Raw genomic sequence first — 142,505 nt, forward strand, 5'->3', positions numbered from 1 at the left:
AATCACTACTCTCTTCAAAGCTGTCGGACAGGGACGTTTACATCTTCAGAGGTTTCTGCTTCTTTTCATTTAGCTATGCCCTGTCCCCAGAGGTGGAGTCTACAGAGGCAGGCGGGCCTCCATGAGCTGCGGTGGGCTCCACCCAGATCGAGCCTCCAGGCAGCTTTTGTTTACCTACGTAAGCCTCAGCAATGGCAGGCGCCCCTCCCCCAGACTCGCTGCCACCTTGCAGTTAGATCTCAGACTGCTGTGCTAGCAATGAGGGAGGCTCCGTGGGTGTAGGACCCTCCAAGTCAGGCGCGGGATACAATCTCCTGGTGTGCTATTTGCTAATACCCTTGGTAAAGCGCAGTATTAGGGTGGAAGTGACCCGATTTTCCAGGTGTTGTGTCACGGTTTCCTTTGGCTAGGAAAAGGAATTCCCTTCTCCCTTGCACTTCCAGGTGAGGCGATGCCTCACCCTGCTTCGGCTCTCGCTGGTTGGTCTGCACCCACTGTCCTGCACTGACTGTCTGACACACCCCAGTGAGATGAACCTGGTACCTCAGTTGGAAATGCAGAAATCACCCGTCTTCTGTGTCGCTCATGCTGGGAACTGGAGGCTGGAGCTGTTCCTATTCAGCCGTCTTGGCACCCAATCCCCTAATTTTTGTATTTTTAGTAGAAATGGAATTTCACCATGTAGCCCAGGCTTGTCTTGAACTCATGAGCTCAAGCAATCCACCTGCCTCAGCCTCCTGAAGTGCTGGGATTACAGGCGTGAGCCATCGCGCCCACTCCTGAATTCTCTTCTGGGCTGACCCCTGCTCCTGGTGGTACTGGGGACACAGCACTAAGACAGCCCCAATCCTGTTCTCACAGAGGCTCACAGTCCAGTGGGGGAGACAGACCTGTCCCCAGACGATAACAACCCAGAGTAGGCAGGGCTGGGATGGAGGAATTCAAAGGGGGCACCTGGCTCAGCTTCAGGATCAGGGAAAGCTTCCTGGAGGAGGGGACATGGTAGCTGAGACCTGAAGGGCATAGGGGTGAGCCAGGGGGAGCAGCACGTGAAAAGTTTTTGAAATTGAGGCACAGAAGGAAGGTCAGGTGGGTCTAGAATACAGGAAGTGAGAGAGGATGGGTGATTCAACAGGAGGCTTAGAAAACTCTGGAACTGTTACTTAGGGTATAAGGGGCAGCTTGGCATTGCAAGAAAGAGATCGTGACTCACTCAGCTGCCTCATTTTGCTGCCCTGCTTGTGTCTTACTGCTGCTACACGCAGTCACGAAGTATCTGCCCTGATAAAGCATCAGGCTGAGCCAGCTGGCTCTGGAGCCAGAGTGCGTGGGTTCAAATCCTGACCCCCACTTGCTAACTGGGTGGCCTCAGCAGGTCAGCTCCCTTCTCTAGGGACCACTTTTCTCAGCTCTAAAATGGAGATGATGCCCAGGCATGGTGGCTTACACCTGTAATCCCAGCACTTCGGGAGGCTAAGGTGGGAGAATCACTTGAGCCCAGGATTTCAAGACCAGCCTGGGCAACATGGTGAGACCCCATCTCAATTAAAATAAAATAATAAAGCAAAGTAGATGATGATGCTTTTGCCTCCTAGGAAGCTCTGTGGTTATGAACACCTGACTTCAGTGTGCCAGGCCATCTGTCACCCTGGCTTGTGGCACCAGTTATGAGCACAAGGCTATCTGACTGCCTGGGCCGGCAGGACAGTCCTTTACATCCCAGCCATGGTTCATTGGGAAAAATTTGTCACCCTTGCATGCTTCCATGTGCCCCATCTGCAGACTAGGAGAAATCACAGTCTCTCCACACAAGACAGTTGTGAGGATCGAATGAGTCAGTGCCAGGAAAGTGCTCAGAACAATGCCTGACACAGCATAAGCCATCAACAAATGTGAATTCCCACTGGATGTCATGACTGCCCTGCGTCATAATCTCACTGCCGCCCTGTGACGGGGTACGCATTCACTCACTCTGTCACTGCTGTGGACTGAATGTTTGTCTCTCTGTCATTCAGATGTTGAAATCCTGACCCTTCATGTGATGCTTTTAGGAGGCGGAAACTTTGGGAGGTAATCAGGTCCCTCCCAAAGGGGTTAGTGCCCTTATAAAAGGGACCTCAGAGAGCTCTCTTGTTCACTTTCCACTATGTGGGGAATGCAACAAGAAGACGGCAGTCTGTCACCCGAGAAGAGAGGCCCCACCAGAATCTGACGATGCTAGCACCCTCATATAGGCCTTCCAGCCTCCAGAACTGCATGAAATAGCTTTCTGTTCTTTACAAATCATCCAATCTGCGGTATGTTCTAGCAGCCCGAACTGACTGAGAGCCACTCAACATATATTTCCTGAGTGCCTACCATGCCTATTCTAGGTGCTAGGGACATAGCAGGTAACAAGACCATCAGACGAGGCCAGGTGCAGTGACTCACGCCCATAAATCCAACACTTTGGGAGGCCAAGGTGGGGTGATTGCTTGAGCCCAGGAGTTTGAGACCAGCCTGGGCCCCCATCTCTACAAAAAAATAAAAATAAAAAAATAGCAGGCATGGTGGTGCATATCTGTAGTTGCTGCTACTCAGGAGGCTGAAGTGGGAGGATTGCTTTGGTCTGGGAGTTTGAGGCTGCAGTGAGCCATGATCGCACCACTGCACTCCAGCCTGGGTGATGGAGCAAGACTCTGGAAAGAAAGGAAGAAAGAAAAGAAAGAAAAAGGAAAGAAAGAAAGAAAGAAAGAAAGAAAAAGAAAGAAAGAAAGAAAGAAAGAAAGAAAGAAAGAAAGAAAGAAAGAAAGAAAGAAAGAAAGAAAGAAAGAAAGAAAGAAAGAAGGGAGGGAGGGAGGGAAGGAAGAGGAAAGGGAAAGAAAGAGAAGAAAGAATGAAAGAAAGGAGGGAGGGAGGGAAGGAAGGAAAGGAGGAAGGAAGAAAGAAAGAGGAAAGGGAGAGAAAGAAGAAAGAATGAAAGAAAGGAGGGAGGGAGGGAAGGAAGGAAGGAGGGGAAGAAGGAAAGAAGGAAGAAAGAGGAAAGGGAAAGAAAGAGAAGAAAGAAAGGGGTGAGGGAGGGAGGGAGGGAGGGAAGGAAGGAAGGAAAGTAGGAAGGAAGGAAGGAAAGAAGGAAGGAAGGAAGGAAAGAAGGAAGGAAGGAAAGAAGGAAGGAAGGAAAAAAAGAAGGAAGGAAGGAAAAAAAGAAGGAAGGAAAGAAGGAAAGAAGGAAGGAAAGAAGGAAGGAAGGCAGGAAGGAAGGAAGGAAAGAAGGAAGGAAGGCAGGAAGGAAGGAAAGAAGGAAGGAAGGCAGGAAGGAAGGAAGGAAAGAAGGAAGGAAAGAAGGAAGGAAAGAAGGAAGGAAAGAAGGAAGGAAGGAAGGAAGGAAGAAAAAAAAAGAGTAGGGTAAGGAATATGATTATGCCATCCCATAGTTAAAAACACTGAAGCTCACAGAGGTGAGATGATTGGGTAAAGTCACAGGGCATCTCAGACCCTGACTCTCAACCTCCATGTGTGTGTGCCTTTTTCCAAGGGCCCTTTGCTACCCCCAGTCCCACCTTTCTGTACACCAAGATCAATGAACACCAATGTGGCCACATCACCCCGCCACGCCTTCAGACTCTATGGGTCCCTGTACTGAAGACGCCTGACCCAGACCAGCCCAGCATTCAAGACCTCTGCCACCCACCTTGTTCTTCCCAGAATGTCTGAACCTTCTGACCACCCACCTTCTCCTAAGCCAGCTTCCCTCCCCACCACCTCTGCCCTGAGGCACTCTCCCCTTTTCCCCTCCTCCCCACCCAAGACGACAGAGCTGCTGCTGGAATGGACTTCCCAAATCTGCCCCTTCATGCAAAGGGAGGATTTTCTCTCCTGAAATCCCCACCAACTCACCCACTCAGCCCCCAGGGCAGATTCCATCTTTTGCTGTCCCAAGGAGAGAAAGGGACTTTCTGGGCCCCTCCCTGTAACACAACTTCCAATTTATTTCCAACAGGTGAAAATAAACCAGGTCCTCTCCACTTCCCACCCTTACCTCCCAGTATGGTACCTTACCTACCATACAGGCTGGTTCAAAATTGAGTCTTCCCAGGCGGGACTGACCTCCCAGCCCAGGCTGCTGCCCTATGACTGTGCCCTCACTGAGTCCATTCACTCAGCAAAGATTTGTGTGGCCCTACTCTGTGCCGGGCACTGTTTCAGGTATCAGGGCATGCCAGCAAATGAAACAAATAGAGATCTCTGCCTTTATAGAAATGACATGTTATGAGTGCTGGGAGGGGACGGGGGAAACAGATAATAATTGAGATACATAAGAAATAACTGGCTGGGCACGCATGGTGGCTCAAGCCTGTAATCTCAACATTTGGGGAGGCTGAGGCAGGAGGATCACTTGAACCCAGGAGTTTAAGACCAGCCTGGGCAATGAAGCAAGATCCCGTCTCAAAGTAAATAAATAAATGTGCTTTTTTAAACATTTAAAAATGTGAAAATATTAAAAATAAATTAAAAAAAATTAGAAAACGTGGCCAGTCACAGTGGCTTATGCCTGTAATCCCAGCATTTTGGGAGGCTGAGGTGGAAGAATCACTTGAGCCCAGGAGTTCAAGACCAGCCCGGACAACATAGGGAGACCCCCATCTCTACATAAGATCAAAAAGTTAGCTGGGTATGGTGGTATGTGCCTGTATTCCCAGCTACTCAGGAGGCTGAGGCAGGAGGATCACTAGAGTCTGGGAGTTTAAGACCAACCTGGGCAATATAGCAGGATCCCACCTCAAAGTAAATAAATAAATGCTTTTTAAAAATTTAAGAATGCAAAAACATTAAAAATAAAAAATAATAATTAGGAAATGTGGCCAGGCACAGTGGCTCATGACTGTAATCTCAGCATTTTGGGAGGCTGAGGTGGGAGAATTGCTTGAACCCAGGAGTTCAAGACCAGCCTGGACAATATAGGGAGACCCCATCTCAGCACAAGAGCAAAAAGTTAGCTGGGTGTGGTGATGTGTGGCTGTACTCCCAGCTACTCGGGAGGATCACTTGAGCCCAGGAGTTTGAGGCTGCAGTGAGCTATGATCATGCCACTGCACTCCAGCCTGGCTGACAGAGTAGCTGGGACTTTGTCTCTAATATAAATAAATGAATAAATAAGTGGAAAATTACTAAACTATCTATGACATTGGAAAGTGATGTGTGCCATGGGGGATGAGGGCAGGCAGCGTCAGAGTGCCAGAGTGGGCACGCAGAATTCAATGCTAAAGCAGGCAGTCTGGGTAGACCCCATGGAGTTTTAAGCAACGAATTGAAGGAGGTGAGAGGGCAAAATATACATACATTTGGAGGTTTCTAAGAATTAATTCACTTCTGAAAAAATTTAAAAATGCAGGCAGAGTCCCAAGGAGCCATTCCCTGCTTCCTGCATTTAAATAAACGACTTTCCTATTGCTGCCACAATAAATTCCCCCAGACTTGGCAGCTTAAAACAACGTAAGTTTATCCTCTTGCAGTTCTGTAGATAGAAGTCCAGGTTGGCTAAATGGCTTCTCTGCTCTGGGCTTTATGAAGCTAAAATCAAGGTGTTGGCAGCTGAGCTCTTAATTGGGGGGCTTTGGGAAGAATCTGCTTCCAAGCTGTCATTCAGGTTTGGGTTGGCAGAATCCAACTCCTTGGTATTATGAGGCTGGAAACCTGTTACTGCGCTGGTTGTTAGCTGAGGGCTGCCCTTAGCTCCGGAGGCCTCTCTCCTGTCCTTGCCTTTGAGCCTGTACATCTCAGAGCCAGCAACACCACAACAAATCCTTCTCCAGCTTGGAATCTCTCTGGCTTCCCTGTCTGCCGCATCTCTTCACAGTTTTTTTTTTTTTTTTTCTTTTAAGACATAGGGTCTCCCTCTGTCGCCTAGGCACTGGTGCAATCATAGCTCACTGCAGCCTTGAACTCCTGGGCTGAAGAAATCTTCCTACCTTCGCCTCCCAAAGCACTGGGATTACAGGCATGAGCCACTGCACCAGGCCCTCTGTCTGCCGCATCTCGCTTCTGCTTCCAGCTGGGGAAAGTTATCTGCTTTGAAGGGCTTGGGTGATTAAACTGGACGCACCTGGATAATCCAGCATACTCTCCTTATTTTGACGTTTGTAACTGTATCAGTCCGTTTTCACGCTGCTGATAAAGACATATCTGAGACTGGGCAGGTTACAAAAGAAAGAGGTTTAATGGACTTACAGTTCCACATGACAGGGGAGGCCTCACAATCGTGGCAGAAGACAAGGAGGAGCAAGTCACATCTTACATGGATGGCAGCAGGCGAAGAGAGAGCTTGTACAGGGAAACTCCCCCTTATAAAACCATCAGATCTCATGAGACTTATTCACTATCATGAGAACAGAACGGGAAAGACCTGCCCCCATGATTCAATCACCTCCCATCAGGTCCCTCCCACAACACATGGGAATTCAAGATGAGATTTGGGTGGGGATGACAAAGCCTAAACATATCAGTAACCTTAATTACATCTGCGAAGTCACTTTTGTTTTTGTAATGTAACATATTCACAGGTTCGTTCATTTTTTATGGCTGAGTAGTATTCCATGTTGAATATATATCACAGGTTTGAGGAACTAGGATGTGGGCACCTGTGCAGTGGGGGGTCATTATTCTGCCTACCATAATGACATGATGTGAAGACAGGAATGTCTAGAGTTCAGGCAGCCATCTTGAGACCATGAAGCAGCAATGCAACACACTGAGGACGGAGGCATGGATGAGAGGATATCACTGAGCCATGGAATAAACCTAGGGCATCTTGTAAAATGACAATTATGATTTTTGCCACTGTGATCCAGGTTATCTTTTGTTTGCAGCTTAATGCATTCTACCTGGCTCCTTTCCAGGTCACCATTGGAAGTGCTTATTGGAAGACATCGCATCAAAACCCTGATCTTTCAGAAGCGTAGAGTTTGTAGTAATGTTCTTTGTCTTAAAGGGTGCTAAAACTTGTAAAATTGACTTTAAGAAAGAGCCTACTCAAAATTACTCCTCTGTTTAAACAGAGATTCCAGTCTAAGCTCCCTTTTATCCCATATGGGGAAACTGGGGCCCAGAGGGTACAGTGAAGTTTTTCTCCAGGGTCATAGAACTGAGTCTTCTTGGAGCATCTCTCTCCCCTCTAAAAAGAGAGGCTTGAAGACCCCCAGCTGACCCTACAAGAAGTCTGGGATGCTGCCGTTCTTTCCTGGTAAATCCCCTCCCATGATCCCTTACTGTCCATGGGGTGAACATGTAATTCCTCAGTCTGGCATCTGAAGCTTACTGGTCTGGCGCCTCCCTCTCCAGTCCTCATCCTCAGCAACCCCCTGCGCACACAGCAGAGGGCCCTCAGAGCCATTTTGCCCAGACACATTTTGAAGACTATTCTTCCTCTGAAAGAGTATTTCACCCTTACCTTGCTGAGCTGAACTCCACAGGATTCCTGGACTGGAGAGAAGGAAAGAAGAGTTAAGTCCCAACAGGCGAGTGGAAAAGGTGTCTTCCTCTGCAGCTAAGCCAAAAGCAGGCTGAATTCATCTCACCTTCAGAGGGAAGGAAAGGGGGCAAAAAGATGAGATCTCTGCTTCCTAGGTGAGCCCAAGGTCCCAGAGAACCTTGAATGTAGAGCCAACCTCATGTTATCATGGTGAATAATATTGGGGTCCATCCCAGCAAATGGAGCTGATGCAGTCTCTGCCCAGATGTGCACAGGGATGACACACCACGAGCGATCTTGGTCCCATCCCACCCCTATTCTGCTCCAGGCTTCAGGTAGCACAGTGGTTAAGGACCCAGACTATACAGTGAGAGAGAAATGGGTTCGAAGCTCCCCCAGCTCCTCTGCTCACCATCTATGTGACCTCAAGCATGAGACAGAGCCTCTTTAAGCCTCAGTTTCTTCTGCATAATGGGTGTAACCCTAGCTCCTCCCTGCTCGATGAGATGAGGAGATGCTAAATGCAGTGGCTCAGCAGTGGGTGAAATACAGCAAGCTCCCAGGACATGGGGCTGCTGCAATTTGTCTTTGCACAACTGGTAGTAGGATGGAGAATGGCCACCCAAAGATACCAGCTCCTAATCCTTGCAACCTGGAAACATTACGCCATAAGGAAACAAGGTTTTTGCAGATACAATTAAGGATCATGAGATGAGGAGGTCATCTAGATGATGCGAGTGGACACTAAATGCCATCACGAGTTTCCTCATTAAAGAGTAGAGATTGGACACACACAGAGGAGATGGCAATGTGAAGAGGAGCAGAAGGTGACCCAGACACAAGTCACAGAATGCCACCAGCCGGTAGAAGCATGACTTCAGCAGACCCAGGGTCCCACTCCCAGAAACCTCCAGAATCCCTCAAGGGAATTATAAACCAGCAAGAGATAGCTCTTTTCTTCCCTTCCTCCCTCCCTCCCTCCCTCCCTCCCTCCCTCCCTTCCTTCCTTCCTTCCTTCCTTCCTTCCTTCCTTCCTTTCTTCTTTTTTCTCTCTTTCTTTTTCTTTCTTTCTTTCTTGAGACAGGGTCTTACTCTTTTGCCCAGGCTGGAATACTGTGGCGTCATGATGGCTCACGGCACCCTCAAACTCCTGGGCCCAAGCGATTCTCCCATCTCAGCCTCTAGAGTAGCTGGGACCATAGGCATGTGCCACCACATCCAACTAATTTTTTATATTTTTGGTAGAGACAGAATTTCACCATGTTGCCCAGGCTTGTCTCCAACTCACAAGCTCAAGTGATCCACTTGCCTCGGCTTCCCAAAGTGCTGAGATTACAGTAGTGAGTCTCTGTGCCCAGCCTAGGTAGTAATATTTATGATTAGCCATGCCATAATTATAATATGATATTATACCTAGGATTTAGTAGACACTATATAAATGTTAGTTATAACTAATAATATTGTTACTTTAACAATATTATTAATAGACAAATTTAGTTACCATTTACCACGTACAGACATTAGCTAAGTACCGATGATGCTGGTGAATTGTCACCACAACCTATGAGGTAATGGGTACCTTTATCCCCATTTCCCACAGGTGAGGAAACTAAGGCAAGAGTGGTTAGGACACCCTTCCAAGGTCACCACTGCAAGGAGCTGGTGACAGAGGGCTTTGAACCACTTCCATCTGACTCAAGAGCCCAGGATTTAACTCAGGACAAATGGGTGGTGCCCCAGCGCCAGCCCCAGCCCCAACTGCCAGTTCCTGAGCAGGTTCTTCCCCTGCAGACTCACCCACTGATCCTCAGTGCCCCTGGTCCCTGCCAGTGAAGCTTGCAGCTCCCAGATAAGTAGCCCCCTCTGGGATCTCCAGACACTCAGTCCTGGCTCCGTGACCTCTGAGGGGCCCAGAGCTGGTACCTGGGACCTTATGACCCCAGCAAAGTAGCGGGCAGTCCCTGTAAGTGCCATGCCGATCAGGACACCCAAGGCAATCCCTGCGATGCCTCCAGCAGGAATGGCGGTCCTGAGTAAGGCCGGCTGCAGGTCATCCTCAGGAGCCTCTGCAGGAGGGGGAGAGAGAGAAAGAGAGAGAGAGAGAGAGAGAGAGAGAGAGAGAGAGAGGGAGGGAGGGAGGTAGAGGGAGAGAGAGGTGTCAGTGCTGGGGCTCTGGGTTTCAGGTCCTCAGAGCTGTTCCATCCATGTACTCAATTCAAATCCTCTTCTCCCCCCGTTTTAGAGAGTGGAAAACTGAGGCCCAGGGAAAGGAAGAGTCTGGACCAGATAATAAATATAACACAGATGACAGGAATAATGACTGGTAAACTATATTATCTCATTTATTGCTCAAAACAACCCTATGAGGTAGGCTTTGTTAATATCCCCATTAAAGAAACAGGCACTGAGAGGTTAAACTACCCATTCACCATCACACATGGGGTAGAGTTGGAATTTGAAACATGTTGATGCCAGAGCTTACACTCTGAACCCCTGCACTATGTGGCCTCTGAGGATCATATTTATCCATTCCTCATTCAACAAACATTTACTTAGCACATACTGTGTGTGCCAGACACCTTTTTAGGCACTCGAGGGATATTGCAGAAAACAGAGCAGACAAAATTCCTGATGTCCTAGAGCTTACACTTCAGGAGGGAACTGAGACATAAAACACACAATGAGGGCCGGGTGCGGTGGCTCACGCCTGTAATCCCAGCACTTTGGGAGTCCAAGGCGGGAAGATCACCAGGTCAGGAGATCGAGACCATCCTGGCTGACACAGTGAAACCTTGTCTTTACTAAAAACACAAAAAATTAGCTGGGCGTGGTGGCACACGCCTGTAGTCCCAGCTACTCGAGAGACTGGGGCAGGAGAATCGTTTGAACCCAGGAGGCGGAGGTTGCAGTTGGCCAAGATCGTGCCACCGCACTCCAGCCCAGGCAACAGTGTGAGACTCTGTCAAAACACACACACACACACACACACAAAAAAAAAAAAAATGGAGCAAATATATAAAGTGATGACAAGTGTTATAAAGGAGTAGCGTAAGATGCTATTCGAGGATCTCACAGGAGGACCAGACTTAGTCAGGGGAAATCAGGGAACGCATCCTGGAGGAAGTGACATTTAAGCTGAGATCCAAAAGACAAGTCCAAGATCAGCTGGCAGAGGGGTGAGTCTCCTGAGCAAAGTGGCCAGCATTCATTCATTCATGTATTCATTCATCAAACTGTTCCAGGCACTGATGATACAGCAGTCAACAAAACAGACAAGGGCTCAACCCTCAAAGATCTGGCCACCTAGATGGAGAGATTGGCGATAAATAATCAATATAATAATTAGGGCCTGGCATGGTGGCTCACGCCTGTAATCCCAGCACTTTGGGAGGCCAAGGCCAGTGGATCACCTGAGGTCAGGAGTTCAAGACCAGCCTGGCCAACATGGCAAAACCTCATCTCTACTAAAAAACATACAGCCAAGTTCAGAAGGACCACCCAACTGACCTGCAGACTTACAAGCTGCAACAAACTCTTATTGTCTTGAGCCACTGGGTCTTGGGGGTCATGGAGAGATTAGCAATAAATAATCAATATAATAATTAGGGCCTGGCATGGTGGCTCATGCCTGTAATCTCAGCACTTTGGGAAGCCAAGGTGGGCGGATCACCTGAGGTCAGGAGTTCGAGACCAGCCTGGTCAACATGGCAAAACCCTGTCTCTACTAAAAACACAAAAATTAGCCAGATGTGCTGTTGCACGCCTGTAATCTATTTCTTATAAATTACGGAATATGCATTTTCCTTTATAAAGAAGAGTTGTGCTATCTTGCTCCAAATTTTAAAAAATATTGGTATAAAAGTTATTTAGGGATGAAAATGTTTGCTCTCGATGGTTACCCTTCTGAGATCCTTTTCTTATTTGTATGGTGTGATTATGACTTAGCAGAATAAAAGGATGTTATAGCACAGTGCATCTCAGCATCAAGGTGATTCATAGGAGCTACAGAGGGTACAACTCAGCTGTGTGGGAGGTCACCCTGGGTGTGATGCAGGTCATTTCTTACATTTGTATATAACTTCAAGGGGTTATGGGGCACTCTAAGGACCAACTTTAGAGTTCAAGTGAGGACTCTTATACCTAGATTACAAATTAGTAAATATCTTTCTTTTTTGAGACAGTGTCTTGCTCTGTTGCCCAGGCTTCAGTGCAGTGGCACTAACATGGCTCACGGTAGCCTCGACCTCCCAAGCTCAAGCGATCCTCCCGCCTCAGCCTCCTGAGTAGCTGAGATCGATGCATGCCACCATGCTCAGCTACTTTTGAAAAACTTTTGTAGAGTGGGGTCTTGCTGTGCTGCCCAGGCTGGTCTCAAACTCCTGGGCTCAAGTGATCTTCGTGTCTTGACCTCCCAAAGTGCTGGGATGACAGGTAGTAAATACCTTTCTTGAAGTCAACTTAGAAATACAGGTTGAAGGTTACCCATGTTTCTATAACTTTTGACCCAATGGTTACACTTTTAAAAACAGTTTTATTGAGGTATAATAAGCAAATAAAAATGTTATATGTTCAAAGTGTACAATTTGATGTTTTGATAGTTGATCTCTATAATCAAGCTAATTAATATATCCATCACTGACTGGGTGTGGTGGCTCACGCCTGTAATCCCAGCTCTTTGGAAGGCCGAGGCAGGTGGATCACCTGAGGTCAGGGGTTCGAGACCAGCCTGGCCAACATGGTGAAATCCTGTCTCTACTTAAAAATACAAAAATTAGCCAGGTGTGGTGGCACGTGCTTGTAATTCCAGCTAGTTGGGAGGCTGAGGCGGGAGGATCTCTTGAACCTGGGTGGTGGGGGTTGCAGTGAGCCGAGATCATACCACTGCACTACAACATGGACAACAGAGTGAGACTCCATCTCAAAAAAGAAAGGAAGGAAGGAAGGAAGGAAGGAAGGAAGGAAGGAAGGAAGGAAGGAAGGAAAAGAGAGAAAGAGAGAAAGAGAGAAAGGAAGGAAGGAAGGAAGGAAGGAAGGGAGGAAAGAAAGAAAGAGGAGGAAAGAAGGAAGGAAGGAGAAAAAAACTGCTGGATGCTTGCATGCATTGCTTGCATTTCGGGTACTGAGTTTTGTTCATCAAATGCATTATCTCATGTACAACTGGTACCACCCTGTGCTGTAAAGACTATTAATATCCCATTTTATAATAGGTAAACTGAGATTTATGTTGGGTAAGCGAGTTGTGAAAAGCCAAGTTGTAAGTGGGTGAATCATTTTTTTTTTTTCTTTTTTTTTTTTTTTTTTTTGAGACGGAGTCTCGCTGTGTCGCCCAGGCTGGAGTGCAGTGGCCGGATCTCAGCTCACTGCAAGCTCTGCCTCCCGGGTTTTTACGCCATTCTCCTGCCTCAGCCTCCCGAGTAGCCGGGACTACAGGCGCCCGCCACCTCGCCCGGCTAGTTTTTTGTATTTTTTAGTAGAGACGGGGTTTCACCATGTTAGCCAGGATGGTCTCGAACTCCTGACCTCGTGATCCGCCCGTCTCGGCCTCCCAAAGTGCTGGGATTACAGGCTTGAGCCACCGCGCCCGGCCAGGTGAATCATTTTTAAACTCAGGGCTATGTGACTCCAAACTTCATAACCACTGTGAAATAAATACTATGTAGAAAAATCTAGTTTTAAAAAATCTCAGAAAATGAAGCAGGCACAGTTTTTTCTACTCCATCCCCTGAGCACAGTTAAAAACCTTGGATATTATCACTTCTACACTGCTAGTGGGAGTGTAAACTTGCACAGCCGTTATGGAAAACAGTGTGGAGATTCCTTAAAGAACTAAAAGTAGAACTACCATTTGATCCAGCAATCCCACTACTGGGTATCTACCCAGAGGAAAAGAAGTCATTATATGAAAAAGATACTTGCACACGTATGTTTATAGTAGCACAATTCACAATTGCAAAATCATGGAACCAACCCAAATGCCCATCAATCAATCAACGAGTGGATAAAGAAACTGTGATACATATATATGATGAACTATATATATGATGGAATATATATATATATGATGGAATACTACTTAGTCATAAAAAGGAAGGAATTAACAACATTTGCAATGGCCTGGATGAGATTGGGGACTATTATTCTAAGTGAAGTAACTCAGGAATGGAAAACCAAACATCATATGCTCTCACTGATCTGTGGGAGCTAAGATATGAGGACACAAAGGCATAAGAATGAGACAATGGACTTGGGGGACTTGGGGGGAAGAATGGGAGGGGAGCAAGGGATAAAAGACTACAAATACAGTGCAGTGTATACCGCTCAGGTGATGGATGCACCAGAATTTCACAAATCACCACTAAAGAACTTACACATGTAACCAAACACCACCTGTACCCCAATAACCTGTGGAAAAATAAATAAAATAAAGCAATAGAGAAAAAAATCTGACAATATGAACAGAACATCATTGTTCTATGGGAATAATATCAAGCAGTCTGTCAAAGGTGTAGCTAAAGAATAAACAAACAAATACAAACAAATAGATGACTCGGAAAGGAGGAGAGAATATGGCAGACTGGCTACGGATCTCAAGACCAGAGAAAGGACACGGTGGTGAGTTTTCTGGGCTTTCTTTGTGCCTCACAGATCCCAGACTGGGAGCTGGAGAACCTGGCAATCCAGAAATGCCAGTGAGTGTAGACCCAAAAGAGGCTCAAGCAAAGCCTGCTCTAGCCAAAGGACAAGAAGGGGCAGCCTGACAAGATTTGCTAAAGACAGCAAATCTTTAGGAGATAATCACTTTGCTGCCCCACAGAAAAAGCCTGGACATTTACCCTTACTAGCTGTACAGAGACACCCATCCCCTCCACCAGGCTGAATAAGCAGCTGGGACTGTCATCTTTGCCCAGCAGTAATGAGCATCGACCCCGCAGTGTCCATTGAGGCCACTAGGGAGCAGTAATGAGGCGTCTCTGCCTCTTGCTGGCAGGATGGTATCAGAGGATGTCTTAGTGGGATGCCTGAACTCTCCTAACTGCCCAGAGTAACAGATGCCCCGCCCCACCTGGAAAGTCAACAGAGGCCAAATGGGGAACCTGGAGCTCCATCCCCACTGGTGGTAACAAGATGGTGCCCCTTTTGCCTCACCAGCAAGATGTCAGAGGAGACCTGCTATAACAGAAGATTTAAATGAGATACAGCATCTCATAATATCCAAAATGTCCAGAGTGTCATTGAAAACCACTTGTCATACACCTGTAATCCCAATACTCTGGGAGGCCAAGGCAGGAGGATTGCTTGAGCTCAGCAGTTCGAGACCAGCCTGGGCAACATAGTGAGACCCCATCTCTGAAAAAAAAATTGACTGAATGAGAAAGACATTCCTTAAATTAAATGAGGAAAGACAATTAATAGAGATGACACAGATTGTTGTTGATGTTTTCTAACTTGGTCTTGAGTTTTCTAGGAGATTTAGTTATAGATGTTTGAAGGGTAATTTTCACTGGTTACTTCTTTATCTTGGTGGACGGCCTAATGCCTACATGTCTGACATGTGACCAGGTGTCCCTCTCACAGTACACTCGTTTGTTTTGTGTGTGTGTGTTTGTTCTTGAGACAGAGTCTCACTCTGTCACCCAGGCTGGAGTGGAGTGGTATGGTCTTGGCTCACTGCAACCTTCACCTCCCAGGTTCAAGCAATTCTCATGCCTCAGCCTCCCGAGTAGCTGAGATTACAGACGTGTGCCACTATGCCCAACTAATTTTTTTATTTTTATTTTTTTAATACAGATGGGGTTTCACCATGTTGGCCAGCCTGATCTTGAACTCCCAGCCTCATGGGATCCTCTCGCCCCAACCTCCCATAGTGCTGGGATTACAGGCATGAGCCATCATGCCTGGCCCACAGTACACTTGTTTATAATGGCAGACATTCTTAAGTCTTTTGTCTGACCTGTGTCCAGTTTATTTCTACGAAGAGAGCCATGCTTTAGGACAGCCCTGACCAGGAAAGACGTTAGGTTTGGATGTGTCTGTCAGGTGAGACACAAAGGAGGCAGCACGACAAAACACATGAAATAACAGGGGCAGTTTATTACTCAGGTTCCAGAGAAGACAGAACAGCACATCTCGCAGAGCCAACAGGAAGAAGAGAGTTTTCTGGGACACACACACTCAACCAGCGGGTGGGGAGCAAGAAAGAAAAAATGAGAGACCTGTGGGCTGATGCCTTTATTGGGGCCTCAGGCAGTTTTCCAGAGAGAATTCTAGCTGGGTTTAGAGCCAGCAGGCACAAGTTGCATGGAGTCACACTGACTGGGAGGTGATCACTGTGGCATATCCGCACAGCCTATGCAGGGTCTGGGGGTCAGAGGGACAGTCAGGTGGCTTGTATCTAGCTGTTGCATAAGGAGGTGGTTAATAGGAAGTGGTAGTGTAAGGCAGATATCTGGATCTCCCACATTAAGGATCTGGGGGAAGGTGGAGACCTGGAAACTGTGTCAAGGGTGACTAAGCCTTTCTTCTGGTATGAGAAAGTCCAACTTATATTCAAAATAGATACTGAGACAGGCACAGGGGCTCACATTTATAATCCCAACACTTTGGGGGCTGAGGCAAGAGGATTGCTTGAGCTCAGGAGTTTGAGACCAGCCTGGGCAACAGAGTGAGACCTCCGTCTCTACAAATAAAATTTCAAAAACTTAGCTGGGTATGGTGGCACATGCCTATAGTCCCAGCTACTCAGGGGACTGAGGTGAGAGGTTCACTCAAGCCCAGGAGTTTGAGGCTGCAGTAAGCTGCGATTGCACCACTACACTCCAGCCTGGGTGACAGAGTGAGACCCTGTCTCAAAACAATAAAATTTTAAAAATCGATACTGAGTTTCTATAAAATTATAAGAATTCACTACACTGATGTTAGAATTGTTTTAAAAGAATCTTAAAGCAGCCATCATAAAAATGCTTCAATGAACGATTATAAACACTTGAAATAAGTGAAAAACCAGAAAGTCTCAGCAAAGAAATACAAGATATGAGAAAGAACCAGATGCAAATTTTAGAATGGAAAAGCACAATAACATAAATTTTTAAAAAACTTAATGTTTGAGCCCAGCTGCAGAATGGAGACGACAGAGAGAAAAATCGGTGCAGATAAAAATTACCAAATCTGAACAACAGAAAGAAAATAGACGGATAAGAAATGAAGAACAAAACTTTGGGACTTGTGGGACTTTAACAAAAGAGCCAACATTCATGTCATCGGAGACCTAGAAGGAAAAGAGGAAGTGGGTATAATGGCCGATTTCCCAAATCTGGTAAAAGACATAAATCTAGAATCAAGAAACTGAGTAAACCCCAGTGCCAATGTGGTAATCAGAATCTAAACATAGTCCTTCCAGATTTCTGTTCCGGGTTGTTCAATCAAATGCTAATCTAGGTATTGCTCTGAAGGGATTTTGTAATGAAAGCCCAAGTCAGCTGATCTTAAAATACAGAGATTATCTGGGTGGGCCTGACCTGATCCGATGAGTCTTTTAAAACCAGAGCAGATGAGAAAGTCAGAGAACCAGAACACAAGGAGGATTCAATGCATCCTTGCTGTCTTTGAAGATGCAGGGGTCAATGTGTGAGGAGGGTAGAGTGGCCTGCAAGAGCTTAGAGTACCCACAGCTGACAGCCCGCAAGGAAACAGACCTCAGTCCTACAAGTGTAAGAACCTGGATTCTGGCCAGGCGCGGTGGCTCATGCCTGTAATCCCAGCACTTTGGGAGGCCGAGGCAGGTGGATCACGAGGTCAGGAGATCGAGACCATCCTGGCTAACACGGTGAAACCCTGTCTCTATTAAAAATACAAAAAATTAGCCGGGCATAGTGGCATGTGCCGGAGCTTGCAGTGAGCCGAGATTACCCCACTGCTCTCCAGCCTGGGTGACAGAGCGAGACTCTGTCTCAAAAAAAAAAAAAAAAAAAAAAACCAGGATTCTGCCACCGTTTGAATGAGCTTAGATGTGGGTTCTTTCCCAAAGCCTACAGATAAACCCCAGCAAACTCATATCATTTGGCCTGGTAAGAGAACCCAGTTGAGCACACTTGGTCATCTGGGGTACAGAAACTGAAATAGTAAATGTTATTCACTGTCTTAGTTCAACCGGAATCAGACTCTGAACTAGAATGTAAGTGCAATTAGTTTATTTATTTATTTATTTATTTACTTACTTACTTTTTTGGAGACGGAGTCTCTCTCTGTCGCCCAGGCTGGAGTGCACTGGCCTGATATTGGCTCACTACAACCCCCACCTCCTGGGTTCAAGCGATTCTCCTGCCTCGTCCTCCCAAGTAGCTGGGTCTATAGGCACACGCCACCACGCCTGGCTAATATTTTGTATTTTTATTAGAGACGGAGTTTCACTATGTTAGCCAGGATGGTCTCGATCTGCTGACCTCATGATCCGCCCGCCTCAGCCTCGCAAAGTGCTGGGATTACAGTTATTTTGGAGAAAGCATTGGCAGAGGTGTGGGAAAGTAAGTAAGGGAAAAGAAGGAAGCCACATAGAGAAATTAGCTCTATAGAAAACTGGAGCTCACCTCTGAAAACTGGTATAAAACACACCTCTGAGGGCTGGGCGCAGTGGCTCATGCCTGTAATCCCAACACTTTGGGAGGCCGAGGCGGGCAGATCACCTGAGGTCAGAAGTTCCAGACCAGCCTGACCAACATGGAGAAACCCCCTCTCTACTAAAAATACAAAATTAGCTGGGTGTGGTGGCACATGCCTGTAATCCCAGCTAATCAGGAGGCTGAGGCAGGAGAATCGCTTGAACCTGAGAGGCAGAGGTTGTGGTGAGTCAAGATCGTGCCATTGCACTCCAGCCTGGGCAACAAGAGCAAAACTCCATCTCAAAACAAACAAATAAACAAACAAACAAAAAACACCTCTGAGTTGTTCCCCTAAGTTCTGGGGACTATATCTACCAGTTCCTTCTTGGTGTTAGTTAATGGTCACTCCCAGGATGTTAATTTCTCTGACATTTTTGGCCTGCTCTCAGTTGGGGCTTGCATGTTCTTATACTCAGCGAAATCATACAGAGAGGCACAGACACTCATGGAAGGGGTTGGGGGAGTACTTACCGCTTTCTTTCAGTCATTTCCATAATTTCTCTTCTTTCGTCATTCACTTGTCCTAAAAGTCCTGTGTGTCAATAATAAATTACACCCACTGAAAGGAAGACATATATTTCCATTTCATGGACTTTCATTTTCTATTAGTGTCTCCTTCATTCCACTCCATCTTATTATTAGAATGATTCTACCAGTGTCCTTCTGGAAAACAGGTGCAGGAATAAATTTATTCCAAAAAATAAAACAGCATCTATGCAAAGAGGTCTTCAAACCTTAATAATTAGTTCTATAAAAATTTAACTCAAAGAAGTAATGCTGGACACTTTCCAAATGCATACTGACAGTAAGAAAAAATTATCAAATACCCACATTCGCATTTTGTCTAGACATGGTTACAGGCCTAAATCCCTCAGTTGATCAGCTTGAGGGAACAAATAAATCTCTGTTATCGGTATAGCAACAGCACTTTCTTGTTTTGTAGCAGTGCATATCGAAATAAGATCCAACAAAAAATGGAATCTCAAGAAATATATTTTCTCAAGGTAAACCCTCACTAAATTATAATTGAATGATTAGTCTGGCATAATTTTAGTAGACAAACTGTAGGAAAAAAAAGACAGGACAAAATACAATAATTGAGTTGACAAAGACCAACTCCTAAGCAGTTAATTTAGTGTTCGATTAAACCCAAAAATGCAGAAGCATGATTTTCCCATTTATAGTATGCTCACATACTATAAATGAGTTATTTTAACCAATTTAGAAGTAAGACCTGGCCAGGCACGGTGGCTTACACCTGTAATCCCATCACTTTGGGAGGGCGAGACAGGTGGATTGCTTGAGGCCAGGAATTTGAGACCAGCCTGGCTGACATGGCCAAACCCAGTCTCTACTAAAAATACAAAAATTAGCTGGGCGGGGTAGTGCACGTCTGTAATTTCAGCTCCTCGGAAGGCTGAAGCATGAAAATCACTTGAGCCTGGGGTGGAGGTTGCAGTGAGCTGAGATGGCATCACTGCACTCTAGCCTAGGCAACAGAGGGAGACTCTGTCTCAAAAAAAAAAAAAAAAAAAAAAAAAAAAAAAAAAAAAAAAAAAAAGCCCGGCACAGTGGCTCATGCCTGTAATCCCAGCACTTTGGGAGGTCAAGGCGGGTGGATCACAAAGTCAGGAGTTCGAGACCAGCCTGGTCAATAAGGTAAAATCCGGTCTCTACTAAAAATACAAAAATTAGCTGAGCATGGTGACACATGCCTATAATCCCAGCTACTCAGGAGGCTGAGGCAGGAGAATTGCTTGAACCCGGGAGACGGAGGTTACAGTGAGCCGAGATCACGCCACTGCACTCCAGCCTGAGCGACAGAGCAAGACTCCATCTCAAAGAAAAAAAAAAAAAAAAAGGAAGTTAGACATGAGTATTGTATTGTATCCTAATAAAGCGATTATTTGGCATTACACCTTAATGAATTTTATCCAGCCAATTTGCCCTTGTAGACACAGAGTGATTCATGTAATATGACATGTAGCATAATCAAGTTTAATCTCTATCATATTGGTTGTTTATCGGTAGGCTATGGTTGTAAAAGAAGAATAAATAAATAAAGTAATCTATCAATCTTGATCAAACAACATAGGCCACAGTTGATTCAGATGTTACAATGATGTAGTTGGTACAACTCACTGGGCAGCATACACCATGAGCATTAAAGAAAAATGATAATCATGGCAAGACGTGATGGCTCCTGCCTGTAATCCCAGCACATTGAGAGTCAGAGGTCGGCAGATCTTCTGAGTCAGGAGTTGGAGACCCAGCTGGCCAAATGGCGAAATCCCATCTCTACCAAAAAATACAAAAATTAGCCAGGCACGGTGGCGCATGCCTGTAATCCCAGCTACAGGGAAGGCTGAGGCAGGAGAGTCGCTCGAACCCCAGAGGCAGCCTGCAGTGAGCCGAGATCACGCCACCACACTCCAGCCTGGGCAATAGATTGAGACTCTGTCTCACAAAAAACAAGAATGCAAAATGAAAAATGAAAATCAACTGCATGAAAGTCAATTCAGTTTATGCCTAGCCTTCATTAAAGACCAACAAGAAAAAATAACAAAAATAAATAAATAAATAAATAAATAAATAAATGTCTCGGTGAAAAATCGCATTTAGGCTTTCATCTCCAGGGCAGAGTATAGATGGAAAATATATGTTTGATGTAATAACTGATTTTGTGATATGCCTTTATGATTGAAAATAGTTGACATATTAAAAAATAATAATAGTAAAACAAATATTATTTTAAGCCTCCACATTTGTGATAATGTTGTTAGGCAGCAATAAAAAAGTAAAAAATAGGCCGGGCGCGGTGGCTCAAGCCTGTAATCCCAGCACTTTGGGAGGCCGAGACGGGCGGATCACGAGGTCAGGAGATCGAGACCATCCTGGCTAACACAATGAAACCCCGTCTCCACTAAAAATACAAAAAAATTAGCCGGGCGTGGTGGCGGCGCTGTAGTCCCAGCTACTCGGGAGGCTGAGGCAGGAGAATGGCGGGAACCCGGGAGGCGGAGCTTGCAGTGAGCCGAGATCGCGCCACTGCACTCCAGCCTGGGCGACAGAGCGAGACTCCGCCTCAAAAAAAAAATTAAAAAAATAAATAAATAAATAAATAAAAAAGTAAAAAAGTAAAAAATAAAAATACACTCAAGCAAAATAAACCCAAATGAATCTATACCAGGACATATCATAATCAAACTGTTGAAAGCTAAAGATAAATTCAAAATCTTGAAAGCAGTGAAACATAAATGATACCTTACCCATAGGAAGAAAACAATTTTAATGAAAATAGATTTCTCATCAGAAACTGCGAAAGCCAGAAGGAAGAAGCACAACATTTTACAAGTGATAAAGAACCGTCAACCCAGGATTCTATAACCAGTGAATGAAAGAGATGTACATTTATATGTATACATATAAAATATGTATATATGTATATAAATGTATATATAGAAGCCCTGAGGTAAGCCTTCTATATTTCGTTTGAACTAGTAAAATGTCAAAACCAGTAGGCTGTGCTAAAGTCTATATGTAATACCTAGAGCCACTGGTAAAACGTCTATACAAAGCGACACCTTCAAAAACATTAAGATAAATCAAATGAGATTCTAAAAAAATGTTGATGTGATCCATAAGTAGGCAGGAAAAAGAAAACAGAAAAACGAAAACCAAAAACCAAACATAAGACAAAAAAAAAAAATGAATTGGCAGACCTAAGCCCTAACACAACAACAATTACATTACATTTAATAGCCTAAATATACCAATTAAAAGATTTATATTTACAGACTGTATTTTTTAAATGAGCCAGTTAAATGATAGCTACAACAAAATTACTTCAAATATAATCATACACATAGGTTGAAAGGATTAAAAAAAGATATACTACGTCAATATTAATAAAAGGAAAGCAAGAGTGGTTATATTAGCATCAGATAAAGAGCAGAGCAAAGATAATTAGCAGGGACAGAAAGGAGCATAATGATAGAAGAGTCGCTCCACCAAGAAGACGTGGAAATCCCAAATGTATACACACCAAACAACGGAACTGCAGAATATGTGATGGAAAAATGGACAGAACTGAAATGAGAAACGCATAAATTGACAATTATGGTTTGGGACTTCACCACTACTCTTAACTATTGATAGAACAACCAGAAAAAAAAAAAATCAGCAAGGATGGAAGAACTCAACACCACCGGCAATCAAGATCTAACTGACATTGACAGGACATTTCACCCAACAACAGCGAAATACACATTCTTTCCAAACATACACAGAACATATACTAAAATAAGCCATGTCCTGGGCTAGAAAACAAACCTCAACAAACTTAAAAGAATTGAAACCATACAGTGTGTTCTCTGACCACAGTGGAATACAACTAGAAATAACTAACAGGAAGATAAGAGCAACATCTCCAGATACTTGGAAGCTGAACACCACACTTTTAACGAAGTCATAGGTCAAAGAAAAAGTTTTGGGGGAAAACAAAAATACATTGAACTGAATGAAAAAGAAAACACAGCACATCAAATTTTGTAGGATGGAACTAAAGCAGTGCTCAGAGAGAAATTTATAGCACAAAAATGCTTATAGTAGACAAGAGGGAAAGTATCAAATTGATCATTTAAGCTCCCAACTCAAGATAATAGAAAAAAAGCAAAAGAAAGCCAAATAAAACAGAAGAAATAAAATAATAAATGGCAAAAATCAATAAAATTGAATAGAGAAAACCAATGAGACAAAAAGTTGGTTCTGGCCAGTCACAGTGGCTCACACCTGTTGTCCCAGCTAGTTGGGAGGCCGAGGCGGGAGGATCACTTGAGCCTGGGAAGCTGAGGCTGCAGTGAACAGTGATTGCACCACTGCACTCCAGCCTGGGTAACAGAGTAAGATCCCCTCCCCCTAAAAAAGATGGTTCTTACAATCAAAATTGATGAACCTCTAGCATTACTGACAAATAAAATAATGAAATTACTTGTCACCAATTTATCAGAAAATTAATCAATCACCAATGTCAGGAAAGAAACAGTGGATATCATTACAAGCCTTGCTGACAACAAAATGATAATAAGGGATTGTGACAAACAGCTCTACACACATAAATTTGACAATTTACATAAAATGAACCAATTCCTCAAGAAAGCAAAAACTACCACTATTAACCCAATATGAAATAGAGAATTTGAATAACCCTACAACTATTAAAGAAACTGGTTTTTAAATTTTAAAACTCCTGAAAAGGAAATTCTCCAGGCCTCAGTAGTTTCACATGAGAACTACCACTTGATCCAGCAATCCCACTACTGGGTATCTACCAAGAGGAAAAGAAGTCATTATACAAAAAAGACACTTACACACACATGTTTATAGCAGCAGAATTCCCAACTGCAAAAATGTGGAACCAACCCAAATACTCATCAATCAATGAGTAGATAGGGAAACTGTGATATATACATATATATATGATGAAATACTACTGAGCCATCAAAAAAATGAATTAATGGCATTCGCAGCAACCTGGATGGGATTGAAGACTATTATTCTAAGTGAAATAACTCAGGAATGGAAAAGCAAACATCATATGTTCTCACTGATATGTGGGAGCTAAGCTATGAGGATGCAAAGGCTTAAGAATGATACAGTGGACTTTGGGGACTCGGTAGGGGGGAAAGGTGGAAAGGGGGTGAGGGATACAATACTACAAAGTGGGTTCAGTATATACTGCTCTGGTGATGAGTCCACCAAAATCTCACAAATCACCACTAAAGAACTTATACTACCTGTTCCCCAAAAACCTGTGGAAATAAAAAAAAAACTTAAGAAAAAAAAATTAAATGTGAAAATATAAGCTATAGACTAGAAGAAAATATTTGCAAATCATAAATCTAATAAAAGATACCTATCCATAATATGCAAATAACTCTCAAAACTCAACAGTAAAAACAAAACCAAACAACAACAACAATCTATTTTTCAGTGAAATCTCTCTTCACAGTACCACATAGTCATGATTACTGTAGTTATATAATAAGATTTGAATCAGGGAGAGTGCTACCTCCTACTTTATTCTTTTTTTTCAAAATTGTTTTATTCAGTTCTTTTCCTTTGCACACAATCTTCTCATAATCGAAGAGCGATTTCATTGAAAAACATACACAAATGGCAAATAGGCACAGGAAAAGATATTTAATCAACATCATTAGCTATTAGGGAAAAGCAAAGTAAGACCACGATAAAATATTAGCTACATACCTATTAGAACAACTAAACTTGAAAACAATCATAGCGATGATATGAAACACTGCCAAGGATGTAGGGACACTGCATCTCCCACACCTTGCCGATGGAGATGTAACATGGTACAGCCACTAGGGAACATAGTTTAGCAGTTTCTTTAAAACACTAAACAGACACTTAGCATATGACTCAGCAATTGCCCCCCTGAGCACTATCCCAAAGAAATAGAAACTCAAGGCAGGCACGGTGGCTCTGCCTGAAATCCCAGAACTTTGGGAGGCCGAGGCAGCGGATCACTTGAGGTCAGGAGTTCAAGACCAGCCTGGCCAATATGACAAAACCCCGTCTCTACTAAAAATACAAAAAATTAGCCAGGCATGGCAGCACGTGCCTGTAATCCCAGTTACTCAGGAGGCTGAGACAGGCGAATCGCTTGAACCCAGAAGGCGGAGGTTGCAGTGAGTAGAGATCGCACCACTGCATTCCAGCTTGGGCGACTGAGTGAGACTGTCTCAAAAAAAAAAAAAAAAGGCAGGGCGCGGTGGCTCACACCTGTAATCCCAGCACTTTGGGAGGTCGAGGCGAGCAGATCATGAGGTCAGGAGATCGAGACCATCCTGGCTAACACCGTGAAATCCCGTCTCTACTAAAAAAAAAAAAAAAAAAAAAAAATACAAAAAATTAGCCGAGCGTGGTGGCGGGCACCTGTAGTCTCAGGTACTCCGGAGGCTGAGGCAGGAGAATGGCGTGCACTCGGGACGGGGAGGCTGCAGTGAGCCGAGATGGTGCCACTGCACTCCAGCCTGGGCAACTGAGCGAGACTCGTCTCAAAAAAAAAAAAAAAAAAAAAAAACCAGGTCCACACAAAATCCTATAGGTGAATGTTTATAGTAGCTTTATTGTAATACCCAAAAAACAAAAACAACCAAGTTGTCTTTCAATAACTGAATGAATAAACAAACTATAGTACATGAAAAAGTGCTCAGTAACAAAAAGGAACAAACTATTGATATGTAACTACACTTGACCCTTGAACAACATGGGCTTTAACTGTGCGGGTCCACTTACAAGCAGATTTTCTTCTGTCTCTACCACCCCTGAGACAGCAAAACTAACCCCTCCTCTTCCTCCTTCTCTGTGTGAAAACGACGGGGATGAAGACCTTTAAAATGATCCACTTCCACCTAAAGAATAGTAAACATATTTTCACTTTCTTATGATTTCAATACATTTTTTCTAGCTTACTTTATTGTAAGAATACAGTATATAATACATAGAACCTACAAAATATGGCTTCCATTCAACAATAGGCTATTAGTAATTAAATTTTGGGGCAGTCAAAAATTATTTTCAACTGGATGGAGTTCAGCACCCCTAACCCCCACATTGTGCAAGTGCCAACTGTATTTGAATGGATTTCAAGGGCATTATGCATGAGTAAAATATTGAAGTCACTCTCAAAAGGTCACATACTGTACAATTCCATTTATATAACATCCTTGAAATGACAAAATTATAGAGATGGAAAACAAATTGGTGGCTGACAGGGGTTAAGTATGGGGGAAAAGAGGGAAGTGGGTGAGACTATGAAGAGGTGGCACCAGGGAGAACTTTGTGGCAATAAAATCGTTTTGTAACTTGATTGCAGTGGCGTTTACATGATCCTGTGATCAATTGGAACTACACACACAACTACACACACACATTGTACCAGTATCATTCCTGATTTGTGACATTGAACTATAGCTCTATAAGATGTACTCATTGGGGGAAACTGGATAAAGGGTACATGGGATCTCTCCATGATACAATTTCTTTGCAACTTCCTGTGAATCTATAATTATTTCAAATGTTAAAAAGAAAAGCAAAATTAAAGATTTTACAAATTAAATCTGAAAGGAAATAAAATTGCCTCTTTGGGAGGTGGAAATACATGAGGTTTTTCTGTTTTGCAAGTATTTTCTACAATGAACATATATGTTACTTTGTTTTTATCACAGTAGGGTTTTTTTTTAATCTTCTTCAAACCATGGTCATGAGAGGTCTACTCAGCTGCTTACGTGGTCCCCTCCAGTGATGGCACAGGGGATGGTCTCTCCTAAGACAGCCCTAGGAGGATGGCCTCACAGGTGAAGGAACTGGAGAGAGTAGAGCATCTCCTAACTAGGGAACTCTGAGTCACGCAGCAAGCATCAACCATTTGCAACAAAAAAACATGAGAAACAGACGCTTATTCACAATGCTGGTAGGAATGCAAAATGGTATCATTGCAATGCAGCAGGGGTGGGAGGTATCTAACAATTTATGTATGGCTCTGCTTTTGAAACCAGTTACCCTATTTCTAGGAAGTTCACCTGAAGAAACACCTCTGGCAATATGAAAACACATGTCCACAAAGTTATTCATCACAACACTGCTTGTCACTGAAAAATATTGGAAACCACCTACATGCCCAAGCATACGAGAGTAGCTGAATGAATTATGGTACCTTCTACACAATGGAATGCTGCTGTAACAAAAGAATGAAGAAGATCTCCATGGCCTGATAATAAATGATTTGCAGGACAATCTGTCAAGTGAAAAAAGCAAATTGCAAAAGAGCATATACAGTATGCGATCTGTTGTATAAGAAGGAATGATGAAACATACACATATCTATCTTTACTCGCACACACACGAAGGATAAACCAGGAAGCAATGAAGTTGGTTACCCATAAGAGGTGGGAGGAAAATAAAGTGGAAGGAATATGGGAGGGAGTGACCCTTCTCTGAAATGTGTTTATAACAAGGTTTGACTTTTGGAAGCATGTTAATATTCTAAATGTTCAAAAATTAAAATTAAGCAGAAAAACAAACTAAACCAAATTAACCTAATTGTATTTCAAATGAATATTATAATTATACTGAAAGGGAAGGAAGGGAGGGAGGGACGGAAGGAAAGAAGGAAGGAAGGAAGGAAGGAAGGAAGGAAGGAAGGAAGGAAGGAAGGAAGGAAGGAAATGTAGGAGGGAAGGAAACAGGGAAAGAGGGAGTAATAAAAGGACTAACTCTAGTAATTTGTGTATATTTTACTATATACCCATAGTCTTTAACAGGGTTGGAAGATGGGAACTGCAAACAAATCCTGAATTCATTTCAGTAGAACTGTTTTTTGTAGTGGTATGGGTGATGCAATTGTAAGACTACGTTAAATGTATTATATTGTTATAATGTATATAGATATATCAAATTATTATATTAAGCAAATGAGTAAATGTGTTAATGTTGGGAGCCAGGATTCTCACTGTGGAAGAAGGGACATGCAAATATAAAGTGGGAAAAGCAAAAAAGAACCTGAGATTAGGAGTGGTGGTGTAAATGCATGATTTCTCAAATATGCATAATTACGTGCAAATGTGGGCATATGTGTGTCTGTGTGTATACATGCACACATTTTTCTAGTTCTATCCACTGAAAGAGCCTAAAAGCAAAGACACACAAGTAGCACCTAGCTCCCAGATCTTTGGTCTCTAATACCATTCCATGTTAAAAGGAAGCAGTGCTCTCCAGAGAAATGACTTATTCCAGGAGAGGAGCAGAATATGTACAAACATGAACCCCGAATATCTTATTATGCCAGGCATGGAATGCTTTTAAAAAATGAGCATGCCCCAGGGGAGATGAAAAGGGCTCCCACTAGTCAACTTCAGAATAATTTAAGCACCCAAATATTAAGTACAGTAACAAGTTATAAACCATTAGAAAATATAAATTAATGAGTCTTTACTGATAATAGATAAATTAATAGGTAGATGACAGATAGATAATAAGTAGATGATGATAGATAGTTTTAATTTTTAAACAGGGAGGTATATTCTTTAAAAATGGCAACACCACTAAAGATAAAGAAAGGCCATAGAGGCCAGGCATGGTGGCTCACTCCTGTAATCCCAGCACTTTGGGAGGCTGAGGCAGGAGGATCACTTGAGGCCAGTAGATTGAAACCAACCTGGGAAATATAGCGAGACCACATGTCAATGAAAAAGAAAATTTTGGTTGGGTGCGGTGGCTCATGCCTGTAATCCCAACACTTTGGGAAGCTGAGGCAGGTAGATCACCTGAGGTCAGGAGTTCAAGACCAGCCTGGCCAACATGGCAAAACCCCATCTCTCCTAAAAATACAAAAATTCACTGGGCATAGTGCTGGTCACCTGTAATCCCAGCTACTCGGGAGGCTGAGGCAGGAGAATCACTTGAACCCGGGAGGCAGAGGTTGTAGCAAGCCGAAATTGCGCCTGGCATCTCTCTTGCCTCTCTTTCACTAGGTGATACTCGGCTTCCCCTTCCCCTTCTGCCATGATGATAGGCTTCCTGAAGCCTCACTATGAGCTGAGAAGATGCTGCCATGCTTGTACAGTCTGCAGAACCATGAGCCTAATAAATCTCTTTTTTTTGTAAATTACCCAGCCTTAGGTTTTCCTGTATAGCAATGCAAAGCAGATTAATTCACAGTGCCCCCCTGAAGAGGAGCTGAGAGGACTAGACAACTATTTATATCAAGCTCCTGGAGCAGGGCCTGGCCCATTCTCTGTGCTCGGCAAGTATCAAAGAGTATCAGCAGTTACAGGACTATCCTACACTCCTACCTTCCTTATCATTTCATCATTTCTGTTAATCATCACCTGCCTACTACTCTCCAGGCACTCAAAATGGGGTTTGTTTGATTTTCATAGCAGCCCCAAGGGGAAGTACAATCATTTTGCAAATAAGGAAATTAATCAAAGAGGTCAAGTGACTTACCTCAGGTCACACAGATGTCAGGGGTGGAGCTATAAATTAATTTGGCTGGTCCTACTCAAAGCTTCCCTGCCCTGCAACTTCCCCTTTAAGACATGATTGTTTCATAGAGTGGGTCTGGGACAATGAACATTTGTCAGGACACAGGTTCTGGGAAGCTGGAAATGGGACCAGCCAAGCCTTGATCTCTGATATAACCTCTGAGAAATGCCCTCCCCAACCCCAGTTCTCAGCCACACCCTCACCTATGAACAACGCTCCCATCCAGGGCTCACCCCAGCCATGGGGAGCAACCAGGAACCAGGCCAAGGGTCCTTTAGGAGTGCTTCCTACTAGAAGGACATTGGTTTGCAGAGAACAGACTGTGAGAACCCCAGAGTGAGCCGATTTGTGTGTCCTGCCCAGAACCTCAGCCCAGACAGGAGATGGCCCAGCCTTCTGTCCCCATGATGAGGACCATGCCCATGGGGCATTGGTGGCCAGCCGGGGAGGGACTGGCACAGTCCTCTTCGGTTTACAACTGTTCAATGTCTCATTAACTTCTCTTTGGTCGTGTCCCTGGCCCAGAACTCGTGCCCTTTGATCCTCCCAATCATCCCCATGGTAGGCAAACGTGGGAGGGCAGGGGACTGCATGTTCCCCTCCTGGCTTCCTGCTGTATAAATGGGGAAACAGAGGCCCCAGGAGAGCAAGTGATCCCCCCAGGACCACACAAGGAGTCTGCAATCTGGCCCTGACAGGATTCCAGTCTTTGGCTCAAGCCTCAGCCAGAAGTCTCATCCTGCATGTCTGGCCCAGTCTGAAGACTCAGGTGGGAGACAGGAAATGAAAATCTTCAGGAGCCTCAGGGAGGCTCACTGGAAAGAAAAGGAAATTTGTATTTACTAAGAAACCAGCTTTGCTGATGCAACAGCAAATCCTTCAAAGTTCTCCAGAATCCAACCACTTCTCACCAGCTCCACCTGCACCAGCACCATCTCCCACCTGGACCATTGCAGTATCCTCCGCAATGGGCTCCCTGCTCCTGCCCTCCTATTAATGCCTAAGTTGTCTCATGTCCCTTGCCTGCTCAGAGGCTTCCTGTGGCTTCTGTCTCACTCAGGAAAATGCCTAAGTCCCAACACTGGCCTGCAAGGTCCATGGTCTGGCCCCATCCATGCCCCACCCCTATCTCCCACTTCCCCCCTACTCCCCCCACTCCAGCCACACTGGCCTCTCCACTGTTCATCAACACTCAGGCACAGTCCTGCCCTGGGGCCTTTGCACTTGCTTTACTTTCTGCCCCAAACACTCTTCCCAAGATAGCCACATGGCTTTCTCCTTCACCACAGTCAGGACCCCGTTCAGATGTCACCTTTTCAGAGAGGCCTTCCCTGACTGTCCCGTGCACAGCCTAGCACTTCCTGTCCCACCTGTCTGGTTTATTTCTTTCCAACACACTCATCGCCATGTGACACTCTCCACTGATTTGTGTTTGTTGATTGTCTGCTCTTTTTAATATCAGCTCCTTGAAGGCGGGGATTTCTACCTGGTTTTTTTTTGTTTTTTTTTTTTTAGAGATGAGGTCTTGCTATATTGCCCAGGCTGGTCCTAAACTTCTGGGCTCAAGCGATCCTCCCACCTTAGCCTCCCAAGTAGGTGATTCTACAGGTGTAAGTGACTGTACCTGGCCCCTCTGCCTGTTTTGTTCACTCTTGTAAATTCCCAAAGCCTAGCACAGTGCCTGGCACATGGTAGATGTTCAATAAACATTTTGTGAATGAATGTGTGAGACTCTGCACTGAGCAGTTTAATCCCAATTAAGTGCAAGTTTCCATCCCCATGGCCATCAGGCAAGAACAAGAGAGGCTCAGAAAGCCTCCCAGCCACACAGCCCATAAGGGGAGGAGTTGGAATTTGGACCCACATCTAATGCCAAAGCCTGCATTCTTAACCACTGCACTACACTGCTCCTGGATTTAGGGATTTTACTGATGAGACCCATAGAAAGTGATAATAGCCATCCCCACTGATGCCCCTCCCTTAGTAAACCAAGAAATCTCAGAGATAGGAAGCAAAGGGCCAGGCGGGGTGGCTCATGTCTGTAATCCCAGAGGTAGGTGACCGAGGTCAGCCTTGGTCCGAGGGAGACCGAGGTGGGTGGACCACCTGAGGTCAGGAGTTTGAGACCCAGCCTGGCCAAAATGTCTCTACTAAAAATACGAAAATTAGCTGGCATGCCTGCAATCCCAGCTACTTGGGAGGCTGCGGCAGGCGAATTGCTTGAAGTAGTGGTTTCAGTGAACCAAGATCGCGCCACTGCACTCCAGCCTGAGTGACAAAAGCAAAGTTCCATCTCACAAAGAAGAAGGAGAAGGAGAAGGGGAAGGGGAGGAGGAGAAGGAGGAGGAAGAGGAGGAGGAGGAGGAAGAAGAAGAGAAGGAGGAGGAGGAGGAGGAGGAAGGAAGAAGGAAGAAGAAGAACAAGAAGATGATGATGATATAGGAAGGATATAAGGACCCAGAGCAAGCCCAGGCACAAGCAGATACCTTGAACATTCCTCCCAACTCTGAGCTGAGAAGTCCTCCACGCTTGGCCAAGGGCAGCTCTGTCCCTTGGTGGTCAGTCATGTCAATGGCCCCATTGGTGTCCCAGGACAACAGCGTTGACAAGGATAACCCAACTGGCAAGTGCTCAAAATCCCTAATATACACACAGCTCCTGAAAAGCAACAGGAAAAAAAGAGACAACCCATTTTTTCTTTTAGATACAGGGTGTTGCTTTGTCACCCAGGCTGGAGTGCAGTGGTGTGATCATGGCTCACTACAGCCTGGATCTCCTGGGCTCAAGTGATCCTCCAGCTACAGCCTCCCAAGTAGCTGGGACTTCAGGCACGTGCCACCATGCTGGGCTAATTTTTAAAACTTTTTGTAGAAATGAGGTCTCACTATGTTGCCCACGTTTGTCTCAAACTCCTGGGCTCAAGCGACTCTCTTGCCTCAGCCTCCCAAAGTGCTGGAATTCAACACATTTTTTTAATTTGCAAAGTACATGAATAGGCAACTGACAGAGGACATCATCCTCAAATGACTATCAAACTTAGGAAAAGATAGCAGCTTCACTAGTGATGGAAATGTATTTTAAAACCACCTTGGGATACGAACGTTAATACGTAGATGGGGCAAAAAAAAAAAGTGGGATATTAATTATATCCAGCAGTGGGAAAGAGAACTGTTGTAAACACTGTTCAAGTATTTGGTGGCCATTCACTGGCACTGGCTTGTACTCCTGCTGAACTTGGGGGGACAAGAGCCACAGTGCAGAGCTTCGGGTATCCCAGTCCGCACTTCTGCCTCTGCACTCTTTTATTCCTGTGTGTGTGTTCCTCTGTTGTAACACCCTAGCTCTCAGCAAGTGACAGGAAAGAGTGTAAGAGGCAAAGTTAGGGACAGGACAAGACCCTGCACCTGTGTTAATCATACCCCTTTGCCCTCCAACAGGGCAGGAGAAACTCTCAATGCTATACTGCCTCTCCTGGCTTTGGCTGCTATTTTTGTTTTGTTTTGTTTTGTTTTTGTTGTTGTTTTTTTGAGGCGGAGTCTTGCTCTGTCACCCAGGCTGGAGTGCAATGGCTCGATCTTGGCTCACTGCAACCTCTGCCTCCTGGGGTCAAGAAATTCTCCTACCTCAGCCCCCCGAGTAGCTGGGACTACAGGCGCCCGCCACCATGCCCGGCTAATTTTTGTACTTTTAGTAGAGATAGGGTTTCACCATGCTGGCCAGGTTGGTCACAAACTCCTGATCTCATGATCTGCCCACCTAGGCCTCCCAAAGTGCTGGGATTACAGGCGTGAGCCACTGCACCCAGCCTGACTGCTGTTTTTTAGGCTCCCTGTGGTGGCGGGGAGCCTGTGTTGGTAGGGAGTGGTCAGGTAATGCTAATGGAAGAAAAGGGCAGACCCCAAATCTCTCCCCACCCATGGCACCAGTCTTTCTACAATAGAAATGCTCTCACCCATGACTTCAGCCCCATCCAGAACCCAACCACCTTCTGTTGCCTCATTAGTCCTTCTTCCAGCTTCTGAGGCATCTCCAGGGTTAGTGCAGGGGAAAGAGCCAGCAGACAGGCCTGGACTGCCATGGTGCATTTTACCTTGTTTGTAGACGTGGACTGAAAAGCTGCAAGACCAGCAATTATAAATGAGAATACCAGCTAACCTGTGAGTGGTTACTCTGTACCAGGCACTTTGCTAGGCATGCCACATACATGATCTCCTTTAATAACATAACCCATGATAGGCCAGGTGCAGTGGCTCATGGCCTTAATCCTAGCACTTTGGGAGGCCAAGGCAGGTGGATCACCCGAGGTCGGGAGTTCAAGACCAGGCAGGCCAGCATAGTGAAACTCTGTCTCTACTAAAAATACAAAAAATTAGCCAGGTGTGGTGGCAGGCACCTGTAATCCCAGCTACTCAGGAGGCTGAGGCAGGAGAATTGCTTGAACCCAGGAGGCAGAGGTTGCACTGAGCCAAGATCGCACCAATGCACTCCAGACTGGGCGACAGAGAAAGACTCTGTCTCAAATAAAATAAAATAAAATAAAATAAAATAAAGTAACACAACCCACGAAAAACCTATATCATAATCTCCATTTTACAAATGAAGAAACAGAGGCTCAGAAAGGTACAATAATTTGCCAAATGTCACTCTGCTGGAAAATGGCTGAGCCAGAATTCAAACCTAGAGTTTGTACTTTGAAGCATTTCCAATTTTCTCTTTGAACCAATTTGAAGGCTTTCATTTCTGGAAGCCAGGCTGTTGACAGCTTTCACTTCTTATATTCTTTCCCACCTAGAAAGGTCTGGCCAAGTGCAGACCAAATATGATTCTGGTATCAATTTGAATAGACTGACCTCAAGTCCACATGGAAACTTCAGGATGGTCCATCTGGGAGAAGCCCTGAGGGTCACACAGAAGGGCTTCTCCACCTTCAACAGGTCTCCTGAGGATGAGAGCAGTGCACTTACCACTCAGCAAAGCCTCACATGCATCCTCATTAGAGGGGCACCCTCTCTGATGGAGAATAGGCAAGTCTCAAAACTGGGGCTTAGCCCAGGAGGGTTCTTGCCTTTGCCCAGGGAAGAATTCAAGAGTGAGCTGGTGGTGTTAGACAGCAAGCTTTTATTGCACAGTACTGTTCCTTGCAGAGCAGGGCTAACTCATAGGTAATGTGCTCAGAGCAGGCAAGGTAGGGACTGTTGCCAACTATATTTATACCCACTTATACCCACTTTCAATTACATGCAAATTAAGGGGTAGGTCAATGCAAATTGAGAGATGGGTCATTTACAATTTTCTAGGAAAGCGGTGGTAAATTCTGGGTGATTGCCACACATTTGTAAACTGTCATGGCACTGGTGAGAATGTCTTGTGCTAATGCACAATGAGGGCAGCTAAGTATTGCTTTTGTTGCCATCTGCTGGCTCCTGCCAGTTTTTTCATTCTGACCCTTCAGGACTGAGAAATAAGTCCTGCCAAGCTATCTCCTACCTCATCTTTCCCTCAGCCCAGTCAGGGATGGTGGGTGACTTAGAACCAGACTGGTTGGAAAAACATGCTCTGATTAAAATCTGTAATCTCATTCTGGATTTTTAAAGCAGACAAGCCAGTTGGACATGCCCAGTGTTTTTGCCATAAAATCCCAATGTGCAAGGGAGACCAGACCGACTCCACTCTAGCCGAGGAGCCCCTGGCTGGGCTGCCTCTGGTCCATAATATGTAGCTCCTTATATCAAGTCTGAGCATTATCTTCCAACCCACAGAGTTCTTGAATGATGGAGCCCAGCCTCTTGATGGGTATTGGCACTCAAGTTGGGCTCCTGGGAATCCCACATGCCCACACCCCTCTCCCATGATGGGGGAGAATCTCCTCCCTGGACCCTCTCTGTGGAGGCATCGGAATCTCTGGAGCAGCAACAGGGCTGCAAGAGAAGCTTGGAACTCTCCGGAAGCTGTGTCTGCATGGCCAGTACACGTTTTCACTTCCCATGGGTGTTTATATGAGTGAAGGGCAGAAGTAGAGTATTAAGAGAATAAGCATCCTAAAAGCCTCCCTGAATCACCAATGTCCTCCACAGTCCCTATGACCTTTAACTCCTCAGCTCCCCTCACCCAGGGAAATTTCAGTCAAGTGGACTGAACCACACGAGTTGCCAAATGACTTCAGGGAAGTTTAAGACCCTTTCAGATGCACTAGTTAATCATGTATTGCCAGTTATCCTCAAGCTCCCCAAGCCTTCCAGCCATCTCCAATAACTTCATAGAAACCATTGGTTGCTAATGATCACGGAGTCCGGGACTCCCTTGAAAATGCAGTGAAAGTTGTGTGATCCTGGACTGAAGCTTCAGGCCCTTCCTCAGAATATGCAGATGCATGCACAACTCTTCACCCAATGTCAGGGATCCTTTCCAAGGAAATTTATACCCAGACACATCATCATCCAACTGTGGAAAATCAAACACAAAGAAAAATCTTGAAAGCATCCAGAGAAAACTAAACACATGACTTATACCAAAACAACAATTCAGATGATGGCAGATTTCTCATCAGGAACCACAGTGGCCAGAAAAAAAGTGGCACTTTTTTTTTTAAGTGAAAGTAAATTTATTAAGAAAGAAAAGGAATAGGCCAGGTGCAGTGGCTCACGCCTGTAATCCCAGCACTTTGGGAGGCCAAGGCAGACAGATCTCTTGAGGCCAGGAGTTCGAGAGCAGCCTGGGTAACATGGAGAAACCTCATCTCTACAAAAAATACAAAAATTAGCTGAGCATGGTGGGGCATGCCTGTAATCTCAGCCACTTGGGAGGCTAAGGCAGGAGAATTAGGAGGCAGAAGTTGCAGTGAGTCAAGACTGTTCCACTGTAATCCAGCCTGGGCCACAGCGTAAGACTCTGTCTCAAAAAAGAAAGAAGAAAGAAAGAGAGGAAGAAAGGAAAAAAGAAAAGAAAAGAGAGAGAGAGAGAGAAAGAAAGAAAGAAAGAAAGAAAGAAAGAAAGAAAGAAAGAAAGAAAGAAAGAAAGAAAGAAGAAAGAAAAGAAAAGAGAAAGGGAGAAAAAGAGAAGAAAGAAAGAAAGGAGAAAAGAAAGAATGAAGGAAGGAAGGAAGGAAGGAAGGAAAGAAAGAAAGAAAGAGAGAGAGAGAGAGAAAGAAAGAAAGAAAGAAAGAAAGAAAGAAAGAAAGAAAGAAAGAGAGAGAGAGAGAGAGAGAGAGAGAGAAGGGAAGGGAGGGGAGAGGAGAGGAGAGGAGAGGAGAGGAAAGGAAAGGAAGAAAAAGAATAAAAGAATGGCTTACTAGGCCGGGCGCCGTGGCTCAAGCCTGTAATCCCAGCACTTTGGGAGGCCGAGGCGGGCGGATCACGAGGTCAGGAGATCGAGACCATCCTGGTCAACACGGTGAAACCCCGTCTCTACTAAAAAATACAAAAAACTAGCCGGGCGAGGTGGCCTGCGCCTGTAGTCTCAGCTACTCAGGAGGCTGAGGCAGGAGAATGGCGTAAACCCAGGAGGCGGAGCTTGCAGTGAGCCGAGATCCGGCCACCGCACTCCAGCCTGGGCGACAGAGTGAGACTCCGTCTCAAAAAAATTAAAAAATTTAAAAAAAGAATGGCTACTCTATAGGCAGAGCAATGGCATGGGCTGCTCAACTGAGCACTTTGGGAGGCCGAGACGGGCGGATCACGAGGTCAGGAGATCGAGACCATCCTGGCTAACACGGTGAAACCCCGTCTCTACTAAAATACAAAAAAAAACTAGCCGGGCGAGGTGGCGGGCGCCTGTACTCCCAGCTACTTGGGAGGCTGAGGCAGGAGAATGGCGTGAACCCGGGAGGCGGGGCTTGCAGTGAGCTGAGATCCGGCCACTGCACTCCAGCCTGGGCAACACAGCCAGACTCCGTCTCAAAAAAAAAAAAAAAAAAAAAAAAGGATGGCTACTCTATAGGCAGAGCAATGGCATGGGCTGCTCAACTGAGTATATTTACAGTTACTTCTTGATTATATGCCAAACAAAGGGTGGATTATTCATGAGTTTTCCTGGAAAGGGGTGGGCAATTCCTGGAACTGAGGGTTCCTCCCCATTTTAGACCATATGAGGTAACTGCTAGATGTTGCCATGGCATTTCTAAACTGTCATGGTGCTTGTGGGCGTATCTTTTTGCACGCTAATGTATTATAATTAGCACATAATGAGCAATGAGCATGACCAGAGGTCACTTTTGTTACCATCTTGGTTTTGGTGGGGTTTGGCTGGTTTCTTTACCACATCCTGTATCATCAGCGAAGTCTTTATGATCTGCATCTTGGTGGCATATTTTTTAAGTGCTGAAAGGAAAGAACTGTCAACCAGAATTCTGAATCAAGTGAAAGCATTCTTTGGGTTTAGGAGTGAAGGCGAACATTGTGGTTAGCTCAATTTCACCTTGAATATTGCTTAAATCCCATATGCATGCAGTGAATGTGGTTTTATATATAAAATGTTGTACAGCAGTAGCTGTGTGCATATAGTGTGTACAGAGATGCTCAGTACCCAACAGGACAAATCTGCAAAATACAGCTTCACCACTGAGCCATAGATGGAGCTGCTGCCTCAAATTAGAGCTCTCTTTCCACCTGTTTCTATAGTTAAAATTTCGTGAATTAAATGTGTGTATGATGCAAGTCTACTGCATTTCCTTTACTAAAGAGAAGCTGCAAGAACCAGTGATCCTGTCTCTTTATACTCATGCCCTCATCTAATTCCTTCCCCCTGAGTTGTGGGCTGCACCTAGTGACTCATTTCTAAGGAATGAAGTACAGCAGAAAGTGATGGCTGTCACTTCTCAGATCGGGTCACAAAATGGCTGTTGCTTCTATTTTCAACTTCTCTCTCACTCTGTCTTGAATCACTTTCTGAGGGGAAACCTACCTGCCAGTAGCCAATGCCATCTGAGTGAGCTTGGGAGCAGAACAATCACCCCATACCCTCATCTCAAGTTGAGCTTTTGAATGACACTGCGGCCCCCGTCCAGTAGCTTGATTGCATCAGAGGGAAGAGACATGGCTAAGCTGAGCCCAGATTCTTGACTCAAAGAGACTATAAAATAACAAATATTTTATTGTTTTAAGCCACTACATTTTGGAGTAATTAGTCATACATCAATAAATAACTAAAACAGGTGGCCTCCTGGGACACAGAGGAGGATGGAGAAGGTTGAATATCAGAGAGCATATCGTAGGGACAAAAGCACAGAGTCCCCATCACAGGTTATCATGTGAGCCCAGAAACACAAGCATCTAACATCTCATCAATAATACGTTCCCACACACCACCAATACTTTTACCAAAAAAAGTCCTAATAGCTAATAGGACTATTAGCTTGCATTTTCTAAAATTGACTCCATATGGCTCTCCTTTGGTGGGAAAGGAAAAAGAAAAGTTGTCTCTGTCATTAACTTAATGTGATGTGTCCAATTTTATTTTATATTTTATTTTATTTTATTTATTTTTTGGAGCAGGGTTTCACTCTGTCACCCAGGCTGGAGTGCAGTGGCACAATCTCAGCTCACTGCAACTACTACCTCCTGGGTTGAAGCAATTCTCATGCCTCACCCTCCTGAGTAGCTAGGATTATAGGCACAAGCCACCATGCCCAGGTCATTTTTTTGTATTTTTAGTAGAGATAGGGTTTTACCATGTTGGCCAGGCTGGTCTCGAACTCCTGACCTCAAATGATCCACCCGCCTCAGCCTCCCAAAGTGCTGGGATTACAGGCGTGAGCCATCACGCCTGGCTGATGTGTCAAATTTTAGATGAGGACACAGAGAACAGGGTAGAGGAGCTGAACTTTAATAATCATTCTCATATCAAATAGAGAAACCACATCATTACGGTTTAAATGCTTGTCTCCTTCAAAATTCATGTTGAAACATAATAGGCAATGTGGCAGTATAGAAAGGTGAAACCTTCGGGGCGATTGGGTCATGTGGGTTCTGCTCTGATGAATGGATTAATCCATTTATGGATTAATGGGTTAATATATTAATAGGTTATTATGAGAGTGGCATTAGTAGCTTAAAAGAAGAGGAAGAGAGACCTGAGCTAGCGTGGCCCCTTGTCATGTGATGCCCTGTGCTCTAAAGACTGCAGGGAGTCCACACCAGCAAGAAGGCTCCCACGAGATGTGGCCCCTTAACCTTGGATTTCTCAGCCTCTATGACTGTAAGAAATAAGTTTCTTTTCAGATATTATGTTATAAGCAACAATTAGAAAATCTTTACATCCACCTAGGACCTGGCAGCCCACTCTGTGGCTTCAAAATGTCCCGCCTTTCTGAGCTAAACCAGTGTATACCTTACATGTACCAATTTATGTCTTTGCCTATAATTTCTGTCTCCCTAAAATGTATAAAACTAAGTTATAACCCAACTGCTTGGGCACATGTTCTCAGGATTTCTTGAAGCTGTGTCATGGATCATGATCCTTAACTGTGGCAAAATGAAATTCTAAATTGATTGAGACCTGTCTTAGATACTTCTTGGTTTGCAGCTGCAACCAAACGTCAGTCAGAGTTGCCTCTCATCTGAGGCTCAACTGGGGAAGTATCTGCCTGGAAACCAGGGTGTTGGTAAGGGAGGAGACCACTCCTCTGTAAAGAAAAGAAAGAGAGATCAGACTATTACTGTGTCTATGTAGAAAAGGAAGATATAAGAAATTCCATTTTGATCTGTACTAAGAAAATTGTTTTGCCTTGAGATGCTGTTAATCTGTAACTTTAGCTCCAACCCTGTGCTCACAGAAACATGTGCTGTATGGAATCAAGGTTTAAGGGATCTAGGACTGTGCAGGATGTGCCTTGTTAACAATATGTTTGCAGGCAGTATGCTTGGTAAAGTCATCGCCATTCTCCTTTCTCGATTAACCAGGGACACAATGCACTGCGGAAAGCCGCAGGGACCTCTGCCCAAGAAAGCCTGGGTATTGTCCAAGGTTTCTCCCCACTGAGACAGCCTGAGATATGGCCTCGTGGGAAGGGAAAGAACTGACCGTCCCCCAGTCCGACACCCATACAGGGTCTACGCTGAGGAGGATTAGTAAAAGAGGAAGGCCTCTTGTGGTTGAGGTAAGAGGAAGGCCTCCATCTCCTGCATGCCCCTGGGAACAGAACGTCTCAGGGTAAAACCCCATTGTACATTCGTTCTATTCTGAGATAGGAGAAAACTGCCCTGTGGCTGGAGGCGAGATATGGTGGTAGCAATGCTGCTATGCTACTCCTTACTACACTGAGATGTTTGGGTGGACAGTAGCATAAATCTGGCCCACATGCACATCCAGGCACAGTACCTTCCCATGAACTTATTTGTGATACAGATTCTTTTGCTCACATGTTTTCCTACTGACCTTCTCCCCACTATCACCCTGTCCTCCTGCAGCATTCCTCTTGCCAAGATAGTGAAAATAGTAATCAATAAATACTGAGGGAACTCAGAGACCAGGGCTGGTGCGGGTCCTCTGTATGCTGAGTGCTGGTGCCCTGGGCCCACTGTTCTTTCTCTATACTTTGTCTCTGTGCCTTATTTTTTTTCTCAGTCTCTCGTCCCACCTGACGAGAAATACCCACAGGTGGGGGGGCGCTGGCCCCCTTCAGACAATAACCCAACCGCTTAGGTACATGTTCTCAGGAATTCCTGAGGCCGTGTCATGGATCATGATCCTTAACCATGGCAAAATAAAATGCTAAATTGACTGAGACCTGTCTTAGATACTTTTTGGTTTGCAGCTGCAACCAAATGTCAGCCAGAGTTGCTGTCTCATCTGAGGCTCAACTGGGGAAGGATCTGCTTGGAAACCAGGGTGTTGGTAAGTGAGGAGACCACCCCTCATATTGTCTTATGCCCAATTTCTGCCTCTAAAGAAAGAAGAAGTAAAAACTAAAAGGCAGAAAGGAAATCCACAGGCAGACAGCCCAGCACCACACACTGGGCCTGGTAGTTAAAGATCGACCCCTGACCTAACTGGTTATGTTACCTATAGATTGCAGACATTGTATGGAAAAGCATTGTTAAAATCCCTGTCCATGACAGGCCCCTCATGGCATCTCCCAGAATCCGGTTCCCATCTTTAACAAACTTAGAGTGACACTGATTAGCCCAATGCTTTTCTTTTTTACCTTTTGGACATATTTCAGACTCACCAGTTTTCTTTTTTCCCCTATCTGGCAGCCTGACTCGCTGATTATTTCTACATTCTTTTTCAATATGAATAGCTTATTTAAATTCTTTGAGCAATTTAAAAGGAAAAGGCTCAAATGTAGCTATATTTCCCTGTTGATCTGTGGGGTGTATTCTAACAGGGAACTGCCAAGCCTCTAAATCACCTTCTCTTCTAGCTTGCTGGATTCCTGCCTAAATAGAACTGATAGTGGTTGCTCAAGGCACTGCTCAAACAGTCACTGGGGCGACTACTTTTCGCCCAGTGTCCTCCAGAATAGAAAGATCTGGAGGGTCAGGCCACTGTTTATGGCCAGTTTTGGGGTCGGTTTATGGCCAGATTTTCGGGGGCCTGGTACCAACAGAATCACTTGAACCTGGGAGGTGGAGGTTGCAGTGAGCCAAAATAGTGCCACTGCACTCTAGCCTGGGCAACAGAGTCAGACTGTCTCCATAAAAAAGAAAAAAAAAAAAAAAAGAAAACCAGGGATATGATTATACTTCCCTCCAAAGACAGGAGTGAGGATTAAGTAAAATGGTGAGAGTTATAAGCTATTAACAGTGCCTGGAATATGATGAGCCTTCAATAAACCTCAGCCATGTGATGATGATGATTGTATCAGTTTGCTCCAGCTACTGTAACAAAATGCCACAGACTGGGGGGCTTAAACAACAAAAATTTATTTTCTCACAGTTCTGGAGGCTGGAAGTCCAAGATCAAGGTGGCAGCCAGTTTGATGTCCCATAGTGCCCCTCTCCATGGCTTGCAGAAGGCCACCTTCTTGCTGTGTCATCACGTGACCTTTTGTCTATGTTCATCCCTGATGTCTCTCTTCTTATAAAGACACCAGTCTTATTGGATCAGGACCCCACTCTCATGATCTCATTTAACTTTATTGTGTCTGAAGAATCTATCTCCAAATATAGTCACATTGGAGGGCTAGGAGTACATATTAATTTGGGGAGCAGATAATAATTCAGTCGATGATTCTCATTCTCTCTCTCTTCATCTCTCTCGCTCTCTCTCCACTGCAGGACTGACAGGCAGAGAATAGGAATATGCAGCTGAAATGTGGGCAACTCTCCTGTCAACTGAAGAGGTAATACCAGGAAGGGTGTGAAGGAAATCCTAGGTTTGGGAACAGAATGAGGTTCCCAGGCAGATACTCCATATGTGACTTCCTCCCTCCTGGTTCCCTGTTCATTTGCCTGTGAGATGTTCCACTCCTGTGGAGAGCTCCAGGAGCTGCTTTTCTCTCCATTTGCCGACTGCCAGCACCCCATCTGCCCAGCTCATCTAATTCCTAGAAGCTGCCTAAACAAGCAGCCTATATTTCATAAACCTCTTGGGATCCATGCAAAAGAAACTCACTGAAGTAGCTCAGGAAAAACTAAAATGAACAGTTTCATCTAAGGACCTATGAAATTTTTCAGCAATCCATAGGTGTGACAGTCAGCATTTGCTTTGTAACAAACTACCTCCCTAAAACTCAGTGGCCTGAAACAACAGCCATTTATTTAGCTTGGAATTTCATGAGTTATCCATTTGGGCTGGGCTCAGCTGGATAGTTCTGGTCTCTGTAGGGCTCACTCCTGCATCTGGGGTCAGCTGGCAGATTGCCCCAGGTCTGTCTGGACTAGGATAGCCTCATAGCTGGGACAACTGGCCTCTCCTTCATGTTGTCTCTCATCCTGTAGCAGGGTGACCCAAGCTTGTTCACATGGCAGAGGCAGGATTCTAAGAGTAAGAGCAGAAACTGCAAGGCCCCTTAAGTCTCAAGCTCAAAAGGGACACGCCATCACTTCTGCCACAGAAAGGACTTCATTGGCCAAAGTCACATGACTGGCCAAATTCAAGGGATGGGGAAGTTGACTCCACCTCTTACTAGGAAGGGAAAAATCTGTGGCCATTTTTGCAATCTACCAAGAAATGTGGAAGTACACACAGCTCTCTCTGCCAGCCTCCCTGACCCACACACTTCACCCCCACCTCAAGCCCTTACAATTCCTTTCCTCCTGCACGTGGAATTCACAGTTCTCTGTCTCTCTCTGCAGATGGGCACTTTGTACTTCTCTATCCACGTGGGAAAAGACCCCATCCCACAGCTTCCAAGTCTACAACATCCAACATCTCTGTTCAAGGGAACAACCCAACTTAACCAGACTCCCTTTGCCCTGTTTCTGAAACACTTCAAGAAAGCATCTGATGGGTTGACTCGGTGCCATCCTTGGTCCCATCACTGTGACACGTTGTGCAAGCAAAGCATCAGAGGCTCATCCCTGTCTGTGGGAGCTCAGTGCTCAGCAAACAGGGGGGAGGTTTTACCTTGGAAATTGGCCAGACCCCAAAATATGTCTTTTACACATACTGCTCTTTTTTTTCTCTTTTTCAAAAAGAACCAAAAACTAAATAAAAACACCACCACTTCTGAGTGGTTTCTCATGAAGCCTCTCTTCCTGAGAGTGGGAGAGGCATGTTTGCAAATAAGATCAACCTTTGAGCTTTGCGCTGTTCGAGTTTAATACCTCTCCATATGAGGATGGCAGGCACAGGGCATACAAATATGGCTGAAACTCCTCTGGGGGATATATCTCACATTTGAGGAACATTCGGTACTTCTGTGACCAATGCAGAACCACCTAACATGGCATCTGCTTACCAATAATAGTAGCAGAACTGAGTCCAAGTCTTGTCTGTTGAGGGTTCTCCATGTGCCAACCACTGACTATTCACCTTACATGATTAATATGTCATGCTAGGCCAGGCACAGTGGCTCACACCTGTAATCCCACTACTTTGGGAGGCCGAGGCAGGTGGATCACCTGAGGTCAGGAGTTCAGACCAGCCTGGCCAACATAGTGAAACCCCGTCTACTTAAAATACAAAAATCAGCCGGGCATGGGGGCACGTGCCTATAATCCCAGCTACCCAGGAGGCTGAGGCAGGAGAATAACTTGAACCCAGGAGGCAGAAGTTTCAGTGAGCCGAGATCATGGCCACTGCGCTCCAGCCTGGGTGAGGGAGTGACACTATCTCAAAAAAATAAAATAAAATAAGTAAGAGATGTTAGCCAGGCACAGTGATTCACGCCTATAATCCCAGCATTTTGGGAGGCCAAGGCAGGCAGATCACCTGAGGTCAGGAATTCAAGACCAGCATGACAACATGATGAAACCCTGCCCCTTGTTATCACAGGAGTGGGGATGTGGCTTGCGTGCTGCCTAATCTTGCCTAGAACTAAGTATACCTGCTGTTCTTTTGCTTCTGGCTTAACCTTTGGTTACCCTAATTCCCTATTCTCCTGCCTCAAGAGGTGGCCACAGCAGCCCTGGACCTGCCCTCCTAGGGCTTATAGTAAAGTGAGGGAGACAGACCTGTTCCCAGTGATGACCCAGAGTCATCACTCCCCTCTGGGAGGCCAGCAGGGGAGTCTTAATCGAGACTGGAGGATCCAGGAGGGCTTCCTGGCAGGGGAGGGGTCAGCTGTACTAGAGAACACATTAAGATCATTAATAATAAGAGCAGCCAGATGGCCAGGCATGGTGCGTCACGCCTGTAATCCCAGCACTTTGGGAGGCCGAGGCGGGCAGATCACAAGGTCAGGAGATCGAGACCATCCTGGCTAACACAGTGAAACCCTGTCTCTACTAAAAATACGAAAAAAAAATTAGCCGGGCATGGTGGCGGGCACCTGTAATCCCAGCTACTCAGGAGGCTGAGGCAGGAGAATGGCATGAACCCGGGAGGCAGAGCTTGCAGTGAGCCAAGATCATGCCACAGCACTGCAGCCTGGGTGTCAGAGCAAGACGAAAGAAAAGAAAAGAAAAGAAAAGAAAAGAAAAGAAAAGAAAAGAAAAGAAAAGAAAAGGAAAGAAAAGAAAAGAAAAGAAAAGAAAAGCAAGCAAGCAAGAAAGCAAGCAAGCAAGAAAGCAAGCAAGGAAGAAAGCAAGCAAGGAAGAAAGCAAGAAAGCAAGCAAGAAAGCAAGCAGGAAAGCAGGAAAGCAGGAAAGAAGGAAAGAAGGAAAGAAGGAAAGAAGGAAAGAGCAGCCAGGTCTCTCTGGTTGGAGTTGGTGCTTAGGAAAAATAAAATTTTAAAATTAAAATTTTTTTTGGCTGGGCGCAGTGGCTCACACCTGTAATTCTAGCACTTTGGGAGGCCGAGGCAGGTGGATTGACTGAGCTCAGGAGTTCAAGACCAGCCTGGCCAACATGGTGAAGCCTTGTCTGCTAAAAATACAAAAAAATTAGCCAGACGTGGTGGTGCGTGCCTATAATCCCAGCTACTTGGGAGACTGAGGCATGAGAATCTCTTGAACCCAGGAGGAAGAGGTTGCAGTGAACCAAGATTGCGCCACTGCACTTCAGCCTGGGCAACAGAGCGAGACTTGGCCACAAATAAAAAAATTTTTTTAATTGTTTAAACAGCAGCCAGGTGTCCATAGTGATATTTGTCAGGCATTGCACCAAAGAACTTTAATGCATTGTTCTCAGTCTTCCCACCTCAGCCTGCCGAAGTGCTGAGATTTCAGGTCTGAGCCACTGTGCCATGCTATGCCCATTTTTCAGATGAAGAATCATAAACCCCAGGAGATATCAATAATAATTGCTGCCATTTATTGACCAGCTAAATAAATAACTTTTTAAACCATTTAATTTATTTCTTTTTTCTTTTCTTTTTTTTTTTTTTTTTTCCTGAAACAGGGTCTCACTCTCTCGCCCAGACTGGAGTGCAGTGGCACAACCTTGGCTCACCGCAACCTCCACCTCAAGTGATTCGGCCTCCCAAGTAGCTGGGATTCCAGGTGCGCACCACTACCACCCAGCTAATTTTTGTGTTTTTAGTACAGACAGGGTTTCACCATGTTGGCCAGGCTGGTCTTGAACTTCTGACCTCAAATGTGTGGGGGAAAGAAAGAGATCAGACTGTTACTGTGTCTATGTAGAAAAAGGAAGACATAAGAAACTCCATTTTGATCTGTACGAAGAAAAATTCTTCCGCCTTGAGATGCTGTTAATCCGTAACCCTAGCCCCAACCCTGTGCTCGCAGAAACATGTTCTGTATTGATTCAAGTTTAATGGATTTAGTGCTGTGCAGGATGTGCTTTGTAAAAATGTGTTTGCGGGGAGTATACTTGGTAAAAGTCGCCACCATTCTCCAGTCTCGAGTACTCAGGGACACAATGCATTCTGGAAGGCTGCAGGGACCTCTGCCCAAGAAAGCCTGGGTATTGTCCAAGGTTTCCCCACACTGAGACAGCCTGAGATATGGCCTCGTGGGAAGGGAAAGACCTGACCGTCCCCCAGCCTGACACCCGTAATGGGTCTGTGCTGAGGAGGATTAGTGAAAGAGGAAGGCCTCTTTTCAGTTGAGATAAGAGGAAGGCATCTGTCTCCTGCTCATCCCTGGGAATGGAAGATCTTGGTATAAAACCTGATCACACATTCTGTTTACTGAGATAGGAGAAAACCATCTTACGACTGGAGGTGAGACATGCTGGCAGCAATACTGCTCTTTACTGCACTGAGATGTTTATGTCAAGTCACACATAAATCTGGCCTACGTGCACATCTAGGCACAGCACCTTTTCTTAAACTTATTTATGACACAGAGTCCTTTCTCATATGCTTTCATGCTGACCCCCTCCCCACCATTACCCTATAGTCCTGCCACATGCCCCTCACCAAGTTAGTAGGGATAGTGATCAATAAATACTGAGGGAACTCAGAGACCAGTGCCGGTGCAGGTCCTCACTTGCTGAGTGCCGGTCCCCTGGGCCCACTTTTCTTCCTCTATACTTTGTCTCTGTGCCTTATTTCTTTTCTCAGTCTCTCATCTCCACCTTGGGAGAAACACCCACGGGGTGGAGGGGCAGGCCCCCTTCAAAATGATCCACCCACCTCAGCCTCCCAAAGTGCTGGGATTACAGGCATGAGCCACCACGCCCAGCCACATATAACTTGTTTCTAAATAACTTATTTAACTAACACCACATGTTTTCACGAGCCCGTATTTTGTGGATGAGAAAAAAGAGGCAAGAGAAGCGATACCAGTTACTTAGGATTCCCAGCTACCAATTGGTGGAAGCAGAATTTGAACCAAGGGAGTCTCTGGAGCCCTCGTTCCCCATCTCCTCTTCTTGCTCTCCATGTCTTTCTCTCTTTCTCCCCCTGCTCCAAGTCCTCCTACATCACACCCTTCTGGACAAAGCTTCACATCTGACATTTTCTTTTTTGGGGTGGACAGAGTCTCACTCTGTCACCCAGGCTGGAGTACAGTGGCGCAATCATGGCTCACTGCAGCTTCAAACTCCGGGGCTTGAGCGATCCTCCAGCCTCAGCCTCCCAAGTAGCTGGGACTACAGGTATGTGCCACCACGCCTGGCTAATTTTCTTTTAATTTTTGTAGAGATGCAGGGGGTGGGGGCATATCTGAAATTTTTAAACCTTCCCTGACTGCCGTGAGCATTCCTGGGTAGAAGCCACTCCACGCCCTTACTTTGCTGGCATGGTTGCAGGACAGCAATTTGGCAATATCCTCTAGACCACAAATGTGCATGCCCTTTGGCCCAGGAAATCAGCTTCTGGGAATAAATATGACAGACACTGTCACATACATGGGAAATGCCATGGACATGATGACCCAGGGAAGCACGGTTTGCAAGTACAAAAGGGCGGAAATACCCAAAAGAGGCCATCCCTGGAAGACAGTTTCAAAAATGATGGTGCATTCATGTAATGGAATACTACACATTTGTGAATGAATGAATGAACAAATGAATGAATGAGGTAGCTCAATATATCTGCCTATGGGAAAATCACCAAGATATGTTGCTAAGTGAAAAACAGAAAGAGAACAATGCCACCATTTTATTTTTTTATTGGGAGACGGAAGAATAAGGAAATGGATTCATATTTGTTTAATTATACAAGCTTCTTGATGATCCTTTTGGATCCAGAAGTTTGAAAACCACAGCATCAAGAGGATGTCCATTGGGCATGGTGGCTCACACCTATAATCCCAGCACTTTGGGAGGCTGAGGAAGGTGGATCACCTAAGCTCAGTCTGGCCAACATGGTGAAACCCCATCTCTACTAAAAACACAAAAAAATTAGCTGGCTATGGTGGTGCAGGACTGTAATTCCAGCTACTTGGGAGGCTGAGGCGCAAGAATCACTTGAGCCTGGGAGGCAGAGGCTGCTGTGAACCGAGATCACGCCATTGCACTCCAGCCTGGGAGACAGAGCGAGAGTCTGTCTCAAAACAAACAAACTAACAAACACACAAAAAAATAGGATGCCCATTGGAGATCTCCATTCACTATTTTTTCAGATGATATTTCAGCACTTGAGTGAAGAAAATGTCTGGTCCAAACACTCAAGGAATTTAGACTCTTGACAGAGAAACACACAGAAGCAAGCAGATATGCCCAGAACCAAACTTGCTTTTTCTTCTGAGCCTGCTTCTTCAGAGCAGCCTCTGACCCTCCAGGTCCCTGAGAGGAGGCCTTGGAGACAGGAGCTGGGGAGTCCAGAGAGGTGAGGGAAACCCAGATGGTGATGGCATCGTCCAGAGAAGGAACATAACAATGGCCACAGATTCCCAATTTGGAAATAACTCAGCAGAACGAGAGTGACAGAAAATTCAGAGATTTCCAAGAGACCAGCCTCCATGTTTCCATAGAAATTCACCTATGTACATCCAGGGTGAGAGACCCCAAGCATCAGATATGTCATACACAAGCATCAGATCTAAGTTAGAGAGGGCACCCGGGGACAGAAAGCTTCAAGCCAGCCAAAAGCCGTAAGAGGGATTTTACAGAAAGATATAATAATGTGGGGCTGGGCACAGTGGCTCATGCCTGCAACCCCAGCACTTTGGGAGGCTAAGGTGGGAGGATTGCTCTAGGCTAGGAATTCAAGACCAGCCTGAGTAACATAGCGAGACCCTGTCTTTACAATAAATTTAAAAACTAGCTGGGCGTGTTCGCATATGCCCATGGTCCCAACTACCCAGGAGGCTGAGGTGGAGTTGAGCCCAGGAGGTGGAGGCTGCAATGAGCCATGATGGCGCCACTGCACTCCAGCCTCAGTGAAATAGTGAGACCCTGTCTAAAAAAAAATAAAAATAAAAAGGATATAAGGATGTCAGAGAACAGGGACCAGAGCTGTTAGTCGGCCTCACGGAGACCCTGGCCAGGACAGACACCTCTGGGGACCAGGAAGTCTCTCAGGTTCTATCTCTTAGGATTTGGCTCTCTGAATCTCTCACCTCTCATTTCTCTCTCATCTCGCTGTCTATGCTGTGTCTCTATCTCTTTCAATCTTTCTGTCTCCCAGCCCTTATCTCTGAGTGTGTCTCTCTGTTTCTCTCTCTCTTTCTCCCTCCCTCTCGCTCTCTCCCTTCTTCCTCCCTCCCTCTCTCTCCCTCTTTCCCTCCCTCCCTCTCTCTCTCTCTCCCTCCTTCCCTTCCTCTCTCTCTCTCCCTCTCCTTCCCTCCCTCCTCTCCTCTCCCTACTGCAGGTTGGTCTATAACCCTTATCTCCCCCAGACCTGCTGGAGTTCTGGTATTAATCTGTTTATGGTCTGTTTCCCTCCACTAGAACACGGTCTTCATTAAAGGCAGAGATTTTTGTGTCTTATTTTCTGCTGTATCCCCAGCGCCTGGGATACTGACTGGCTCAATAAATATACGTTGAGTGAAGAATGAATGAATTACCATTCTCATGAACATTATTATTTGATGGCAACTGTAAAGCAACAATAACAATAATTGTCACTGCCACTGCTGCTATTGTTGGTATATCTGCTTTTTATTTATTACACACTATGTCCCCGAAATTGAGCTAAGCAGTTCCTTGTTTAAGCTTTACAGACCACGCTGTATGCCCTTTTTTCTTTCTTTCTTTTTTTTTTTTTTTTTTTTTGACAGAGTCTCGCTCTGTCACCCAGGCTGGAGTGCAGAGGCCTGATCTTGGCTCACTGCAACCTCCACCTCCCAGGTTCAAGTGATTTTCCTCAGACTCCCTAGTAGCTGGAATTATAGGCATGTGCCACCATGCCAGCTAATTTTTGTATTTTTAGTAAAGATGGGTTTGTGTCATGTTGGCCAGGCTGGCCTTGAACTCCTGACCTCAGCTGATCCTCCTGCCTCGGCCTCCCAAAGTGCTGGAATTACAGGGATCAGCCACTGCGCCTGCGCCCCAGCCCCCAACCTTTTTGTTTTGTTTTGTTTTGTTTGTTTGTTTTTGAGACAGGTCTGGCTCTGTCACCCAAGCTGTAGTGCGGTGGCGCGAGGGTGGCTCACCGCAGCCTCTAACTCCTGGGCTCACACAGTCCTTCCGCCTCAGCCTCCCAAATTGCTGAGCCACCGCGCCCTACTATGCCCATTTTTCAGATAAAGAATCTGAGGGCCCTCGAGGAGAAACCACTTGCTCAACATGAGCCCAGGTCTTGTCTGACCCCAAAGCCCATGGGTTTAGGCTGGGTGGAAGGACAGCCTGGCGGGCTCAGGATCTGTCGCATCACAAGTTGAAACCTCAGCTCTGCCACTTGGCAACCGCGAGTCGTTAGTAAGCTGCTGAATCTCTCCGCGTGCCTCCGTTTCCTCACCTGGGATGTGGGCGTCCTCACACGGGAAGCCACCTCTTCTAGAGCGCGCTGAGGGAGCGAGCGCGCGTCTGTAGCGGGACTGAGCGCCCGGAGAGACCTGCGCAGGCGCACGCGCGCCGGGGCGTGGTGAGGGCGCAGCCTGGGTGACGCCCCCGCGCCTGAGGGGACTCGCCGTCAACTCCCCTCCCCTCCCGTCACTTGTCTGGAACTTGAAGAAGTGGGTATTCTTCTTCCCACCCCAGGCACTGACGGAGCGGCCCCCCGGAGATTCCAGGACCTGAGCTCCGGGAGCTGGACTCGCAGCGGCCGCGGCAGAGCGAGCGGCGCCGGGAAGCGAGAAGGAGACGCCCGCCGGAGGCCCAGCTGCCCGGGGCAACTCATATGGCCGCCGCATGGCCGCCGCTGCTGCTGGCGCTACTGGCGCTGTCCTGGCCACCCCCAGGAACCGGTGAGTGACCCCCGCGCAGTCCGGCGGCCCCTCTCTCGCTCCCAGCTCCGCATCCAGGCCGGGTACTCGGCCCCTGGGTCCCCGAAGATGACGGCGCCACCCACCCCCCATCTCTGCCCCGGGGTTTGAAGGAACACGGGGCGAGGGCAGGACCCTCCTCGTAGCCATCCGGAGAGCGGTCGGAGTTGGGTTTAGAACTTCCTCGAAATTGGCAGCAACACAGGGTGGGCACAAGACCCTCCTCTGGGCCCCTCGGAAAGCGGATGGAGTTGGGTGCGGACATTTCCCAAAAAGGCAAGAGAATCTCAGAAAATCAGCAGATGGTGACTCATGCGGGATTACCTTACCCAGGTTCCTGCTCAGCACACCCAGGCCATAACCCAGCAGCCTGCTGGCGGGCTGGGTCTGGACAGAGAGGATGGTTGAAGTTGGGGAGGCGGACAGTGGGTGACACTTGACACCATTACCCCTCTGACCCCCAATGTCTGACTCCAGGGGACTGGCCATTCATTCATTCTTTCATTCTTTTTTTTGAGACAGTCTCACTCCATCATCCAGGCTGGAGTGCAGTGTCCTGATCTTGGCTCACTGCAGCCTCCTCCTCCCGGGTTCAAGCGATTCTCCTGCTTCAGTCTCCCGAGTAACTCGGATTACAGACATGTGCCACCATGCCTGGCTAATATTTTTGTATTTTTAGCAGACAGGATTTCACCATGTTGGCCAGGCTGGTCTCAAACTCCTGATGAATATATATATTATATATTATTGTTATATATTATAATAATATATATTATATATTATGTATTATATAACAATAATATATAATAATATACAATATATTTCTTAAATATATATTAAATATATTATATATTTATAACATTTATATAATAAATAATATATATTTTGTTATACATTTAATGAGGAAATAAATATTTATTTTATTATTTATTTATATATTTTATGTGTGTGTATATATACGTATATATATAGTGTGGGTGTGTGTATGTGTGTGTATGAGAGAGAGAGACAAGGTCTTGCTCTGTTGCCCAGGCTGGAGTGCAGTGGCACCATCCCGGCTCACTGCAACCTGGACTTCCCAGGCTCAAGCTATCCTCACTGTGGCTTCTGGAGTAGCTGGGATTATAGGTGCTCACCACCACACCTGGCTAATTTTTTTGTATTTTTGGTAGAGATAGGGTTTCGCTATGCTGCCCAGGCTGATTGCAGCGAAACACAGTGGCTCATGCCTGTAATCCCAACACTTTGGGAGGCTGACGTGGGAGGATCACTTGAGCTTAGGAATTCAAAACCAGCCTGGGCAACATAGCAAGACCCCATCTCTATAAAAATAATTAACTAAATAAAAATTTGAAAATAGAAAAGAATACATAGGACTATGTTTATTAGTGTCAATAAGCGCTGACACATGTCGAGGACCTACTATGTGCTAGGGCCCTTAGCAGAAAGATTTTTATATAGGACCTGGGGGGTTAGAGGTCAGTCTCTGACCACCCCAGTTCAAATCCCACCTCTGCCACTAAACCTCTGTATGACTTGGAGGATGCTATACTCTGTGTCGGTTTCCCTGTCTGTAAAGTGATGTTAACAGTAGTGCTGGCCTCAGGGGGCTATTTGAGGATTAAATGCCAAGATATATGTGAAGCACCCAGAATAGCCCCTGATCTGTGTCAGCGCCCTGTGAGTGTGCACTGTTCTAAGTCTCATTGTACAAACTAGGAAAAAGAATCAGACAGGTTAAGTAACCGGCCTGAAGCCTCACTATAATTGCCTTCCTCTTGTGCCACGATCCCCCACATTCTTCCAGCCAGGACCTACCCGGAGTAATAATACAGCTTTTCATGGATTTGAACATCGAGGATTTCTCCCTATTTTCTACATTGAGGGTATTCTAACCCCTAATGGCAATTGTGCTGTAAATAACGACAGTCATGGTATGTGAAAGCTACGACACCGGTGTGATGAAAAAGTTCAGGGCCAGGTGCGGTGGCTCACACCTGTAATCCCAGCACTTTGGGAGGCCGAAGCAGGAGGAACACTTGAGGTCAGGAGTTCAAGACCAGCCTGGCCAACATGGTGAAACCTCATCTCTGCTAAAAATATATAAAAAATTAGCCGGGTGTGGTGGTGGGAGCCTGTCATCCCAGCTACACGGAAAGCTGAGGCAGGAGAACTGCTTGAACTCCGGAGGCAGAGCTTGCAATGAGCAGAGATCGTGCCACTGCACTCCACCTAGGCGACACAGCGAGACTCCATCTCAAAAAAAACAAAAGAAAAAGTCTGGAGCTATATAGTGGTGACAGTTGCACAACATTGTGAAATGTGTGTAGTGCCACTGAACTGTATGCTTTAAATGGCTTAAATGGTAAATTTAGTTTTTAACCACATATTTACCATAATTTTTAAAATCAATGATGTTGAGATTGAGGGAAATACGGTAATAACAGAAAAAATATGGTAATAAATAGCCAAAGTGAAGGAGCAAGGCCAAGTTGCAGACCATCCCAGATGCCCTTACCCTCCTCGCCTGCCATGACCCCAACTAGTGCCCCAGTCCCCCCTCCCCCCACACCCCACCGTCCACCAGGGCTCCAGGGCCCCAGCGTGCAATTGCACGCCCAGGTGCCCGGGCTCCCGGAGCCCCTCCCTATCTAGCCCAGGAATGCCCCGGGTCTGACACCTTCTCTTCGGTTCTCCGCAGGGGACATCGTCGTGCAGGCGCCCACCCAGGTGCCCGGCTTCTTGGGCGACTCCGTGACGCTGCCCTGCTACCTACAGGTGCCCGGCATGGAGGAGACTCACGTGTCACAGCTGACTTGGTCGCGGCATGGTGAATCCGGCAGCATGGCCATCTTCCACCCAACGCAGGGCCCCAAGTATTCGGAGCCCAAACGGCTGGAATTCGTGGCCACCAGACTGGGCACGGAGCTGCGGGATGCCTCGCTGAGGATGTTCGGGTTGCGCGTCGAGGATGAAGGCAGCTACACCTGTGTGTTCTTCATCTTCCCGCAGGGCAAAAGGAGCGTGGATATCTGGCTCCGAGTGCTTGGTGAGCAGGGGTTTTGGGGAGGCTGAATGAAAGGCGGAGACTTGGTGGGAGGATCAGGGAAGTCGGCAGAGTGGGGAGGCCAGAGTGGGGAGGCCGGGGAGGCCAGGGAGGGAGGGAGATTCCCTCCACAGCAGATTCCCTGGGGACAAAAGGAGATGGGGGTGGGGTCAGGGGAGCGCATGGGGGGAGGGGCTGCAGGGCAGGAAGGCAGCAGAGATCTCCTGGCGTAAAGACCCCCAATCTTGGGGTCAGAACACCCTGAGGCAGAGGGAGGGGTATATTGGAAAAGGAGTTTGGAGGGAACCCGGAAGGGAGGAGGCCTGGGTGGCCTCTTCTTGGCCCCGCCTTTCCTCATCTGTAAAAGGGTTGGTGACAATAGTATCACCCTTGGAAAGCTGTCCTGAGTGTCCCGGTGCAGCCTTAGAGCTTCACCGCTGGCCCATGTGAGCCCCTTAGAGCTGTCAGTTACTGTTACTTTATTTGGTGAAAAAGGAGAAAGTTGAAACAGACAGACAGGAAAGCAAGGATCCTGATACCCAAAAGAGGAGGGGATCTGCTTTCATTTTCATGAGCTCCATGAGGCCCTCCTCTTGGAACTTGAGCAAGAAATCTCTGTGCCTCAGTTTCCTCATCTGTGGGATGGGGATCACCATGAGGATTCAAGAAAACTGACCCTGTTTTTTTTTGAGCCAGAGTTTAGCTCTGTCGCCCAGGCTGGAGTGCAGTGGTGTGGTCACAGCAGGTCCTCACTGCAGCCTGGAACTCCTGCGCGCAAGGGATGTTCCTGCGCTCCCTGTAGCTGGAATTACAGGAATGTGCCACCACGCCCAACTTGTTTTTGTTTTGTTTTATTTTGTTTTGTTTTGTTTTGTTTAAGCTTATGTGCCAAGAACTATTCCAGGCCTGTGCATGAGAAACTCATGAAATGTCAAGGGCTTGGAATTGTGCCTGGCACACAACACCCGACCACAGGCAGCTGTTGTCACTCCAGCAAGCCTGGGATTCCAGGTGTCATGGTTTAGGATGAGGGTAAAACAGAAACAGCGAGTCAAGTTAAGGAGAAATCTTCGGTAAATAATACAGGTAATGATGGGGAAGCAAGTTCCAGGTTTGGGAATCACCAGGATGATGATTAAGAGATGGTCAAGGTGGTTTTGGAGTCAGACAGACCTTATGTGAAAGCCTAGCTCTGCTGCTTACAGCTGTGTCACCGTGGGCAAGTCACTTCCCTTCTCAACTTCAGGGCTCAGGCTTCCTCTCCTCCACTGAGCCCCAGACTAGCATAATCCCCTTTGGGTTTCCCCTTCCCAGCCCTGCCCTCTCCGAGTCATCACTGCCTAGGAAAGAGTCTGTCTGCCCCCTTGGACTGTACCCATGAGGGCAGAACCAGGGCTATTTTGGTCACTGCTGGGCCCCAGCACTTTCCAGCAAACAGTATTTATGGAGCACTTACTATGTGCCATTCTGACAGCTTCACCTGCATATTCTTATTGCCTATGGTGCCATCACTACCCCTGTCAACAGACAAGGAAACTGAGGCACAGACTTGCCCAAGACCACCCAGCTGCTCAGGGACACAGCAGGGGTTTAAACCATGCCATCCTTTTTTTTTTTCTTTTTCTTTTTTTGAGACAGAATCTCACTCTGTTGCCCAGGCTGGAGAGCAGTGACACAATCTCGGCTCACTGCAACCTCCACCTCTCAAGTTCAAGCAATTCTCCGGCCTCAGCCTCCCAAGTAACTGGGATTACTGGTGTGTGCCACCACACCCTGGCTCATTTTTAGTAGAGACAGTTTCCCCGTGTTGGCCAGGCTGGTCTCGAACTCCTGACCTCAAGTGATCCACCAACCTCAGCCTCCCAAAGTTCTGGGATTATAGGCATGAGCCACCCCGCCCAGCCACCATGCCATCCTGTACCCTTAATGAATGCCTCCTTCTACCACAGAGGGGTTCATTGAATGACCTGTTGCTTTTGTTCCTCTTCCCAGCCAAGCCACAGAACACAGCTGAGGTTCAGAAGGTCCAGCTCACTGGAAAGCCAGTGCCCGTGGCCCGCTGCGTCTCCACAGGGGGTCGCCCGCCGGCCCATATCACCTGGCACTCAGACCTGGGCGGGATGCCCAATACCAGCCAGGCGCCAGGGTTCCTGTCTGGCACAGTCACTGTCACCAGCCTCTGGATTTTGGTGCCCTCAAGCCAGGTGGACGGCAAGAGTGTGACCTGCAAGGTGGAGCACGAGGGCTTTGAGAAGCCTCAGCTGCTGACTGTGAACCTCACCGTCTACTGTGAGTGTGCCCGAGTCAGTGACGGCAAGATCCACTGCCAGGCTGCCCCCACCACTGTCTACACTGACTCCCCAAGGCACTGTAGGCATTGCTTCCTTCATCTGCACTGGCTCCCCTGACTCTTGTCTACACGACCCACCCCCATTGTCTGCACCAGCTCCCCTGGGCCGTAAACAACACTGTCCCTATTGCCTACACCAATTTACTCGGGCCATAGTCAATGCTGGTACCCAGATTGTCTGCCCTGGCTCCTCTAGCCACTCTCTGCACGGATACCCCACACTCTGTTGACTCCCTTGAGCACAGTCTACACTGCCCCCAAACTGCCTACACCTGCTTCCCCAGGCAACTATCCACAATGACCTTCCCCACATTGCTACACTGGTTCTCCTGGCCACAATCAGCACTGCCGCCCTTCTTGTCTACACCCACTCCCTTGTCCATTTCTTTCTTTTTTTCTTTCTTTTTTTTTTTTGAAATAAGTTCTCACTCTGTCACCCAGGCTGAAGTACAGTGGCACAGTCTCGGCTCACTGTAACCTCTGCCTCCCAAGTTCAGGTGGTTCTCCTACCTCAGCCTCCCAAATAGCTGGGATTACAGGTGCATGCCACCACACCTGGCTAATTTTTGTATTTTTAGTAGACAGGGTTTCACCATGTTGGCCAGGCTGTTCTCAAACTCCTGACCTCAGGTGATCTGCCTGCCTCGGCCTCCCAAAGTGTGCTGGAATTATAGGCATGAGCCATCGTGCGTGGCCTTTTTTTTTTTTTTTTTCCCTTTGGACAGGTTCTCGCTCTGTCAACCAGGCTGGAGTGTAGGGGCATGATCATGGCTCCTATAGCCTCAACCTTCCAGGCTCAAGCGATCCTCCTCCCTCAGCCTCCCAAGTAACTGGGACTACAGGTACAGCCACCATGCCCAGCTAATTTTACAATTTTTTGTAGAGAGAGTTTTGCTATGTTGCCCAGGCTGGTGTCAAACTCCTAGGCTCAAGTGATCCTCCCACCCCAGTCTCCCGAAGTGCTGAGATTACAGGCGTGAGCCACTGCATCTAGCCTCTTGTCCATTTTCTACACTGCCTTACCATTGTCTACATTGGCTCTTCTGGGCCGCAGACAGCACTATCCCCATTGTCTACACCAGCTATTTCGGCCATCAGCTGTGGGGTGTTTTCACTGTCTCACATGGTGTCTACACTGGCTCCTGTGACCACTGTCTACATAAACACCCCACTTTTTCTACACTGGTTCTCCTAGGCACTCTCTAAAGTGCCCCTCGACACTGTCTACACTGACTCCCTGGAGAACTGTCTGCATTCACCTCCCACATTGTATCGACCAGTTCCCCTGAGCCACGATCGACCATCTCTGCTGGGTGCTGGCTGCATTGATCTTCCCACGTTGTTTGTGCTGGCTCCCCTCAGCAGTGTCTGCAGAGTCCCCCAGTGTAGTCTCCATGCTCCTCTGCCCAATGTTGTCTACACTGGCTCACTTACAGGCTATGGAGTCTCACCCCACATCACCACACTGGCCTCCTTGTGTTCTGTCTGCACGGCCCCTGACAGCATCTGTCCTGGTTCTCCTGCACGGCGTTACCTCCAGCAGCTCCCTCACGGCGTCATCGACATTGACACCCACACGTTTATCTCCACCGACAGCCCCAGGGACTCTCTAACCAGTGCTGTCTAACAGCAATAGCACGCAAGCTGCATATAGGATTTTAAATTCTCCAGCAGCCACCCCATTAAAAAAATTAAAAGAAAGAGGCCAGGCACGGTGGCTCACGCCAGCACTTTGGGAGGCTGAGGCAGGTGGCTCACCTGAGGTCAGGCATTCAAGACCAGCCTGACCAATGTGGTAAAACTCCGTCTTTACTAAAAAATGCAGAAATTAGCCAGGCATGGTGACAGGTGTCTGTGATCCCAGCTACTGGCCAGGCTGAGGCAGGAGAATCACTTGAACCTGGGAGGCAGAGGTTGCAGTGAGCGAGATCGTGCCATTGCACTCCAGCCTGGGCAACAGAGCAAGACTCCATCTCAAAAACAAAAAAAGAAAAAAAAAGAGATGAAATTTATTTGTTTCTTTATTTATCTATTTATTTATTTGAGGCGGGGTCTTACTGTGTCACCCAGACTGGAGTGCGGTGGCACAGCTCACTGCAGCCTCAACCTCCTGGGCTTAAGTGATCCTCCCACTTCAGCCTCAGTCTCCTGAGTAGCTGGGACTACAGGCGTGTGACACCATGCCCAGCTAATTTTGTGTGTGTGTGTGTGTTTGATGGAGTCTTGCTCTGTCACCCAGGCTAGAGTGCAGTGGCGCGATATCAGCTCACTGCAGCCTCCGCCTCTCAGATTCAAGTGATTCTCCTGCCTCAGCCTCCCGAGTAGCTGGGATTACAGGCCCTGGCTACAGTGCCTGGCTAATTTTTGTATTTGTAGTAGAGACGGGGTTTCACCATGTTGGCCAGGCTGGTCTCAAACTCCTGACCTCATGATCCCCATACCTTGGCCTCCCAAAGTGCTGGGATTACAGATGTGAGCCACCACACCTGGCCTTTTTAAATTTTTTTGTAGGGACAGGATATCCCTATGTTGCCCAGGCTGGTCTCGAACTCCTGGGCTCAAGTGATCCTCCTGCTTCAACCCTCCAAGGTACTGGAATTACAGGCATGAGCCACTGTGCCTGGCCAAAGTTAATTTTCATAATTGCCTTTACGTACCCCAATATACCCAAAATATTATTTCAACTTGTAATTTTTTTAAATTATTCTTGAGATCTTTCCCATTTGTTTTGCCCTAGTAAAGCCTTTGAAATTTGGTGTGTATTTTGGCCTGGCTATATTTCGGGTGCTCAGTAGTCACATGTGGCCAGTAAGTGCCACATTGGACAGCTAGACTAAGGTCCCACATCGTCTACACTGGCTCATCCAAATACTGTCTACACACACACACACAGGGCCTGTCTTAATTTCACCAGCTCCCGGGGGCACACTCTATATGTGGGGGTGATCTCACCCCCACCACAACATTTCAACACTGGCCTGACAATATAGCATCTACTGTAATATTCCAACACCCTGTCTACACTGAGCCCATCAGTAATATCTACACAAGCTCTTCTAGGCATCATTCATACTGTTCCTCCCATCATTGTCTATACTGCCTACTCCCCCGCCAGGCAAGTGGTACACAGATTCCCTCAGGTACTGTCTATCCTGGAGTCCCTCAACACTGTCACTGGGTCTGAGCGAGGAGGAGATCTACACTGACTCCTACCCCTCACCCCCCAAAAAACCCTGTCCCATTGGGGCCTGTCCCCTGAGGACATCGAAAGGCCCTCACTGTCAATCACATCGGGGATGGCTGAGCAGCAGCCTAGAGCAGGGTTATCCAGGACTCTTTCCCGCAGGACTTGTCGGAGCCTTGAATACACTGCCGTGTGTTATGAGTGGTCATTGCCTATGAGTGACAAAAGGAGGAGGCCTTTTCCCGCAGGACACCCAAGACATGCCTGGTCCGGGCCACCCAGGAAAGCTAGTGGAGAAAAGCAGGTCCTCAGAAGCCCTCTCCATGTGCCCACTGACCACAGACTCCCAGGCTTCTGCTCTCTGCGGCACCCCATCTCCCTAGACGACTCCTAGGCCTCTGCAGCTCCCGCTGTTTTCCAAATATCCCCAGGCCTTTTCCTGCAGTGATGTGAATCCCACGTAGCCCTCGGCTCCCCAAAGTCTCCCTGTCTCTGAACCTCTGTGTCCATTTCCTGCAGACCCCCCAGAGGTATCCTTCTCTGGCTATGATAACAACTGGTACCTCAGCCAGAATGAGGCCACCCTGACCTGCGACGCTCGCAGCAACCCAGAGCCCACAGGCTACAACTGGAGCACGTGAGTCCTGGGTCTCAGGGAGGAGGGCCTGGGGGTGTGGATTTGTGGGTCTGAGGGAGGAGACGCTGGGGGCCTGGACTCGGGACTGAGGGAGGAGGGGCTGGACCTGGACCCCTGGGTCTGAGGGAGGAGAGGCTAGGGGCCTGGAATCCTGGTCTAAGAGAGCAGGGGGATTCAGAAAAGAAAAAAAGAGGAGGGAAGAGATGCCCAGTGGGGGGCATCTCTGTTTTGCAGTTGAGGCGTTTAGCAGGTGGTTTAATCCTGGCTGGTGGATGCACCTGCTCTTGGGGTGTGCCTGCTCTGTGCCCGGTACTTCCCCCGAATCCCACGTGACCCCATGCTGTGCAGAGTCAGCAGCTGTTGTCATGCCCAGGTTAAAGACCAGCCACGAGAGGGCAGAAGCGGCCCTTGAATCAGCCCTGGCTCCAAAGCTGGTCCTCCGCCTCTTGGCCAAGCTTGTCTAACCTGCAGGCCGCATAATTTGTAAACTTTCTTAAATCATTATGAGATTTTTTTTTTGCAATTTTTTTTTAGCTCATCAGCTATCATTAGTGTTAGTGTATTTTATGTATGGCCCAAGAGAGTTCTTCTTCTTCCAGTGTGGCCCAGGGAAGCCAAAAGATTGGACACCCCCACGCTAGACTGTAACCACCTCACCATCACCTTGTGTAACCTACTTGGTTATCTCTGGATGGAGCAAGTACTATCCCCATTGTCTAGATGAGAAAGTTGAGGCTCACAGCAATAAGATTTCCCCAGATTCATACTGAAGCTGGGGTCAAGAGCAGGGTAAGAGAAAGGCAAAGGGATAATACAAAATTTTATAATGCATAATTTTACATAATTTACATAATTTTACTGAACCACCTTTTGTTTTTTTAAGAAGGGACTCTGTCGCCGAGGCTGGAGTGCAGTGGTGTGATCATAGCTCACTGCAGCCTGGACCTCCCTGGGCTCAGATGATCCTTCTGCCTCAGCCTCCTGAGTAGCTGGGACTACAGGCACACACTACCACACTCAGCTAATTTTGTTGTATTTTTTTGCAGAGACAGGGTTTCGCCACATTGCCCAGGCTGGTCTCCAACTCCTGGGCTCAAGCAATCAACCCACCTCAGCCTCCCAAAGTGCTGGGATTGCAGGTGTGAGCCACCTCGCCCAGCCTTACATCTTTTTCCTTATTACAAAACTAACTTGTATCCACTGTAGAAATATCAAACAATTTAGTTATGAGCAAAAAGAAGAAAGAAGCACCTATAGTCAAGTGTACCCAGCCACCTCCAGAAATAACCAGTGACCCCTTATTATACATCCTTCTGTCTTCTTTCTCTCTGTTTCTAAACAAAGACTGGAATTATGCTATACATATAATTTTGAAACTTTTCCTGTATCTTGTGAATACCTTTCCATGTCAAAGCACAGAGATCCACACTCCATTTTCCCCCACGTTGTATTAGGAAGACTGTCAAACATACCGAAAAGTCAGGAATTTTCCAGTGAGCACCTAAGATTCCACCACGTGGATTCCCCCACTAACATTTTACTGTGCTTGCTTTATCATGTTTCTGTGATTCCTTCAGTCCCTCTATTCATCCATCAATCATATTATGCACTTCAGAGCACCCCCAGCTCCCCTGCTTTTTTTTTTTTTTTTTGACACAGGGCCTCACTCTGTTGCTCAGGCTGGAATGCAGTGGCACAATCACAGCTCACTGCAGCCTTGAACTCCTGGGCTCAAGTGATCCTCTAGCTTCAGCCTCCCAGATAGCTGGGACTACAGGCACACACCACCATGCCTGGCTAACCTGGCCCCTTTTTCAATGTTGCTGGGATTCCATCACTTTTTAAAAAAAAAAACAAAAACACAATTTTAAGAATAGAGACAGGATCTCACTATGTTGCCCAGGCTGGTCTTGAACTCCTGTACTCAAGCAGTCCTCTCGCCTGGGCCTCCCAAAGCGCAGGGAAGGGATTCCAACATATGTGGATGACATCAGTTATTTAACCAGTCCCCAGTAGAGGACACAGATGTCATTTTCCATTTTCTTTTTTTTTTTTTTTTTTTTTTTTTGAGACGGAGTCTCACTCTGTAGCCCAGGCTGGAGTGCAGTGGCCGGATCTCAGCTCACTGCAAGCTCCGCCTCCCGGGTTCACGCCATTCTCCGGCCTCAGCCTCCCAAGTAGCTGGGACTACAGGCGCCCGCCACCTCACCCGGCTAGTTTTTTGTATTTCTTAGTAGAGACGGGGTTTCACCGTGTTAGCCAGGATGGTCTCGATCTCCTGACCTCGTGATCCACCCGTCTCGGCCTCCCAAAGTGCTGGGATTACAGGCTTGAGCCACCGCGCCCGGCCCATTTTCCATTTTCTACTCTGCAAACACCATGGTGGTAACCATCCCCAGTGGTCACTTGTCAGCAGTTGTCAGTGGAAGGAATTGCTGGTCAAAGGTTTCGATTGGTGTGATGGTGCCTTTACTGTCCTGCCTCAGAGTGCCACAATTCAGGCTCTTGAGCCGGATGGCTGCGTTTGCATCCCAGCTCTGCAGAGTGCGCAAAGCCCGATGCTTCCATCTCCTCCACCTCTGTTCATTAAACCAGTGTTCCTTGACTACTTACTGTAGTAAGTAAGCCAGGTGCAACTAACCGACGTACGCGGGTCAATAAAACAGACCAAATTTCTTCCCCCTATGGAGCTTGCATTCTAATGGTGAAAGAAACAAGAAGCAAGATAAAGTCATGAGGTGTGTAGTGTGTGCGCAATGGTGATAAATACCGTGGAAAAGATAAAGCAGAGAAGGGAATGGGACTGGGTGCCATGGCTCATGCCTGTGATCCCAGCAGTTTGGGAGGCAGAGATGGGAGGATCACTTGAGGCTAGGAGTTCGAGGCTAGGAGTTTGAGACCAGCCTGGCCAACATGGCAAAACCCTGTCTCTACCAAAAAACATACAAAAATTGGCCGGGTGTGGTGGCACGCACCTGTAGTCCCAGCTACTCAGGAGGCTGAGGTGGGGAGATTCTGTGCACCCAGAAGATGGAGGTTGCAGTGAGCCAAGATGGCGCCACTGCACTCCAACCTGGGTGACAGAGTGAGACCCTGTCTCAAAAAAAAAGAAAATAAGAAAAGAGAGAAGGGGATGGGAAGGGTGATCATCGCAGTTGAAATAGGGTGGCCAAGTGAGGTGTTACTAAGGTGACATCCCAGCAGAGGCCTGAAGGAGATGAGGGTGAGCTCTGCGGGTACCTGGGGGGAAAGCATTCGGGCAGAGGGAACGGCATGGGCAAACCCGTTTCTATCCATCCTGCATAAGCAAACACACTGGACACCTAACTGGAGAGTTTGAGGACCAACAAGGAGGCCACTGTGGATGCAGAGGCGGGAGCAAAGCGGAAAGTAATGGAAAACATGGGCAGAGGTAGCAGGGACCAGATCATGTGGGGCCTGTGACAGGAGAAGACTTCGGTTTAACTCTGAGCCAGGCTAAGCCGCCAGAGGGTACTGAGCTGAGGGATGGGAACTGACTTAGGGTTCACAGGCGACCTCTGGTGGCCATGTGGGGAAAAGATGAGGGGGCCAGGGCAGAAACAGAGCCCAGTGTGGAGGCGGCTGCTGGGGGCCCGGATGCACCGCGCCAGAGCAGGGAGGTGGCCCTGGAAGCCCTGAGGAGCGGTGGGATTCTGGGTAGATCTTAAGGTGGGGCCAACAGGATTGGCTAATGGGTTGGGTGTGGGCGTGAGAGGAAGGGAAGAGTTGGGGGGCCTCCAGAGTTGCTCTCCGCTTATGCCATAGAGGGTGTGAGGGTTCCTGGCACGCAGTGAGTGCTCAATCACTGTCACTCCGGACCTGCAGCCGAGGCCACCTCCTCACCTTTCTGTCACTCCCAGGACCATGGGTCCCCTGCCACCCTTCGCTGTGGCCCAGGGCGCCCAGCTCCTGATCCGTCCTGTGGACAAACCAATCAACACAACTTTCATCTGCAACGTCACCAATGCCCTAGGAGCTCGCCAGGCAGAACTGACCGTCCAGGTCAAAGGTGAGGAACTCCCTGAGTCGGGAGAACAGGGACCAAAGGAAGAGGTCGAGGCAGGGTTCCCTCTCCAGTGCTCTCTGGCTCCCATCCTTCTCCTAAGCCTTCTCACAAAAGGACCAGTGGGGCCAGTTGTACTCCCCTGTTAACTCCATACCTATACCACTGGTACCGTTGTTCAGCTGCCTGAATACACTCCCTCCACACACACAGGTTGGGATAGATGTGGAATCCCTCTCTCTCAGGGACTCAGGCCTTTCCAAATGTATTAGGCAGACCTCTATCAATTGCAATTGACAGAAACACAAAGTAGTCTAAACAAAAAAACAACACAGGACTTTATTGAAAATTCACCTTCAGTTTATGGTTAGACCCAGGGGCTCCAACCATGTAACCTAGGAACTTTTATTTTATACTTCCCTTGTCTCTGCTTTTTGTTATACTGGCTTTATTCCCAGGCAGCCTTTGAAGCAAGATGGCCCTCAGCAGCAACAGGCTCACATCCTACCAGAATAGCAACAGCAGGAGGAAAAAACACACCACTTTCAATAACTGTAGCCAAAGTCCCAGGGCTGGCTCTCATTAGCTCAGCTTAGGCCACAGCCCACCTATGAACCAATCATAGCAGCCAGGGAGAATAGAATGTTCTGATTGGCCAGGCCTGTGTCAAAGTCCCATTCTAGGAACCAGAGGTTGGGATCCAGTCCACCTGAATTAAATAGACTGAGGCAGGTGGAGTGGCGGCTCTCCAAGGAAATTTGAGATGCCATTTCAAGAATGAGGGATAAACCCCAAGAGTTTTCTTACCTAAATGCCTGTTTCCTTCTCTTTCAGAGCGACCTCCCAGTGAGCACTCAGGCATGTCCAGTAACATCATCATCTTCCTGATTCTGGGAATCGTGATTCTTCTGACCCTCGTGGGGATCGGGCTTTATTTCTATCAGTCCAGATATTCCTGTGAGTTCCTTTGGCATCATCATCTGTCTCCCTCGAGTGATCATCACCAGAGCTGCCATAATTGAGCACCTACTATGTGCTGGGCTCTGTGCTGAGTCCTTCCCATGTGCTTCTCACTGAATCATCACCCCACTGCCATGAGGTTTGACCGATGAGGGTGCAGAGCCATTCACTGGTTCGTTGATTACATTTACAAATCTTATTTACAGAGTGGGAGAAGAGCATATAGGGCCTTAAGGCCATGGTAGGGACTTTGAAATTTAATTCAGGTGATGTGGGAGTCCCTGCCAGATGGATAGAGGGTGAAATAATGCCTAACCCCTCAGCCTTACTCCATGTGCCTTGTTCAGGAGTGACTCCTAGGAGAAGTTGGCAGGAACTGGCACCTCTGATCCTCAGCTCTAAAAGGGTCTGATGCTGTCACACCTCAAGAGATTTGCACAGGCCGTTCCCCTGCCTGGAGCACCCTCCCATGGCTCCTTCTGGAGAAGTGTGCCAGCTAATTCTGTTATCAAAGGAGCGATACTTTGCTGAGCACCGTCTACGTGCCACTTTGTGTGTGTAACCCCCTCGATTTCAATTTCTACTTTTTTTATTTTTTTATTATTTACTTTATTTTTGAGACAGGCTCTCACTCTGTCGCCCAGGCTGGAGTGCAGTGGTGCGATCTCGGCTTGCTAAAGCCTCCACCTCCCAGGTGCAAGCGATTCTCGTGCCTCAGCCTCCCGAGTAGCTGGGATTACAGGCCTGCACCACTGTGCAGAGCTAATTTTTGTATTTTTAGGAGAGACGGGGTTTTGCCATGTTGGCCAGGGTGGTCTCGACCTCCTGGCCTCATGTGATCTACCTGCCTCAGCCTCCCAAAGAGCTGGGATTACAGGCGTGAGCCACCACACCTGGCCTATACAATCTCCTTGAATGCTCACAAGCACCCAGCAAAGTGGTTCTCCCATGAGCCCCGTTTTACAGAGGAAGAAATATTTGCTTGACAGATGAAGTTACCTGCTAATGGTCAAATAGCTGGAAAGTGGTTGATGGAGAGAAGAAGCCAGATCTTTGACTACCAAGCTTTTCCCTCAACCACTAAACAAAGCTGCTGCCTCACATCCCGGACAGATGCTGCCTGTTCCAGGAAGCCCTCCCTGACCCCCAAGCGTGGGCCAAGCATCTACTAGGCTCTCCCACCCCAGCCTTGCCCATTCTGGGTCATCACTGTGGGGGACTTGTTTGTCTTCCCCAGTGGACTGTGAGCCCCAAGAGAGCAGACCTGAGGCTGTCACTGTCATGACTATGTCCCCAGGACCACCTACCACTGGGCTGGGCATAAAAGAGGCACTCGAGGAAGTGTTTGCTGCGTGATTCAATGTGTCAACTCCAGAGCCAGACTGCCTGTGGGCCCTCGAGCTACTGTTTGATTAGTGATGTCACCATAGGCAAATAGCTTAATCTGTATGACTCAGTTTCCTCATCTGTAAAATCGGGTGATGGTACCTAATAATACAGTAAAACACTTAACACAGCAGGTGCCACATTGTAAGCCACATGCTGGGTATGTATTCACTATGATTGTTATTGCTATTATTACTATTATTGTTATTATTAACATAAACTGCACAAGAGCAGGCTTTTTTTTTTTTTTTTTTCTGAGACAAGATCTCACTCTGTTGCCCGGACTGGAGTAGTGCAGTTGTGTGATCTTGGCTTACTGCAGCCTCAACCTCCCAGGCTCAGGTGATTCTCCCACCTCAGCCTCTCGAGTAGCTGGGATTATAGGCATGCGCTCCCACGCCTGGCTAATTTTTAAATTTTTTTAGTAGAGATGGAGTTTCTCTGTGTTGCCCAAGCTGGTCTCAAACTCCTAGACTCCAGCAATCTGCCCACCTCAGCCTCCCAGAGTGCTGGAATTACAGGCGTGAGCCACCACGCCTGGCCAAGAACAGGCATTTTTATCTCTTTTGTTCACAGCTGTGTCCCCAGCACCTAAAATGTACCTGGCACAAAATAGACATTTACCATTTGCTGAATAATAACTACTATTTGCTAAATACACCCCTGTTGAATAGTCCAGGAAACTGAAACACAGAGAGGTTAAGTCACTTGTCCAAGTTCACACAGCTCCTAAGAAATGGAATTTGAACCCATCCATCTGGTTCTAGAGCCAGGCTCGATATTTATGGATATTTAATAACCAAGTGAATAACTGGATGACCAGATCCTTACAGAGCACCCCCGCCATCCCTGTCTCACACACGTGTATACCATTAAGGGAAATGGCGCCCGCATGTAATAGCAGAGGCAGAACTTGACATTTTCAGGGCCCTGACACCCAGGCATGTCTTCTTCCCATGCTTCCCAGCATTATGCCTTCCTGACGACTTCCCCTCCTATTTCCCCAGGTAAGGAGCATGCCAGCGCCTCGGCTAATGGGGTAAGTGCAGTGCTGGAGCTAAGGAGGGTGTGGGGTCTGCACGAACTACAGACCAGACGTCTCCAGATGCCCGCAAGAGCCTGGGTCTTTTCTCCTGGTGCCCCAAGCAGCATTTCCCAACCCTTCCTGCTGGGCAGAATCCGCTGTAGAGTTTGCTAAGACGCAGCCCCAGACAGTCTGGTCTGTGATAGGGCCAGGGAATCTGCATTTTAATATCCACCGTCCCCCGACCCGGCCTCAATTCCACCCTTGGCCACACCTTGAGAAGCACCGCGCTGGCTTCCAGGGAGAGGGGAGGGGATGGGCCTGCCGTTCTTTGCACATTGGGCTTCCGTGGAAAGATATTTGATTTTGTTCAAAAGAGCCCTGAGGCTAAAGTGTGAAAACCCTCTTCTAGTATATCTCCTATTCAGATGTGAGCAGAGAGGCCAGCTTTTGCCAGGATCCACAGACAGAGGGTGCAAGGTGACACCGTCGGGACTGAGCAGGGAGAGAGACTGGAGCTGGCAAGGACATGGGCCTCCGGAGTTGGACCCCGCCCCAATGGATGAAGACCCCCTCCAAAGAGACCAGCCTCCCTCCCTGTGCCAGACCTCAAAACGAGGGGGGCAGGTGCAAGTTCAGAGGTCTCCAAGACCACCCTCTGTTCATTTGCTAGAAGGACTCACTAGACTCAGGAAAGCTGTTAGGCTCACAGTTACAGCTTGTTACAGTAAAAAGATAGGGATTAAGATCAGCACAGGGAGGAGGTGCACAGCCCACACTCCAGGAGAGATGAGGCGCCGGCTTCCAGCTGCCCTCTCCCAGTGGAGCCATAGAGGCAGCACCTGATTCTCACAGCAACACACGTGATGACGTGCAAGTACTGCCAACCAGAGCAGCTCACTCGAGATCTTCGTGTCCAGAGTTTTGTTTGTCTTGAGACAGGGTCTGGCTCTGTTGGCCCACTGGAGTGCATTGGTGAAATCACAGCTCATTGCAGCCTTGACTTCTCAACTCCAAGTCATCCTCCCACCTCAGCCTCCTGAGTAGCTACGACTACAGGTATGTGCCACCATGTCTGGCTAATCTTTTTATTTTTTGTAGAGATGAGGTCTCCCTGTGTTGCCCAGGCTAGTCTTGAACTCTTGGCTTCAAGTGATACTTCTGCCTTGGCCTCCCAAAGTGCTGAATTAAGCAGCTCACCACCCACATGACTAATCTCATACATCAAGCCAATATCATGTGGCCCAAGACCCCCACCATAAATCACATCATTTATGATGTGGCCCAGAGTGGCCCAAGACTCTCAGATCAGCTACCAGCAGGATATTCCAAGGGCTTGGAGATGAATGCCCAGGAGCTGAGGATAAAGGGCCTCATCTTTGTTTGGGCAAGGTTAAGCCTCTACTGCATAGCAGACCACACAGAAGGGTGTGGACCGCTAGACAATTTTGGTAAAAATTTGGCCTCTGGCCTTGACCTTCCAATTCTCTGTATCCGTCAGATCTCTGTGGTTACAAGAAACAGCCACTGACCCTGGTCACCAGAGGCTGCAACTCAGGCCGCAAGCAGCTGCCTGGGGCGTGTCCAAGGAGCAGAGACAACTACTGGACGTGAACTTGAAGAAGGTAGTCAGCTGCAGCCACTTTCGGCCAGCATCTGCAGCCAGCAAGCTGGGACTGGCAGGAAATAACCCACAAAAGAAGCAAATGCTATTTCCAGCTCCAGGGGGAGGGGATGCAGGGGGAGGCAGCACTGCAGTTGCTCAGGACACGCTCCTGTAGGACCAAGATGGATGCGACCCAAGACCCAGGAGGCCGAGCTGCTCAGATGCAACTGACAAGTTTACTTTAAAAAGGTCTATGATCTTGAGGGCAGACACCAGAATTCTTCTTATAAAGAAAACTGTTTGGGAAAATACCTCGAGGGAGAAAAGATCTTGGGCCAAGATGCTGAATGAGAATGCAAAGCCTGAGCTGCTCTGCAAGAGAAAATAAGCGGGACGGAGGATTTGCTGTGGACAGAGATGGAAGAGAGGGGAACAGAGAAGTGTGGGGAAGAGATACAAACCAGCAGGATGGCAGGGGCAAAGGGTTCAAGGGGTGATGAGGCCAGTGGGACCCCACAGAGTTGGGGAGACAAAGGAACATTGGTTGCTTTGGTGGCACATAAGCTCCTTGTCTTTCTCCAGCGCCCAAAATCTCATTAAAATTTATTTACCTCCAGTGGCTGTGTGCAATGGGGTCTCTTGTGGAAAGGAAGGAGGAGATGGGTTTCGTGTGTAGCATCACCACATGGGATGGAACCAGAGACATGGAAGCAAGATGCTAAATGAAGAAGGCTGTGAGGGCTGGGGTTCTCAGGCACCTTAGGAACAGCCTGTCTTTTTTTTTCTCTCTCTCCAAAAAAATTTTTTAAGAGACAGTGTCTACTGTCACCCAGGCTGGAGTGCAGTGACATGATCATAGCTCATTGTAGCCTCTTAACTCCGAGGATCAAGCAATTCTCCCACCTCAGCCTCCCAAGTAGCTGGGACCACAGGTGCCCCTCACCATGCCAAGCTAATTTTTTAAAATTAGATAGTACAGAAACTTCCCAAAACTGGAAGTTATAAAAAGACATGAGGGATCCGTTCTAATTTGTGTTTAGAGTATAATGGTCCAGCTCCATTGTTTTGCACGTGGATATCCAGTTTTACACAACACTATGAATGTAATGAATGCCACTGAATCATATACTCAAAAATAGCTAACATGGCAGGCGGTGCCAGGCCTTTTCTGCAGTTTCTAGAGTACAATCTATGTCTTTGCCTTTTCCAGCTTTTAGAGGCCACCTGCGTTCCTCAGCTCATAGATCCTTCCTCACATCACTCCGACTTCTGCTTCCCTCACTACATCACCTTCTCTGACTCTGATCCTTCTGCTTCTCGCTTATAAGAACCCGTGTGATTACATTGGGTCTAACCTGGATAATCCAGGATGGTCTCCTCATCTCAAGATTCTTAACTAACTACATATGTAAAGTCCCTTTTGCCATGCAATGTAATATAGTCTCAGATTCAATGGATTCTGAGAGGACCGTCTTTGGAGCAGGAGGAGAAGGCATATTATTCTGCCTACCACACTTAAACTTCATTTAGCTGCCAAGTAAGAAGTGCATTCATCCTGGGACAGCTATGCTGGAGAGGCCACATGGAGGCACCTCACGCCCCCACTGAGCTCCCAGGCAGCAACCAACACCAGAAGCAAGTCATAGAGTGAGCCATTTCGGACATCATCCCAGCCAAGGCTTCAGGTGACTGTAGTATAGCCCTGGCCACCATCTGACCGCAGCTACATAGAGACCCCAAGCAAGTCCTGTCCAGCAGACCACTTCCCAAATCCCCCACCCACAAAATGTGAGTGAACTAGAAGGGATGTTGTTAAATATGGGGGTAATTGGCTAGTCCACAATAGTAACCAGAATTTGGAATTTTTTTCTTTTTTTCAGTTCTAGACCTTTAATCTATACTTGACTTGAATACAACACTGAGCATTTTCTTTAAACCTCAGAAGAGGTTAAAAGAAGTTAAAATTCAGAGAGGAGAAAACTCGAGGATGAAGAAGTTTCCCTAGACACTCAGCCAACGTCACCGGCTTCATTTTCCCCTGTCTTGTTATGAAAGATTTGGTACACACACAGGATCTGTATAATGGAGTATGTGCAGTTTACAAAATGATAATGGTACAGGAGGATTTGTTTTCTAAACCCAAATAGTGGAGAGAACAAAATGCAATGAGGAAGAAGCCTCCATTTCAGAACCCACAGGCCCTGCCCGACTGCCCACCTGACCAGGTAATTCGTGGCTTTGCTTTTTGGCAGCAACGCCACCTGGCGGCCATACCACTCACTGCAGCTCCAGGCACAGATACACTATCGCGGTCGCCAGGTAGTGTGCAGGGTTGCCTCTGCTGCAGTGGCTCGGCAGACAGTGCGCCTTTGTCTGCTCAGTGTCTCCTCCAGTCCATACCAAAAGCACTGTCTCCTCCAGGGTCAAGCTCCCGGGGAGGTAGCTAGGACCAGGTGGGGATCAGAGTGGGGAAACAGCAGCAGGATGAGGTGTCCAGATTCTGCCCCACTACCCAGGACAGTGACTCAGACTCTTCAGGCTGGAACTACAGGCTGCACGGATTCCTGGTGAGATGGGGGTTCAACCTGACTTGGAGTGGTCAGGACTAGCCAGTGGGTATCTGGGGTAGGTGGGCTCTTGGAGATCTGAATGATAAATGCAATGGCCAATCTGCTGTTAGCCGAGGCAAAAGCACAGTACAACTTACTCGGAGGCAGTGGATCAATGGGAGTTGTGGGTGGCATGAAACGGAGGCTGAATGAGAAGCAAAGAGGCCAATGCACTGTGCAGTCTACTCCATTGAGCATCCATGCCCTCTGCAGGTGTGAGAACTTTCTATATAAATTAGAAGTATTGTCTTCATTATCATCATTATTGTTCATTAGTCTTAATTCTCATCCTCATTAAGCATCAGGCTTCCCAGTTCCGTAACTACTTGAGGGGTTCTTCCTGCCCACTGTATGAAGAAAGACCATGGTAGTAAAGAAACAGTTTAGTAGACATGAGGCTGGCCACACCACATGGGAGGTGGAGTTTGAACTCAAATCATCTCCTAGAAAGATATCTCAAAAGGCCAGTCATCAGTAGTGTTGTTGTTTTCAGGAGTAACTGGGGAAGTTGCATATCTTATAGCCTCTGAAATAATGTCTGCACCTTAACAGGACTCAGCCTTCTCTCCCCCTCAGCTGGATGGCCTCCTGTTACAGGAAAAGAGTCCCCATCCAGCAAGACCCCAAGAGAGGGTTCTTGGATCTCACACAAGAAGGAATTCAGGGCAAGTCCGTGGTGCAAAGCAAAAGCGAGTTTATTAAGGAAGTACAATGGTGAAAGGACAGTTACTGCATAGGCAAGAGTAGGGCGTTCCTGAAAGTAAGAGGAGGAATGCATCTACCCTAGGTATGATGCTGCTATCAAGCAAAGATATAGCTTGTACTCTAGAAACAGGGAGATGTGCTCTGCTACAAGGGTTTGTGATAAAGGATTAATTTTCTTAATTACTGTATTTTGCAAGATACTATTATCTTTAAAGTAAAATTAAATTAGGGATGCCTTTGTTCTCCAGATATTGACATATCGGGACACTCTCAAGTCTAGGTCTGTTTTATTCCCTTAACCATAAACATCTAGAGGCTAGGAATGCCTCACTTTCTGAGAATGAACCCCAGCAAGTCCCAGCCTCATTTTCCTAGCCCTTATTCAAAATGGAGTCGCTGTGGTTCAGACGCCTCTGACACTCCTATTAGCTTTTGGGCAAGACCTACTATTTAAACTGTAGCCTAAATGTCTTCCAAAGCTAACTTGGCCCAATAGCCCAGGAATAATTAAGGGAAGGGCAAGATGGGGGTTGGATTAGTGTTATAATTTTCTCACTGATACATCTTTTGCAAAGGCAGTTTCAGTTCCCAAGATAGGAAAAGTCGCCACCTCCTGGAACAAGAAGGAATGCAGTTACACTGCAGGAGGACAGGAACCGTCCAACTCTTCTTTGGAGTTGAGACTGCTCTGAGTGTCCCTAACATAAAACAGTATTGAAGTGTTGGGGCAGCAAAAAAAATTTTTTGGGGGGTGGCATGGAAAGATAATAGGCGATGTTTCTCAGAGCTGCTTTGAGCGGGATTGGGGCAGCGTGGGAACCTAGAGTGGGAGAGATTAAGTTGAAGGAAGATTTTGTGGTAAGGGGTGATATTGTGGGGTTGTTAGAGGAAACATTTGTCATATAGAATTATTGGTGATGGCCTGGATATGGTTTTGCACGAAGTTGAAGGAAGATTTTGTAGTTAGGGGTGACATTGTGGGGTTGTTAGAAGAAACATTTGTCATATAGAATTATGGTGATGGCCTGGATACGGTTTTGTATGAACTGAAAAACTAAACGGAATAAGAGAAGGAGAAAAACAGGTATTAAAGGACTAAGAATTGGGAGGACCCAGGACATCCAATTAGAGAGTGCCCAAGGTGGTTCAGCGTAATTACTTGTTTGGTTGGTGAGTTTTCAGACTCTATCCAAGTTTTTGGGGTGCAGTTCAAGTTGGACTGTAGCAAGTTCCTGGGGGAGGTGGGCCTGGAGGAACACCTGGCCACTGCGATTTCGGTGTTTGGAAGTTCTTGTGTGCTGGAGATGCAGCTGGGGTTTCTCTCACAGTGGAGGCAAGGATTTGCAACTCAGAAATATGTTGCTACTTGGCTGCCTCTACTCTATTATTGTACACCTTGAAAGGGAAGTTAATTAAGTCCTGTTGTGGGGTTTGAGGGCCGGAATTTAATTTTTGGAGCTTTATTTAATGTTGGGAGCAGTCTAGGTAATAAAATGAAATGTATATTGAGAATAAGACAGCCTTTTGACCTTTCAGGGTCTAGGGCTGTAAAGTGTCTCAGGGTTCCTGCTAAACAGGCCATGAACTGGGCTGGCTTTTCCATATTTGATGAAAAAGAACCTAGACACTAACTGATTTGGGAGAGGTCGGATAAAGAAAAAGGAGCATTAACCTTGACTCTGCCTTTAGCTCCAGCCATCTTTTTAAGAGGAAATTGCTGGGCAGGTGGCGAAACGAAATTATAAGCCAGACTGGGTGTGAGGAGGGGAGGTGATAAAAGGATTATAGGGTGGAGGAGCAGAGGCTGAGGAAGAATTGGGAACTAGCTCAGCCTGGCTAGGAGGGGAGAGGTCAGATGGGTCTGTAGAAAAGGAAGATTAGAAAGACTCAGTGACGCTTGGGGTTGGGACTGAGAGGACAGGTGGGAGGGAAAGAAGTAGGATTTGGGACAAGTTGCATTGGGAACGGAGACTAAGGAGTGACTGATGTGTAAAAGAATGCCTGGATATCAGGCATCTCAGACCGTTTGCCCATTTTATGACAAGCATTATTTAGATCTTGTAGGATGGAAAAATTGAAAGTGCCATTTTCTGGCTATTTGGAACCACTGTCAAATTTGTATTGGGGTCAAGCAGCATTGCAGAAGAAAATAAGGCATTTAGGTTTTAGGTCATGTGTGAGTTGAAGAGGTTTTAGGTTTTTAAGAACACAGGCTAAGGGAGAAGAAGGGGTAATGGAGGGAGGAAGCTTGCCCATAGTGAAGGAGGCAAGCCCAGAGAAAAGAGAGAGTAGAGCCATGGAGAGAAAGGGTCAGGGGGTTCTTGCCCCCCAGGAAAGTGGAGAAGGGGTAGAGGCACGGAAAGTAGGGGTCGGGGGGGTTCATGCCTCCTAGGAAAGGGAAGAAGGGGTAGAGACATGGAGAGAAGGGGTTGGGGGGTTCTTGCTTCCCAGAAAAGCAGAGAAGGAGTAGAGACACTGAGAGAAGGGGTCAGGAGGATTCTTGGCCCCTAGAACAGTGGTACTTGCCGCTAAGGATGAAGGACCAAGGCAGGCATCCCTGAGTAGTCAGACACCTCTGAAATGTGGGTGAATAATCATGCAGGCGTCCCCGCGTGATTAAACACCAAGGGAAGACTGTCTTCCCAAGTCCGTGACCGGCGCCAGAGTTTTGGGTCCATGGATAAAACGTGTCTCCTGTCTCTATGAGAAAAGGAAAGGAACTGAAATTAAGAGAAGGGAGAGATTGAAGTGTGGCACAAAGATAGAAAGGAGAAAGAGATTAAGGGATAGTGAGAGAGGTTGGAGAAGAGAGTAAAAAGAGGCCACTTACCTGATTTAAAATTGATGTGATGTTCCTTGGGCTCGTTGGTCTGAGGACCTGAGGCCATAGGTGGATCTTTCTCACAGAGCAAGGAACAGGAGGACAGGAGATTGATCTCCCAGGGGAGGTCCCCTGATCCGAGTCATGGCACCAAAATTTCACTCGCGTCCATGTGAAGAGACCGCCAAACAGGCTTTGTGTGAGCAACAAGGTTGTTTATTTCACCTGGGTGCAGGCAGACTGAGTACGAAAAGAGAGTCAGTGAAGGGAGATAGGGGTGGGGCCGTTTTATAAGATTTGGGTAGGTAAAGGAAAATTACAGTCAAAGGGGGGTTGTTCTCTGGCGGGCAGGAGAGGGGGTCACAAGGTGCTCAGTGGGGGAGTTTTTTGAGACAGGATGAGCCAGGAGAAGGAATTTCACAAGGTAATGTCATCAGTTAAGGCAAGGACTGGCCATTTTCACTTCTTTTGTGGTGGAATGTCATCAGTTAAGACAGGAACAAGCCATTTTCACTTCTTTTGTGATTCTTCAGTTACTTCAGGCCATCTGGATACGTGCAGGTCACAGGGGATGCGATGGCTTAGCTTGGGCTCAGAGGCCTGACAGTCCCCATCTGCCACTGAGACAGCCAGCGTGGGATCTGGGAGTTGCCCATTTCAAGCAAGCCCCTCACATCTCTGAGCATCAGTTTCCCCATCAGTAAAATGGACACAACCACACCTACCTCATATCGATATTCAGAAGACAAAATGGAACAGTCTATTGCTACATAACAGTATTACCACAAATTTGACTGCTTAAAACAACAGACATATCATCTCAAAGTTTCTATAGATCAGGAGACGAGGCATGGCTTAACTGGGGCCTCTGTTCCAGGGTCTCCCCAGGTTGTGCAAACCAAAAATAAACTTCTCAGCGCCCTCACCCCAGCTCACCTGCCACCTCCCCATCTGACTGAATAGATTCTCTTCTCAGCCAAGAGAGCCTGTTGGAACCTGAAAAACTAGTCAGACTGTGACAGGAACGGGGAGATGTTAGGCATGCCCCATTATACTCTCCTCCCTTTGGAATCCACGCAAAAGTGACCAGCATTAACATGAAGATAGAGATCCGGAGACTGACAGAACAGACCCTTGATACCAATAAGATACCACCTCCAACCTGACTCTAGTATAGCATCACACGACAGGTAACAGGCCCTAAAAGGAAATCAAAGTATTCTACCCCAAAATATATTTATTTGATATATTTTAAAATGGCCCTGCAAAGCTCTCTCTTCTAGGGAAAATTCGCATTCTATAGAGAATCTTCTTTTTAGGCTAGAGTGTAGTGGCACAATCTAGGCTCACTGCAACCTCCGCCTCCCAGGTTCAAGCCATTCTCCTGCCTCAGCCTCCGTAGTAGCTGGGACTATAGGCGCATGCTGCCACGCCCAGCTAATTTTTTGTATTTTTAGTAGAGACGGGGTTTCATCGTGTTAGCCAGGATGGTCTCAATCTCCTGACCTCATGATCCACATGCCTCAGCCTCCCAAAGAGCTGGGATTACAGGCGTGAGCCACCACACCCAGCTGAGAATCTTTTAATAGGTCCCTCCAGAGTTTAACACCTTTGATAAGAGACATTCACATCTATTCTCTCTGAAGCCTGCTACCTGGAAGATTCATCTATGTGACAAGAGCCTTGACCTTTACAACCCAGCCCCCCATTTACCTTAACTCAAGCTGATTTCAACTCTCCAGGCAGAACTTAACTCTTTCAACCAATTGCCAATTAGAAAATCTTTAAATCCACCTATGACCTGGCAGCCCACTCTGCAGCTTCAAGATGTCCTGCCTTTCTGAGCTAAAGCAATGTATACCTTACATGTATCAATTTATGTCTTTGCCTATAATTTCTGTCTCCCTAACATGTATAAAACTAAGTGGTGACCCAACTGCTTGGACACATGTTCTCAGGACTTCCTGAGGCTGTGTCATGGATCACAATCCTCAACTGTGGCAAAATAAAATTCTAAATTGATTGAGACCTGTCTTAGCTATTTCTTGGTTTGCAGCTGCAGCCAAATGTCTACCAGAGTTGCTGTCTCATTTGAGGCTCAACTGGAGAAGAATCTACTTGGAAACCCGGGTGTTGGTAAGTAAGGAGACCACCCCTCATATTGTCTTATGCCCAATTTCTGCCTCCAAAGAAAGAAGAAGTAAAAACTAAAAGGCAGAAATGAAATCCACAGGCAGACAGCCCAGTGCCACACCTTGGGCCTGGTAGTTAAAGATCGATCCCTGACCTAACTGGTTATGTTATCCATAGATTCCAGACATTGTATGGAAAAGCACTGTGAAAATCCCTGTCCTGATCTGTGCCATTCTGATTACCAGTATGTGCAGCCCCCAGTCATGTACCCACTGCTTAATCAATCACGACCCTCTCATGCAGACCCTCTTAGAGTTGTAAGCCCTTAAAAGGGACAGGAATTGCTCACTCAGGGAGCTTGGTTTTTGGAGATGTGAGTCTTGCAGAAGCTCCTGGCCAAATAAAGCCTTCCTTCTTTAACTTGGTGTCTGAGGCATTTTGTCTGCAGCTTGTCCTGCTACACTGGCAACATTCAACTGTTGTAGGACTGAGGACCTCCATTTCTTGCTGGATTTTGCCTGGGGGCTGCCTTCAGTCCCTTGGCACATGAGCCTCCCAACATGGCCACTTGTTTCCTCAAAGCCGGCAAGGGAGAGAGTCTCCTGGAAAGATGAGAGTTACAACTTTGTGTCACAGAATTGCGAGAGGTGTTTGAACCAGAGCAACTAATACAGGAGATAGAAATTATTTAGGTAGATAGTCAGGGCAAAAGAGTTCTCAGCAGAACTTCCCTTCTAACAAAATGGAGCCCAAGAAATCATTTTTCCTAACAGAGCAGCCTGAAAAATTGGGCTGCAAACATAAGGAAGCTAGAAGCTTGCATGGGGGAGTGCCAGCAGCTGCACCAATAGAAAAAGGGCTACCTGAAAGGGGGTCCCACACACTGGGACCTGTCAGGAGGTGGGGGGAAGGCGGGGAGAACATTAGGACAAATACCTAATGTATGCGGGGCTTATAACCTAGATGACAGGTTGATAGGTACAGCAAATCACCATGGCACATGTATACCTATGTAACAAACCTGCATATTCTGCACAGTCATGCACGTCCATGTGAAGTGACCACCAAACAGGTTTTGTGTGAGCAATAAAGCTTTTTAATCACCTGGGTGCAGGCAGACTGAGTCCGAAAAAGGAGTCAGCAAAGGGAGATAGGGGTTTTATAGGATTTGGGTACGTAGTGGAAAATTACAGTTAAAGGGGATTATTCTCTTGCAGGAAGGGGCAGGGGTCACAAGGTGCTTGGAGGGGAGCTCCAGAGACTTATTGTCCAGGAGAAGGAATGTCACAAGATAATGTCATCAGTTAAGACACAAACTGGCCATTTTCACTTCTTTTGTTGTTCTACAATTGCCTCAGACCATCTGGATGTATACATGCGGGCCTGAGCTCAGAGACCTGACATGCACATGTATCCCAGAACTTAAAGTAAGATAAAAATAAATTTAAAAAAAGAAAGAAAAGGGCTACCTGGGGACAGGCATGTCCACCATGGAAGCTCCATCTTCCTTTTTTGTTAGCAAGTACACAGTAAGAAAGAAATGGACAACATGGTGCAGCTCAGGCTGAAAACCCACCTGCATAATAAAAGACTGGGGTGGGGGCTGCCAGAAATTCACACCCTATGCAAATGGAATACCTGGTCTTAACCAGCTTTTCACACCCTATGTAGAGCAGATACTGCCTCCACACCAGCTAATCTATAAAACTCCCTGCATTTCACCATGGACCAGCGACCATTTTTCTGGGACCCCTCTCTGTAACAGACAGCTAGTCTCTTTCTTTCACCTATTAAACTTCCACTCTCAACCTCACTCTTTGTGTGTCTGTGTCCTTGTTCTCCATGGCTGTGAGACAACGAACCTCAGGTGTCACCCCAGAAACAAGGCCATTTCACAACTTCATCTTCTATAGGAGCTGGGTAAAATAAGGCTGAGACTTACTGGGCTACATTCCCAAGAGGTTAGGTGTTTGTAGTCACAGGATGAGATAGGAGGCCAGCATAAGACACAGGTCATAAAGATCTTGCTGATAAAATGAAATGTGGTAAAGAAGCCGGCCAAAACCAAGATGGTGGGTGACAAGACTGACCTCTGGTTGTCCTGACTACTCTAATTATAACACATTAGCATGCTAAAAGACACTCCCACCAGCACCATTACGGTTTACAAATGCCATGGCAATGTCCAGAAGTTATCCTATATGGTCTGAAAAGAGGAAGAACCCTCAGTTCCAGGAAATCCCTGCCCCTTTCCTGGAATACTCATGAATAATCCACCCCTTGCTTAGCATATAATCAAAGAGTAACTATAAGTATACTCAACTGAGGAGCCCATGCCACTGCTGTGCCTATGGAGTAGTTACTGTTTACTCCCTTACTTTCTTAAAAAACTTACTTTCACTTTACTGTATGGACTTGCCCAAATTTGTTCTTGCGCGAGGTCCAAGAACCTACTCTTCGGATCTGGATCAGGATCCCTTTCTGGTAACAGAACCATATACATCTATCACCTTTGCCATATTCTACCTTGGGGCCAACTCAGAGTCTGTTCCACACAATGGGAAAAGCCCACAGCCCAGAGCTGGACACCTAATGACCACTCACTAAACAGTAGCTGGAATACATTTTACACCTTTGAAACAGCCTCACTGTCTGGGGTAATACTCGAGGTTCGTTGTCTCATGGCCACAGAAATCAAGGACGCAGACACACAAAGAGCAAGGTTGAGAATGGAAGTTTAATAGGCAAAAGAAAGAGACTAGCCTCTGCTACAGAGAGGGATCCCAGAAAAATGGGTTGCTGGTCCATGGTGAAATGTAGGAGGTTTTTTAGATTAGCTGGTGGGGAGGCACTGTCTGATCTACATAGGGCATAAACAAATGGTTAAAACAAGGTGTGCTATTTGCATAGGGAGTGAATTTCTGGCAGCCCCCACCCCAATCTTTTATTATGCAGGTGGGTTCTCTGCCTGAGCTGAGCCATGTTGCCAATTTCTTTCTTACTGTACACGTGCTAACAAAAAAGGGAAGATAGAGCTTCCATGGTGAACATGCCTGCCCCCCAAGGAGTCCATTTATTTATTATTTATTTATTTATTTATTTATTTATACAGAGTTTTGTTCTTGCCGCCCAGGCTGGAGTGCAATGGTGTGATCTCGGCTCACTGCAACCTCTGCCTCCCGGGTTCAAGTGATTCTTCTGCCTCAGCCTCCTGAGTAGCTGGGATTACAGCTGCCAGCATTCCCTATGCAAGCTTCCAGCTTGCTTATCCATGTTTGTAGCTCGATTTTTCAGGCTGTTCTTTGTTAGAAAAAAAAAAAAAAGATTTCTTGGGCTGTTTTTTGTTATAAGGGAAGCTCTATGGAGGACTCTTTTACCCCCACTATCTGCCTAAATAATTTCTTTCTACCTCCTGTATCACCTTCATGGTGGAAAAATTGAGAAATTCAGATTAATTAAAAAGATAAATTGCAAACCTCCATAATCACACTGTGGAGAGCTATTTAATTCCAGTTAACATTTTGCTAACTGGCATATTCTTCTAGTCTTCTCTCTTCACATATTTATATGCACACTTTATTATTTTACAAAAGAATCCCCTTCACATCTCTGGGTCTCATGTTCCCCATCTGTAAAATGGACACAACCACACCCAACTCACAGCCCCATTCTGAAGATAAAATAGGACGTGCCTGCTGGCATTGCTGCTTTTTAAAATACTTAACCTCTTTTAACTCTATAGTGTGAAACCATTCCACCCATCAAATATTTAACAACTGGACCATCACCGCTACACAATGTGTAGAACCCCATTGTCCGGGTGGATTAAGCAGGTCGTGTTAACCATCCCCACTTTTGGGGATACACGCCACCATGCCTGGCTAATGTAGGGTCCAGCCCCACAGCATCAGTGAGTTTTTCTCCCCGTGTGTGGAGACGAGAGATTGTAGAAATAAAGACACAAGACAAAGAGATAAAAGAAAAGAGAGCTGGGCCCGGGGGACCACTACCACCAAGACGTGGAGACCAGTAGTGGCCCCGAATGCCAGGCCACGCTGATATTTATTGGATACAAGACAAAGGGGCAGGGTAAGCAGTGTTAGCCATCTCCAATGATAGGTAAGGTCACGTGGGTCACATGTCCACTGGACAGGGGGCCCTTCCTTGCCTGGCAGCCAAGGCAGAGAGAGAGAGGAGAGAGACCATTATTTCTGCATATCAGAGACTTTTAGTACTTTCACTAATTTTGCTACTGTTATCTAAAAGGCAGAGCCAGGTGTACAGGATGGAACATGAAAGTGGACCAGGAGCATGACCACTGAAGCGCAGCATCACAGGGAGATGGTTAGGCCTCCGGATAACTGCGGGCAGGCCTGACTGATGTCAGGTCTTCCAGAAGAGGTGGAGGAGTAGAGTCTTCTCTGAACTGAATAGAGTCTGCTCAGTTGTGGGTGTTTTTCCTTGACACTGATGCTACCGCTAGACCACGGTCTGCTTGGCAACGGGCATCTTCCCAGACGCTGGTGTTACCACTAGACCAAGGAGCCCTCTGGTGGCCCTGTCCAGGCATAACAGATGGCTCACACTCTTGTCTTCTGGTCACTTCTCACAATGTCCCCTCAGTTCCTATCTCCATATGGCCTGGGTTTTCCTCGGTTATGATTGTAGAGCGAGGATTATTATAATACTGGAATAAAGAGTAATTGCTACAAACTAATGATTAATGATATTCATATGTAATCATATCTATGATCTATATCTTGTATAACTATTCTTATTTTATATATTTTATTATACTGGAACAGTTCACGCCCTCGGTCTCTTGTCTCGGCACCTGGGTGGCTTGCCTCCCACAGCTAATTTTTGTATTTTTAGTAGAGACAGGGTTTCACCATGTTGGCCAGGCTGGTCTCGAACTCCTGGCTTCAAGTGATCTGCCTGCCTCAGCCTCCCAAAGTGCTGGAATTACAAGCATGAGCCACTGTGCCCGGCCTCAAAAATTCTTTTAAAATAGGCTGAGTGTGGTGGCACACACCTGTGGTCATGGGAGGCTGAGGTAAGAGTATCTCTTGATCCCAGGAATTTGAGGTTACAATGAGATGATTGCTCCACTGCACTCCAACCTGGGTGACAGAGCAACACTATGTCAAATAAATAAATAAATAAATAAATAAATAAATAAATAAAACAAAAAAAAAACTTAGCGAGCACTCCTGCCAGTTGGAACTCAGCTGATCCTTCATAGTTGAACGTTGAATGAATGAATGAATGAATTAATTAATTAAGCCAGGCACTGTGCTGGGTGCTGGAGATGTGGCAGGGTGCAGGACCAAGTCCCTGCCCTTGAGGAGCTGACATCCAGCCGGGAGACAGCCAATGAACAAGGCAAATGGGCAAATTACAGGGTCTGTCTGAGGATGGTCGATGCTATGGAGAAGGCAGGAACGGGGAAGGGAGATGAGAAATGTTAGAATGCTAGGAGGTTGGGGAGGGGTTCTCTGAGGAGGAGATGCTTGAGCAGACCTGGAGGAGGTGAGGGAAGAAGCCAGGGCAGATCTGGGAGAGGACCGTCTAGACGGAGGGAGGGCGTCCCAGGGCAGAGGTCCACCTGGAGCTGGAGGGTAGCCTGGCTGTGTGAGGAACAGGGAGTAGAGGGTGTAGCTGGAGGAAAGTGAGTGAGGGGAGAGGGTAAAAGGAGAGGACGGAGAACTGCAGGGCGAGAGGGGGTGAGTGTGGATTATATAGTCACTGTGGACTTTGGCTTTGACTCAGCCTGAGACTGGAGGCTTTGAGCAAAGAAGGGGCGAGATATGATTTAGGCTGTTTGTTTGTTTGAATGTTTTTGAGATAGTGTCTCACCCTGTCACCCAGGCTGGAGTGTAGTGGCAGGATCGCAGTATCATGGCTCAAGCAGCTTCAACCTCCTAGACTCAGGTGATCCTCCCACCTCAGCCTCCCAGGTGCGTGCCTGTAGAAAATATTTGCAAATCATATTTCTTCTTTCTTTCTTTCTTTTTCTTTCTTTCTTTCTTTCTTTCTTTCTTTCTTTCTTTCTTTCCTTCCTTCCTTCCTTTCTTTCTTTCTCTCTCTCTTTCTCTGTCTTTTTTCTTTCTTTCCTTCTTTCGATCTCTCTCTTTCACTCTTTCTCTTTCTTTCTTTCCTTCCTTCCTTCCTTCCTTCCTTCCTTCCTTCCTTCCTTCCTTCCTTCCTTCCCTCTTTCCTTCTTTCCTTTTCTTTTGAGAAAGGGTCTTGCTCTGTCACCCAGGCTGGAGGGCAGTGGTGCAATCATAGCTCACTACAGCCTTAAACTCCTGGGCTCAAACAATCCTCCCACCTCAGCCTCCCAAGTAGCTGGGACGACAGGTGTGTGCCACCCCATGCCTGGCTAATTTTTTAGATTTTTGTGGAGATGAGATCTCACTACATTGCTCAGGCTGGTCTCAAACTCCTGGGCTCAAGCAATTCTCCCAACTCAGCCTCACAAAGTGCTGGGATTACAGATGTGAGTCACCATGCCCAGCTGCAAATCATATTTCTGATAAGAGATTGATATCCAGAATATATAGAAAACTTCCAGAACGCAACAATTTAAAAAAAACACAAATTTTTTAATGGGCAAAAAGAACTTGCATAGACATTTCTCCAAAGAACATAATAAATGGCCAATAAGCACATGACAAGATACTCAACCATCACTAATCATTACAGGAAGACACATCTAAACTACAATGAGATATTGCCTCGCAGCTATTAGAATGGCCACTATCACAAAAACAGAAAATAACAAGGATTGGCGAGGATATGGAGCAATTGGAAACCTTGTGTGCTGTTGGTGGGAACGTAACCTAGTATGGCTGTTGTGGAAGACAGTATGGTGGCTCCTCAAAAAATTAAAAATAGAGGTTGGGTGTGGTGGCTCATGCCTCTAATCCCAGCACTTTGGGAGGCACTTTGAGAGAGAGAGGGACACTGAGAGGTCCCTGAGGGGATTTGAGCCTCTGGTTCTGGGTGTCTCTATGCTCTCCTGTCTTGGAACTCATTTATAACAACTTTCCCTTTGTGTGTAAACTGCCTCAAGTTGGACTCCTGCCATCTAGACCCAAAAGACCCTTAAGAGTTACACCTGCCCTGACAGGATGCATCCTGCACTCCTCCTCCCAGAGAGAGCATTCTGTTAAGACTAGCTTCAGCTACAAGTAACAGAAAACCCCAAAATCAAATGTCCTCAACAAGATGGAAGTTTCTCTTTGACATAAATGGAGTCTGGAGATAGAGAGTTCGGGGCAAGTGTGGCAGTTTCATAATCCTGGGGACGCAGCCTCCTTCAATTATTATTGGTCTGTCATCTTCAGTACGTAACTTGGGGTCCAAGATGGCTGCCAGAGCTCCAGCCATCATATCCACAATCTGGTCAGTAGTGAAAGGATTAGGAACAAAAGTTGTCCTTAAGGCCAGTCCTGGCAGCCTCATATAACACTTCCACTTCTATCTATTGGCCAAAATTCAGCCACATGGCCACACTTAGCTCCAGGGAACCTAGAGAACATATTTTTTGCTGAACTCCCATGCATCCATTTAAAAATCAGGGTATGCATTACCAACGACGTAGAGGACATAGACATCAGAAGCATCTCTTCTGAAACCTTATTCCTTCTGCAGAGATGGTGGGCATCCTAAACCTTCAGCCCCTGAGGGTCTCTAAACTGAAAAGTTTCCTGACAGACATTTGGAGAACTGATTCCACCAAAAACTACCCACAGTGGGCCAGTGGATGTCACTCACCTGGAGCAGATGGCGACCTGGGAAACAGGCCCAAGGCCAAGCAGCCATTCATCTCCTCTTGGAGCCCAGCCAGAATAAACTCTTGATAAGAATCCTAGCCCCAGCCAAGACCAGGTCCCTGCCCTGCCCAGCTGGGAGCCAACGTGAATCAACAATTCACTCTTCCCGTGTGGCAGCCACAGGGAGTGTTTACCTGGTGATCTTTGGGAACTGTAAATGGGGTGGGTTCTGATCTTCTTCACCTCCCCAACCCAGAGATGAAAGATCCAGTCTTGCACCCCCATCTAGATGAGCCCTCATCCCACCCCTGTCCTCACCCAAAATACATGCCTCCACCACCAGGGGACGCCATTCACACAGAGCACAATAAATGGCTCCCATCAAGGTGGGCAAGGCAGTGGTCCTGATTCTGGTCCACAGCCAACTGGGATGAGAAGGGGGTGTAAGAACTAGCTTGAGTGGGGTATCGCCCCTGTATCCACTTCCAGAGAAGGGCAGGGCAAGGTGGAGCAGGATGAGATAGAACAATAATAATAGTACTATATCATTCACACAAGATAGATTACTCTTGTTACAGCCCAAATGACAGAGTCATAGACAAGCAACAGGAAGAATTTGGTGGCAAATGGAGGACAGTCTAGGAGAAGAGCAGAGGGCAGCCTGGCCCAGATAGCACATAACTATTCTCTCAGGCATACCTGTTAGGGTCCTGACCAGCTCTCTAGATGAGTGGGAATTGGGAGTTGGGAGCAGAAACCTTTGGGTATTCTTTGGACAGTTGGAGAAAAGGGAAAGAAGAATGGGCATGAGACCAGGTTCTGGCCAATGCCAAGTGACAGGAAGTCTGCTGGGGGCTGATGGGAGAGATTTTATTGGATCTTGAAGAGAACTAGGAGCAGCAATTCCCCTTTTGTGTCTATGGATGTGGCTGGCCACCATCTTGGACTGGGAGGGAAGTCACCATGAGAGGACAACCTGCTGAGGCTGGGGTAGGAAGATGAAGAACCTGGATCCTTGGTGTTATTACTGAGCCACTGTATCGACCAACATGGGAACTGCCCTTTCATTGGAATCCCTGCTACATAGGATAATACATGTCAGTGTTTTAAACCACTTTGAATTGAGTTATCAATTTTGTATGGCCAAAAGCATCCAAAAGTCATATTTGAGGGGCTGGTTTTCTCGTTGAAACATAGCCCAGTCTCATTTAAGCATAGGATGGGATGAGGAACAGGAACACAGGAGGCAGGGAGGAATGTCCCTGAAAATGTTTGTTAATGTGGGGTCGACACCAAGAGGCAGAGGGGAAACTCAAGTAAAACTTGAAGACTGCAAGTTGTCACCATTGTAGACGTCTCAGCTTTGCAAGAAGTCAAGAGTTTTCCAAATGCCACTCTTCAAGAGACAATTGGGCAGATGTGGATATTATTCCAAGAGATGGGAAAACCTAATGTCATCATTAACCTTTGAATGAGATACAGCTGAAAGTGACAGGTTCTTCAGTCCAAATGACTGGCCCAGATTCTCAGGCATCCTAGCACAACACAACCAAAGTTTGCACTCTTCTTTCCTGCTTTGTTTATTTATCTTGGGGATGCAAAACGCTGCATGCATCATCTTCTATTTATTAGTAATCCTGGTACTCCTATTTCCTTTCCCATATTGTTACATTTTTACTGTATTAGAGCCGCTTCTTTGTTCTCCTCTCAGGACTAAAAAATGTGATTGCAAGAGTTTGCCTTGAAACTCTAGGCTGTTGTAACTCCTGGAAATAAAAAATCTCAGCAGCCTAAAAAAGAGAAAATCATTCTCTCTTCTGCAACTATAGAAAAGCAGATGCTCTTTCCCTCATAAAACCTTCCTTGTAAATGTGGTTCTCACAAAGGAGTCCTATAAGACACCCAGACTTCAGAGACTGCTGTTGCTGCATCCTGCGAGAGCCACCTCTAACTTCCCAAAGCTGGGCTGATTGTCTTCATTTATAATTTGTTATTCCTGGTAATGACACTCCTTTTTCCTAAAAAGTACAAAGAATTATGAGTTTTCATTGGCCATTCTCCCTTCCTCCACCCTCATAGAACTAAAAAGACCACCCAGGACTCTGCTAGATATTTTTATTAAAACATAAAGATAATGTAACAGTCTTCTCTCATTTAAACGAATATTTTCCTTTATGCTGATATATGGACGGTGGCTGAAAACAGCAAGATGAGAAAATTGCTTTCATTTGGAATGCTATTGCACTTGTGTTTCCCAAGATATTTCAGGGGTCAGTCTGTTGTTAGGACATTCTTGTGCTTCTAATTTGATTGAAGATTGAATTAACTCAAATTCTTTTTTGTTTGTTTTTTACTTTTTAAATTTTTTTTTAAAGACGGGGTCTCACTCTGCCTCCTGGGACTGGCTGGGACTGGAGTGCAGTGACAGGGATCATAACTCACTGCAGCCTCGGACTCATGGGCTCAAGCAATCCTCCCACCTCAGCCTCCTGAGTATCTGGGACTACAGGCATGCACCATACCCAGCTAACTTTTTTTTAAATAGATGAAGTCTCACTGTGTTGCCCAGGCTGATCAGGAACTCCTGGTCTCAGGCAATCCTCCCACCTTGGCCTCCCAAAGCACTGGGATTACAGATGTGAGACCCTGCACCTGGCCTAATTCAATTTCTCAGAAGGCGAAGGGAACAGATCCATCCCTGGGACAGACATCTGAGTGTCCTCTGATGGAAAAGAGAAAGGACTCTGACTCCATTAGGCCCCCACGATGACCTGAAGCTGCAAAACTGACCCATCAGAGGAGCTGTTGTCTCCACCATCACAGGCAGGTGGGGAATCAAAAAGCTGCTGTTTTGCTACTACTGGAATTGTCAGCTCCAGACCTATGCGGGGCTTGCTGAATTCACACAGGCAAGAGCCTCTCAAAACACACAAAGCTAGTCACTGGTGGTGATACAGGAGATAGAAAGAAATGATTTAGGCAGATAGTAAGGGCAACAGAGTCCTTGGTGGAATTTCTCTTTTAACAAAAACCAGCCCCAAAATCATTTCTTTTCTAAACAAAGAGCAGCCTGAAAAATCGAGCTGCAGAAATAGATAAGCAAGCTGGAAGCTTGCATGGGTGAATGCCGGCAGCTGTGCCAATAGAAAAGGGCTACCTGGAAGCCAGGTATGTTCAACATGGAGGCTCCATCTTTCCTTTCCTTTGTTACCACATGTGCGGTTAAAAAAAAAAAAAAAAAAAAAAAAAGGCAGGCACATGGCACTGGCCAGGTAGACAACCTATCCACATAATGAAGCTGGGTGGGGCAGCCAGCTTCTTTGCGCACTATGCAAACGGCACGCTTAGTCCTAACCAGTTCATCATGTGCTATGCAAATGGCACACCTGGTCTGACCAATCTCTCGTGCCCTATGTAAATCAGACACTGCCTCCTCAACTTCATCTATAAAACCTTCTGCATTTCACTGCCGAAGTGGCAACTTATTTTCTCCAGGACCCCTCTCTGCGCAGAGAGCTCTTCTCTTTCTTTCACCTACTAAATTTCCCCTCTTTATCTCACTCTGGCGGTCCATGTCTTAGTTTTCTGTGACTGTGAGACAACGAATCTCGGATATTTACCCCAGACAATGACACTGCTTCAGTGGTATCTCAAAAAAATATATATAAACCGGGTGCAGTGGCTTACGCTTGTAATCCCAACACTTTGGGAGGCCAAGGTAGGCAGATCATGTGAGGTCAGGAGTTCGAGACCAGCCTGGCAAAAATGGCAAAACCCCATCTCCACTAAAAATATAAAAAATTAGCCAGACGTGGTGGTGGGTGCCTGTAATCCCAGCTACACAGGAGGCTGAGGCAGGAGAATTGCTTGAACCTGGGATGCAGAGGTTGCAGTGAGCCAAGATCGCAATCACGCCACTGCACTCCAGCCTGGGCAAGAGAGTGAGACTCTGTCACAAAAGAAAAAAAAAAGAACCTTGGTCTCCACAACAACTTATCTTATCCCAGACACTCCTTTCTATTGATTCCAGGTCTTGAGATGATAACTTAACTCTTTCAACCAATTGCTAATCAGAAAATCTTTGAATCCGTTTATGACCTGTAACCCCTCTGCCCCACTTCTAGTTGTCCCACCTCTCCGGGCTGAATCAGTGTGTACCTTACATGTACTGATTGATGTCTGCCTATAACTTCTGTCCCCTTAAAATGTACAAAATCAAGCTGTAATCCAACCATCTTGGGCACACATTCTCAGGATATCCTGAGGCTGTGTCATAGGGCATGGTCCTCACATTTGGCTAAGAATAAATATCTTCAAATATTTTCAAGCTTAGCTTTTTTCATCAACAAATTACATCCTTAGTCCTGGCCAGAAGTCAGAACCAATTGAGAGAGAGAGACAGATCAGCATGTCATCAGTATTTCCTTTTTTTTTTTTTTTTTTTTTTGAGCCGGAGTCTCGCTCTGTCGCCCAGGCTGGAGTGCAGCGGCTGGATCTCAGCTCACTGCAAGCTCCGCCTCCCAGGTTCACGCCATTCTCCTGCCTCAGCCTCCCGAGTAGCTGGGACTACAGGCGCCCGCCACCTCGCCCAGCTAGTTTTTTGTATTTTTTAGTAGAGACGGGGTTTCACTGTGTTAGCCAGGATGGTCTTGATCTCCTGACCTCATGATCTGCCCGTCTCGGCCTCCCAAAGTGCTGGGATTACAGGCTTGAGCCACCGTGCCTGGCCATCAGTATTTCCTAAGCAATATGCAGTATCAGGGAATGTGGCCAAGCTGTGGAGCCCAATGGGTTTGTCATCACCTCCCTTGCCTCCTGTCACCTCCAATCTAAATATCTTAACATCAGATGTAAGTTTGGATGCTGGTGATAGATTAAAAATAACAGTGGTTTAAATTCCATAGAAATGCATTTTTCTCTGTCCTGTAACAGTCCTAGCTGGTATGCACCTCTGCTTTGTGAGGGTATCATGAGTCCGTGCTCTTCCATCTTGTTCTCTGCTATCCCTATGATGCTGAGCTTGTAAACCAAAAATATAATTCAACGCCGCCACCTACCGCACACCTAAACCATCTCAATGGACTGCCTCCTCAGCCAGGCCACCCCAAATTTAACCTGAAAGACTGGTTCAGCCCATGACGGGTGGGATGGGGGTAGGGGTCGAACGTGCTGAAGCAGGGTTGTTCGTCTTGGATAATACCCGAGATTCGTTGCCTCACACCAACAAAATCAAGGACGTGGACACACAAGGAGTGAGGTTAGGAGCAGAGGTTTAATAGGTGAAATAAAGAGAAAATTTTGCTGTCTTCTGCATTGAGAGGGGATCCCAAGAGGGTTTTCTGGTCCACAGTGAAGTGCAGGAGGTTTTATAGATGAATTTGAAAAGGCAGTGTCTGATTTACATAGGGCATGAAAGATTGGTTCAACCAGGTGTGCCATTTGCATGGCCTGCAAAGAACTGGATGGGGCTAGGTGTATCTTTTTTTTTTTTTTTTTTAATACTTTAAGTTCTGGGGTACTAGGTGTACCTTTTACATAGCTGCTGAAAAAACTGGCCACCACACCCCAATCTTTTATTATGCAGATGGGCTCTCTACCTGGCTGGTGCCATGCCACCTGCTTGCTTTACTGTACATGTGGTGACAAAGAAAAGGGAAGATGGAGCCTCCATGTTGAACATATCTGGCCTCCAGGTAGCCCTTTTCTATTGACACAGCTGCCGGCATTCACCCAAGCGAGCTTCTAGTTTGCTTGTCTATGTTTACAGCTCAATTTTTCAAGATGCTCTTTGTAGAAAAGACGTGACTTTGGGGCTGCTTTTTGTTAAAAGGGAAATTCCACCAAGGACTCTGTTGCCCTTACTATCTGCCTAAATAATTTTCTAGCTCCTATATCAGTGCCTCATTATGGCCTCATCCCTTTCGGAGTTCAGGAAAAACAGACCAGCATTTAACATCAACACAGACCTGAAGTCTGATAAGAAACATTTGCAATTTATTCTCTCTGAAGGCTGCTACCTGGAGGCTTCGTTTGCATCATAAAACGCTGATCTCCATGACCTCTTTTTTTTTTTTTTTTTTTTTTGAGACAGAGTCTTGCTCTACCGCCCAGGCTGGAGTGCAGTGGCCGGATCTCAGCTCACTGCAAGCTCCGCCTCCCTGGTTTACACCATTCTCCTGCCTCAGCCTCCCGAGCAGTTGGGACTACAGGCGCCTGCCACCGCGCCCGGCTAGTTTTTTGTATTTTTTTAGTAGAGACGGGGTTTCACCGTGTTAGCCAGGATGGTCTTGATCTCCTGACCTCGTGATCCGCCCGTCTCGGCCTCCCAAAGTGCTGGGACTACAGGCTTGAGCCACCGCGCCCGGCCCCTCCATGATCTCTTATCATAACTCAGACATTCCTTTCTATAGATGATAACTCTTTCAACCAATTGCCAATCGAAAAATTTTTAAATCTACCTATATGGAAGCCCCTCCCCCACCACTTTGAGTTATCCCACCTTTCTGGACTGAACCAATGTATATCTTAAATGTTTTGATTGATGTCTCATGTCTCCCTAAAATGTATAAAACAAAGCTACACCCCAACCATCTTGGTCATATGTTTTCAGGATCACCTGAGGGCTGTGTCATGGGCTATGGTCACTCATATTTAGCTCAGAATAAATCTCTTAAAATATTTTACAGGGCCAGGCACAGTGGCTCATGCCTGTAATCCCAGCACTTTGGGAGGCCAAGGTGGGCAGATCACCTGAGGTAAGGAGTTCAAGATCAGACTGGCCAACATGGTGAAACCCCATCTCTACTGAAAATAAAAAAACTTAGCTGGGCGTTGTGGTGCACGCCTGTAATCCCAGCTACTCGGGAGGCTGAGGCATAAGAATTGTTTGAACCTGGGAGGTAGAGGTTGCGGTAATCCAAGATTGTACCACTGTAGTCCAGCCTGGGCAACAGAGCAAGACTCTGTCTCAAAAAACATGTATATATTAGAGGACTTGACTCTTTTCATCGACATGCTTGTTTCCAGGGCCCCTAGCATGTCCCCATGCTTGTTCCCAGGTCACCCTAGCATGTCCCCACTTCCACCTGAAGGAAGGGAAAACAAGAAAGGGAGACCTTTATTGAAGGGCATGACCCAGAAATGGCACACAACTCTTCTGTTCACATACCATTCACCAGAATGTGCTCACATGACCACAGCTGCTGCAAGGAAGGCTGGGAAATTTAGTCTTTATTCCAGGCAACCATGGGCCAAACTTAAACTCCTCTAACTATGAAAGGACTCATAGATTGGGGAGGCACCACTGACTTCTCTGCCATATATATTTACAACCCCAATAGTTGCTACCTCTGCTAGTGCAAGTACATTGTCACACGGTACGAGGAAGCAGACCAAACTGTAGTCTTTCTGGAGACAGGTAAATCCAAAAAATGGGAGAAGGAGAGGATCTGAACCAAGTAAGCTCATTTTCTTCTCCCAAACTTACCAATCTCATAGCAGGGGACAAAAGCCAAAAGCCTTATTCCAACTTCAGATTTCTAACTGGAGCATGATTAATATTTTAGCTGAGACAAGTTTCTGTTATATGGGACAGTCCCACCTATTATTGCAGGAGGTTTTGCCCAATAAATGTCACTACTGTTTCATCCTCAGGCACTGTGACAACCAAACTATAGGAAGATGGGCTGGGCACAGTGGCTCATGCCTCTAATCCCAGTGCTTTGGGAGGCTGAGGTGGGAGGATTACTTGAGGCCCCAAGTTCAAAACCAGCCTGAGCAACAAAATGAGATCCCATCTGTACCAAATAAATAAATAAATAAATAAGTAAAATTGTACGAAGATATTTCCAAAACCTCCAGGAGGGCCGGGCGCGGTGGCTCAAGCCTGTAATCCCAGCACTTTGGGAGGCCGAGACGGGCAGATCACGAGGTCAGGAGATCAAGAGACGATCCCGGCTAACACGGTGAAACCCCGTCTCTACTAAAAAATACAAAAAAAATAGCCGGGCGAGGTGGCGGGCACCTGTAGTCCCAGCTACTCGGGAGGCTGAGGCAGGAGAATGGCGTAAACCCGGGAGGCGGAGCTTGCAGTGAGCTGAGATCCGGCCACTGCACTCCAGCCTGGGTGACAGAGCAAGACTCCGTCTCAAAAAAAAAAAAAAAAAAACCTCCAGGAGGGGCAGGGGATGCCTTCGACTGGGAATGATAGGGGCATTTGTAATCACACCAGACCAATCTGATTCAACTTTTATGTAACAAAATTGTGAGTTGTTTTTCAGTTGCCATGGACTCCCAGATTGAAGGTCCGTAATTTAAGCATGCCCAGGTGAACCAAATGTGTAACCTTGAGTGGAACCTAAGTACTCAGACTGAGAAGTGAGGATTGAATTAAGAAGCGGACACTGGATGGTGGGATCCAGGATCCAATCACATCGAGCCCTGGCATCACCCCAGGGCAGGGTCCAATCAAATCATATCTCCCCACATCACCTCATTACAAGATCCAATCAGATCATGCCTCCCTGCAAATAATTACGAATATAGTACGAGAAACACTGAGGTTTGGGAAATGTTCACAGTAAGGCAAGATCCAATCAGATCATGCTCATTACCCTTTTGACTATAAAACCTGTCCCAACCCCTAGCTCAGGGAGACATATTTGAGCCTGACTTCTGTCTCCTTGCTTAACAGCCTTGCAATACACTTTTCTCTCTACAAAATCCCAAGGTTGGCTAGGTACAGTGGCTCTTGCCTGTAATCCCAGCACTTTGGGAGACCAAGGCGGGCGGATCACGAAGTCAGGAGATCAAGACCATCCTTGCTAACACGGTGAAACCCCGTCCCTACTAAAAATACAAAAAATTACCCGGGCATGGTGGTGAGTGTCTGTAGTCCCAGCTACTCCGGAGGCTGAGGCAGGGGAATGGCATGAACCCGGGAGGCGGAGCTTGCAGTGAACCAAGATCGTCCCACCACACTCCAGCCTGGGTGACAGACTCAGACTCTATCAAAAAAAAAAAAAAAAAAAAAAATTCCCAAGGCTTTGGTGTGTGGCTTTCCATTGTGTACAGGCAAACAGACCTAGCTCAGGTCGGTGACACATCCTTCTCACAGAGATGTGAGAAATGCAGGATTCCCTCACACAGGGCAGGAGGAATGATGACTGATGGTCTAGGGACTCAAGGAGCCGGGAGAACAGGTCTTGACCTTGAATGTCAGTAAATTCATTGTCTGAGGATGGGAGGAAGGAAGTGAGGCTGGCTCACAAGTTCATGGGTGAGGGCAGGAAATAAAATGTGTTCAGACCCAACAAGTGAAATTTAACCAGAGGAAGCCGAGCTGGTTCTCGGGTATAACTATGAGAGTGATCTAGGCTTTGTATATGGCTGTAAAGGCTGGAATGACTGCTGAGAAAATTGGAACCAGGAACTGACCAAGGAGATATAAACGGATTTCCAGAGGTTGCTGAGGGTCTGTTTGAAGCTGGGCACATGGATTTGTGGAATATGATGAGGTTTTTTTTTTTTTTTTTAGATAACCCAATCAATCTTTTATATTTTTTAATTTATAGTACCCCCTCTTTTTTTGCCTTTGTTAAATGCTCAGACATGCCGCAGTACCAAGCATTATCAATACCAGCTCACATTCCTTTCCTTATTAAAAAAAATAATAATAACTTTCTAACTTATTACAAACACCCCTTCCCCTTTCCTCTCCACTTTCTTTTACGTGCCCACCTTATCTGAAAAAACACAAATGTTTAGCCAACCAAAATTAGTTTAAATTGTACAACCCAACCCCAGCCAATGGGGAAAGGGTACAGGAGCAAGACTTGCGTCAAAAATAGACTCCTGTGCCCCTTTGTTCAGGTATGCTCTCATGGCAACTGGCCAAAGAGACACGCCTCTGCACAAAAATAAAATTACTTTGCTAAAAATCCTTTGGTCAAGGGTTCAATTTCCTTAAAATTTTAAACGTTATTCCTAACAGATTCCAAGTGGTTCCAGGACGGAAGGACAAGTTGAACCTGTCCCTTCAACTTGGAATGCTCCTCCCACAGCCCACACTCTCACCCAACACCGACCTCTCTTCACCTATCACAGAGCCAAACTCAGGATTCAAGGTCCAAATCCCTAAGTCCAAATCCTGGTTCTGCCACTTACGTGCACATGACCTTGGACAATTCGTTTAACCTCCATGAATCTCTGTTTTCTCATGTAAAAAAATTGAAGCAATTTCTACCAGCTAGGGATGTTAGGAGATACAAATGACTTTAAAAGGTTGTTGCACTGGGCCGGGCACGGTGGCTCACACCTGTAATCCCAGCACTTTGGGAGGCCGAGATGGGCAGATCACGAGGTCAGGAGATCAAGACCATCCTGGCTAACACGGTGAAACCCCATCTCTACTAAAAATACAAAAAAAATTAGCCAGGTGCAGTGGCGGGCACCTGTAGTCTCAGCTACTCGGGAGGCTGAGGCAGGGGAATGGCGTGAACCCGGGAGGCGGAACTTGCAGTGAGCCGAGATCGCGCCACCGCACTCCAGCCTGGGCGACTGAGCAAGACGCCGTCTCAAAAAAAAAAGGTTGTTGCACTTAAGACCACAGGCTCCAGAGCCTGATACCTGGGTCTGCCCATTGATTCGGCAGCTTTGTGGCCTGGATAAATCACTTAACCTCTCTGTGCCTCTGTTTCCTCTTCTGCAATAGGAGAACAGCAGCACCTGCCTCATAGTGTTGTTGAAAGGATAAAAGAGCTAAATGATGTAAAGTGTGAAGTTACATAAACGAATATATGTAAAGCTAATATATGCAAAGAGTAGGACCAGGCTCAGAGCCAAATTCTTCATAAATACTAGCAATTGTCATGACTATTTCCTCCATACGGGGCTCCTGTTCTTTTGGTGACACACCAAAAAATTCCACATGGTATGTGGACAGATATGTTTTATTTTCATTTTGTTACTGTCATCTATATTTAAATGTAATTAGCATATTCATAGATAATTTTGTGGATGTTATTGTTTAAAAAAAATGAGTGAACTTATTTTAGATGAGTCATTTTAAAGAAAAATATTGAGTAAAGAAAAGTGTAGCCGGAGGCCAGGCACAGTAGCTCACGCCTGTAATCCCAGCACTTCGGGAGGCCGAGGCAGGTGGATCACTTGAGATCATGAGTTCAAGACCAGCCTGGCCAACATGCTGAAACCCTGTCTCTATTAAAAATACAAAAATTATGGTGGTGGGTGCCTGTCATCCCAGCTACTTGGGATGCTGAGGCAGGAGAATCACTGGAACCCAGGAGGCAGAGGTTGCAATGAGCTGAGATCACGCCACTGCACTCCAGCCTGGGTGACAGAGTGAGACTCTATCTCAAAAGAAAAAAAAAAAGTGTAGCCAGGTGTAGAGGCTTAGGCCTATAATCCCGGCACTTTGGGAAGCCAAAGCAGGAGGATCACTTGCACCCAGGAGTTTGAGACCAGCCTGGGCAACATAGGAAGACCCCAACTCTACAAAAAAAATATTTTTAATTAGCCAGCCGTGGTGGTATGTGCCTGTAGTCCCAGTTACTCAGGAGGATGAGGCAGGAAGATCGCTTGAGCTGAGAGGTCAAGGCTGCAGTGAGCTGTGGTCACACCACCGCACTCCAGCCTGGGCTACAGAACGAGACACTGTCTCAAAAACAAAAGAGGAAAAAAAAAGTGTAGGTGATGTGTGCATATGGAAAGAATTACCAATGTGGTATGAGAAACACTGAGGTTTGAGAAATGTTTGCAATAAACAAAGTGGGACATCAGTTAAAGCTATGAAAAAGATCTTATTCAGTAACCACTGGCAGTAGGGGAAAGAGCTGAGCTCCATTCAGATTACTGCAGAGGTGGCTGGGTGTCTAGAAGGCAGAATGAGGGATGGGGAGAGAAGTGCACTGCAAGGAAAAATCATAAAAAGTTGGCTGGCTCATGCCTGCAATCCCAGCACTTTCAGAGGCCAAGGCAGGCAAATCACCTGAGGTTAGGTGTTCGAGACCAGACTTGCCAACATGGTGAAGCCCCATCTCTACTAAAAACCCCAAAACTAGCTGGGCATGGTGGTGTGCACCTGTAATCCCAGCTACTCAGGAGGCTGAGGCAGGAGAATCTCTTGAACCTGGGAGGCAGAGGTTGCAGTGAGTCAAGATCATGTCACTGTACTCCAGACTGGGCAACAGAGCGAGACTCCATCTTAAAAAAAAAATTGTACAGTGTCAGTAGGATTAGGCCAGCTGTGTCTGCTAGTTGGCAATTGTCATAGTTAGAATTCTATCCTCCCACAGAGACTGGGAAACGGAGGTCCTCTCCTTCTGATGATTCTATTTCAAAGGAATGGCTTTCAGATCCTCTAGAAACACCCCTGAGTTGTAGGGTATAGACACATATACACACACTTTTGAAAGAGGAAGGATTCACAATTGTAGGCCCTTTTTAGTAAATGTTCTGAAAAGGGAAATTAGGGGTATATTGCCAGATGTTGGCTCGGTCAGACAGTAAATTCTCCTGGCAAGGTAGAGCTTTCTCAGGTGGCATTTTAATGGGGGGCTGGAGTCATCCTAAGAACATGACCTTATTCTGCTAGACGCCCTGCTAAAGTTTGATCATCTCTCTTTCTTTCCTTTTTTTTTTTTTTTTTTTTTTTTTGACAGAGTCTCCTTCCATTGCCCAGGCTGGAGCACAGTAGCTCAATAATAATTCACTGTGGTCTCACACTCCTGAGCACAGGCAATCCTCCCACCTCAGCCTCCCAAGTAGCTAAGACTACAGGCGCATGCATGCCACCATGCCCAGCTAATTTTTTTATTTTTTTGTAGAAATGGGGTCTCGTTATGTTTCCCAGGCTGGTCTCAAACACCTGGCCTCAAGCAGTCCTCCCACCTCGGCCTCCCTAAGGGCTGAGATTTCAGGCATGAGCCACTACAACTGGCCTTGGTCATCTCTTAATGCAGAGGTTTGCATGGAGTTCTGCAGTTCTCAGAAACAGTGAGCTGCTAAGTTCTCCTCCTCCCACAGCAGTCAGCTTCACCATCTCTTCCCCAGAGTCTTCCCTTATTCAGCCTGAATCTCAGCTAGAGTAGAGAGTTAGATCCTTTCAAAGCTCTGTTTTCCATTTTTCCTTTTAATCAAAATGCTTTTTTTTGTTTTGTGTTTTCTTTTTTGTTTTTTTCTTTGTTTGTTTTGAGACCGAGTTTCACTCTTATTACCCAGGCTGGAGTGCAATGGCCCGATCTTGGCTCACTGCAACTTCCGCCTCCCAGGTTCAAGCGATTCTCCTGCCTCAGCCTCCCGAGTAGCTGGAATTACAGGCATGCGCCACCACGCCCAGTTAATTTTGTATTTTTAGTAGAGACGAGGTTTTTCCATGTTGGTCAGTCTGGTCTCGAACTCTCGACCTCAGGTGATCCGCCTGCCTCAGACTCCCAAAGTGCTGGGATTACAGGTGTGAGTCACCGCGCCTGGCCTCAATCAAAGTTCTTTTGGGATTTAAAGTAATCCCAAAACAAACTGACTTCAGGGGAAACAATGAGAATACACAGACCAGCATAGCACACAAGCTGAAGGATCAGCATGGATATCAGGCACAGCTGAATCTAGGTGTTTAAATGATGCCATTAGAAATCTCTCTTTCCGTGCACTGACTATGCTTTCATATGTGTTAGCCTCGTTTTTAGGCAACCTCTCTACTCATGATAGAAAGATGGCCCCCAGCAGCTACACACTGAGATCTCTTCAGCTTAGCAAACCTGGAAGCAAGAAAAAAATGCTTTTAGGCTGGGTGCGGTGTCTCACGCCTATAATCCCACCACTTTGGGAGGCCAAGGCAAGTGGGTCTTTGGAGGCCAGGAGTTCAAGACCAGCCTGGGCAACATAGTGAAAGACTGTCTCTACTAAAAATACAAAAAAAATTACCCAGGCATGGTGGCACATGCCTGTAATCCCAGCTAATCTGGAGGCTGAGGCATGAGAATCTCTTAAACCTGAGAGCTGGAGGTTGCAGTGAGCAGAGATCACGCACTGCACTCCAACTTGAGCAACAGAGCAAGGCTCTGTCTCTAAATAAATAAATAAAATTTTAGAAATAGAAAAAAAAATTGCTTTATTCCCCAGAGTTCCAGAAAAATCCCTAAGAGACTGCTTCTCCTTGGCTTGTTTTGGGCGCCATGCCCAGCTCTCCAGAAATCACTGTTGTCGGGGGTTGAAGTGCTCTGATTGGTCAGTCCTGGGCCCCTCACCTCCCTGGAGCCATGAGGAGGTTGGTTTCCAAAAGAGAACTCCAGGTGCTGTTACTTGGATAAAAGAGAGCGCTGGCTCGGCAGAAACCCCAGATGGTTATTAATTGCATTGCAAATATTTACTTTTTGTCTACAGTGGTCTCCTGACCTAGCTAATCACTCCATCAGAGGACTTCAGACCAACCATAAAAGAAGCACTTTAGCAAATGCTAATAAAGGAATAACTGTGTCATCTGATGACAACTATTATTAGAGACTCATGGGTGAACCTTAGCCCCTGGGTGGAACCTGAACCTCTCTGGGAGGGAAAAGCATGAGCTTCTGCGTCAGACAGATCTGAGTTCAAGTCTGAACACTCCCATTTCACTCACTTGCTCTTTATTTATTCACTAAAAAGAAAACATGTAAACTGGGTAGGTGGTTCATGCCTGTAATCCCAGCACTCTGGGAGGCTGAGACGGGAGGATCACTTGAGCCCAGAAGTTCGAGAGCAGCCTGGTTAATATAGTGAGACTCTATCTCTACCAAAAAAAAAAAAATTTTTTTAATTGGCTGGGAATGGTAGTGTGAACCTGTAGTCCCAGCTACTCAGGAGACTGAGGCAGGATTATTGCTTGAATCCAGAAGGTTAAAGCTGCAGTGACCTGTGACCGTGCCAGTGCACTCCAGCCTGGCTGATAGAGTGAGACCCCATCTCAAAAACAAAAACATGTATTGAGGACCTGTTATGTGCAAGGCACTGTTCTAGTCACTAGGGACACAGCCACAAGCCAGACAACATCCCTGCCCTCCTGGATCTGACATTCAAGTTGGAGAGGTGGGACTAAGGAAGGAGAGGCAGATAACAAAAGTGGACAAAGAAATAAATCATCTAAGATAGCAGTCAATGATGTAAAGAAAACAAAACAGTGTGGCTTGCTAGCAAAGAGCTGGGGAACTGAGTTGCAGCAGGCATTAAGAAAGGCCTTTTTTGCCAGGCACGGTGGCTCACGCCTGTAATCCCAACACTTTGGGAGACCGAGGTGGGCGGATAACGAAGTCAGGAGATCGAGACCATCCTGGCTAACATAGTGAAACCCCATCTCTACTAAAAATACAAAAAATTAGCCGAGCGTGGTGGCGGGCACCTGTTGTCCCAGCTACTTGGGAGGCTGAGGCAGGAGAATGGCATGAACCCAGGAGGCGGAGCTGGCAGTGAGTTGAGATCGTGCCACTGCACTCCAGCCTGGGGGACAGAGCAAGACTCTGTCTCAAAAAACAAAACAAAACAAACAAAAAAAAAAGCCTTTTTGAAAGGGTGATATGCGTGAATTAAGCCAAAATAATAAGATACAATCAGCTTTGAGATTACATGAGTAAGGTTCTAAGGAGAGGGAACGGCTCATGCAAAGGCCCTGTGTTGGTGCCTCCAAAAACTGGTAGAAAGCCCCTGTGAATGACTGTGTGACAGTAGGTGAGTTACTCAGCCCCTGTGCATCATGGGAAAATGGAGATGCCCATATTGACCCCTCGAGGTTGGTATGAGGATTCAATTAGGCAACCGTGTTACAGGGTTAATGCTGTGTCCGGCATGTAGTAGGTGTTCAACAAACAGCAGCTATTAGTTTGAGCATGATAATTATTATTCGAGGAGGAAAGAATAGACCCAGGGAGTGAGAAGGGTGAGGAAAAAGGAGCTAGTGTAGCTTATCCTTCTAGAATCTAAAATTCAGGATATAGTCTGAGCGAGGTCCTGATAATGGGATTCTAAACATGCCTCCAGGACATCCTAGACACCAAATTATAATTAGCATTAACTTCATAGTGACTGCCATTCATTGAATACCTACTACATGGCAAGGCACTACTCCAAGCGCCTCGTGTCCATGGCCCCGTCTGACTCTGGGGCAGGCACTATTATTAACGCCTCCATTTTACAGAGGAGAAAAGGTGTGGTTCAGAGTCCAGGGGAGAAGCCAGGAGGCCAGCAGAAAGCCCCGTCACCTCCTACCAGGTTGACCTTTGGCCATTCCTTAACTTTGACGTGAGTGATAGGAGCGGGCGATTCTGCTTCTCCCTCCATCTCCCCGTGGGGATTGTAGGGTGAGAGAATGAGAGCAAAGCCTCAGAGCCCCCTCCCCAGGGACACTGTCCCAGCCTGGTCCCCACCCACCACCACCACTGGCCCGATACTGGAGAAGGATGCGGCTGGAGGTGACTTCCGAGCCAACTTGGTAAGTCATGTGGGGAAGTGGCCAGGGTAGGGCATGGTCATCGTGGGCGGGGTCCTGCAGGGCGGGGCCAGGGCTGCAGACATGACTGTATAGGTCTATAAAGACCCCACATGTGACGAGGAGACCTTCTCTGCACAGTCCTTGGACAGAATACAAGATGAGGAGTCCTCTGGACATCAGCTCCAGCCACACCCCTGCCTGGAGGAAGCTGCTTTTAACAGGTGCGTTGGAGACAGTGGCTTCACCATGGGCCAGGGACAAGGAGGAGAGAGTCTCCTTACAAGTCCAAGTCGCCCCCACTCAGAGCTTCGACCCTGTCAGTTTGAGGCCCATGCAGCTCAGGCACCCAACTCATGGGAATTCTTGAATGTCACTCTGCCACAAGAGATGACCCTACTGGCTTCTTTTAGGAAGAAGGGAAGTGAGGTACAAAGAGGGGACCAGGTCACCTACCCAAGATGGCAGGGCTGGCAAGGGGCAGGATCAGAATTTGAGACCCCAGCCCAGCCCCCTTGCACCAGAATGCCCTGTCTCACCCCAGCAATCTGCAACCTAGTAATAATAAATATAAATAATAGCAATCATAAAATAATAACATCAGCCATAATAGAAGGTCACTGTAACTGAATAGGTCTATACACCAGCCTGTTTGGGGCTTTTGTTTTTTTGTTTTGTTTTGTTTTGTTTTGAGACAAGGTCTTGCTCTGTTGTCCAGGCCAGAGTGCAGGGACCTGATAATGGCTCATTGCAGCTTCAACCTGCTGGGCTGAAGCCATTCTCCTGCCTCAGCGTCCTGCATAGCTGGGACCACAGGTATACGCCACCAAACCCAGCTAATTTTTTATTTTTAGTAGAGATGAGGTCTTACTATGTTGCCCAGGCTAGTCTCGAACTCCTGGGCTCAAGAGATCCTCCTGCCTCGGCCTCCCCAGGTGCCGGGATTACAGGCGCGAGCCACTGCACCCAGCCTGTCAGCCCGTTCTAAGTGCTTTTCTGTAGTAACATTTAAGTCTTATCACAACTCTTTGAGATCAGGGATGTGTGATCCCTATTTCACAGAAGGGGAAACTGAGGTTCAGAGAGGTCATGTGCCCTCTCCAGGTCGCACACTTGGAAGTGGCAAACTGAAGATTTGAAGCCAGATGGGCTGGCTTCCCAGACCACACTTTCCAGAGACCACACACATCTGCCTCTCAGATAGTGAATGAATTGCTTCCTTATCCAGGTCTTAAAAGTTCAGTTCTGAGCCGGGCGCGGTGGCTCAGGCCTGTAATCCCAGCACTCTGCGAGGCCAAGGTGGGCAGATCATCTGAGGCTGGGAGTTGAAGACCAGCCTGACCAACATGGAGAAACCCCGTCCCTACTAAAATCACAAAATTAGCCGGGCGTGGTGGCGCGTGCCTGTAATCCCAGCTACTTGGTAGGCTGAGGCAAGAGAATTGCTTGAACCCGGGAGGCGGAAGTTGTGGTGAGCTGTGATCGTGCCATTGCACTCCAGCCCGGGCAACAAGAGCGAAACTCCACCTTAAAAAAAAAAAAAAAAAGTTCAGTTCCGTGTAATTTTAAAACCCCAAAGTCCACCTAGTTCAAAGCATTGCTCTGTCCCCAGCTCAGGCCTGTGTCTGGAAGGTGGAAAGGAACGCGGTAGGCCTCTTCCCTATTTCACCAGAGCCGTTGTCTTAGGCGTCTCTCAGGGCAGTAGGCAGAGGGGAGGAAGGAAAGAAAAGGAGGCTGGAAAGTTTCTCTTAGGCGGCTGTAGTTTTATGATGCAAACAAGGCATGCTGTGCGTTGCTGGCTCTTCCTGGGGTGGGGGCGGGGAGGGTGGGGTACTTTGGGAATTGGCTGTGCCACTGGATAAAATAGCAACCAGCTTTTAGAAAGTGGTTTACAACATGTTTGCAAAGTGAGGTGGGGGAGCTTACAAAACATTGTTCAAATAAGAACAAAGCAACTGTGCCGCAAACTTCAACTCTGTAAACACAAAATGTTCTCTCGATAACAGCAGGTGCCTGGAGAGTGTGATGAGGACAAGCGTAGGGGTGGAGGTCAAGGGAGATTTGGCTTTAGATGGGTCTACATTTTTTCCTAAGGAAAAGCTCTTGTATGATTAAAAATTAATTTTAAAAATTATGAAAAACCCTCAAAGAAAATATATTGCCCAAAGTGGTTATCTGAGTATTAAGCTTAAGGATTTGTTTTGCTGCTTTTTACCTTACTTTCCAAATTATTCTATAATGAGGAGCAAAGGTTGTTTTCTGTGATGCCTTGTAAGAATTGCTGAATGTAATTCTACTTTTTGTTTAAAAGAAATAGAAACAGCCGGGTGTGGTGGCTCACGCCTGTAATCCCAGCACTTTGGGAGGCCAAGGCAGGTGGATCACGAGGTCAGGAGATCAAGAACATCCTGGCCGACATGGTGAAATCCTGTCTCTACTAAAATACAAAAAAATTAGCCGGGTGTGGTGGCGCGTGCCTGTAGTCCCAGCTACTCGGGAGGCTGAGGCAAGGGAATCAATCGCTTGAACCCAGGACGGGGAGGTTGCAGTGAGCTGAGATTACGCCACTGCATTCCAGCCTGGCAACACAGCAAGACTCCATCTCAAAAAAGAAAGACAGAAAGACAGAAAGACAGACAGAAAGACAGAAAGACAGAAAGACAGAAAGACAGAAAGAAAGAAAGAAAGAAAGAAAGAAAGAAAGAAAGAAAGAAAGAGAAAGAAAGAAAGAAAGAAACAATAAGAAACATAAAGCTTAAAAAAAAAAATAGTAAGTTTCCAAAACATGGCCGGGTGCAGTGGCTCACGCCTGTAATCCCAGCACTTTGGGAGGCCAAGGCGGGAGGATCACCTGAGGTCGGGAGTTTGAGACCAGCCTAACATGGAGAAACCCTGTCTTTACTAAAAATACAAAATTGGCCGGGCATGGTGGCACATGCCTATAATCCCAGCTACTAGGGAGGCTGAGGCAGGAGAATCACTTGAACCTGGGAGGCAGAGGTTTCGGTAAGCCGAGATTATGCCATTGCACTCCAGCCTGGGCAACAAGAGTGAAACTCCGTCTCAAAAAAAAAAAAAAAAAGGTTCCAAAACATAGTGTTTATCTCTAGGTGTCTAAGTTTTATGGTATAAAAATGGATATATACATATATGAGTATATATGAGTAATACTATATAGAGAGAGGGAGAGAGAAAAAGAGAGAGAGGGAGAAAGGTCTTGCTCTGTCACCCAGGCTGGAGTGCAGTGGCAGGATCATAGCTCACTGAAACCTCTAAGTTCTGGACTTGAGGAATCTTCCCACTTCAGCCTCCTAAGTAGCTGGGACTACAGGCGCGTGCCACCATGCCCAGCTAAGTTTTTATTTTTGTAGAGACGGGGCCTCACTCTGTTGCCCAGGCTAGTCTTGAACTTCTGGCTCAAGTAATCCTCCAGCCTTGGCCCCCCAAAGTGCTAGGATTACAGGTGTGAGCCAACACACCAGCCTACTCTTATATTTAAAAAAAACAACAAAAAAAATCCCATCAGGAGTGAAAGGATTAGGGTGTGGTGCCCAAGAGACGCAGGGTTTTCCTGGGAGATGACGAAAATGTTCTACAATTGATTGTGGTGATGGTTGCACATTTCTGTGAGTATGCTAAAAGCTCTTGAATTGTACACTTTGAATGAGTAAATAATTGGCTAAGAAAGTAGATTTTATGTGTTCTCGCCACAAAAAAAATAAGGACATGAGGTAATGCATAGGTTAATTAGCTCACTTTAGTCATTCCGCAATGTATACATATCTTAAAACATCACACTGTACACCATAAAAATACACAATTTGTATTTGTTAATTTTAAAAAGAAAAAATAGAGGCAAGGTTATAACTTAATCAGTGTCCAGAACAAACATTATGTCACCCTTTAAAAATGTACCATTCACATTGAATTATAACCCACTACTATTTCAAAAGAAGGTGGTGAGAACATGTTGGGTGGGGGTGCTGGGTAGGAGTAAATGGATTGGTATGTGCATTAGCTCATTTTGTGTTGCTATACAGGAATACCTGAGACTGGGTAATTTATTTTTTTTTTTAAAAAGAAGATGTTGATTTAACTCACAGTTTTGCAAACTGTACAAGACAAGAAATGTGGTGCCAGCATCTGCTTCTAGTGAGGTCCCGGGAAGCTTACAATCATGGCAGACAATGAAGGGGGAGCAGGTGTATCACATGGCGAGAAAGGGAGAAAAGGATGCCAGGCCCTTTTAAACAACCCACTATCGAGTGAACTAACCAGGCTAGAACACTCACTACCGTGGAGAGGACACCAAGCCATTCACGAGGGATCTGCCCCCATGACCCAAACACCTCCCGCTAGGCCACAGCACCAACATTGGGGATCACGTTTCAGTATGAAATTTGGAAGGGACAAATATTCAAACTCTATCAGTATATGAATTACATATCAATAAAGCTGTAAATTACACACACACATACGTGCGTGCACACACACACACACATACATATATAGGCTCTCAGTTAAAGCCATGTGTAGAAAAGCAGAGGAAGGAAGGCATGTTCTAGAGACAATGCCAGGTAGAGTATAGTTTTCACAATTTCCAGCAGAGGAGAGAGCAGTTAGGTTGCCCCAGAGAACAGGACCTCCTTACTGGGAATGAGAATGAGGATTTCTCACTGGAATGAGAATGAGAAACAGGTTTGGCCTGGGGAGGCCGATGCATTCAAGCTGAGAGTGCTAGTACCTAAGTTAGATTGACCTCAGCTGATATGATTTGGCTGTGCCTTCACCCAAATCTCATCTTGAATTGTAGCTCCCAAAATTCCTGCGTGTTGTGGGAGGGACCCGGTGGGAGATAATTGAATCATGGGCATGGTTTCCCCCATACTGCTCTTGTGGTAGTGAATAAGTCTCACCAGATCTGATGGTTTTATAAGGGGAAATCCCTTTTGCTTGGTTCTCATTCTCTTGCCTGCCCCCACATAAGACTTGCCTCTTGCCTTCTGCCATGATTGTGAGGCCTCCCTAGCCACGTGGAACTGTGAATCCATTAAACCTCTTTTTCTTTATAAATTACCCAGTCTCGTGTATGTCTTTATCAGCAAGGTGAAAACAGATGAGTACAGCAGCCCTAAAAATTCATGATCTCATTGCATCTCAGGCACTCCTGTGAAATGGTACTCTCACCCTCCCTCCTTGATGAGTGGAGAAACTAAGGCTCAGAGCCCAGAAATAATAAGTGGTAGAGTCAGGGTTATGAACCCAGGTCTAGCAGCCTAAAAATCTACAGGTAGAGCTATGCTTCCACACCAGATGGAGCAAGGGTGGCTAAGATGTGAGGTCTTCTGCTTAGGATGCTTTGGGGACACTGCCGGAATCACCAGGTACCTGCTGCTGTGTCAGAGTTAGAACGCAATTCCAGAATGCAGACTGCATGGCCTGAGATCTTCCTTTCTGGTCATTTGTTCAATAAACACTCCCCAAGTGTTCCCTCTGTGTCCAGCCTGCATGGGATGGTGGAGGGGACACTACTGCGACCAAGACAGCCTCAGCCCTGTCCTCCCAGGGCTCACAGTCCAGGGGGAAAGACAGAGCCATGTCCAGGAAGCAGTGACCCAGAGTGGGTGGGGAAGGACCATGCAGGGGGAAGAGGGAGACCCAGAAGAGAGGGCTGAGATCAGAAGCTGGGGAGGCAGTGACCAGGCAAGACCTTGAAGCTGTCGAAATCAAAACAGAACCTCAGAAAGTAGGGCATTGCTGACACAAACCGCATCTCTGTGTGCTTTGTTCCGTGATAGTGTATGAATGCAGCATTTTATTCCATCAGAATAGAAAAGCAAAACCTTCAGCAGGTATTTATAAATTATATTAAAGTTATAAGACTTTATTCCTGTCATTTTGTGGCAAGACCTTCCATCACCCCCATCAAAGTCATTCGAAGTCCCCGTCCAAACATTGTAGTATGTATTAGCAAGCACGCCTAAGGGTCAGGAAGACCAGAAGAGGGAATGCCTGTGCAGAAACTTTCCTTCCTTCCTTCCTTCTTTCCTTCCCTTCTTTCCTTCCCTTCTTTCCTTCTTTCCTTCCTTCCTTCCCTTCTTTCCTTCTCTTTCCTTCCTTCCCTTCTTTCCTTCTTTCCTTCCTTCCTTTCTTCTTTCCTTCCTTCCTTTCCTTCCCTTCCTTCCCTTCTTTCCTTCTTTCCTTCCTTCCTTTCTTTTCTTCCTTCCTTTCCTTCCCTTCCTTCCCTTCTTTCCTTCTTTCTTTCCTTCATTCCATTCTTTCCTCCCCTCCTTCCTTCCTTTCTTCTTTCCTTCTTCCTTTCCTTCCCTTCTTTCCCTTCCTTCACTTTCTTCCTTCTTTTAAAACTTTTCTTCTTTCTTTCTTCCTTTCTTTCTTTTCTTCCTTCCTTCCTTCCTTCCTTCCTTCCTTCCTTCCTTCCTTCCTTCCTTCCTTCTTTCTTTCTTTCCTTGCTCTGTCACCCAGGCTGGAGGAATCTCAGCTCACTGCAACCTCCACCTCACAGGTTCAAGCAATTCTCCTACCTCAGCCTCCCCAGCAGCTGGAATTACAGGAGCCCACCACCACACCCAGCTAATTTTTGTATTTTGAGTAGAGATGGGGGTTTTGCCATGTTGGCCAGGCTGGTCTCGAACTCCTGACCTCAAATGATCCACCTGCCTCAGCCTCCCAAAGTGCTGAGATTACAGGTGTGAGCCGCTGCACCCAGCCTATCTATGCAAAAAACTTTAATCACAGGAAGTTAAAGAGTCAAGACAAATGATATTCTAGGTGGGGAGAATAGCATTGGCAAAGGCCTGAAGGCCAAAACAACTGCAAGGAGTTCAGTCTGGCTGATGCAGAGAATGAGGGGAGAGTGCTGAGAGAAGTAGGGAGCAGTAGTAGGAGAACCAAGAGAAGGAATCTTCACTGTGTTCTAAGGTTACTAGGGAGCCATGGAAGATTTATGAGCAGGGTGGGTAAAAAAGTCACACCAAGGCCGGGTATGGTGGTTCATGCCCAGCACTTTCAGAGTCTGAGGTGAGAGAATCACTTAAGGCCAGGAGAGAATCACTTAAGGCCGGAGAATCACAAAGGCCAGCCTGGGCAACATAGCAAGACCTCCATCTCTACAAAAAATGTTTAAAAATTAGCTGAGCATGGTGGTGTGCACCTACAGTCCCAGAGACTCGAGATGCTGAGGTGGGAGGATTGCTTGAACCCAGGAGTTCAAGGCTGCAATGAGCTATAATCACAGCACTGCACTCTAGCCTTGGCCACAGAGTGAGACCTTGTTTCAAAAAAAGAGAAAGAAAGAAAGAAAGAAAAAGAAAGAAAGAAAGAAAGAAAGAAAGAAAGAAAGAAAGAAAGAAAGAAAGAAAGAAAGAAAGAAAGAAGGAAGGAAGGAAGGAAGGAAGGAAGGAAGGAAGGAAGGAAGGAAGGAAGGAAGGAAGGAAGAGAAAGAAAGAAAGAAAAAGAAAGAAAGAAAGAAAGAAAGAAAGAAAGAAAGAAAGAAAGAAAGAAAGAAAGAAAGAAAGAAAGAAAGAAAGAGAGAGAGAGGAAGGAAGGGCAGTTACACCAGCTGTTGACCTGGAGATTAACTCAATGGAGATGGGCAATGAGTGACCCCCCACAACTCCCAGCTCTCCACTATGACCTTGAATCTGAGACTCAAATTTGCTGTCCCTTAGTTTCCCTGCCTGTAAAACAGACCAGCACCAACTTCAGAGTTGTTCAGGGGGCTCAATGAGGTATCCTGGTCAGGATACCAAGTTGGTAGGGCTTGGCGTGGTCCCTGGCACTCAGCCAGCATGCAGTGTCAGCTGATCACCTGAAGCTGCTTCTGAGATCTCACACACTCTTCCAGAGCCCAGCATGTTTGTATCTGGTGATGAGCTCCTGGGAGTGGTTATCTCTAGCCACCACATTTCATTCATTTAACCAGGAAGACAGCTGATGTTTTAACATTCATCTTGTAAGTGGATACTTCTGATCCTTAAAGGTAGCCATCTATTATATTGCTTTTTCAAGAGATTTTTAAAATAAGTGATTACCGTACACCCAGGACTTGCTGTTGAGGCAAGAATGATAACAATGAAAATAATGATAATTATAATGTCAAGCATTTAGCCACAGTCACCTTGTTAGTATACTGTTCTCAACACTTCACAAACATTAGAGCAGGGCTTCTCAATATTAACACTCCATTTTCTATCTAGAGTGCTCACTTGCACTTCTGCCATGGAATAACACAGCAAGAAGGCCCTTACCAGATGCCAGTACTATGCACTTGGACTTCCCAGCCTCCAGAACTGTGAGCCAAAATAAATCTTTTTTCTTTGTTAAAAAAGAAAAAAAAAAAGAGCAAAAAATACATATGTTAGCACTTAAGGACAGATGGTGCTTTGTTATTGAGGACTGACCTGCACATGGTAGCATCCTTGGCATCTACCCAAAAGATGCCAGTAGGACACCCTCCCCCAACCCCAGTTGTAACAACCAAAAAGATTTCCAGACATTGCCATTGTCCCCTTGGTGGCAACACTGTCCCCAGTTGAGAATCTTTGTTCCTTAGATAAAAATCCTCACAAAGTCATAAAAAGGAGATATTATTCCCATTTTATAGATAAGGAAACTGAGGCCCAGAGAGGTTGAGTAACTTTCCAAAAGTCACCAGAGTTAGTAAGTTTCAAGACTTGCACCCAGACAGTCCAATTCTGGTAACTGCATTCTGGTGTAAATTTATGTGTACCTACATGCATGTGTGTGAGAGAGGCAAAGAAGAACCTAATTTATATTCTCATTTCTTTAATTCAAGTTTTTTAAATTTAGAGTAGGCTATACAATCTCATGGTTTAATCTCAAAGATATATAGAATACTTTGTCTTTTTATCCTATTCACATTACCCAGTTCCTCATGTCACTCCCCCCACCACACACACAAATTGTCACTGTTTTCTGTTTCTTTATCCATTTACAAACCAATGCAAATACATATATTTTTTCTCCCTCATTTATACCAACAGTAACATATCATCTAGACTATTTGGCAGCTTGAACTCAGATTTTTGTGTGGGTTTTTGTTGTTGTTATTACTGGTTTTCTTTGAGAAAGGATCTCACTCTGTTGCCCAGGATGGAGCACAGCTGCACAATCATAGCTCACTGCAGCCTCCAGTTCCTGGGCTTAAGTGATCCCCCTGGCTCTGCCTCCCAAGTGGCTGGGACTACAAGCATGCACCACCATGCCTGGCTAATATTTTTCAATTGTTTTGTAGAGATAGGATTTTGCTATGTAGCCCAGGCTGTCATTTGTATCTTAACTGCTTTCCTCAGTGATTTTTTCCCACTCAGTTCATAGAGTTCATGAATTCTTCCTCATTCTTTGGCATAGCTATATTATTCCATTGTGTGGAAATAATGGTTCATTATTTATTTAATCAGTCCTCTATTGTTGAAGAGTTGGGTATTTCCAATCTTTTGCATTGTAAATAAGGTGTAGTAAAAAAAACACTATGCACTAGTCATTTTGTTCTGTGAAAGTCTATCTATAGAACACATTCCTTGACATTTAATTATGGGGTCAAAGGCTATAGGAATTTGTAGTTTTGAAAGACTTTGCCAGATTGCCCTCTGTAGTGGTTGTACGAGCAAAGTGTGGGAGTTCCTATTGCCCTCAGCATCACCATAACAACAAGTCATCAAACTTTTGGATCTTTGCTGAAAGGGTTATTTCGGTTTGTTTTAATTTACATTTCTCTTATGATGAGTAGAATTGAGCATTTTTTCTATGTCAAGAGACAGTTAAATTTTCTTTTCTATGAATTGCCTATTCATATGCTATGTGTATTTTTCTGTTGGGTTGCTGATATTTTTCTTATTGATTTCCAGGAGCTTTTTATATATTAGTGAAATGAGCTCTTCATGACATCAGTTAGAGTTTCTCCTGGTTGTCATTGTTCTTTTGACTTTGCAAATGATGGGATTTTTTTTTAACCTTTCAGGTGTTTCTTTTCATTTTATATCTTTTTTTTGGTTTTTTTTGTTTTGTTTTTTTTTTTTTTTTTAGTCTTTTATGGCTAGAGCTTGTATTCCTACCACACCATTCCACTGAGAGAAAGAATAGGTTGGGTAACTGCTGGGATCCAGAACCAAACTCCAAGGGTTTGCCTCCAATTTCTAAGCAATATGGAAATTTAATGAGAGGAAGTGAGAGAAACTAAGGCAAGAGTTGGGCAGTATAGTTTAGTGGCTGAGAATTTTGATTGCCTGCTTGTGGATCACAGTACTGCTGTTTACCACCTATGACATCCTGGAAAAATGTTTTAAATGTTCTGAGCCTCTGTTTCTTCATCTGTAAATTTGGCATAACAGTCCTATCAGGGTTGAGGCAAGAAACAGATGGTCTACTCTAAGGGAGTAGTAAGGAGAGTTTAAGACAGGGACTATTTGCAGCAGAGGTGTAGGTGAGGCATAGGAAGAACAACATGGGATAATACAGCACCCAGGGGCTAACAACAGCAAGGAACTGTCACCTCCCTCAGGCTAGAAGCCATAAGGAGAAAAGCAGATCCCAGAACCAGAAGACAGTAGTAGTATATGGAGAGGGACACTCAACAGGGGCTGTGGGCTGGAACAAAAGGACCCAGCCAACTGTAGGACTAATCCCTTCAAACTTACTTCCCTGCTGCCCTCTCGTCTTCTGCCAATGTGCCCGCTGACAGAAACCAACCAGCAGCAAAAGGTAAGGGGACCCCAACAACACAGCTCAGAGAAGTCAGCCTTTCAGACAGCAGAGTGGAGCAGAGAAGGGTAGAAAACCACTTTTTGCAACATCCAGTATAATATAAGTGTGTGCTTCATGGGATCAAGGAGAGGAATCAATGATTTGATACACATTCAGCACTTCGAACAGAGTCAGGCTTGTGGTGGGTGCTAGTGAATGTTCTCTGTTATTTCTACTCTACTTTTATCATTATTGTCACCGTCATCAGCAACTCTTGATGCTCCACGCTCACTTTCAGTGGCTTGGGAACGGTCACTTGCAGGGACAACATTTTGCCTTTGGTCTCACTTGCTCCCCTCATCTCCTCCTCCTTCCCTGCTCCTCCAAGGCACCCTGCTCACATCCTGCACCTGCTCTGTCTTCTCGGAGCTGCCCTTCTCGGCACAGCTGAACACCTTGACTGAAGGAGCCAGTGTCCACCTTCCTGTCCCCAGAAGTCTTGAAGGTATTCTCACCACGTCTTGGTTCCGAGGGTATGACGCCCAGCCAGCAGCCATGATATTCTCCCCGGAGGGCCTCCCAGGACCTGCTCACACTGGCCGGGAGATGCTGGGAACCCAAGGCAGCCTGGTCCTTAGAAACGTGACGGCTCAGGACTCGGGCAGCTACACCGTTGTGCTGGAAACCAGCAGGGGACGCAGGAGTGCAACAAAGCAGATCCATGTCAAGAGTGAGTGGGGCCCCACAGTAGGAGGGATTGACTTCTCAGAAAGCAGACCCACAGGACCCCAGAAGAGCCCACAGGACACATTCTGTGCTGGTTATCCATTGCTCCCCATTAAACCACCCCAAAACTTAAAACGTCAATCACTTATCCAGCTGGACAGTTCTTGTGGTCAGCTGTTGAGGTGTCTGGGTGTTGGCTGATCGAGAATGACCTCCTTCATGTGCCTGGCCATGGACCAGCTGGTGGCTGGAGTGATGGGGGTGAGAAGGCCGCAGAGCCTCCCAACCTCCAGCAGGCTATCCTGGGTTTGTGCACTGAGCAATGGAAGAGGAATAAGAGGTGAAGTTCCAAAACTCCTTCAGGCCCAGGCTCAAAACTGACCGCCATTGCTTCCGCCACCTTCCACTGGCCAAAGCAAGTCACATGGCCAGCCCAGCTTCAACAGGAGGGAAAGAGGTCCCACCTTTTAAGGAGAGGAGTTGCAATGTGTTGTGGCTATTTTTTGTCATTGTGTTAGGTTGTTCTTGCATTGCTATAAAGACATACCTGAGACTGGGTTATTTATTTAAAAAAAAAAAGAACAAGACGTTTGACTGGCTCATGGTTCCACAGGTGGAAGCGTGGTGCCAGCATCTGCTCAGCTTCTAGGGAGGCCTCAGGGAGCTTTTAATCATAGCGGAAGGCAAAGGAGGAGCAAGTGTCTCCCACGGTGAGAACAGGAGCAAGAGAGAGAGAGAGAGTCAGAGAGGAAGTGCCACATTTTACAACAATCAGATCTCATGAGAACTCACTACCATGAGGACAGCACCAAGCCATGAGGGATCCGCCCTATGGCCCAAACAGCTTTACCCAGGCCCCACCACCAACATTGGGGATCGCATTTCAACATGAGGTTTCGGCAGGGATAAATATCCAAATTATACCAGCCAAGCCTTGCAACAGACAATCATGAGATACACATTCATCGTCACTTGGGAAATGTAGAGAAGGTCTCTGGTAGCAGCCTTCAACCTCATCTATATTTTTATCACCTGGACTCAAACTTTCATATCTGAATTAGGAAAACAAAGTCCTGAGAGTAACCAGACCCATCCTCCTTTCAGAAGATAGTCCAGAGACTCTTAGTCAGCTTGGGCAAAATACTCTAGGCTTAATCAACAGAAACTTATTCCCTCAAGTTCTGAAGGATGGATTGCAAGATGAAGGTGTTGGCAGGTTTCATCTCCTCTGAGGCCTCTCTTTTTTGACTTGCAGAAGGGTGCCTTCTCATCCTGTCCTTGCATGGTCTTTCTTCTGTGTGTGCACATCCCTGGTGTCTCTCTGTGTGTCCAAACTTCCTCTTCCTATAAGGACACTGGTCAGGTTGGATTAGGGCCCACCCCCTAAGAACTTCATTTTAACCTAATCACCTCGTTAAAAAATAAAAAAAATAGTGAAGGGAGCCAGTTCACTGGGTATTCTTGACGTGCCAGACACTGAATGATTTCCCAGCAGCCCAAGAAGCGGCAGCTCTGAGCAGCAACCCATTGCACAGGTGGGGAAACTGAGGCTCAGAGAGGTGACGTCAATGACCTGTGGTCATGTGATGAGCAAAGGACTGAGCAAAGGTCGTATGATGACTCATTGATCCTGGGGCCTCTCTACTTCCGTGCCGCCTCTCCAGCCCGGCAACATCTCCATGGTACAATGTAAAGGTGGGTATCGTGCTTAGAACCCCGCTTCTGCACAGAGGGTTTTTTACTCCCCTCCCAGAGAATTTATGGACCGCTGAGGTTCATCCATCTGTATTTCTGTGATTTGAAGGCTAATTTTTTTTTTTTTGATTGGCTTGCTCTGTCACCGAGGCTGGAGTAGTGAAGTGGTGTGATCTCAGCTCACTACAACCTCTGCCACCCAGGTTCAAGCGAGTCTCCTGCCTCAGCCTCCTGCGTAGCTGGGATTACAGGCACGCGCCAACACGCCCGGCTAATTTTTGTATTTTTAGTAGAGACAGGGTTTCACCATGTTGGCCAGGCTGGTCTCGAATTCCTGACCTCAGGTGATCCACCTGCCTCGGCCTCTCGAAGTGCTGGGATTGCAGGCATGAGCCACCGTGCCTGGTCTGAAGGCTAATTCTTCTAAAGGCCTAGCTCCACACCTTTGCCTATGCCATTTTCAGCCCGAAGCGCCCTTTCTAAAGAGAGAGGTTGCAGGAACTCATGCTCGGTGGTGCAGGCTCTGCAGCCAGAACTCCCTGGATCAAATCCCTCTGCCATCCATTATGCCCCTGAGTCCCTGCAAAAAAGTAACTTTCTGTTTCCCCATCTGTGCAATGAGGTCATAGCAGAACGTACCTCATAGGTTGACTGTGAGGAGTAAGTGAGTTAATCTGTGCTAAATGCCTACAACAATGCCTGACAAACAGCAAGTAAATGTTAGCCCTGGCCAGGTGCTATGGCTCACACCTGTAATCCCAGCAGTTTGGGAGGCTGAAGTGAGAGGATTGCTTGAGCTCAGAAGTTCGAGACCAGCCTGGGCAACATGATGAGACCCCCCCCCCCGCCTCCATCTCAGCAAAGAATTTAAAAATTAGCCAAGCCTGGTGATGTGCGCCCATAGTCCCAGGCACACAGGAGGCTGATATGGAAAGATCCCTTGAGCCCGGGAGGTTGAGGCTGCAGTGAGCTGTAACCTTGCCACTGCACTCCAGCCTGGGGGACACAGCAAGACCCTGTCTCAAAAAGAAAAAAATAATAGCCCTGTTTGTTTCAAAGGACTTGATTTCTTTGAGCCTTCCTTTTCTCATCAAAATGGGAATAAGGCCAGGCACAGTGGCTTACACCTTTAACCCCAGCACTTTGGGAGGACAAGGTGGGTAGATCACTTGAGCCCAGGAGTTCAAGACCAGACTGGGCAACAAAGTGAGACCCCATCTCTACAAAAAATAGCTGGGCGTAGTGGTGCACGTCTATAATCCCAACTACTCTGAAGAAACCTTTGAGCCCAGGAAGTGGAGGTTGCAGTAAGCTATGATTGCACCACTGCACTCCAGCCTGGGTGACAGAACAAGACCCTGTCTCAAAAAAAAGAAAGAAAGAAAGAAAGAAAGAAAAAAGGAATAATCATAATAACATCATAGGATTGTTGTGAGGATTAAATGAATACATCCAGTGGCTTTCGTAAGAAATGCTTTTCACATCATGCCCAGTATATCCCACAACTAACCAAAAGGAAAGTGTAATGACAGTTATTACTATGAGCAATGCTCTCTGATGTTTTCTATAATATTTCTTTCCATGTTTTAAATGTTGATCACAGTCTACTAAATGATTTAGACACCTGGGCATGGGTCTTGCTTGCAGTATAACAAGCCATGGATTAACATGTGTGCTTGGCTCATGGTAAGAGCCCAATCCATGGCCAGGTGTGGTGGCTCATGCCTGTAATCCCAGCACCTTGGGAGGCCGAGGCGGGTGGATCACCTGAGGTCAGAAGTTCAAGACCAGCCTGGCCAACATGGCGAAACCCCATCCCTACTAAAAACACTAAAATTAGCTGGATGTGGTGGCGGATGCCTATAATCCAGCTATAGGGAGGCAGAGGCAGGAGAATTGCTTGAACCCGGGGGGCAGAGGTTGCAGTGAGCCGAGATCATGCCACTTCACTCCAGCCTGGATGAAAAAGCAAAACTCCGTTTCGAGAAAAAAAAAACAAAAAAAACAAAAAAAAAACCAGACCAATCCAGCTGGCTATTACACTGCCTCTTGTTCGTACACCTAGTGGGCTCTTTCTCCTCCTTCAAGGCTTAACTCAGATACTTCCTCCAGGAAGCCTTCCATGAGCTCTCTGGTTGTGCTAAAGTTCTTGTCACTTAGAACATTGCATTGAAATCAGAAATCAGCTCTAAGTGGAAGTTCCCAGTACGGTCTGGGAGTTCAAATCCCAGATGTGTCCCTACTTAACCACGAACCCTGGCCCTAATGACCCCCAAACCTCAGAGCCTTTCACCTGAAAAATGCGGACAAGAAGTGGGGACCTCTTGGGTCACCTCCTCACTGGGCTGTTTCCACTCCTGCAAACTTAAAGTCAAGTTCTCACATGATAGTCAGAGTGAGCCTGTTCAAACCTAAGCCAACTCACGTCCCTCCTCTGTGCAGTCCTCCCATGGGTCCCACCGCACTCAGAGTCAGAAGCAGAGTCCTCACCCTAGCCCAGGAAACCCCAGCATGATCTGCTCCCATTATCTCTCTGACTTCTTCTCCCAGCCCTCTCTCCCTTTCCCTCCTCTCTATGCCCACCTTGGCTCACACCCACCTCAGGGCCTTTTACTTGCTGTTCCCTCTGCCTGGAACATTTTTTTCTTAGGAATCCACATGGCTCCTTCCTCTGCTTCTTCAGGACTCTGCTCAAACATTACCTCCTCAAAGAGGCCCTCCTTGACCCACCTTACCTGAAACGGGCTTACCCAACACTGCAGCCCTGTGCAGTTTTCCTCACAGCACTTACAACCACTATATGTATTTGTCTGTTTGTTGACCCTCTCCTCACTCAATCGTAAGTTTAATGAGGGCAGCGACTGCATCTGTTTAATCAATGCTGAGCCCGCAAGTCCTAGAGTCTTAGAGTCTGAGATTTGGTTCACCCAGATCCAGAGGCAAGGATTCAAGGTCAGATAGTCTGTTTGGGAGATGCAAGAAACTGGAGAGTGAGGAAGTTAGGCAGAGAAGCCAGGAAATAATAAAAGCTGTGTTCCCAAGCTGGTTACTATGGGCAACTGGAGCACAGTCCCATTGGGGAACTCAGGGCCCTGGTGTGGAATGACTCTGCAGAGTCATCCCACATGACAGCGAGGGAGCTGGGGAATTTATACACCAACCTGTCCCGGCATTGTGGAGGGCTGCTCTCTGGTTTGCTCATTCCCCAGCACTTCTAGCCTGCTGCCTCCATGGGCAGAGTAGGCTTTGGCCAGCAGTGAAAGTCCTCAGGCAACGGGATGCAGGTGCTGGCCATTGGAAGTGGGAAGAGCAAGGGGTTGGATTGGGGGCACTGGGCACAGACGAGGCTCTTCAAACACATTCATTGGTGAATTAATGAATGAATGAACACACGAAAGAATGGACATCTCTATGGTGGGCAGAAGAAATGCCCAGCTTTTCTGAGTGGTGTCCACTCTTGTGGCCTTGTTCCCTGTTTGCACAGACAGCCTCCAACTAATGCCACTGAAGACATTCCCAGCCGCTATCCGGGGAGTCATCCAGAGTGAGCTCAACTATTCTGTGATCCTGCAGTGGGTGGTGACAATGGACCCTGAGCCCGTGCTGAGCTGGACCTTCAATGGGGTGCCCTGTGGGATGGGAGAGAAGCTGTTCATCCGACGGTTGTCCTGGGAACAGCTGGGCACCTACATGTGCATAGCCACGAATAGCAAGAAACAGCTGGTCTCCGAGCCTGTGACCATCTCGCTGCCAGGTGAGTCCCCCATCCCATGCCACCCCACCCAAGAGCCTTGCACCCTCTCCAGCCTGTGGCAGCCTCTCTGATTCCATTGAGCCACCTTCTATGACCAGTCCCCGTGACACCCTTTATAGGCAAAATGTCATTCCAATGTTCCATCCATCTGGCGGACTGTGCATTATTAGGCCCTTCTTTCCTTTTTCTTTCTTCTTCTTCTTCTTCTCCTTCTCCTTCTTCTTCTTCTTCCTTTCTTCTTCTTCTTCTTTTCTTCTTCTTCTTTCTTCTTCTTCTTCTTCCTTCTTCTTCTTCCTTCTTCTTTCTTCTTCTTCTTCTTATTCTTTCTTCTTCCTTCTTTCTTCTTTCTTCGTCTTCTTCTTTCTTCTTCTTCCTCCTTCTTCTTTCTTCTCCTTCTTCCTTCTTCTTCCTTCCTTCTTCTTCTTCTCCTCTCTTCTTCTTCTTCCTTTTCTTCTTCCTTCTTCTTCTTCCTTCTTCTTCTTTCTTTTCTTCTTCTTCTTCCTCTTCTTCTTCCTTATCTTCTTCTTCTTCCTCTTCCTCTTTTCTTCTTCTTCTTCTTTCTTTATTCTTTCCTTTTCTTCTTTCTTCTTCTTTTTTCTTTTTTCTCCTCCTCCTTCTCTTCCTTCTCCTCCTCTTCTTCTTCTTCTTCTTTATTCTTTCTTTCTTTTTCTTCTTTCTTCTTCTTCTTCCTTCTTTCTTCTCCTCCTCCTCCTTTTCCTTCTCCTCCTCCTCCTCCTCTTCTTCATCTTCTTCTTCTTCTTTATTCAGTGGGCTGTGATCATACCACTGCACACCAGCCTGAGTGACAGAGGATGACTGTCTCAAAAAAAAAAAAAATTCACCATTGTCGTCATCTAAGGAGTGGTTCAAAGCAATGGCTTTGGAATTTGAATCCCTGGCTGTGTGACTCTGACCCAGTGCCTTGACTTCTCTGTGCCTCAGTTTCCTCATCTATAGCACTGGGAAGATAATAGTGCCTACCCCAGAGTGTGGTTGTGAGTATTCAATGAGATAAGCAGGTGAATAGCTTAAAACAATAATGTCTAGCACTATTGAACACTAATGAGTGCTCAATAACCATGAGCCAATATCACTGTTGCAATTAGCATTGTCATTATTAATTGTAGCTATTACCATATGCAGTCAGTATGTGGAGCCCTGGGTGGCAATCAAAATAACAGCAAGTTGTCAAGATCAGAGAAGTAGTTTGGGACCCGGTCAAAACTCAGTTCAGTCCCTGTTCCCATGCCTTCCTGGCTGGGTAACTTAGGGCAAGCGACTTCACCTCTCTGAGCCCCAGTTTCCTCATGTGTATAATGGGGGTAATCCTATATACCTCTGCAGGGTTGTTATAAGGAATGAAAACAAGGGGTGACTGAGTTTGGCAGAACAACTGTCAGGCAGCAGGTGCCTTGAATAGCAGCTGTTGGCCGGGCGCGGTGGCTCAAGCCTGTAATCCCAGCACTTTGGGAGGCCGAGACGGGCGGATCACGAGGTCAGGAGATCGAGACCATCCTGGCTGACACGGTGAAACCCCGTCTCTACTAAAAATACAAAAACTTAGCCGGGCGAGGTGGCAGGCGCCTGTAGTCCCAGCTACTCGGGAGGCTGAGGCAGGAGAATGGCGTGAACCCGGGAGGCGGAGCTTGCAGTGAGCTGAGATCCGGCCACTGCACTCCAGCCTGGGTGACAGAGCGAGACTCCGTCTCAAAAAAAAAAAAAAAAAAAAAAAAAAGCAGCTGTTATGGTGAATATTGTTTTTAGTGTGTTATTCATGGAGGGACACATGGTGATATGGTTTGGCTGTGTCCCCACCCAAATCTCATCCTGAATTGTAGCTCTTATAATCCCCATGTGTCATGAGAGGGACCCAGTAGGAGGTAAGTGAATCATGGGGTCGAGTTTTTCCCATGCTGTTCTCATGATAGTCTATAAGTCTCACGAGTTCTGATGGTTTTACAAAGGGCAGTTCCCCTGCACACATTCTCTTGCCTGTTGCCATGTAAGATATGCCTTTGCTCCTCCTTCACCTTCTGCCATGATTGTGAGGCCTCCCCAGCCATGTGGAACTGGGAGTCCATTAAGCCTCCTTTTTAATAAAGTATCCAGTCTTGGGTATTTCTTCATAGCAGTATGAAAATGGACTACCATGGCTTGGAGTGAACTAGAGGTATGCAGAGGAACTGGCCAGGAGAGAAGAGAGGAAGGGTATTTGGGGTAGCAAAGAATGCATGAGTCAAGGTCCAGAGCTGGGACATGGAAATGGAAAGGGTGATGGGAATCTCAGCTTGGCTGGGTCCCAGAGAACCACCTCACCTTCCTGGCCAGGGTCCAGTGGGAGCTTCAGGACTGATGGACTGGGGGAAAAAAATGTAAATCTTATAGCACCTAGTGACCCTGATATTCATTGAGAAGGACAACACTTCCAAGACCTCCTTTGCTCATTCATCAGCTGCCCAGGAAATGTTTATGAGCACTTGCTGTGTGGCCAGCCCATGTTGGGCAGTGCTGGGAATGCTCTGGTGACCAAGACAGCTGCAGCCCTGCCTTCACAAGACTCACAGTCCTGTGTCCACAGACAGTGATCACCAGAGTGGGCAGGGCTGGGATGGGGGAGCCCAGAGAGCTATGGGACTCAGCCTAGGAGTTAAGGAGGGCTCCTGGAAGAAGGGACATTTGAGCTGGTACCACAATACATAAGAATTATGCAAGCTGGCCAGGTACAGTGGTTCATTCCTGTAATCTCAGCACTTTGGGAGGTTGAGGCGAGTGGATCACTTGAGGCTAGGAGTTTGAGACCAGGCTGGCCAACATGGTGAAACCCCGAATCTACTAAAAATACCAAAATTAGCTGGGAATGGTGGCACGTGCCTGTAATCCCAGCTACCAGGGGGGCTGAGACACAAGAATTACTGGAACCCAGGAGGTGGAGGTTGCAGTGAGCTAAGATTGTGCCACTGCACTCCAGCCTGGTGACAGAGGGAGACTCTGTCTCAGAAAAAAAAAGGAATTATGCAAGCCAAGAGAGAGAAATGGCATTCCAGAGAGAGAGAGTGCAGCGTGGACAGGCCTGGAGGCAAGAGAGAAAGAAAGGGATGAGCTTGGAAAAGTGAGTGGAGTCCAGGGTTACATGTCTATAAAGGCAGGGCAATGAGAGAGATGAGGCTGGCCAGGTGGCAGGGCCTCGAAGGCTAAGGTGAGAAACTGACTTCTGCCCCAGGGTGCTGGGGAGACATAGCAGGGTTCTGAGCAGGGGAGGAACAGTGTCAGGTGCGAGCTTTAGAAAGATCCTCCTGGCTTCCATGTGGTAGGAAGGTGGATGGGCGCTGGACTGGGGCAGGAGAGCAGGGAGGAGAGGGGACCGGAGACCTGGAGGATGGAAGAGAAGGATGGATTGAAGAGACACTTGGGAGGGGGAATGGCAGAAGGAGGGGTGCGCAGGGAGGGCGGGCAGATGGCTCCTCCAATCTCACCCCTCCTTGGTCCCCAGAACCCATTGCACAGCCCACAGAAGCAGAGCCCATGGAGCCGGACCCCACTCTGTCCCTGTCAGGAGGCTCTGCCATCGGGCTCCTTGTGGCTGGGATCCTGGGAGCCGGGACACTGATTGCAGGCGTGTGTTTCACCATCATCCAGAGCCTAAGGTACCTCCATCCCTCACCCCCGTCCACTGGGCAACATCCACTCAACCCTCATGAGACACAGAGCTGGCTCAACAAGGAAACAGAGATGAAACCAACACCCCCATCCGGGAGGGTGATAGGGACCCCTGAGGAGCGCATCTGACTCATTGGTTTCCAAAATGGGATCACAGCAACAAAGAGATAGAAGAGGACACTAGAGCTGGGCTGTCTGGCTTCAAGTCCCAGCTCCATAACTTACTAGCAGTGAGGCTGTGGGCAAGCCACTCCCCTTCTCTGTGCCTCAGTTTGCCCATCTACAAAATGGGGATGATAATAACAGCATTTGACCCTCTGGGTTGCTGTGAGTGAATTTTTCTTTTGCTTTTTTTTTTTTTTTTTTTTTTTTTTTTTTTTTTGAGACGGAGTCTCACTCTGTCGCCCAGGCTGGAGTGCAGTGAAGCGATCTCAGATCACTGCAACCTCTGCTTGCCAGGTTCAAGCGATTCTCCTGCCTCAGCCTCCTGAGTAGCTGGAATTACAGGTGTGCACCACCACACCCGGCTGATTTTTGTATTTTTAGTAGAGACGGGGTTTCGCCATGTTGGTCAGGCTAGTCTCAAACTCCTGACCTCATGATCTGCCTGCCTCAGCCTCTCAAAGTTCTGGGATTACAGGCATGAGCCACCACACCTGTCCAGTGAGCAAATATTTCTAAGAAACTTAAAGCAGTGCCTGGAATGTAGTAAGTACTATGTTCGTCCTCTCTACACGTATCTGCAGAGTGACCGCTTTGTGCCAGGCACTGAGGATACCAAGGGAAGAAACAGCAGAAAGTCCCTGCCCTCAAGAAACCTGCATTCTGGTCGGGGATATCATCAAGAAACACAATGAATGAGTGAAATATAGATAGTGTATTGGATGGGCCAGGTGCAGTGGCTCACACCTGTAATCCCAGCACTTTGGGAGGCCAAGGTGGGCGGATCACTTGAGCCCAGGAGTTTGAGACCAGCCTGGGCAACATGACAAGACATCTTGTCATCTCTCTGAAAAATATAAAAATTAGCCAGGCATGGTGGCATGCACTTATAGTCCCAGCTACTCAGGAGGCTATGATGAGAGGATCACCGGAGCCCAAGGAAGTCAAGACTGCAGTGAGCTAGGATCAAGCCACTGCACTCCACACTGGGCACAGAGTGAGACCCTGTCTCAAAAAAGTAATAATAATAATTTTTTTTTAAAAGATAGTATGTTGGATGAGTGCTAAGGAGAGGAGTGAGGCTGGGAAGCAGGACAAAGATTGTAGAGTGGGGTGGCATTTAACGAGTCAGGGAAGGCCTCCCTGGGACGGTAGCATTTGAGCAAAGGAAGGGAGTGGGGAGCCATGTGAGGGTCTGGAAGAATGGCATATCCAGCAGCGGGAACAGCAAGTGCAAAGGCCCTGAGGCAGGATTGCCTGGCATGTTCAGGAAATAGTGAGGAGCCCAGGGTGGCCACAGTAGTGTGAAGAATGGGCAGAGAAGTAGGATGTGGGTCAGAGAGGGAGTGGGGAGGCAGGGGAAGGCAGCTAGACCCTTGTATAAGGCCTTTCTCCCTCTTTTTGTTTTTGTCATCAGTTGTTCATCTGTATGAAATCATAACTGAGCATTTTCAAGTAACTGTGTGGAATGACCATGTATAAAGAATCAGAAATCACATTAATAGGCATATGAAAAGCAGTCAATACCTCAATTATAGCTACAAGCTCCGCTTTCTAAGCTGAAGTATAGGGCATCTGGAAAACTTTACTTTTCTAGCCAAAATAAGAAGCTTTACCATTACTAGACCCATCTGTAAAACAATGAAAACACTTAGCAGGCTGCAGGTTGTTTACTGTAGGAATTGTAAATGCAAACCATTCACAGTCTTGCTCAGCTAAGGGGATAGTGAAAAAACAGTCTTTTAAATCTGTAACTATTAAAGGCCAATTTTAAGTCCTCTAAAGCCTCCAGTTTCTCTTTACTCAGCGGCCATTGTTCTATCCAAATTGGCTTATCTGTTAACCATTTTAAAGGTATAGGTTCTGGAAGCTTAACAATGACCACCATCAAAAATGATATTCTAATCTTTGGTGGGAACTTTGTCTTTCCATTTGAAGTGGTTCTTTCAAAACTTGCAAGTTTTTTTCTAGCCCCATACTAGGGACATCCCCCATTTCATACATCATATGTTGATTTTGAGGGATATGTAATTGTTCTGGAATTAGAACTTGTGCTCCCCATTGTTGTAACAAATCTCTCCCCCATAAATTTATAGGTACAGAAGTTATAATTGGTTGAATAGTCCCAAAGTGTCCATTGGGCCCTTCACAATGCAAAATATAGCTACTTTGATATACTTCAGGGGCTTTACCAACTCCAACTATGTTAAATTGAGCAGGTTGAATTGGCCATGCAGACAGCCAGTGCTGTAGAGAAATGACTGAAATGTCTGCTCCTGTATCTGCCAAACCTTACAATTTCTTGCCCTGAATAGTTATTTCACAGGTAGGACGTTTATCAGTAATTTGATTTACCCAATAAGCTGCTTTGCCTTATTTGTGCTTCCAAATCCTCCTGTTGGTTTCATTTCACTTTTCCCCATTCCCACATATGGCACAATCAGGAGCTGTGCTATGCGCTCTCCCGGCTCCGCTTTCCAGGGAACAGAAGTAGATATAACAATTTGAATTTCCCCATGGTAATCTAAATCAATGACTCCTGTATGTATTTGTATCCCTTTTAAACTTAAAATAGACCTTCCTAAAAGTAATCCTATCATCCCTGCTGGCAAGGGTCCACAGACTCCTGTTGGGACCTTTTGTGGGGGTTCCCCAGACAGAAGGCTCACAGCTTTTGTGCAGCATAAATCTACTGCGGCACTACCTGCTGTGGCAGGGGACAGACATTGTACAGGGGTGAGGGAATGGCCTGAGCTGGAAATGCCCCAGTTTGGAACGGGGCCCAGGACGGGCCCCTCATGGTGTTTCCTGAAATCGGGTTCCCATCTTTATCAAACTTAGTGTGACATTGATTAGCCCAGTGCTTTTCTTTTTTACATTTTGGACATATTTCCGGATCAGCAGTTTTCTTTTTTCCCCTATCTAGTGGCCTGACTTGCTGATTATTTCTACATTTTTTTTAGCATTAATAGCTTGTTTAAATTATTTGAGTAATTTAATTACTCAAAAAGGAAAAGGCTCAAATGTAGCTATAATATTTCCCTGTTGGTCTGGGGGATGTATTCTAACAGGGAACTGCCAAGCCTCTAAATCCCCTTCTCTTCTAGCTTGCTGGATTCCTGCCTAAATAGAACTGACAGCAGTTGCTTGAGACGCTGCTCGAACAGTCACTGGGGCAACTACTTTTTGCCAAGTGTCCTCCGGAAAAGAAAGATCCGGAGGGTCAGGCCACTGTTTAGGGGCAGTTTTGGGGCCAGTTTACGGCCAGATTTTGGGGGGCCTTTTACCAACAGAATCGCTTGAACCTGGGAGGCAGAGGTTGCAGTGAGCCGAAATAGTGCCACTGCACTCCAGCCTGGGCAACAGAGTCCGCTCCTGTATCTACCAAACCTTTCCATTTCTTTCCCTGAATAGTTATTTCACAAGTAAGACGTTTATCAGTAATTTGCTTTATGCAATAAGCTGCTTTGCCTTGTTTATTTGTGCTTCCAAATCCTCTAAAAAAAAAAAAGAAAAAAGGAAAAAAAAAACCCAGGAATATGATTATACTTCCCTCCAAAGACAGGAGTGAAGATTAAGTAAAATGGTGGGAGTCATGAGCTATTAACAGTGCCTGGAATGTGATGAGCCTTCAATAAACCTCAATGATGATGATTGTATTAGTTTGCTCCAGCTGCTGTAACAAAACGCCACAGACTGGGGGGCTTAAACAACAAAAATTTATTTTCTCACAGTTCTGGAGGCCGGAAGTCCAAGATCAAGGTGGCAGCCAATTTTATGTCCCATAGCGACCCTCTCCATGGCTTGTAGAAGGCCACCTTCTCACTGTGTCCTCACGTGACCTTTTCTCTATGCTCATCCCTGGTGTCTCTTCCTCTTCCTATAGGGACACCAGTCTTATTGGATCAGGATCCCACTCTTATGATCTCATTTAACCTTATTGTGTCTGAAGAATCTATCTCCAAATATAGTTATATTGGAGTGTTAGGAGTACATATTAATTTGGGGAGCAAATAATAATTCAGTTGATGATTCTCATTCTCTCTCTCTTTGTCTCTCTCTCTCTCTCTCCACTGCAGGACTGACAGGCAGAGAATAGGAATATGCAGCTGAAATGTGGGCAACTCTCCTGTCAGCTTAAGAGGTAATACCAGAAAGGGTGTGAAGGAAATCCTAGGTTTGGGAATAGAATGAGGTTCCTGGGCAGAGTCCATTTGTGACTTCCTCCCTCCTGGTTCCCTGATCATTTGTCTGTGAGATGTTCCCCTCCTGTGGAGAGCTCCAGGAGCTGCTTTTCTCTCCTTTTGCCAACTGCCAGCACCCCATCTGCCCAGCTCATCAAATTCCTGGAAGCGACCTAAACAAGCACTCTATATTTCACAAACCTCTTGGGCTCCATGCAAAAGAAACTCACTGAAGTAGCTCAGGAAAAACTAAAATGAACAGTTTCATCTAAGGACCTATGAAATTTTTCAGCAATCCATAGGTGTGACAGTCAGCGTTTGCTTTGTAACAAACTACCTCCCCAAAATTCAGTGGCTTGAAACAACAGTCATTTATTTAGCTTGCAATTTCATGGGTCATCCATTTGGGCTGGGCTCAGCTGGATAGTTCTTCTGGTCTCTGTAGGGCTCGCTCCTTCATCTGGGGTCAGTTGGCAGATTGCCCAGGGGCTGTGTGGACTAAGATAGCCTCATAGCTGGGACAACTGGCCTCTCCTTCATGTTGTCTCTCATCCTCCAGCAGGGTGACCCAAGCTTGTTCACATGGCAGAGAAAGGATTCCAAGAGTAAGAGTAGAAACTGCAATGCCCCTTAAGTCTCAAGCTCAAAGTGGACATGCCATCACTTCTGCCACAGGAAGGACTTCATTGGCCAAAGTCACATGACTGGCCAAATTCAAGGGATGGGGAAGTTGACTCCACCTCTTACTAGGAAGGGAAAAATCTGTGGCCATTTTTGCAATCTACCAAGAAATGTGGAAGTACACACAGCTCTCTCTGCCAGCCTCCCCGACCCACACACTTCACCGCCACCCCAAGTCCTTACAATTTCTTTCCTCCTGCACGTGGAATTCACAGTTCTCTGTCTCTCTCTGCAGATGGGCACTTTGTACTTCTCTATCCACGTGGGAAAAGACCCCATCCCACAGCTTCCAAGTCTACAACATCCAACATCCCTGTTCAAGGGAACAACCCAACTTAACCAGACTCCCTTTGCCCTGTTTCTGAAACACTTCAAGAAAGCATCTGATGGGTTGACTCGGTGCCATCCTTGGTCCCATCACTGTGACACGTTGTGCAAGCAAAGCATCAGAGGCTCATCCCTGTCTGTGGGAGCTCAGTGCTCAGCAAACAGGGGGGAGGTTTCACCTTGGAAATTGGCCAGACCCCAAAATATGTCTTTTACACATGTTGCTTTTTTTTCTCTCTTTTTCAAATAGAACCAAAAACTAAATAAAAACACCACCACTTCTCAGTGGTTTCTCATGAAGCCTCTCTTCCTGAGAGTGGGAGAGGCATGTTTGCAAATAAGATCAACCTTTGAGCTTTGCGCTGTTCGAGTTTAATACCTCTCCATATGAGGATCCTGACAGATGGCAGGCACAGGGCACATAAATGTGGCTGAAACTCCTCTGGGGGATATATCTCACATTTGAGGAACATTCGGTACTTCTGTGACCAATGCAGAACCACCTAACGTGGCATCTGCTTAGCAATAATAGTGGCAGAACTCAGTCCAAGTCTTGTCTGTTGAGGGTTCTCCATGTGCCAGCCACTGACTATTTACGTTACATGATTGTGTCATAGCAGGCCAGGCACAGTGGCTCACACCTGTAATTCTAGCACTTTGGGGGGCCGAGGCGGGTGGATCACCTGAGGTCAGGGGTTCAAGACCAGCCTGGCCAACATGGTGAAGGCTTGTCTGCTAAAAATACAAAAAACTTAGCCAGACGTGGTGGTGCGTGCCTGTAATCTCAGCTAGTTGGGAGACTGAGGCATGAGAATCGCTTGAACGCAGGAGGAAGAGGTTGCAGTGAACCAAGATTGTGCCACTGCGCTTCAACCTGGGCACCAGAGCGACACTTGGCCAAAAAAAGTTTAAAAATTGTTTAAACAGCAGCCAGGTGTCCATAGTGATATTTGTCAGGCATTGCACCAAAGAGCTTTAATGCATTATTCTCAGACAGTCCTCCCACCTCAGCCTGCCAAAGTGCTGAGATTTCAGGTCTGAGCCACTATGTCATGCTATGCCATTTTTTGGATGAAGAATCATAAGCCCCAGGAGATACCAATAATAACTGCTGCCATTTGTTAGCAGCTAAATAAATAACTTTTTAAACCATGTAATTTATTTCCTTTTTTTTTTTTTTTTTTTGAGACAGGGTCTCACTCTCTCGCCCAGACTGGAGTGCAGTGGCACAACCTTGGCTCACCGCAACCTCCACCTCAAGTGATTCGGCCTCCCAAGTAGCTGGGATTCCAGGTGCGCACCACTACCATCCAGCTAATTTTTGTGTTTTTAGTACAGACGGGGTTTCGCCATGTTGGCCAGGCTGGTCTTGAACTCCTGACCTCAAATGTGTGGGGGAAAGGAAGAGATCAGACTGTTACTGTGTCTATGCAGGAAAAGGAAGACATAAGAAACTCCATTTTGATCTGTATGAAGAAAAATTCTTCTGCCTTGAGATGCTGTTAATCCGTAACCCAGGCCCAACCCTGTGCTCGCAGAAACATGTGCTGTATTGACTCAAGGTTTAATGGATTTAGGACTGTGCAGGATGTGCTTTGGTAAAAATGTGTTTGCAGGTGGTATGCTTGGTAAAAGTCGCCACCATTCTCCAGTCTCAAGTACCCAGACACAATGCACTGTGGAAGGCTGCAGGGACCTCTGCCCAAGAAAGCCTGGGTATTGTCCAAGGTTTTCCCCCACGGAGACAGCCTGAGATATGGCCTCGTGGGAAGAGAAAGACCTGACCGCGCCCGACACCCGTAAAGGGTTTGTGCTGAGGAGGATTAATGAAAGAGGAAGGCCTCTTTTTCAGTTGAGATTAGAGGAAGGCATCTGTCTCCTGCTCCTCCCTGGGAATGGAATATCTCGATGTAAAACCCGATAGTACATTCTATTTACTGAGATAGGAGAAAACCACTTTATGACTGGAGGTGAGACATGCTGGCAGCAATACTGCTCTTTACTGCACTGAGATGTTTGTGTAAAGTCACACATAAATCTGGCCTACGTGCACATCCAGGCACAGCACCTTTCCTTAAACTTATTTATGACACAGAGTCCTTTGCTCACATGCTTTCCTGCTGACCCCCTCCCCACCATTACCCTATAGTCTTGCCACATGCCCCTCACTAAGATAGTAGGGAAAGTGATCAATAAATACTGAGGGAACTCAGAGACCAGTGCCGGTGCAGGTCCTCACTTGCTGAGCACCGGTCCCCTGGGCCCACTTTTCTTCCTCTATACTTTGTCTCTGTGCCTTATTTCTTTTCTCAGTCTCTCATCTTCACCTTGGAAGAAATACCCACAGGGGTGAAGGGGCAGGCCCCCTTCAAAATGATCCACCCACCTCAGCCTCCCAAAGTGCTGGGATTACAGGCATGAGCCACCACGCCCAGCCACATATAACTTGTTTCTAAATAACTTATTTAACTAACACCACATGTTTTCACGAGCCCGTATTTTGTGGATGAGAAAAAAGAGGCAAGAGAAGCGATACCGGTTGCTTAGGATTCCCAGCTACCAATTGGTGAAAGCAGAATTTGAACCAAGGGAGTCTCTGGAGCCCTCATTCCCCATCTCCTCTTCTTGCTCTCCATGTCTTTCTCTCCTTCTCTCCCTGCTCCCAGGCCTCCTACATCACACCCTTCTGGACAAAGCTTCACATCTGACATTTTCTTTTTTGGGGTGGACAGTCTCACCCTGTCACCCAGGCTGGAGTGCAGTGGTGCAATCATGGCTCACTGCAGCCTCAAACTCCGGGGCTTGAGCGATCCTCCAGCCTCAGCCTCCCAAGTAGCTGTAGCTGGGACTATGGGCATGTGCCACCACGCCTGGCTAATATTTTTAATTTTTTGTAGAGATACAGGGGGTGGGGGCATATCTGAAATTCTTAAACCTTCCCCAACTGCCGTGAGTATTCCTGGGTAGAAGCCACTCCACGCCCTTACTTTGCTGGCATGGTTGCTGGACGGCAATTTGGCAATATCCTCTAGACCACAAATGTGCATGCCCTGTGGCCCAGGAAATCAGCTTCTGGGAATAAATATGACAGATACTGTCACATACATGGGAAATGCCATGGACATGATGACCCAGGGAAGCACAGTTTGCAAGTACAAAAGGGCTGGAAACACCCAAAAAAGCCCATCCCCTGAAGACAGTTTCAAAAATGATGGTGCATTCATGTAATGGAATACTACACATCTGTGAATGAATGAATGAATGAATGAGGTAGCTCAATATATCTGCCTATGGGAAAATAACAAGATATGTTGCTAAGTGAAAAACAGAAAGAGAACAATGCCACCATTTTATTTTTTAATGGGAGAGGGAAGAATAAGGAAATGGATTCATATTTGCTTAATTACACAAGTTTCTTGATGATCCTTTTGGATCCAGAAGTTTGAAAACCACAGCATCAAGAGGATGCCCATTGGGTGTTGTGGCCCACGCCTGTAATCCCAGCACTTCAGGAGGCTGAGGAGGGTGGATCACCTAAGCTCAGGAGTTCGAGAACAGCCTGGCCAACATGGTGAAACTCCGTCTCTACTAAAAAACACAAAAAAATTAGCTGGGTATGGTCGTGCAGGTCTGTAATCCCAGCTACTTGGGAGGCTGAGGCGCAAGAATCACTTGACCTGGATGCGGAGGCTGCTGTGAGCTGAGATCACGCCACTGTACTCCAGCCTGGGAGACAGAGCGAGACTCTGTCTCAAAACAAACAAACTAACAAACACACAAAAAATAGGATGCCCATTGGAGATCTCCATTCACTATTTTTTCAGATGATATTTCAGCACTTGAGTGAAGAAAATGTCTGGTCCAAACACTCAAGGAATTTAGACTCTTGACAGAGAAACACAGAAGCAAGCAGATATGCCCCGAACCAAACTTGCTTTTTCTTCAAAGCCTGCTTCTTCAGAGCAGCCTCTGACCCTCCAGGGCCCTGAGAGGAGGCCCTGGAGATAGGAACTGGGGAGCCCAGAGAGGTAGGGGAACCCCAGATGGTGATGGCATCGTCCAGAGAAGTAACATAACAATGGCCACAGATTCCCAATTTGGAAATAACTCAGCAGAACAAGAGTGACAGAAAATTCAGAGATTTCCAAGAGACCAGCCTCCATGTTTCCATTTAGAAATTCACCTACATACATCCAGGGTGAGAGACCCCAAGCATCAGATGTGTCATACACAAGAATCAGATCTAAGTTAGAGAGGGCACCCGGGGAAAGAAAGCTTCAAGCCAGCCAAAAGCCAAAGGAGAGATTTTACAAAAAAGATACAGGAATGTGGGACCGGGCACAGTGGCTCATGCCTGTAATTCCAGCACTTTGGGAGGCCAAGGTGGGAGGACCGCTTGAGGCCAGGAATTCAAGATGAGCCTGAGCAACATAGCAAGACCCTGTCTCTACAACAAATTTAAAAACTAGCTGGGCGTGATCGCATATGCCCATGGTCCCAACTACCCAGGAGGCTGAGGGAATTGAGCCCAGGAGGTGGAGGCTGCAATGAGCAATGATGGCGCCACTGCACTCCAGCCTCAGTGAAATAGTGAGACCCTGTCTAAAAAAAAACAAAAATAAAAAGGATATAAGGATGTCAGAGAACAGGGACAAGAGCTGTTAGTCAGCCTCATGGAGACCCTGGCCAGGACAGACACCTCTGGGGACCAGGAAGTCTCTTGGGTTCTCTCTCTTAGGGTTTGACTTTCTGAGTCTCTCTGTCACCTCTCATTTCAATCTCATCTCGCTCTGTCTATGCTGTGTCTCTATCTCTTTCAATCTCTCTCTATCTCTGTCTGCCAGCCCTTATCTCTGAGTGTGTCTCTCTGTTTCTATTTCTCTCTCTCTCTCCCCCTCCCTTCCTCCCACCCTCCTCGCCTCTCCCTACTGCAGGTTGGTCTATAACCCTTATCTCCCCCAGACCTGCTGGAGTTCTGGTATTAATCTGTTTATGGTCTGTTTCCCTCCACCAGAACATGGTCTTCATTAAAGGCAGAGATTTTTGTCTGTCATATTTTCTGCTGTATCCCCAGCGCCTGGGATACTGACTGGCTCAATAAATACACGTTGAGTGAAGAATGAATGAATTACCATTCTCATGAACATTATTATTTGATGGCAACTGTAAAGCAACAATAACAATAATTGTCACTGCCACTGCTGCTATTGTTGGTATATCTGCTTTTTATTTATTACACACTATATCCCTGAAATTGAGCTAAGCAGTTCCTTGTTTAAGCTTTACAGACCACGTTGTATGCCCTTTTTGCTTTCTTTTTTTTTTTTTTGACAGAGTCTCGCTCTGTCACCCAGGCTGGAGTGCAGAGGCCTGATCTTGGCTCACTGCAACCTCCACCTCCCAGGTTCAAGTGATTTTCCTGTCTCAGACTCCTTAGTGGCTGGGATTATAGGCATGTGCCACCATGCCAGCTAATTTTTGTATTTTTAGTAAAGATGGGTTTGTGTCATGTTGGCCAGGCTGGCCTTGAACTCCTGACCTCAGCTGATCCTCCTGCCTCGGCCTCCCAAAGTGCTGGGATTAAAGGGGTCAGCCACTGCGCCTGCGCCCCAGCCCCCAACCTTTTTTTTTTTTTTTTTTGAGACAGGTCTGGCTCTGTCACCCAAGCTGTAGTGCGGTGGCGCGAGGGTGGCTCACCGCAGCATCTAACTCCTGGGCTCACACAGTCCTTCCGCCTCAGCCTCCCAAATTGCTGAGCCACCGCGCCCTACTATGCCCATTTTTCAGATAAAGAATCTGAGGGCCCTCGAGGAGAAACCACTTCCTCAACATGAGCCCAGGTCTTGTCTGACCCCAAAGCCCATGGGTTTAGGCTGAGTGGAAGGACAGCCTGGCGGGCTCAGGATCTGTCCCATCACGAGTTGAAACCTCAGCTCTGCCACTCGGCAACCGCGAGTCGTTAGTAAGCTGCTGAATCTCTCCGCGTGCCTCCGTTTCCTCACCTGGGATGTGGGCGTCCTCACACGGGAAGCCGCCTCTTCTAGAGCGCGCTGAGGGAGCGAGCGCGCGTCTGTAGCGGGACTGAGCGCCCGGAGAGACCTGCGCAGGCGCAGGCGCGCCGGGACGTGGGGGGGGGGCGCAGCCTGGGTGACGCCCCCGCGCCTGAGGGGACTCGCCGCCAACTTCCCTCGGCTCCCTGGTCTGGAATTTGAAGAAGTGGGTATTCCCCTTCCCACTCCAGGCACTGACGGAGCGGCCCCCCGGGGATTCCAGGACCTGAGCTCCGGGGGCTGGACTCGCAGCGGCCGCGGCAGAGCGAGCGGCGCCGGGAAGCGAGAAGGAGGTGTCCGCCCGAGGCCCAGCTGTCCGGAGCAACTGGCATGGCCCGAACCATGGCCGCCGCATGGCCTCCGCTGCTGCTGGCGCTACTGGTGCTGTCCTGGCCACCCCCAGGAACCGGTGAGTGACCTCCGCGCAGTCCGGCGGCCCCTCTCTCGCTTCCAGCTCCGGATCCAAGTCGGGTATTTGGCCCCTTGGGTCCCCGAAGATGACGGCGCCGCCCGGCGCCACCCACCCCCCATCTCTGCCCCGGGGTTTGAAGGAACACGGGGCGAGGGCAGGACCCTCCTCGTAGCCATCCGGAGAGCGGTCGGAGTTGGGTTTAGGACTTCCTCGAAATTGGCAGCAACACAGGGTGGGCACAAGACCCTCCTCTGGGCCCCTCGGAAAGGGGATGGAGTTGGGTGCGGACATTTCCCAAAAAGGCAAGAGAATCTCAGAAAATCAGCAGATGGTGACTCATGCGGGATTACCTTACCCAGGTTCCTGCTCAGCACACCCAGGCCATAACCCAGCAGCCTGCTGGCGGGCTGGGTCTGGACGGAGAGGATGGTTGAAGTTGGGGAGGCGGACAGTGGGTGACACTTGACACCGTTACCCCTCTGACCCCCAATGTCTGACTCCAAGGGACTGGCCATTCATTCATTTTTTTTTTTTTTTTTTTTAATTTTGAGACAGTCTCACTCCATCATCCAGGCTGGAGTGCAATGTCCTGATCTTGTCTCACTGCTGCCTCCTCCTCCCGGGTTCAAGCGATTCTCCTGCTTCAGCCTCCCGAGGAGCTCGGATTACAGACATGTGCCACCATGCCTGGCTAATATTTTTGTATTTTTAGCAGAGACAGGATTTCACCATGTTGGCCAGGCTGGTCTCCTGATAAATATATATATTATGTATTATATAAATAATAATATATTATATCATAGTGTACAATATATCTCTTAGTAAATATTAAATATATTTATAACATACATGTTATCTATATAAGAAAATATATTTTATTGTACATTTAATGAGTAAATAATATATATTTTATGTATTTATATATTTTGTGTGTGTGTATATATATATTTATTGTATATCTGTGTGTATGAGAGAGAGAGACAAGGTCTTGCTCTGTTGCCCAGGCTGGAGTGCAGTGGCACCATCCTGGCTCACTGCAACCTGGACTTCCCAGGCTCAAGTGATCCTCTCACTGTGGCTTCTGGAGTAGCTGGGATTATAGGTGCTCACCACCACACCTGGCTAATTTTTTTGTATTTTTGTTAGAGATAGGGTTTCTCTATGCTGCCCAGGCTGATTGCAGCCAAACACAGTGGCTCATGCCTGTAATCCCAACACTTTGGGAGGCTGAGGTGGGAGGATCACTTGAGTTTAGGAATTCAAAACCAGCCTGGGCAACATGGCAAGACCCCATCACTACAAAAATAATTAGCTAAATAAAAATTTAAAAATAAAAAAGAAACCTCCACTGAGGCCCATGCGAAGCTTGCTACTATGGCTTCCTGTGGGGTCCAGGTGAGCGCTGCTGGCTCGGCTAACGAAACTCCCAAAATACCGGACAACGTGGGAGATTGGCTTTGGGGCGTATACCGCTTTGCCACTGATAGGAATGACTTCTGGAGGAACTTGATACTAAATTTGGGACTCTTTGCAGCCGGAGTTTGGCTGGCCAGGAACTGGAGTGACATCGACCCCATGGCACCTCAGCCGGGGGTATAGCCAAGTAGACAAATGGAATCCTGTGCTGAACCCGAATCTTCCAAAAAACAGCCTACAATCTGTGACCACCAGAAGATGTGCCCTGATAGCGGCTGAAGTTTGATTCAGATGGGCACTTTTCTTCCCTCTCCCTGCCTAGTTTCCTTTTGTTCCTTGAGTCCACGCAGAATTCCATTCTCTGGTCAGCAGACAGGCTTAAGCTAAAGTATTGCCTTTGTTCTATAAAGTTCTGTACATAGTTCCCAAGCTTCTGCAGGGGGTGATCTTTGCTCTTGTCCTGAGAAATAACAGTGCTGTTTTAACAAACATTTGAAATAAATACCGCACACACAAAAAAAATAAAAATTAAAAAAATTAAAAAATAAAAAAGAATGCATAAGACTATGTTTATTAGTGTCAATAAGCACTGACACATGTTGAGGACCTACTATGTGCTAGGGCCCTTAGCAGAAAGATTTTTATATAGGACCTGGGGGATTAGAGGTCAGTCTCTGACCACCCGAGTTCAAATCCCACCTCTGCCACTAAACCTCTGTATGACTTGGAGGACGCTATACTCTGTGTCAGTTTCCCTGTCTGTAAAATGATGTTAACAGTAGTGCTGGCCTCAGGGGGCTATTTGAGGATTAAATGCCAAGATATATGTGAAGCACCCAGAATAGGCCCTGAATGTGTCAGCGCCCTGTGAGTGTGCACTGTTCTAAGTCTCATTGTACAAACTAGGAAAAAGAATCAGACAGGTTAAGTAACCGGCCTGAAGCCTCACTATAATTGCCTTCCTCTTGTGCCACGATCCCCCACATTCTTCCAACCAGGATCCACCCAGAGTAATAATACAGCCTTTCATGGATTTGAAGATCCAGGATTTCTCCCCATTTTCTACATTGGGGGTATTCTAACCCCTAATGGCAATTGTGCTGTAAATAACGACAGTCATGGTATGTGAAAGCTACGACACCGGTGTGATGAAAAAGTTCTGGACCAGGTGCGGTGGCTCACACCTGTAATCCCAGCACTTTGGGAGGCCGAGGCAGGAGGATCACTTGAGGTCAGGAGTTCAAGACCAGCCTGGCCAACATGGTGAAACCCCATCTCTACTAAAAAAAAATTAAAAAATTAGCCGGGTGTGGTGGTGGGAGTCTGTCATCCAGCTACTCAGAAAGCTGAGGCAGGAAACCGCTTGAGCCCCGGAGGCAGAGCTTGCAATGAGCAGAGATCATGCCACTGCACTCCACCTGGGCGACAGAGCGAGACTCCGTCTCAAAAAAAAGAAAAGAAAAAGTTCTGGAGCTGTATAATGGTGACGGTTGCACAACACTGTGAAATGTGCGTAGTGCCACTGAACTGTATGCTTTAAATGGCTTAAATGGTAAATTTAGTTTTTTAACCACAATATTTACCACAATTTTTTAAATCAGTGATGTTGAGATTAAGGGAAATACGGTAATAATAGAAGAAATATAGTAATAAATAGCCAAAGTGAAGGAACACGGCCAAGTTGCAGACCATCCCGGACGCCCTTACCTCCTCGCCTGCCTTGACCCCAACTAGTGCCCCAGTCCCCCCTCCCCCCACACCCCACCGTCCACCAGGTCTCCAGGGCCCCAGCGTGCAATTGCACGCCCAGGTGCCCGGGCTCCCGGAGCCCCTCACTATCTAGCCCAGGAACGCCCCGGGTCTGACACCTTCTCTTCGGTTCTCCGCAGGGGACATCGTCGTGCAGGCGCCCACCCAGGTGCCCGGCTTCTTGGGCGACTCCGTGACGCTGCCCTGCTACCTACAGGTGCCCGGCATGGAGGAGACTCACGTGTCACAGCTGACTTGGTCGCGGCATGGTGAATCCGGCAGCATGGCCGTCTTCCACCAAACGCAGGGCCCCAACTATTCGGAGCCCAAACGGCTGGAATTCGTGGCTGCCAGACTGGGCACAGAGCTCCGGGATGCCTCGCTGAGGATGTTCGGGTTGCGTGTCGAGGATGAAGGCAACTACACCTGCCTGTTCGTCGCGTTCCCACAGGGCAGCAGGAGCGTGGATATCTGGCTCCGAGTGCTTGGTGAGCCGGGGCTTTGGGGAGTCTGAATGAAAGGTGGAGACTTGGTGGGAGGATCAGGGAAGTCAGCAAAGAGTGGGGAGGCCTGGGAGGGAGGGGGATTCCCTCCACAGCAGATTCCCTGGGGACAAAAGGAGGGGCAGCGCAATGATGGGGGTGGAGTGGGGGGAGGCACATGGGGGGAGAGGCTGCAGGGCAGGAAGGGAGCAGAGATCTCCTGGAGTAAGGACCCCCCAAGCCTCGGGTTAGAAGGCCCTTAGGGAGAGGGAGGTGTGTATTGGAAAGGGAGCTGGGAGGGGACCCAAAAGGAAGGGAGGAGGCCTGGGTGGCCTCTTCTGGGCCCCTCCTTTCCTCATCTGTAAAAGGGTTGGTGACAATAGTATCACCCTTGGAAAGCTGTCCTGAGTGTCCCGGTGCAGCCTTAGAGCTTCACCGCTGGCCCATGTGAGCCCCTTAGAGCTGTCAGTTACTGTTACTTTATTTGGTGAAAAAGGAGAAAGTTGAAACAGACAGACAGGAAAGCAAGGATCCTGATACCCAAAAGAGGAGGGGATCTGCTTTCATTTTCATGAGCTCTATGAGGCCCTCCTCTTGGAACTTGAGCAAGAAATCTCTGTGCCTCAGTTTCCTCATCTGTGGGATGGGGATCACCATGAGGATTCAAGAAAACTGACCCTGTTTTTTTTGAGCCAGAGTTTAGCTCTGTCGCCCAGGCTGGAGTGCAGTGGTGTGGTCACAGCAGGTCCTCACTGCAGCCTGGAACTCCTGCGCACAAGGGATGTTCCTACCCTCCTGTAGCTGGAATTACAGGAATGTGCCACCACGCCCAACTTGTTTTTGTTTTGTTTAGTTTGGTTTGGTTTGGTTTTTTTAAGCTTATGTGCCAAGAACTATTCCAGGCCTGTGCATGAGAAACTCATGAAATGTCAAGGGCTTGGAACTGTGCCTGGCACACAACACCCGACCACAGGCAGCTCTTGTCGCTCCAGCAAGCCTGGGATTCCAGGTGTCATGGTTTAGGATGAGGGTAAAACAGAAACAGCAAGTCAAGTTAAGGAGAAATCTTCGGTAAATAATACAGGTAATGATGGGGAAGCAAGTTCCAGGTTTGGGAATCACCAGGATGATGATTAAGAGATGGTCAAGGTGGTTTTGGAGTCAGACAGACCTTATGTGAAAGCCTAGCTCTGCTGCTTACAGCTGTGTCACCGTGGGCAAGTCACTTCCCTTCTCAACTTCAGGGCTCAGGCTTCCTCTCCTCCACTGAGCCCCAGACTAGCATAATCCCCTTTGGGTTTCCCCTTCCCAGCCCTGCCCTCTCCGAGTCATCACTGCCTAGGAAAGAGTCTGTCTGCCCCCTTGGACTGTACCCATGAGGGCAGAACCAGGGCTATTTTGGTCACTGCTGGGCCCCAGCACTTTCCAGCAAACAGTATTTATGGAGCACTTATTATGTGCCATTCTGACAGCTTCACCTGCATATTCTTATTGCCTATGGTGCCATCACTACCCCTGTCAACAGACAAGGAAACTGAGGCACAGACTTGCCCAAGACCACCCAGCTGCTCAGGGACACAGCAGGGGTTTAAACCATGCCATCCTGTATCCTTTTTTTTTCTTTTTCTTTTTCTTTTTTTGAGACAGATTCTCGCTCTGTTGCCCAGGCTGGAGAGCAGTGACAATCTCAGCTCACCGCAACCTCCACCTCTCAAGTTCAAGCAGTTCTCTGGCCTCAGCCTCCCAAGTAACTGGGATTACTGGTGTGTGCCACCACACCTTGGCTCATTTTTAGTAGAGACAGTTTCCCCTGGTCAGGCTGGTGTCGAACTCCTGACCTCAAGCGATCCACCAACCTCAGCCTCCCAAAGTTCTGGGATTATAGGCATGAGCCACCCCACCCAGCCACCATGCCATCCTGTACCCTTAATGAATGCCTCCTTCTACCACGGAGGGGTTCATTGAATGACCTGTTGCTTTTGTTCCTCTTCCCAGCCAAGCCCCAGAACACAGCTGAGGTTCAGAAGGTCCAGCTCACTGGAAAACCGGTGCCCGTGGCCCGCTGCGTCTCCACAGGGGGTCGCCCGCCGGCCCACATCACCTGGCACTCAGACCTGGGCGGGATGCCCAATACCAGCCAGGCGCCAGGGTTCCTGTCTGGCACAGTCACTGTCACCAGCCTCTGGATTTTGGTGCCCTCAAGCCAGGTGGACGGCAAGAGTGTGACCTGCAAGGTGGAGCACGAGAGCTTTGAGAAGCCTCAGCTGCTGACTGTGAACCTCACCGTCTACTGTAAGTGTGCCCGAGTCAGTGACGGCAAGATCCCCTGCCAGGCTGCCCCTACCACTGTCTACACTTACTCCCCAAGGCACTGTAGGCATTGCTTCCTTCATCTGCAATGGCTCCTCTGACTCCTGTCTACACGACCCACCCCCATTATCTGCACCAGCTCGCCTGGGCCATAAACAGCACTGTCCCTATTGCCTACACCAGTTTACTCGGGCCATAGTCAATGCTGGTACCCAGATTGTCTGCCCTGGCTCTTCTAGCCACTGTCTGCACGGATACCCCACACTCTGTTGACTCCCTTGAGCACAGTCTACACTGCCCCCAAACTGCCTGCACCTGCTTCCCCAGGCAACTATCCACAATGACTTTCCCCACATTGCTACACTGGTTCTCCTGGCCACAATCAGCACTGCCGCCCTTCTTGTCTACACCCACTCCCTTGTCCATTTTTCTTTCTTTCTTTTTTTTTTTTTTGAAATAAAGTCTCACTCTGTCACCCAGGCTGGAGTACAGTGGCACAGTCTCGGCTCACTGTAACCTCTGCCTCCCAAGTTCAGGTGGTTCTCCCCTCAGCCTCCCAAATAGCTGGGATTACAGGTGCATGCCACCACACCTGGCTAATTTTTGTATTTTTAGTAGACAGGGTTTCACCATGTTGGCCAGGCTGTTCTCAAACTCCTGACCTCAGGTGATCTGCCTGCCTTGGCCTCCCAAAGTGTGCTGGAATTACAGGCATGAGCCACCATGCCCGGCCTTTTTTTTTTTTTCCTTTGGACAGGGTCTCACTCTGTCACCCAGGCTGGAGTGTAGGGGCATGAGCATGGCTCCTACAGCCTCAACCTTCCAGGCTCAAGTGATCCTCCCCCCTCAGCCTCCCAAGTAACTGGGACTACAGGTACAGCCACCATGCCCAGCTAATTTTACAATTTTTTGTAGAGAGAGTTTTGCTATGTTGCCCAGGCTGGTCTTAAACTCCTAGGCTCAAGTGATCCTCCCGCCTCAGTCTCCCGAAGTGCTGAGATTACAGGCGTGAGCCACTGCACCTGGCCTCTTGTCCATTTTCTACACTGCCTTACCATTGTCTACATTGGCTCTTCTGGGCCACAGACAGCACTATCCCCATTGTCTACACCAGCTATTTCGGCCATCAGCTGTGGGGTGTTTTCACTGTCTCACATGGTGTCTACACTGGCTCCTGTGACCACTGTCTACATAAATACCCCACTTTTTCTACACTGGTTCTCCTAGGCACTCTCTAAAGTGCCCCTCGACACTGTCTACACTGACTCCCTGGAGAACTGTCTGCATTTACCTCCCACATTGTATCGACCAGTTCCCCTGAGCCACGATCGACCATCTCTGCCGGGTGCTGGCTGCATTGATCTTCCCACGTTGTTTGTGCTGGCTCCCCTCAGCAGTGTCTGCAGAGTCCCCCAGTGTAGTCTCCATGCTCCTCTGCCCAGTGTTGTCTACACTGGCTCACTTACAGGCTATGGAGTCTCACCCCACATCACCACACTGGCCTCCTTGTGTTCTGTCTGCACGGCCCCTGACAGCATCTGTCCTGGTTCTCCTGCACGGCGTTACCTCCAGCAGCTCCCTCACGGCGTCATCGACATTGACACCCACACGTTTATCTCCACCGACAGCCCCAGGGACTCTCTAACCAGTGCTGTCTAACAGAAATAGCACGCAAGCGCATATAGGATTTTTAATTCTCCAGCAGCCACCTCATTAAAAAGTTAAAAGAAAGAGACCAGGCACGGTGGCTCACGCCAGCACTTCGAGAGGCTGAGGCAGGTGGCTCACCTGAGGTCAGGCATTCAAGACCAGCCTGACCTCAAGTGAGCCACCTGCCTCAGCTAATTTTTCTATTTGTAGCAGAGACGGGGTTTCACCATGTTGGCCAGGCTGGTCTCAAAAAATGCAAAAATTAGCCAGGCATGGTGACAGGTGCCTATAATCCCAGCTACTTGGGAGGCTGAGGCAGGAGAATTGCTAGAACCTGGGAGGCCGAGGTTGCAGTGAGCA

At 46.9% G+C, this 142,505-nt stretch overlaps 4 protein-coding genes, 1 long non-coding RNA gene and 1 pseudogene across 32 annotated transcripts in view; 4 read left to right on the forward strand and 2 right to left on the reverse strand.

The window, feature by feature from the left end:
* Positions 1 to 6,180: 6,180 nt before the first annotated feature.
* LOC144337176 (uncharacterized) lies at positions 6,181 to 51,356 on the reverse strand. Its single transcript, XM_077980422.1, has 3 exons — positions 50,963 to 51,356; positions 9,245 to 9,513; positions 6,181 to 7,458 (listed from the first exon to the last, which is right to left on the reverse strand). Exons 1-3 carry the CDS (start codon positions 51,354 to 51,356, stop codon positions 7,423 to 7,425), a joined length of 699 nt encoding a protein of 232 aa, XP_077836548.1. The 3' UTR covers positions 6,181 to 7,422.
* On the reverse strand, positions 48,510 to 50,677 carry LOC144337195 (uncharacterized). The gene is made up of 2 exons (XR_013409928.1): positions 50,529 to 50,677; positions 48,510 to 49,236 (listed from the first exon to the last, which is right to left on the reverse strand). It is a non-coding gene; the product is annotated as an uncharacterized LOC144337195 (long non-coding RNA).
* Positions 51,099 to 78,333, forward strand: LOC714190 (poliovirus receptor homolog). Of its 12 annotated transcripts, none has more exons than XR_013409898.1 (9): positions 51,099 to 51,410; positions 54,130 to 54,477; positions 56,467 to 56,763; positions 60,528 to 60,645; positions 64,527 to 64,675; positions 65,504 to 65,626; positions 68,023 to 68,054; positions 68,452 to 69,098; positions 77,837 to 78,333. XR_013409898.1 is itself a non-coding variant. In XM_077980371.1 (8 exons), exons 1-8 carry the CDS (start codon positions 51,344 to 51,346, stop codon positions 68,521 to 68,523), a joined length of 1,242 nt encoding a protein of 413 aa, XP_077836497.1. In that variant the 5' UTR covers positions 51,099 to 51,343; the 3' UTR covers positions 68,524 to 70,261. The 12 variants fall into 12 exon arrangements, 7 of the variants coding, with proteins under 7 accessions (XP_077836497.1, XP_077836498.1, XP_077836499.1 ...); XR_003725113.2 differs by lacking the exon at positions 77,837 to 78,333 and adding an exon at positions 69,541 to 70,261 and having other exon boundaries at positions 65,504 to 65,662; XR_003725115.2 differs by lacking the exon at positions 77,837 to 78,333 and adding an exon at positions 69,541 to 70,261.
* Positions 78,334 to 101,949: 23,616 nt separating this feature from the next.
* Positions 101,950 to 134,454, forward strand: IGSF23 (immunoglobulin superfamily member 23). Of its 10 annotated transcripts, none has more exons than XM_077980402.1 (7): positions 101,993 to 102,171; positions 102,310 to 102,392; positions 113,279 to 113,620; positions 118,796 to 119,065; positions 122,556 to 122,709; positions 126,964 to 127,028; positions 134,318 to 134,454. In XM_077980402.1, exons 1-6 carry the CDS (start codon positions 102,140 to 102,142, stop codon positions 126,995 to 126,997), a joined length of 915 nt encoding a protein of 304 aa, XP_077836528.1. In that variant the 5' UTR covers positions 101,993 to 102,139; the 3' UTR covers positions 126,998 to 127,028; positions 134,318 to 134,454. The 10 variants fall into 10 exon arrangements, with proteins under 10 accessions (XP_077836537.1, XP_077836528.1, XP_077836529.1 ...); XM_077980403.1 differs by lacking the exon at positions 134,318 to 134,454 and adding an exon at positions 129,265 to 129,375; XM_077980401.1 differs by lacking the exon at positions 134,318 to 134,454 and adding an exon at positions 129,269 to 129,375.
* Positions 134,217 to 142,505, forward strand: part of PVR (PVR cell adhesion molecule) — a 19,676-nt gene continuing 11,387 nt past the window's right edge. For 6 of the 8 annotated variants that reach the window (XM_077976392.1, XM_077976393.1, XM_077976391.1 and 3 more), the window contains exons 1-3: positions 134,217 to 134,535; positions 137,844 to 138,191; positions 140,181 to 140,477. In XM_077976392.1, coding sequence (XP_077832518.1) covers positions 134,457 to 134,535; positions 137,844 to 138,191; positions 140,181 to 140,477 — 724 coding nt within the window. In that variant the 5' untranslated portion in view covers positions 134,217 to 134,456. 8 annotated transcript variants of the gene reach the window in all.
* Positions 135,779 to 136,272, forward strand: LOC100428112 (mitochondrial import receptor subunit TOM6 homolog pseudogene; annotated as a pseudogene).

The sequence above is a fragment of the Macaca mulatta genome, chromosome 19, assembly GCF_049350105.2.
Source record: "Macaca mulatta isolate MMU2019108-1 chromosome 19, T2T-MMU8v2.0, whole genome shotgun sequence".
Classification (NCBI taxonomy): domain Eukaryota; kingdom Metazoa; phylum Chordata; class Mammalia; order Primates; family Cercopithecidae; genus Macaca; species Macaca mulatta.

Bases quoted from the DNA above. Each gene is read 5' to 3' on its own strand.
- LOC714190 (XM_077980370.1), top strand. From the start codon at position 51,344: ATGGCCGCCGCATGGCCGCCGCTGCTGCTGGCGCTACTGGCGCTGTCC. The intron at 51,411-54,129 runs GTGAGTGACCCC...GGTTCTCCGCAG, and splicing joins CTGGCCACCCCCAGGAACCG to GGGACATCGTCGTGCAGGCG. The intron at 60,646-64,526 runs GTGAGTCCTGGG...TGTCACTCCCAG, and splicing joins ACAGGCTACAACTGGAGCAC to GACCATGGGTCCCCTGCCAC.
- IGSF23 (XM_077980402.1), top strand. From the start codon at position 102,140: ATGCGGCTGGAGGTGACTTCCGAGCCAACTTG. The intron at 102,393-113,278 runs GTGCGTTGGAGA...TGCTCCTCCAAG, and splicing joins GAGGAAGCTGCTTTTAACAG to GCACCCTGCTCACATCCTGC. The intron at 119,066-122,555 runs GTGAGTCCCCCA...CTTGGTCCCCAG, and splicing joins TGTGACCATCTCGCTGCCAG to AACCCATTGCACAGCCCACA.
- LOC144337176 (XM_077980422.1), bottom strand. From the start codon at position 51,356: ATGCGGCGGCCATATGAGTTGCCCCGGGCAGCTGGGCCTCCGGCGGGC. The intron at 9,514-50,962 runs GTGAGGAAACGG...CCCCTCCTGCAG, and splicing joins TGAGGACGCCCACATCCCAG to AGGCTCCTGAGGATGACCTG. The intron at 7,459-9,244 runs GTGAGTCTGCAG...CCTTCTCTCCAG, and splicing joins GGGGCACTGAGGATCAGTGG to TCCAGGAATCCTGTGGAGTT.